This window comes from Barbatula barbatula, assembly GCF_947034865.1.
Source record: "Barbatula barbatula genome assembly, chromosome: 16".
In the NCBI taxonomy this organism is placed as follows: domain Eukaryota; kingdom Metazoa; phylum Chordata; class Actinopteri; order Cypriniformes; family Nemacheilidae; genus Barbatula; species Barbatula barbatula.
Window position 1 is genome coordinate 21,008,177 of NC_136779.1, and position 144,179 is coordinate 21,152,355.

Below are 144,179 nucleotides of genomic sequence, written 5' to 3' on the forward strand. Positions count from 1 at the left end.
CTGTTTGTCCCTGAGCACACATACTGTATATGCGGAACAGATTAAAGTGTAAATCTTTATGTCACGTCTGATCATAAAGGCTTATGGAATCTGCATTCATCTCTGTGGCAGCCTGTCCATTGCTGTTGTCACAAGGGATCTTTAAAGCAAATCTTTATCTTAATAAAGTTCGGAGTAAATCATCCTTTAATGTGTCACACGGCATCTGTTGATGCAGATCGCTGCAGCGATCAAACTGTTTTCTTGTGATAACACACAACATTTCCTCCGAGGCTTCTGTGAGTCGGCTGACCTCAACTATAAAAGCCAATGAAGAGAAACAACAAACAGTAGATATTGATAGCGCACTTCAGCTTATCAGTACGAACAAACAGCGAGAAAGCCACGTTAGATAAGATTCTTACGCTATGATGACTCTACTGTAATGTTCATCCAAAGAGCCATTACTGTTCGGATGAGAGCTCGGAGAAGAAATGTGCTTTATGAAGTCAACAGAATGACTCTCATCCGAGTGTTGTGTATTTTCAATGTTGGTATTTTAATGTGAAAATCAATGGTGATATATTATTAGATCAATACTGAGAAAACTTCACTGGTGTGGAGACGGCGTTATTTTATAGATTTTAGGTTAAAGTGGGTTCGTGGGTAATCATTTCACTCAGCATCAAATGTAATGATCTGAAAAATCATAAAAGTATGTTTGAGAGAAGAAAGAAAGATGAATAGAGTTCACATCAAACAGATACGATGAAAACAGACAATAAAATGAAGAAGATCTCCATTTCTACTGGAGATTAAAATCCACAGATTCTGTGAACCAAACACTTTTTGTCGGGCAAATATTTTTCAGGTCTTCAAAAGTGTAATTCTGTTGCCTCATACATTACAGTGTATTTGACCTCTAATAAAGTTCAAGTCTGTCTTAAAACAGCCACAACAGAAGTCATAACAGGCAAGACACATCTAACAGACGCTGAGAGATGTTCACTGCCATCAGACGTCAAAACTGAAAAAAGGCATTTATGAACCTGCAAGGGTACAATAATTATTATATATTTCGCTACCGAATGACCTTCCGTTTACACTCACAAAATTCTGCAAACTTCCGTCGTTTATGGCTGTCGTCCTGTCTCAGAGGTGACGTCACAGGAGTCAGAGGGATTCATGGGATTGTTATCAGACTTGTCATGCGTGTTATTGCATCTCTGATGTGAGCAGAGTGCTGCAGAAGCGCTTCAGTGTGTTTCCATGAACTCATTCAGCGCAGAGAGACGAGAACCATTCGATGATCCGAGAGAGACAAATAAATACTGATGGTGAAAATGTCCATTTAGAAAAAAAAGACTTCAGAGAGAAACGGGCCATTTTCACTTTCTTTAAATATTTCAAGGGTTTTTTATATGTAAAGGTCAAATATGTCACATATAAAGTATATGAGCATTTTAACCCAGGTATGTGTTTTTTTACTTTATTTGACCTCAACTCTAAAGTCCTTTGATGTTATATTAGTCATTTCACTCAGTAGATTTGCACAGAATTAGATTGTATTGCTCAGACCTGTGGTTCTCAAACCGGGGGCCCAAGATAGATCCAGGGGGTCCACAGAGTTGTGGCATATTATGAAAATTATACATTTTATAGAATAAAACATCAGAAAAAATCCCACCAACTAAACAAATTGATGTTTCCGGATTGAATAAATGATAATGCTTTCGGCTTTATTCAATTTCTAAGTTTAAAATATTGGGGCGGTTTCCCAGACATGGCCTAAGACTAGTCCTAGACTAAAACTAATGTTAGAGCTGTCTAAACTTAAAATAGCTTGCTATGACATTTGTGCTCTTGTTTTGTTCATTGAAGGTTGAAGTATGAACTACGTCTCACATGTTTCTCAGTGAAAAACTAAACACTCACATGTTTCATTGACATATCTCCAATCTCTCCTGGGAATCAAACAACAATTTCAAACAAGTAAGTGTACTTATTTAATACATACTAGCATAAATAATATAGTGCCCTTCCTTATATGTAATATCAGTGATTTCCCACGAGAGTGGACCTGAGGCTACAAGAACACGTAACTCTTTCTTGTTCAATGAGGATTCTTTAATGAATCACGTGATGTGTCATTAAACATGAAGGGTTTAAACGTGTCTTTTGTGTCTCGAGTCAATAAACTGTGAAATAATTATGAGCTGGAAATGTCGTCATCATCTTTATCCATTTGGCTCCTGTTGCACCGAGTGTGACGTCACTTTGTTTCAGAGAAAGTTGACTGAAAGTTTATTTGATGTTTTTTGCTGACCGTACCTTTCCATCTCTAGAGCTGTTGAGGTTTTGTACGGAGATTTTTGTGAGAAGTTGTGAAATCTATTGATAAATAATATGAACTATATATTGTACAGTGTCACTTCCATCTGTAACTGAGCGATTCTCACAAAATCTTGGTTTCATGAAGTCAAGCAGTAAGTGCTCAGTAACACTCGCATCAACACATTTCCTTGTAATTCACTAAAAACAAGGCATTTCAAAAACTTAAAATCAATTTATTTACATAAAACCACGTTTAGCCTTTAAAAGTCTCATTACTGTAACCATTAAAACTGTCAATCCCAAAGGGTGTTTTGATCAAAAAAAGCAAAGACTGTTTTTATTTATCATTCATAATAAGACATGAGAATGAATAAAGTCACATTAATAAGCTTTTAACTAGAAAATATGGCAGATGTGTTTCTTCACATAAAACCTTTAATGTAAATATCTTTGTGTGTGTAAATAGTCCTTTACATGTTACGGAGGATGAAAATATGGACGCTTCTCTTTTCCACTATTTCTTCATTGTTATTATAGGGCTACATTAATATTTTGTCAATGTTTTTTGTTATTTGAGAACATCGTGAGAACATCCAATTGTTTTATTTTAGAATAGTTTTTATTCAGACACAAAATTAAACTATTGTATGTATAAAACATGTGCTGTATACAGCAGACAAAGAAACAAACAAAAGAAATTATCAGGTGATATACGGTATTTAGTATTGAACCTGGTTATTGTAGCACAACGTTATTAATTGTACGGCGAGGTCGATCGTCTGAGGGAAGAAAGTGTTTTTGTGTCTGGTGGTTTTGGATCTCAATGCTCCGTTGTGCCCACCAGACGGCAACAGTTCAAAGAGATGATGGCTTGGATGTTTGCAGTTCTTGGACGGCGGGCAGGAAGACCAATGTTCTTCTCAGCAGTCCAAACCGTCCTCTGTAGTCTTCTGATGTAGCCAAATCAGACGGTTATGGATGTGTAGAAGACAGACAAACTGTTTCAATGGTGTTTGTCGTTCACCGTAAATAAAATCCTTTAAAAAAAGATTTTTTCTGTACAATTATAGGATACAAGGATATATATTGAATAGTTTTCCCCATTTGTTTTTGTAAATGTCTTATCTTGTTCTGTAATATTATAGTTTTTGACCGTATTTAAAAAAAATGATTCAAAGAAGAAATCTTGTTTAAAAAAATGACATTTTTGTGTCTTTTTCTGTAATTTAGAATTGCTTTCTAAAAACTCGAAACATCCTGAAGCGCAGGTGGTGGGGTGACCGAAGGTGATAAGTGTTGTGCAAAGACAATGTTATAAACACAATAATTATGTTCATGATCATCTTTTTTGTGTAACTAAATGATAATTTGAATCTTCACTGATCCATGTTTCAGTGCTTTCGTGAGAATGACCCAACCATCGGACTCTAATGAATGGACAAATAATGAGAATTGTTTGTTTGATGCATAACTTATCAAAGTAAAAAAATATATTTATAAAGTATTTTCCCCTTTTGATGAATTGATGTAAATGTGCCTGATCATGCAAATCTTTAAATGCACAAGATGGTGTCATAATCTGCTCCAGTTCTCTCAGATAGAGACGGGAAATGCCAGAACCCAACCAAATGGAATTAAACCAGACCAGACAGAGATGATACACCTTCCAGGAACCTTTTTAAGTGATTCATATACTTAAATCACAAATTCCTTTGACTAGCAATCGCTCAAAAGTAGGAAAAATACAAGAGAATGAATTGCTATAATACCAAGAGACCTAAATATAATATAATATAATATAATATATATATATGATCACTGAATGACACATTCTTCTATAACTTCAATAATCTTTCTGCAGGTCTTCATCACTGCATTTCTCCCAAAGATTTCAATAAGAACTCTGAAATTTCCTCTTAACGTTTGTAATTATAACTCAAGTCTTACATGGTAATTTCCTCTTGTCTGTATCTGTCAATGCTGAGTACTTGACATAAGACAGGACGGCTGATGTTCATTTGTGAGCGCGCTGCTGTAATGAAGCATTGTGCCTTATTGTGTATTACAGTCATTCATCGAAGCGCACGCCTTTATAACATTCCCAGTCCACAGTACTCGCAGGATATCCACCACAGAAACACCCGACTGATGGAGAGTGATGCCCGGAACTCAAATCATGTTGGAAATATTATAGACACCCTCAGGGAACCTTTAATGCCTTATTGTGCGTAGAGAATCTCAGTTACAACCTTAAAAACTAAATCTAGTACAGTTGTGTACTAATAGCAGTGTGTTTAAAAAAAGTGAGTAAAGCTCAAAATCATTATAAAAACGTTTATTTCAATACACAAATGCATTGGGAACACTGCACATTCTATTGTAAATCAAAACTAAGTCAAATGTATCAAACTTGTTATAACTCTACGTAAAAGTGAAGAAAAGGAATGTTAGGCTGTTCAAAATAAATCGCAGTGTCTTAATTTTTCTTACAAAGTCAAACATTAACTGTATAAAATGAAAAATGCTTTAAGATTTAGCATTCTCGTGAGTCACAGAATGATATTTAGTTATATAACCACAGTTTCTGAATACTGCTTCACATCTGTGTTGCGTGGAGTAGACCAACTTCTGGCACCTGTGAACAGGTCAATTGTAACCTCTTTAGCAAATGTTGTTTTTTCAACAATGGGACTTTGCGGGGGCTTCTTGGCGATAGCTTGGCTTCACATGGGCGTCTTCTAATTGTTACAGTACTCACAGGTAACATCAGACTTTCTTTGATCACCCTGGATCTGATCATTACGTCTTTGACATTTTGGCCATTCTTCCATCCATTTGAATGGTAGTTTCCTGTTTCTTCTAGAGTTGCAACAATACAGCTGCCCCGCGGTTCCATACGAACCTTGGTTTTTCACCCATGGTTTTCAGTTCGGTTCTGATGGCTTGGCTTATTAAAAGTGTATTTTCATTGAATTATGCTTATGAGACAGGAACAGTAAAATGTCAAGAAAAAAAGAGATTTTACTGAAATGGTCTTTATTTAACTTGACTTATTTTATTATCTTTAAGCGAAAATCTACTTGTACAAATTTCTGGAGTACTGAATAAATGCAAAGATTTACACTAGCAGTTTTTGGTAATCAACATGCCAGTAAAATAAGCTTCCTGAAGAGTTTTTGCATATCAGAGTATTTAAAATAACGTACTGCAAAACTTGGGATTGCTGTAACGGAAGTAAACGTGTTGTGTGCGTAACACTGCAAACACTAGCGCTTAAAGGTGCGCTACTGCCATTGCAATAAATTGGAAGAAATGCATTGCTAAACAGCTTACTAGAGGCACTCTTGCTGACGTAAATAACTGTCCGAAAAGGAAATTATTTAAACGCAACACCGGAAAACCACAATTCACTTATGCGTATTGAACCGTGGAGGCCGTACCGAACAGTTCAATATTAAGTATTTACATTTACATATTGAGCATCCCTACTTTCTTTCTGGGTTTGGTTTAAAGCATTTGATATCATTTTAGCTAAGCAGCCTATCATTTTCTGCACCTCTTTACATGTTTTTCCCACAAATTTTATTATCAAAGTACGCTGTTTTCTGAACAGAAATGCACAGTACAACATTTGCTACCTTCGTCCTTAATTAAAGGCCGCTTGTTTGACAGCAGTTTTTTACAGGTACAGCGTCCCCATGATGATGCAGAAACGCCGACCGATGATCGACCTGTGGAAGGGATGTTTTCAGGTTCAATACTTCACAAAATCATCTCACGAATGAACTACAGACATTCAACTCACACACAATATGAGACATCTGTAAACTCACTTGTGTTTCATGAGACTCCACTGTAGATCTGCAGGATCATTCCGTTGATCTCACACACGGTGAACGCTCATTCCACTCACTCAAAAACGTCAAAGAACTTATCAGGGAGCGGAGGAGTTTCCACCTTAGGAGGCAAGCGTTCATGGACCACAGAAATGAAGACGTTGTTCAGTACGAAGCGGAGCTAAGCACACACAGCCACCGCCGTCTTCACCCAGTCGGCAGGAAACTACCATCCAATGCAGTCCTGTTGTGACGGGCTATATTAATACCCACATTGTTAATGACATAAGGGTTGATGTTACTGATGAAGTCTCCAAAGTTACTGACATATTAAAACTTTTTAGATGAAGGGGCAAAATAATCTGCAAAACGTATCGGCCCAAATAATCTGCATCATATATCGGTCACAGGCTGGCACGATTTATAATTGTGGCATTGGCCAGAGAAAAACCCATATCGATCTGCCTCTACTTCAGAGTACTCCTGCAAGCGAGAAATGTATTGATTCCTGCCCTGGAGGACACAGAAGAGTAGTGGAACCTCAGACATGAACGTTTTCTCCTCTGCTCATCCTCTTCACACAAACGGACGGCTCACAACTTCAGCATGACACGTAACGCTGCCTACAAACATCTCATATGCATCTTTTCTGTGAGAAAAAACCCACAATTCTGAGCTCGGTCCGCTGTTTTTGTCCTGTTCAAAGGCGTACGAGGCATAGCTCAGGTAGTCAAAGTTTACCATCCGATTGATGTCATTCATACTGACTGGATGAACGGCAAACTAGCTGATGGGTAAACAAAGCAGACAAATCAGTTATCAACATAGTTGATCAGATAAGATCTGAGATGATAAATGTTCATAATGTGAATTTACAGTGTACTGCTGTATATACCCGAGCGGACCCGACATCTCCATCCTCCATATCTGTGAACTTCATGATGACAATCTGCTTGTCTGTGTTGTATTCATCTAAATGAGATACAGGATCAGAAATAAACCAGCAATAATGCCACAGATGTTTTTTCCTCTTTTAATGAAAGTTGTTAAAAATAGTGGGCCTGAATGAAAAGGGTTTATTCTTTATAGAAAATGCAGCAGAATTGTGGATGAAGACACCAACCGTTTCTCTCCTTCTCAGGCTTATTCAGAATATGATTGTGGACTTCTGTTCAGATTGCTGTCGATCAGTTCTCCTTTAGTGAGGGTATGCACGTGACATCTCTTTCCCAGGTGAAAAGGCAAAACACGCCCCTTTGAGTGGCAAAACAATCGCGCCTGAAGGCCCAAAATAAAGTACGCCAAAAAATATTCAGCCTTATAAACCGTGTGTACGCACACCTGTAAGCAAAATTCGCTTTATAAATCACAGATCACCTGCAAGTGTGCATACGTGAATCAGCCTCATATCCCCCCACTGTACACGCCCATTTTTACCCTTAAATAGTCAATGCAAAGCACCTCATGAATGCTCATTCATATATATTAATACGTCTGGCCTTCAATCCGCATAAGCCTGACGTCACGCGAGCACCATAATGGACGTAAACAGATTCCAGGTCCAACCGCTATCAGATGTCATAAAAATGATGTAAAACTACAGAAAACCCCAGATCGCATCCTTTTTATGGATAATTATAATAATTATTCATAACAATTATTATCAGACTTATAATTAAATTATATGTTTACAGAATTTAGACTGATCATTAACACCTCGTTAAAACCACATCATTAATCATGATGTCCTTCACCCGGGATCAAATTTCAGAAGAGATCATTGTAAAAACAAATCTGTTTCTTATTGAAATTAGGACTGTTAGCGAGGACATAAAGAGATTGTGTAAGAGCTTAATGGCTGTATTTCCAGACTTTGACAATTGATGATATATGCACAGTATTTAGGGAAAATATATTGTTTTGTTTTGTTGTATGGTGATCTGCGGTTATCGTATTTGATGCTCTCCTATTCCATGCAGTTGGATCATCTCCTCATCATGCGCTCATAGAGTGATGGTGACACAGCGCTGATGAAATATTTCCATTGAATTTTGATTTAAGATTCGAGTCGGATTTTACAAGGAGGTGCATGAAACAATTATCAGTCAAAACAAGAGCAGAAAACTATGTCGATTTAATATTCGTGATAATGTGGATCTTTAACAAATATTAGTTTAAATTAAATGTGTGTGGGGCATAAGTTCATAGTGAACTTGTGTTCACTAACTCAAGTTAGTGTGTAATGTGCGTACACATGGGTCAGAGTTTGCTTACAGGTGCGCACATTCTTTACGTATCCAGCCCCGTTTTGTGTGTACGCAACGTTTATAAAGGAGCCCCCAGGTTCCTTTGTAAGTTGTAAGGATCACCATCGAGTCCAACTGCTTTTAATTACAGCAAATAATTGCGGCCCCGGTTTCTTTGTTCCTGATATTGAAAGCAGCCATTTTGCGGTGTGTTTTACCACTCAAGGAAACGACATCCTGGCACTTAAGGGGGCGTGTCCCAGCGGGAAAGTGATGTCAAAGCTTACCCTCTATTTATCAAAATGTGTCTGGGTCTTAAGTTTCTGTGAGCTAAATCAATGCTCTGATGAAGGAAATTGAGGTACCGTTACATTTTCCTGAATTTATTAGGGTTTGAGCGTGAAGCGTAATTGCTCAGATTTGTATTCTTCCGCCACAAAACTGATCGTCCAGCCCAAACCATAAGTTAGCTTTGATTGGCTTTAATGGCTTTAACTATGATTATATTTGAGCACATCACAAATGTGTTTAAAGTGAAACATACCTTGACTTCCATCACCCACGGTGCTGAACAGATGCGTGTAAATGCCTCAAGCCGTCTGCTCAGTGTTGGCGTGACCCATCTATCCCCCCAAAAAACAACAACAATAGATAAATCACATCACTAAAACATTCTTATGACACGTGATCAACACAAACATCAGGCATAAACATTATCAGACAGTTATAAGTGATGGATTGACAGCTTTCGTAAAGCCTCAAGCAAATGAAGAATAACAGGCAGTGGGTTTATCTTTTATCTTTTGTCAGAAGAGGGACAGCGGTGAACAATAGACTTGAAATATAAAGCTTTTTTTATTAGAAACATGAACATCCATTGTTAAACCCCCGAAAAACATAATCAAAGCATAAAGAACATGCGCTTTAAATATAATATAAATGCAGTTAAGACAAACATTGCAATCACAGCACAAGAGCACAAAATGGCGGAAACACTCGTCTTACAGTATAGCAAACAAATGAATAAAACACCATAACAAGTATCTTAAATCACCAAGGAAATATACACTAATACTGTACAATATCATCTGTGTTACACTGGGTTCAAACTAAAATCATGACAGTATAATGATCGTCATTATCAATGAATATATTAACACACAACTCAACAGAACAACACTGTCATGATTCCGCCATCATGTCATGTTTATTCTTGGTCTTGCAGCGGAGTCATGGCATAGCCTTAGGTTTTGTGTGAGAAAGACATGGCTTTGTTTTGATTCTAACTTGCCATGTGCTTTCTCGTGTCTCGTCAGTGTTTCCCGCCCTTTTGTCTCGTTAACCTTCCCTGAGTGTTTCAGTACCCACACCTGCCCATTGTTAAGTCCTTTGTTAGTCTCCCTATAAAATGCCCTCTTGTCTATTATCTTGTGCTCGTTCGTTGTACCTGTATGCTGTACCTGGTCCCTGTTCATGGTTCCTGTTCATGGTTCCTGTTCATGGTTCCTGTTCATGGTTCCTGTTCATGGTTCCTGTTCATGGTTCCTGTTCATGGTTCCTGTTCATGGTTCCTGTTCATGGTTCCTGTTCATGGTTCCTGTTCATGGTTCCTGTTCATGGTTCCTGTTCATGGTTCCTGTTCATGGTTCCTGTTCATGGTTCCTGTCAAGTTCCCTGATAAAGTTTATGGTCTTGTATGTTTGTTTAGTTCTTAGTTGTTTCTTTTTGCCCCCCTTGTGGGAAGTCTTTGTTTTCAGTTTTGGATTTTAGTTTTGTCAGCGGTTTCCCCATCGAGGGTGATTTGGTTTGTTCTTGTTATTTATAATTAAAGTATCTGTTAACCCCTTCATCCGTGTCTGCCTGCACTTGGGTTCTCCCCTCACAAATCACGACAAACACTGCGCAGGAGATCAGCACTATACTGTGCGCGTAACCACGGTGAATCCATTATATTCATAAGCGACAACATTAAAACCTCCCAAAAACAGTTTCCAGGCCTAGAATAGACCTACGTCATTCAAAACAACAGCCAATGGCAAGCCTCCAACAGCAGACCTGGCCATGTTTTACAATTAATATACGTTTGTATAATATTGTTGTTAAATCATTTATAATAAACTATTTTTGTATTATAACAACACGAGTGGAGAAGTCTGGAGACAATAATGAGATTACAGGAAAGGATATTTGGCGTTTAATGTGCCTGAAAGAGGAATTACAGCAGAACGGATCGCTATTTATACCTACGTCGTGTTGATTTTCTAATAGTTTTGTAATTCATCATTATACTTTAGAAAAATGTTTGAGCTCCTGCCCTTGAGAAACTGAAACACTGGTAATAGGGCCTATAATTAAAAAGCAATAGGATTCTTTACTCTTGCAGAATCAGAAAATGTAAAAAGGTTTACAAGAATAAGAGGAATTCTGATAATTAAGGTTTGTTTTTAATTAAACTAGTTCTACCCTCAACAAGTCACACAAGTGTATATTACACGGAATATGAACTATAAAATATTTTTGTTAAAGTTTGTTATTTGTTTGTCTCCAGCCAATAAACCCCCTGAGATTTCCTCCTGCAGAGTTTCCTTTGGTGTTTGGTGAAAGGTACATTTCCTATTGATAGATGTATTTTGTTGTCCAGTTTTGTTGATTGACTGAATGAATTTGTGATGCTTCACGGTTTGCTTTCGTTGCATGTTTTTGATCAATAAGCTTCAGTTAACACATCCTCATTCCTTCCAGCTTTACCACTGCTGCCCAATGCTGTGAGTAAGTGAACCCGGTTGACTTCCCAAAGAAAGAAAAATGTGTGTTTTATGGAGAAACCAGGCTATCCATGCCATGACACTCCATCAGACCCACAGACTGTCCTGAAGTCCACAAGAAGAAAGGAAATCATATTTTGTCTGACATAATAACCACCAATTCTGTGCATTAAGAAAGCTTCTGTACACCAAAAAAAGTTTACTGTCCATCAAGATATTTTTGTAAATAAGAAATGTAAAGATGAAGACTAAATATGTGTCTATATATCACTTGTTGCATTGCAAAAACAAAGATATTTACTGAATAGTGAACGAATGTAGGTCTTGACATTAATATTCTATTGCTGTGCTTGAACTCATGCTGCAAAACTTAAATACATTATAATATAATTGCATATAATTTTGTTGACATCATAAATAATCTCATAATTACAAGATTTTGGCACAGAAGTGAATAATGAAACACGGAAATGTAGCTCCGTCTGAACTATATTTATAAAGAAGTGTAGTCATAATGAATATTGAGCGTTAGATGGCGCTGTGCGTCTAATACGCAACATATACCAACGAGTCAAAGAAGACACGACTGCCTCTTTCACAATAGCAAAACAGCTAAACAGAGTTTATTTGTAGTATTTTGTGTTTCGACTTTTAGCAGAACCACGTTACACATTTTGATATGTAGATATAGATATCAAAGAGATAAAGAAGGTCAGGTGTTAGACTCTGACTAAAGGTGGATAATCAGGTAATACGCCTGCCGGATGGTGGCCGCGGGTCCTTAAAACTTCTCTTGTTGGATTAGAGAGAGTTTGACAGCGCTGGCGATTTCAAGGTAAATCCCTCAGATAAAGATGTTGAGTTGTTTTTATGTAAGTACATTCTGCGTTTACCACAATCAAATATCCGTTTAAACCCTTTACGGAAGTACCCGGGCGGTGCGATGGTTGACATTTGACGGTTTTAGTATGATGGTTAATGTTTTGCTGTTTGAATGAAGGTAACATATGTTTTGTTCATATGTACCCTTGCGTTGGTAAAGACAAGTAAATATGATCGAGTACTCTTCTATTAGAGATATTTAATAAATAAAACTAGCCAGAAAGATTTTTTGGTGGTCTTTGATGGTTTAAATTGGTATCCCAGTCAGGACAAACTGGCACTCGTCCGCTAAGCTATATAATATATGTATAAATAAAGTTTTTTTATAACTCTCTCTCTCTCTCTCTCTCTATACTGTATATATATATATATATATATATATATAAGTTAATGAAGTGAATTGTTCTTGGAAGAAAAGAAAATCATTTCTGATACAATGAGAAAAGTTATGAAAGTTGAATAAAGTTAAATTTGCATAAGCTATACGTGTCATTATCTACTGGAAAGGTAAATCTGTTTTCCTGTTAAACCTGTTTTCAGCAATTAGATGTAATTTAATTTAAAGTTATAGTAGTTATTCAAAAAGTCCTTAATTTTCTCACCCTCATGTCATTTAATTCCAGTGTAAATGACTTCTGATAAAAACACAGAGAAAGATATTTGGTAGAATGTTAGCAATTGTCACTTCTGGGACATCGTTGACTACCATAGAACTGTATGTTTTCTAAATTCTTCAAAATATAACTATTTTTATCTCATATTTTGTTCTGCTATGGTAGTGAATGATGCATCGTCACTGAAAATGGCTAATATTCTTCCAAATATCTTTCTTTGTGTTCAACAGAACAAAGACATTTTTACAGGTTTAGCACAACTTGAGGGTGAGTTTCATTTTTGGGTGAACTGTCCCTTTAATTATAATTTCTTTTCAATGGTCATTCATTCCACTCCTGCAGATATTCTGGGCGTGGTGTCAGTTTGAGTGACCGCTGAAGACACAATCAGGTAAGAAATGTTCACAGTTATACTAAAGTCATCTGCTGGTTCCTGCCTTTATCACCTACGCTAGGATCTGCCAACCATCCAAACAGTGTTTTCACATTTGATCTACTGATGATTTGTTTATTCGAACAGAACATTTTCATCAAATTTGAACAGGTTTGGGTAGAGAGAGCTGGCAGGGAGAGCCCCTCCCTATGTATTATCACAACGTTAACAAATGCTACAGGCAGGGCAGATTATGTTCTAGATAATACGTCATGACTAGCTATTGCGTAGTGCAGATGGGCGGAGAGAACCGTTGCAGTAAACTTGTAAGTACGAGCAGAGTTTGAAAATATTGCATGAAAATATGTTGGATGGTAAATAAGGGAAACCTCTCGAATGTTTGAACCATCAGCAAGGGCGAGTAAACCAGCTGTACAACTACAAAAACTGTGGAGGCCTGTTTCAAGGCTTGATCACCATGCTCGCCCAAAATTTAATCTAATAACAATGAGTAAACATTCACCTTACAAAACAGTGACATAGGCATATGTGTTCTGCGTATCAGTTGTGGCCTAGTGGTTAAAGAGTCGGGCTCGTAACCAGAAGGTCACCGGTTAGATTCTCATGCCAACAGGAAGCGACTGATGCAAGGTACCTAACCCCCGTTTGCTCCTCGGGTGCTGCAGTGATAGCTGCCCACTGCTCCGGATGTGTGTTTTCAGGACTTGCAGTGTGTGTGACTACTCACTGGATGGGTTAAATGCAAAGGTCACATTTCAGTGACCTCATATAACCCATGACCATGGTGGTTACCATATCGGTCACCACAACGGTCAAAAAGGTCACTTTCATGTCTGTTGCTTAAATTGTAAATATCACTTTCTTATGTCTTTTGTTAGTTAAACATTACATTTGTTACCCAGGGTCTCGATCTCAGGTCAATGGTCTGTCTGACATTTCTAAAGCCTGGGTCATAGTCTTCACAAACAATCCATGTGCCGAACAAGCATACAATGCTGCAGGGACATCTCAGAGAAGCTCTGTTTACACTAACACAGCGGCGATCTGATAGATTATGAGGATTACGTTGTGCAAGATAAAAAGCCTGCACAGATATTTTGTATTTACATTTTAACACGAGTGGGAAGGTTCCCATTACATTACAGGTGTTGTGAGGAAACCAGATCACATGACTCTACATTTTGACATTCTGACTTCTGTTTATTTGCGTAGGGATTTTCACAATACTTGCAGTTTCAAATATTACAGAATCCCCCAGTGAGCCAAATCCAATGTTGACATTCACACAAAACTGCTAAGATTTTTAAAGGGATACCTTTACTTACTTTCGAGTTGTTGCTGAACAGTGAGAAAGATATTTGGAACAATGCCTTTAACCCAACAGAGCTTGACTCCCACAGTAGGAAAAATACTTCATCATTTGTTTTGTTCTGTAGAATACAAAATAAGACATTTTGAAGAATGAAGGACAGCAAACAGTTCTGAGGCACTTTTGACTACCGTTATATTTTGTCCTACCATGGGGGTCAACGGGGGGCAAAATCTGTCTGGTTATAATCATTCTTCCAAATATCTTTCTCTGTGTTCATCAGAACAAAGAAACTTATGCAGATTCGAAAGTGAGTAAATGATGACGTGTATCCCTTTAAGTAGACAAGAAGAATGCTTGGGAGGAACCAAGACTCAAACATATGTATGCAAACACAATGCTGATTTCAATGTTTGTAGTTAGATGTTAATAGAATATTTTGATGTTTTATTAAATGTTATATATTGATTAATATTCCCAATTGATGGTAAAAATCACTACTTTGTGTTACATTGTGAACCTGACTGTGATAATCCAGCAAAAGTCTTTTACTGTTTTCTACATGTTGAATTTTCACAGAATGACTGAATAATGGAGTTGAAAACTTGGTGAAATGCTTGAAATGGATCGTTGATGCTTGTTCTCTCATAATTAATGAGATTATGAGACTTTGTTTTCACAAGCAGGGTCACAAATGCTATTAATATGCTGATCAATATTGCTTAATGTAGATAAAAGATTGATGGTTCATAAAGTGTATCAAAACTGTTCTGCAGTATTTGAATAGTTGAGTAATATAGCGAACAGTACATTGACACTTATGTTTTATTTGTCTTATATTAATTCAACACATTTTGGATCACCTTCTGCCCACAGTCGGAAAGAACATGTCACGGCATAAGACCAGAGACCCCAAGGCCCATAAGAACATTATAAAAATTCTGACTTGATCAGAACTGTACATGTATGCTTATCCATTTAAGCACAGTACTGAAAGTGTGTTAAAATAATCAAATTTTTAATTGAATTCAGCCAGTTGAATGGGGAAACAATATACCGAAGCAGCTGTAAAATACGAAGCTGTTGTAATGCTTTATGTGCTAGAGACGGGCACGAGTTACTCAACAGTGACAGCACTCATCGACCACAAATATGTTTGTGTGTGTGTGTGTGTTTGTTTGTTTATAGAATGGCAGGAGTTTTCACCCTTGACATGGAGTTGGAGGATACGAGTGATGTGGAGGTGAGATCATACATCAGAAATGGTTCACAAAGGCAGTTTATTGTTTACAACAAATGTAACTTTGAGGCTATTATTGACTTATAAAGGTTTTAGGATTACCCGTGGTTTTCCCTATGACTGCGTATAGGATTTGTTCTGAACAATGAATGACAACCTGCTCACCTGTCAATCATCCATTTTGCTAATAAGTACCTATACTTGGCCTTTAAATGTGATTTTCAAAATAATCTATCGGTTTCATTTACAATACATTTACATGCACACAATGCTTCTCGGAAATAACAAATTTGCTCCGAATGTCACATTAAATAATATCCAAAAGCCTTAATGCCTGTATTTTTGCAGTAAAATGTATGGTTTTAGGGTGACCTTAACCCCTATTAAATGTTATCATGTTTAAAAGATATTTGAGAAACTTGTATAAGTGTAAATGGGTGGTACTCATGAGCTTTTGATTTCAAAGACGGTCCGACAATTGCTTTCTTAGAAATTAAAAATGAATTTAAAGAATTTTCCTTAATCTCATTACTGTAACTTTCTCAAAAACTTCAATAACATGCCATGTTTTGCTAAACAAAAAGAGATTTAAAATCATTACTGGAACACCGGTCTGTTACTGGGGGGATATTTATACGCCTCTAAACATGATGCGGCACATAGCGAAACGGGATTGGTTGCTTTACCTGTCAGTCATATATGGCCTCTTGGGTGGCTTTAGCCAATAAAAGCGGACAAAGTTAAAGGTCAGTATGAACGTCTGGCTACGTGAGACTAATTCCACCATGAGGTTTCAATGGTTTCGTGGTGAAGACCCAGACAATGATTGATCCTGCAGGGGATCACCCAAGGCAGTGAGACCGTGTATAAACAGGGTCTTTGTGAACCTCAGTACTGACTGCCTGCTTGTCCACATGAGTATTCTCTTCATTGAATGCCTCACATGATCTCCCTTGCTTTGTCTAGGATGAAGAGTGCAGCTTTATAGTAACAGAAACAGACAGGTAGATGCTTTTAGTCCATTTAGTTATAGACTCAAATACTGTAAATTGTCTGAATGTGCTATAACAATGTCCCATTTTCTGTGTAAGTGTTCCTGCAAAAGAAGTGGAGCTGACGGGTGATAATGTGAACAGAGGCAGTGAGAAAGTGGGACCTGACTGCTTTGAGTTACTCAGTGTTTTGGGTAAAGGAGCATATGGAAAGGTCAGTGTCTGAGTCTATGTACATTTACAGTTTGGCAGATGCTTTTATCCAAAACGACTTACAAGAGGGAACCAACAAAGTGAGAAAGAAGTCATTAAACACGAACAAGGACTGTAAATAATGTTTCAGTGTTTCAGATACAGCGTTTAGTAGGCTAACACATTGAAATGGGAATCACCTGGATTGATGTGGATCTCAGTTCTATAAGTAAAATCTTCTATCAGATACGATATAGAATATACGATATATTTCCTTAATGCAACTCTTTTGCAGTTTAGATTGAGGTCTGCATCAATACATGGGTCAAAGACATTAAGATGTCCCAATCAAAAGAAATTGACAAAAGTGATTTAATGTCCATAGAAAGTACATTAAATGTAAGTAAAATTTCTACTTTATGGTTTCAAATAAGTTTTGGGAGAATAAGATGTAGAAATTTTGATGAAATAATGTTACATTGTCATTCAGTGTAACACAATATATATGTAAAAATTCAAACAACATGTTTATTCTGACTTGTACATATTACAAAATATAAAAGAATAAGGGAGCGTATTCCATTTATCGTGCTTGGCAAAAATCTAATTGGCAAATGGGCAAAACCTAGGATAGAGGCAAATTAAAACATGTAAAATTACAACTAATTAGCATGTGGGGTGAAAGTAATTATTCTTTTAATAGGTCATAAATAGATTTTTGTTGTGAATATGCCTTACACTATCTTTAAACTGAATTACATTTTGTCCCCATCTTCTGTAAATCAGGAAAATGTATGATATTTATTTTCTGCTCCGAAAACAAAAATGCTATTAAATTAGACAGAAAACGTATTCTTTTTTTTAACAACAAACAACAATTGTTTTTATGCTTAAGCTCTTTTTTTTGTCTTTGACCCACATATAATATTTAAAGTAATTTTGTTAAATATCTATTCTATTCTAGGTTTTCCAGGTGCGAAAGGTGCAAGGTGCCCAGACTGGTAAAGTATTTGCCATGAAAGTCCTGAAAAAGGTATTTTTAGCCATTTTTCTTTCAATAAAATGTCTACCTTAGACATTGACTAATTTTCACTGTTAATGTCTTTTAACCAAATTTTCCAATTTCCACATGCTCACACACAAGGCCAAAATAATATGTAATGCAAAGGACACCGCACACACCCGTGCAGAGCGGGAGACCCTGGAGACGGTTCGACATCCGTTCATTGTGGAACTGTGGTATGCGTTTCAGACCGGTGGCAAACTCTACCTCATACTCGAGTGTCTGAGCGGTAAGCAGAAATGTGTCTCTTGAGAAGCCCTGCTCTAAAATGCTAACTTACATTTAGAGGGTTTTGCATCTGAACTCTTCAAGTGAGGAACTAACCTACTTAAATGTTTTTTAAGCAAAAACTTTGTAAAAGTGTTTAAGCCACTTACCACTTGCAAAGCCACTTATCACAATGCAGATTTCAACAACAAAAAATAAAGGAACAGGAATGTTAAGGAGGTCCTTTGATAAAACACATTGTAATCTTACCAGAAATTAGCAACTGGTTTCAGTCATGAATCTCAGGGAAAAGATAGACCAGAGAACAAATTCCTTTAAAACTTTTTAGTGTTATGCAATGATTTTCAGCATATGTTTCTTATGAAATAATTTTGGGGGGATTTGAATGCTTGCAGGTGGAGAACTATTCATGCAACTAGAGAAGGAGGGCATCTTTCTGGAAGACACTGCATGGTAAGTTTCATTAGAAAAGTTAAAGCGGCCCTAACTCAGAGAGTCTGTATATCTCATGTTAATCTTGAAAACTTACAGAATAGTATCGCACCCTTCAAATATGTCTTTAGTTTGATCACATTTATAAAAGACAGATACAGCTGTACGATTATTTCCGAAAACATGCGACGGGTGTGGAGGGCCAAAATAAAGCATGTGCACACATTTCCAAGAAATACCAGACATCAGTTTCACTCACCGCGTGCGGTTCATGTCCAGAATCTTTTAACGCTGGGACCGCCGCTCCATCTATCAGCTTCAAACGATCTCCAAATCCAGCATTTTATCCACCGTTTTTATAACATTCATCACTCAAATGCAGCGATCAAACAACACAGCTGAACTTCGTGAACATAGTGCTCTCTCTCTCTCCTGCAGAATTAGAAGACAGCATGTTTAACACTGTGAAGAAGTCAGAATGCATGACACACCGTTGCACCACTCCTTTGACGTGTATATTTGCATTAACTGTAGGGTTGGTTCCTGAAGAAGCTCTTTAGGTCAAACCAGAGATGATTTTACCTGCTAATGATTCTAACGAACGAAATCTACATCATTATTTCTTTGGTCTTGACAGTTTCTATCTTGGTGAGATAACATTGGCTTTGGGACACCTGCACTCCAATGGAATCATCTACAGAGACCTGAAACCTGAAAACATAATGCTTAATCATCAAGGTTTGTGACTTTAGCATAAGCACTTGCTTATTATGGAAATCAAATGTAATGTTCAAGTTCCAGGTATTAACATGCCGTGACTCCACAGAGAGTGGTGGATTCAGATAAATTTAAGCTCTCAACCACATAGGCCGCATTGACACTACATGCTTCAAATGACCCAATTCAGATTTTTCCTCCCATGTGGCACACATCTGATATGACCCGTGTCAGAAGGGAAAACATGCCCCAATCATATCTGAAAATATATGGGGTATGAATGGGATACATGTATTTGCATTTTCCATGCAAGTGGACAAATCGGATATTCCCGTCAAACTAATTATCATTAATGGTGGTGAACCACATGATGATCACATGACTCTTTAAATGAAGATTTTCTTTTTGTGACTCTTTTCAATGACACAATGTTTTGCTTGAAGGAAAGCAAATCCTTGGATAATACATTTGAATAATTTTCTTTACAAAGGAATGAAGTATTTTGTACTTCTTTGCATTTCCCCGTGAAAATATCATTACCGTAACGCATTTAGGTACAGTATGTGCATGATATGTATAATCAAAAACTATATTTTGACAAAGGAATTGGATGTTCTCAAAAACATTGACAATATTCATGTGTAATAAAAAGTGAAGAAATACATTTCAAAGGATTGTTTAAGACGGTTACGGTAATGAGATTTTTAAGGTGTTGTATTGGGGAAAAAAAGTTTTAGAAGATTTCAAGATTTTGTGAAAATCACCTGGATATAGTCAACAAATTGAATTGGGCTTCAAGTTGGAAATGTGGTCCAACTGAATGCAATGTACTCAAAATCAATTAAAACTGATAGTTCTCTCAAAACAATTAAAAACTCATTTACTCACCCTCCTGTCATTTCAAACCTGTATGACTTTCTTTCTTCCGCAGAACACAAAAGAAGATATTTTGAAGAACGGTGGTGACCGAACAGCACTGGACCCCATTCACTTTCATTATATGGACACAAAACCAATGCAAGTTAACGGAGTCCAGTAACAACATATTTCAAAATATCTTCTTTTGTGTTTGCGGAAGAAAGAGAGTCATAAAGAACGTCATACAAAGGTTTGACATGACAAGAGGATGAGTAAATGATGACAGATTTATAATGGTTGGGTGAACTATCACTTTACTTGCATTATTTATTAACCTGCTTCAAACTTCATGCTAGCATCATGTTGACACTAATCATGTCTTCAGCATCATGAAAATGTGCTCACAGTTCACATTGTGTGTCATTTGTATCAAGTTTACACCCTTATGTTTTCTTATGTCTTAAGGACACATTAAACTGACTGACTTTGGCCTGTGTAAGGAGTCCATCCATGATGAAAGTGTCACACATACTTTCTGTGGTACCATTGAGTACATGTGAGTCATGAGCACAGTTGCTCAACTACATGTAATAAAGAACACAGACATATTTTGTACTGATACGGCGTAACCACACGCTAGAAAGGAAATGGCTAATTTGTCTAAAAATGTCACTACAAATTAGAATAACCGTATCCCCGTCTTTGAATTTCTCATGTTGGGCTCTCACTTTTGACATAGGGCACCAGAAATCCTGACCCATTCAGGGCACAACAGAGCTGTGGACTGGTGGAGTCTGGGAGCCCTGATGTTTGACATGATGACTGGATCGGTGAGAGATGATGAAGGACAAAAATACATGATATATTAAGCCATTGATATACTTTTAAGGAGGTTTCCTGTTTGCCGTAATAGTGGAAATGTTTAGGAAAAGATTTCCTTTTTTTTATTTTACACAGCCTCCTTTCACCGCAGCGAACAGAAAGAAGACCATTGATAAGATTCTGAAGTGTAAACTCAATCTCCCACCCTACCTCACACCTGACGCTAAAGACATGATCAAAAAGGTAAAATGTCTCTCCGTAAAGAAGCTCCATGAAGACGTTTTGAGTTCCTAAAGAACAGAACTTTGATCTCTTTCCTATAGCTGCTAAAGAAAAATCCAGCACAGAGACTTGGTTCCAGCAAGGCCGACTCTGAAGATATCAAGGTATTATCTAGTTCTGATCCACTGCACTGAAGTATGAATCAATACTTATAATCTTGTTTTTCTTTAATAAGGAGATTTATTTTCCAATGGTTATGTTTCAGAAACATCATTTCTTCAGACAGATGAAATGGGATGATTTGCTGAACAAACGCATTGAACCGCCTTACCTGCCTCGCCTGGTACTGCCAATAACACTATTATAACTGTCGTAGTTTTGGAAATGAATCCTGTGAATTGTGTGTTTCAGCAAGCTGAATTCTTCCTCTTTGCTATATTCTTTTCAGCAATCGGATGATGATGTGAGTCAATTCGACAGTCACTTCACCCGTCAGACTCCCGTGGACAGTCCTGATGACACCACACCCAATGACTCCGCCAACGCTTTTGCAGTTGAGTTTATTCATATACATCACTCACCGTATCCCACAGACAGAAGCAAAGAGTGTAGATTTGGGTTATTTAAGACATCTTGAAAGTCCTGCCTTGTATGGAACGCAATACTGGAAACGCTGATTTGAGGTCATCACATAATATTACTTTGATAATAAAACAACTTTGCGTATTGATAATTACTCCATGGCTATGTAGTCATGACCTGATCAATTGTATCTGATAAATGTTAAAGCCAGAAAGTGTCATCACAAGTTTGTGTTGCATCGAACCATTTGGGTTTTTTCTGTTTATTATGCATCGGTTTAATAGGCCAGTATTTCCAGTGACATACATTCCCAGCTGAACTTCATGTTCTTCATTTGAGCAATTGGCCTGAATTACAGTACAGTTACACAATATGTAAGGAGTCCTTGTTCTGACATGATTTTTTGATGTGCTTTTAGGGGTTCACGTATGTTGCACCGTCTGTGTTGGAGAGTTTAAAGGTGGCATTTTCTTTTGAACCCAAACCTCGACAGATATGCAGACAGAACAGCAGCCCACACACATCTCTGAGGTACATCTTCTCATTCCACTGTGGACAGAAAAGCACGTCGTTTGCATAAATGTTTCTGTATTTTTGATTTACAAAATGTCTACAGCACATAAAGTTAGGTTTTCCAAATCATTTCTAAGAAATTAATTGTTTGGTGAAAGGAACATTTTGTCCAAAAACTCGAATAACCTCTATTACACTGCCCGACCCCAAAAAAGTCACACGCTCTAATGTTTTGTTTGACCACCTTTAGCTTTGATTACGGCACGCATTCGCTGTGGCATCATTTCGGTAAGCTTCTGCAATGTCCAGAATGTCCAGAGATGCATTCATCAATTTGTTTGGACGGCCAGTGTGTATTGCATTAAAATATTTGCACAATGAAGTACACTGTTTTTTAAAATATACAAGAATAGATCAATTGCTTCAAATTAAGACACAATACGATGCAAAACTATACTAGATTTGACATGAAATGAATCTTATTAATGTGACTTAACATACTTTTTGGGAATACTGTGCTGTAAAAGACCAAATGTTTTATATTGAAGTGTATATTTAGATTTACCTTATTTCCTTCTCGCTTTTCTCCCCATTTTAGCTCTTCTGAGATCTTTAGGAGCAGTGTTGATGCAGAAGAGCCTCCATATGTCCAGAACAAAACGCATTCTCTGCAGAATTGTGCCACACAGCCTATCAACACATCAGGCCGAAAGAAGAAACGGAAAGGTCATCAAAGTGGCAGATGAAATAGACTGAACTGTGCAGAAGTGTTTGTGGTGTATTATACCGTCTGCACTGTCTTGATTTACTTCTACATCTGTTTCTCGTCTCTTATTTAAATCAAAGCATCACTGATGTAAAATGCTTCATGTTCATAATTTTCATAAGATTATGAATACAGGTCAAGATTGGTACTACATGTTTCTGACATTATTATTGGTTTGACTGATATTTATTTCCGTTTGGCACACATACATTACAGATCCTTGCTTGTCTTGACAAACACCTGTTGGCAGAGTGCAGACTTGAGAAAAATATCAGTCTACACAGGTTTTCTATGAGGGAAACATAAATGCATTTTAGATGTGACAAAAGGGGATTTCTCTAAATTACAATACACAAACCAAACACACAACAACAAACATAAAACGTACAATTATATTTTAATTCCCGTGTGTCCATTTATTAAGAATATGGACCGTTATGGATGTGATGGTTCGGACTATCATGCTTCATAAACATCAAGAGAGCAAAGTAATAATTGCAATTTTATGAAAACCTTTATTTTTATGACATTAACCTATGTTTGACTGATAATCCAACCTCTCAACAAGTGTAGCTAAAGTTTTTTTTACTAAATTATTATTTGCAGCTGTGTTTTAAAGACAATTATGAGAAATGCATTGTGTTTCAGTATAGTAAATCTAAGATGTATGTATCGCTTTTAAAGCCACAGGGATCAAAACTTTGCTTCAGGTAATAAAAGAACATGATAACTTTTATTTGTAAATGTAACACAAGCCCCAAATATAGTAAAGTTTGGTCCTGTTAGTTCAGCTGGTAAGTGATCTTGCTAGTAACACTACCCAGTAAATGTCACCTGTGTCATACTGAAATGTCATAATCAATTTTGAAGTAACTTACTCCAAGACATTTCTCAGACTTAATGGTTTAATACATTATTGACAAAACGTTTAAATGATGTATGAATTATACCAAAACATATTTTATAAATCCCTGATAGCCAGCCTCCCTCATGGATAGATTACATCATGTACTGTGTTCTATACATGCTTACATTTTTTTACGTTTTTAATAAAAGCGTCTGCCAAATGCGTAAATGTATTCTGTAGGTTTCTTTAGTGTCCTTTTACTCATTTTGTACAATAAAAGGGTTTGTTAGTAAAAAAAATAAAAAGTACAGAAAATATTACGAAAACAATTGTGTCGCAATCCCCACTACAATTAGATTGTTGTTATTAATAATTGTTTATATGTTTGCAATCATCGCTGCGCTCCGACATCTCTAGTCCCTTCTTGGCCTACAGAATAGGGCGGGCTCGAGTTTCGTTCAAAAGAGCGGTTGCAATCTCCACTATCTTTTATTGGCCACCCTTACGGTCACTTACGCAGCCGTACAACTCCATTGGCTACAAGACGTTTCTTACAGCCAATCGGAGGCCATCGCGCGGAATTTTGAATTTGTCGCTAACAGTGGGAGTTATCCGCTTTGTATACCTCCGCTCACAAAAAAGAAAATAGTCCCTAGTGTTTATACTAAATAATAGCGAGATGTTCATATTTTAATAAAACATAGTCGTCGCGTGTTACAAACGAGCCGTTGTTATATGTACATTTAAGCATATAAACTAGTAGAGCTTCCATAGTTTTTGCGGATGGATATATTTGACTGACCGTAGCGCGTGTTGGTGTGCGCTGCTGTGTGTGTGTGTAACGTTAACTCGGAGCAGCAGGAGCGACCGGGACGATAAACCTCATGTCGGATTAATGTGTTTTTATTAATAAAACCACGATTGACGTCGATGGAATATTTTTTATTGTGTTAATACGCGGAAACTCAGGTAATAATCGTAGGACTTCGAACGCTTACTTTTCTTGTGACAATTGACTCCTAAAACGATGTTAATGTGAAGCTGTTTGCTATCAATACACGCATTAGCAGTTAACAAAGAAATAATATCACTACTTTTATTTGAAGTTATGCTTCTACCAACGTAAAGACAAACATAGCCGTTTGTCTTTTCTAGCAGAACTGTTTTTCGCATGCTATTTGCTATTTGGCCATGTGCTAACGTTACTGATTGGCAAAGTATTTAACTGCTGTGTTTGCGTGAATAAAATCGAGTAACTTGAGTTATTCACATTATAAGAGTCGTGACGTTATCAGTAAACTGTGTTATTGTAGTGAATGACGAATTATTTTTGTGTTGATGAAGGTAAGTTGTTTAAAAATGCCTTTGCTGGGGAAGATAGTGGTGATCAAGAGAAATGGAGAAGACGGCACTGAATTTCCCCTCACGGCGGCATGTCTTTTCGGGAGGTAAGTAACGTGACTAAACTTTGACATCATTATGTATTATTTACTGATGGGTTCGCTTTTTAAAGAGCGAGATGCAGATGAAAAACAATTATTTTACACCGTTATCAAGATTTGAAAGATAATGTTAAAAACATTTAAAAAGGCGTTTAAAAGTCACAAAAGAAGAGTATGAGACATGTGCTGTTTAAATCTTGATTCCAGGCGGGCTGTTCATGTCAAGTCATCCAATCAATGAGAGCGCCGCGTGTTTAATGACGACAGGAAATGCGTATCTGCACACGTTGTATTACCTCATGGTTGGGCTTTATCGTATTCCTGGCTTTCTATTCTTTTTCAGACTCCCGTCTGTGTTTTATTTTTAGAAAGCATTAATAGTATTTTTAGGAAATAGGATATTTAAATCGGGTTTGAAATCATACTTCACAATAAACATAACTGGTTGGCATCTTGAGACAAAACATATGTATTCAGTTATATTTTTAGACGCCTCTTACGTTTGAGTTAGTCTGGGACTAGGTGTACGCCCTGTCCGCGAAACCATCCCTAGATGTCCTCTCTTAACTACAATCTAGGTTTTGCACAAATGTCGAAGGTCACAGCATAAGAGATCATGAAAAGCTAACTCAAAAGCAGCTCTGAATATTTTAATACCTATATGTACATAATTTCATATCACATTAAGAAAACAAAAGGTATAACAGCATTTTAATGTCTGATTCCCTTTTTTAGGAAACTGAACTGTGATATTCGGATTCAGCTGCCACAGGTCTCCAAAGAGCATTGTAGAATTGAGCTGAATGAGAATAAGGAGGTATGTGTGACATCATGACCTCGTTTTTTAAACTTGCCTTTCTCAACCAAAAAAATTACATTACAGTAAAAACTATAACTAGAAACTTCACAAGATTTCTATTTATTTTTCCTTTGTTTTAGCTCATTTTGACAAATTTGAGCTCTGTGAACCCCACACTTATCAATGGAGAAGCACTGCAGGAGTTTGAACGTTTGAAGCATGGTGATCTCATCACAATCATTGATCGTTCTTTCAGGTAAATCTTTTTTAATAACGACATTGGACATGTTAGGCCTTTAACATAATTGTTTGGCTATACTGTTTAAGTCGGTCCATATTTTGTAGTTTAATATTTTGATTTTGTAAAACTGTTCAGGTTCGAGTACCCACCTCCGAAGACCCCGAAGAAAAAGAGGCTGTCCACAACTGGACAAGACAAAACACCTCAGGTGTGTATACGGGACATCAGTCTTGTTAAGTCTGATGTAAAGTTTGTGTGTGCACATGTGATCCGCTCTTTTTGCAATAACACAGTTGCTAGGCGCTTATAATAGCTTGGCTCTACCCCTTCTGGCATGCAGGGTTTTTGAATTAATTGCCAAATTTACCGTCGAAGAATGATTTGTGTCTGTTCGATTTCTATATTTCTTACTGTTATTTTGGTCTTTTGGAGAAGCTGGAGAAAAGCACACCTGTACCTGTGGAGAAAAGGAAGTCTGAGCATTCGTTTGGTATGTGATCTGAGATTCGATCATTCTCTGTAGTGTTAAATTTAACATTTTTTTTCTAAATGTTTGCTAATCAGTTGCTTGTGTTTTTAATGACATAAATGTTCTTGTCTACTCTATTTACAGACACCTGTTTAAAGGATGGGTCCAATCTGCCTCAATCATTGGAGCAGACAGTTGAGACTGCTGCAGATGAGAAACCTAAGAAGGACAGCATGTCTCCATTCGGTGAGCTTTACCAAATGGTCAAACTGGACCTGGCTGCTAAATCGCCATGGAAGTCCGGGCTAGCCAAGACACCTCTTACAAGACCCCAGGTTGACCAAGTTCCTACATCAGATATTGAAAACAGTACTTATCCAGTCACAACCCTATCTTCAAAGAGACGAAGATCCTCAAAAAGCAATTTTGAAGACCAGACTGGAGTAGATGTTCCTCAGAGTTCAATGGACGCCAACCCGGAGGGAGAACCTGGTGATCTGTCATCAGTGGAGTCCAGCACCCCGTCAGTGTTTGAGAAAAGCAGAACCTCTGTCTCTCAGAAAAAGAGAAGGCCCTCAAAAACACCAGAGAAGTTCAGCGCTGGCGAGGTGGTCCAGCAGATTCTTCTAGAGACACAACCTGAAGAGAAAACACCAAGATCCCCTAAAAGGAGAAGTGGTACGTCTCAGGATCAAAACCTTGCCCTCCAAATATCTTCAAGCCAGCCTCAGACACCAGGACCAGAGGAAAAGAACACAGATGTAAAAATGTCACCAAGAACGTCCCCAAGAACAAATGCTGGCAGAAGGTTTCAAATCCAAGATGTTCTGTCTGAGATCAAGACGGACACGCCGACAACGCATACTGATGTAGCTGTTCGAAACTCCAGGAAAAAGCGTGTATCCTTTGGAGGTCAGTTGAGTCCAGAGCTGTTTGACAAACGTCTGCCCCCTAATTCCCCTCTCCACCGTGGAGCGACTCCGAGACGAAGTCTCGGACCTTCTCAGAAGCCCCAATCTCTCCTGCGAAGAGCATCCACCATTGGTCTTTTGGTAAAAAACTTTTTCAACCTAAAACATTTGTCCACGTCACATTTGTGCAACAAATTGTTTAATCCAAACATGTCTTGTTTTTTTTAGGCTCTCAGACTTAAGGAAACTGTTACGAAGAGCACTAAGGCTCAAAGTAGTCCGCTAAAGAAAGCTTCACCTAAACGCGTAGCTTCTGCCACAAAGACTCCATCACCTGCCAAGAGGTCACCAAGGGCTAAAACTCCATCACCAAAGACTCAGAAGTCAGCCAAGGCCTCCTCGCCAACCTCCACCACTGCTACACCCAAAACTCCTGCTTCTTCTAGGAGAGTTTCATCATCATCGATTGAGGCAGTGGGTGACGGTTCTGCCATTGTCACGCCGAGGGTGCAGGGACGATTTTCAGTTTCCCGCATCAGCACACCTTCACCTGTCCAGGATCAGATGGATGAAGGTAAAGCAGAGCCGAGCACGTTAGAAGACATGCCTCAGGTGTCAGGAACACCAAAAATCCCACTTCTGAGGAAAAGTATGAAATCTGCACGAAAAACACCTGTGAGTACCATGAAGAGTGCACTTGATGTTATGCGTTCAAGACGCAGTGGAGCATCACGTGCTAATCTGAAAGGTAAATTTACATAAATTATGTTTTTGAAAATGACGATCTTAAAATGAACAAGTTTTCAGTTTTGGTTGTGCTTCTCTGTCTTAAGTGTTAAACTCTTGGGCTGATATTGTGAAGTTTGGTCAGGCCAAACCTCAAACAGATGTTACAACCAAGATGAAAATTACAAAGAGCAGTGTGGTCAAGAGAACAGCAGTTCCAAAGCCCAAGGTAAAAATTCTAGAGATTATTTTTGTTACAAGTCGGTTTTTAGTTAATAAATAACTGATCTGATAATCCCCTCACAGACCCCTGCACGGAGGTTGAAGGAAGATGTCAGCACTGGGCATGCCATGTCTCCATTCACCATTGTTGTCGGCAAAGCTCATTTAAGGACTAACCAGTCTGTTGGTACTGCACCTAAAATTGTGTCTAACTTCGCAGTGCTCAAGAAGGACATGAAAATGGATGAGGATCTGACAGGTCTGTTCAGTAGTGTAGAACCTTTCTGTTTATGCACTCTCAAATTCTAAATGTTATATTTGTTGTTAGGTATTTCAGACATATTTAAAACTCCAGCTAACAAGTCCAAGAATATGGCTGGCATGAACAGCTCATGTACAGAGACGCCTCTGGATGAGTTTTCCGTCATGAAAACACCAGAAGAATCAGGTTGGTGATTGGCACACATCTTATGTCTGATCTTTTGTGTAATGTCTTGCAACTTAAACATTTTTTGTTGATGTAGGTGAAATGATGGTATCTCCATTGAGCGTGGCATCCACTGCCAAGTGTGAAAACTACAAAACTGAAGCGGTTACACGGCTACTTCTGGATAACCAAGATGTTAGTTTATTGAACGAGGACGGCCTTTTACAACCAGCTGACAATTCAAATGACACACTAGAATCTGTGGAGATGGCTGAGAGTGATCAGAAAGAGAAAGAGGAGAGCGTTCCTGAAGCGGCGGTCAAAACTCCCAAACAGGCCGCAGCACAGTCCATGTGCCTTACTGGAGTCAAACGCCTCATGAAGACCCCCAGACAGAGAGCTGAGCCGATTGAGGACCTACGAGGAAAGCTGCTCAAGACCCCCAAAGCATCTAAACACCCTCAGGAAGTAAGTCTGGAAGGTGTGAAGGAACTCCTGAAGACTCCCAAACACGGAGGAGAAGACATGGTTGGAGTAAAAAAAAGACTGACGCAGACACCTAAAGAGAAGAACAACCTGGTGCTTAGTGCGGCTGGTCTTCAAAGGGTCCTGAACTCACCTAAGAAAAACGAAGACCTCACTGGTGTGGAAGAACTCACGAAAACACCAAAAGTAATGGAAAAGCCTTTGGAGGCAGAGGAGGACCTGACTGGCCTTAAACAGCTCATGAAGACTCCAAAGCACAAAGTAGAACCTGTGGAAAATCATATGGGTTTAAAGAGACTGATGCAGACCCCCAAAGAGAAGATTGAGCCTTTGGAGGACCTCACCGGCGTGAAGCAGTTAATGAAGACTCCCAAGCACAAATGTGAACCTGTCCGGAATCAGTTTGAAATCTGTGAACTAATGAAGACCCCAAGACCGAAAGGAGCGGCAGCTGATGAGGACCTTACTGGCCTTAAGGAAATAGTCGAGAAGCCGGAGAGCAGTTCTACGCAGAAAAATGTGTCGGAGTCTTTTGAGGTAAACATCACATCTCTCTGCACATTTTGCACAGCGTGTTGTGTAGATATAGTCTTATTTATGTATGCATGCCTCTTTTGTGTAGAATGTTTGATGCAGTAAAACTTAATTGTGTGAAGGCTGGTCTAAAATCCTTCAGGAATATAATTCTCGATTTAAATTAATCTACATGTATATAATATTTAGACACTGGAGCCTGAGCCAGCTGTGGAGATTGACTCTGCTTCCATGCCCGCTAAAGGTGAGTTTGATTGTGTTAAGTTTAATCTGCAGGCATTACACGAAGACCATATCTAATATTATTTTCATTCTTTTATTATTTTATAGATATAAATAGCCCTGCTTCCTTTAAACCGTATAGATACATAAAGTATCTGCTGTGCCCTTTGTAAAAACATATTTTTGTAGGTAACAAGCTATGTATAAGAAATTCTCATGTATTTAGTATTAATTCCACATATCATGTGTGATCAATTGTTCGGTTTATTCATATTGTCTTTTTATAGATTTTGATATGGAATTCGACAAAGAAAATGTTTGCCCAGTTGAACCCATGGAGACTGAAGTTTTGAAATCTCTGGATTTGCCATGCACCACCGAAGCATTTGATTCACAACTGAAGACTGAAGCTGTAGGCCCTCAGGAAGAACACTGTGACCAGACTGAAGAGGAGCCTGTTTCAGTTCACGCTACTGATGTTTGTTCTTCTGAGGTTGATGAGAAAACAAAAGAGCAGTCTGAAGAAACTACCTCTGACAACAGGTGTGTAACCACTGAATCTATCCCACCTTCATGCACTACTGAGCAAGAAGAAGAGGCAATTAAACCGTCACAGGCCAGTAAACCCCAGCGAGGTGGTCGAGGGAGAGTAGCTCAGAAATCCAACGCACCTGCGGTTTTGTCAATAATTGAGGAATATGCACCACCTCCTCCAAGCCCTGGCAGAGGAAGGAGAGGAAAGAAGCTCATTGAAGTCCCAGAGGTTGCTGCAAGCCCGCTAAGAAAATCAGCCCGTGGAAGAGTCTCCAAGCCCAGCTTCGAGGTCGAAGAGGTAAAGAATACGGAGTCTGTCCAGGCACCTGTGGACTCCATGAACACAGAGGAATCAGACAGCAAACCTGAAGTTACAAAGACCAAGAAAGGAAGAAAAGCTCAAAAGGTTGATGTTGAAATTGAGCCTGTGGAAGATGAAAGTGCTGTGGGTGTGCAGTGTTCTAATGTACTAGCTGGTAAAGAAGAACGGGTCCAAGCCGTTGTTCCTAAAGCTGGCAGGAGGATGATGAATAATAAAATGGAATGCCAACCTTCAGAAGAACCTCAACAAATAACTAAAACTGTTTCAGAAGAAAACGCTTTTACCCCGGAGAGTGTCAGTCTGCAAACCACAGAAGTTGCGGAGGCTCCAGTCATTGAAACAAGAGCCCGAAGACGAAGGCCAACAAAGGAAACCGCAAAATCCGAACCCACTTCTTTATTGGAAAGTGATGTGGCAAGCAGGCACGCTGATGTCGTTGCTGAAATGCCATTGGCAAAGTCAAGGCGAGGTAGAACGTCTAAAAAAGAAACCAGCAAGGACCAAACTTTGGATGATGAACCTAAGGTTGACAGTCAAGATGAACCTGAAGCACCATTGGTCAAGTCTGGCAGAGGGCAAAGGGCCAAACAGCAGAAACCACAGGTGGCTGAAGACGTTGATAACCAGTCTGTTGCAGTTGCCATCACACATGCGACTGTGACTGAAAAACACCCTGAAATAGATTTGAAGTCTGTCAGAAAAGGAAGACAAGCTAGACAAATCTCAAAAGAGATTCCGGTTGAGGCTGAAGAGAACGTTGTCAGTGTGGCAGAACAAGCAAAGGTCCCTGTTGTAACATCGACCCGTAAAAGGCAGATTACAAAGGAAGCTGAAACTGTGGCAGACGTTCCTGTAAAAAGAGGCTGCCGTGTTGCTGTGGCTCCCATAACTCCTGTTGCTGTAGTGTCTGGCCGTGGCCGCAAAGCTGCCATCAAGGCAGAGCCGAAGGTTACGGAGGATGTGGCTTCATCTAAAGAGCAATTGAAGTCCATTAAACCAACCAGACGAACAGCAAAAGTGCCTGAATCGAAGATAAATGCAACAGAGGTTAGTTCTGAAAGTGTTGCTGATGAGAATACTGTACCGAACAAGGTGGGCAGAGGAATTCGTGGCAAAAAAGAAAAGGGTTCGACCAAAGAAACAAAAAACCCCCATGTGAACGATTTGGAGACACCAGAGAAAGAAGCATTAACGAAAACCTCCAAAACTGTCAACTGGAGCCCAGCTTTGGTGACCTCTAAAGAAATTGAAGAACCTTCTACAGATGTCAAAGAAGCACCGCTGCAGAAATCCAAGAAGTTTGATAAATCATCTGCTAAAACAATATCTACAGAAAGCGATCAGTTGACTGATCAGCCCCTCCGAAGCCGCAGAGGTAGAGGAGCAAGAAAAGAGGAAGCCTCTGTTGAAGACTGTTCTGAAGAGCCTCAGATGAAGGCCAAGCCTTTGAGGAGAGGAAAAGCAGCAGCTTCAGCAGCACCTAAATCAGAACCCAATGACAGCAAGGCATCAACTCTGCTGAAGAGGAAAAGAAACGAGGCGTTGGAGGTAACTGAAGACCCAGGAGATAATGAACCTTTGCCCAAGAAGAGGGGTAGAGTAGCCAACAGCACTGAAGTTGTTCCCAGCAAAGAGAAAACTCCTGAACCTGAACCTACTCCCAAGAAGACTAGTAAAAGAATGACAAGAGGACAGAACAAGCAAGCTCAGGAAACTGAACCAGCACCTGTCATGGCTCAAGAGTCTGTTTCAGGTGAGTTTCTAACAGAAGGATGCCATCTGACCACCGCATCCATTTCTATTCTGTTTTTGTTAGTTAGAATGAGTTTGTGGTTTTCAGAGTAAATCGTTTGTAACACACTTCGTATCCCTTGTACAGGCACTCGTAAAGGCAGAGTTGTGAAGAAAGCAGAAGCAGCGGTCGTCTCTACTGAGGCAGCTCCTGTCAGACGCACCCGCAGGAAGTGAAGCACTGATCTTACAGAGTGGTCTTAATCTTCAAGCTTGGAAAAAAGTTTAGTTTTATATTTTTGGAATCTTTGATAATGATTATTTCCTATCTGTACCAGGTTTATTTTTCTATAATTTTAGCTGATTTTATATTTGGGGAAAATAAGTAATGTGTACATTTTATTTAGTTATTTTGTATACGTTTTTTGGTTACATTGCATTTTAAGTCCGACAACATGCATTTTCAAGCTTCGAGCATACTGCGATGTGTTGAGATTCTCTATTTGTGTACTGTTAACTAAACTTTTAATTAATTCCTTGTTCCCTTGTTATAACTCGCTTTTTTAAATGTATTAAAAGAATGAAAGAAGTGATGGGTGTGAAAACATGAAGCTGCCACCACTCAGGAATGCTTTCAATAAAATATCATTGTTAACTTCGTTTGTTTTTATTTGTATGAACGTCTGGAGTAATAGATGGCAGATTGACTTTATAAACTGTATATGTTATTTTGCATGATGATAAACATTTTTTACTACATTTAATAATCTGTATAGTAAACCCAAAGGGCATGGAGCCCATAAAAGCTCCTGGTCTCATGATGGAGGTGAAGGATGGTATAGGATCATTGCTTTGAGCAAGGAGAGGTTTGAGAAACACTGTAGCCTGCAATGATAATAGATGGTAATGAGGTTTATCGCTTATACTTTGTAGACTAGGTAAATGGCACAATATTTTTTACATAAAGAGGTTTTGCAGGACGAATAATGTATTTACATCTCCGGACCAGAGAAAAACAAGGGCGCTGTGTCCAAAACATGATTGTGGTACACATTCCTTCTTTCTGGTATATCACTTTGACTGATCCTTTTATGGTGCCGTCGTTATACACACTGTAAAAACGTGAATGCCTATTTTTATTAAACAAAAGAAGGGGCGAGATGGCACAGCGCAGTTCTCCGCCAGACCTGCAGGTGGCAGTAGTGCAGACGTGCGGCAGTGACGTCACCACAGCGAGCCGTTGAACAGCATTGGCGGAAATTTTTGAAATCGAGCAGAACCGCCTGCGATCAACAAAAGAGTGAAAATACCGTCGTGAAGTGAATAAACCTCATATAAATACATCTGACTACAGTTTATGTTAACCGAGGGGATCGTTCTTCAACTGAGGTAAGTTAACGTTATATGTCACGAGTAAATGCTTGATGTCTTTATTTACCTCTTTACTTTCTTGACTATAACGTCAGATTAATTGTGTAACGTTAGTGTGTGACGGATCAACAAAATGAAATATTAGAGAAATGTTTTTTAACCTTACCGTCGTATTTGACGTGAAAGGAAACCCCAGCCACACACACACGTATATAAAACTGACATATTAACACACAGATGCTACACGTCGCTTAGCATAAACGTGTTTTAGCATTGTTTTGCAGGCAGTTTATCTAAACCATCTCTTTTATTGGTTGTCAGCAGAAGCACCTTTACTAACTGTTAACGTTACCAGTCAGTTGTCTGGACACACGTGATCGTTCTCTATTACAAGATTAATGTTATTCTTTCTGATACAATGTCAGAAATAAAGTCGTCAAATCACCTACAAAGGTCCACATAACTCATCCTTCAGACTGCTTTATGAGGTACATTGTGGGATGCCTTTTAAAGCATACAGAACTGAAGTATGGTACATTTTCATTCATTGAACAAAATAAACATCTTGAAAAACTTGAATTGGGTCGTTTTTGTCCATTCTTTTATCAGGCACTTATTAACGTAGCGTAAAAAGTCTTCAGTTTTGTTTTTATTTTGCGTTTTAAATTTTTAACCAATTATAAATGGTTGCTGAATTATTTACAATTTGTGTGTATTATTGATTGATATCTATAATCATGTTCTTTAATAGTTCAACACTAATGTTTTGCAACATCTTTTCTGATCTGTCTGGTGTGTGTGTGTGTGTTCAAAAGGTCAAGATGAGCCGGAGACCCAGCAGCAGATATTCAGACATGCCCATGCGTGTGACGGACAGCAGGATGAGTCTGATCAATGCCACACCTCAAAAGTACGATACCTTTGAAAGTAAATCATGGTACTTGTGTTCTGTGGCCATGTCTAACATCTTCACTTGAATTTCAATACAGTAAGGACAATGTCTTTGGCAAGCTGAACATACCTAAACCTCAGTCCAGCACGTCCGAGAGGCGAACAAGCTTTTTTGGAAAGTGAGTGTGGAAACGCATGTCAAGTTCAGTTTGGTGATCGTTTCGTATCAAAACAAAGTACATTCATCTGTGTTGTGTAACACAACAGTGTTTCCTTGTCTCTTGATCTTTCCACAGAGGCATCGGGGCAGGCGGCCAGAGGACCAGCATGTTTGGGGCATATGGGGGTCCAGAGAAGATGAAAGACCCCAGACCCTTACACGACAAAGCTTTTGTCCAGCAGTGTATTAAGCAGCTTTGTGAAGTATGCCTGATTTTTGTTATGTTTAAATTACTTTGGAGGTATGTTTGTTGGCTGTAGACAAGATTATAAAAGCCGAGATTGCTTGTGGTTATAGATCTATAAAGATCCATTGGTTGCTTTTCACTTAATACATTTTTTTTCTAGTTCCTGGTAGAGCGGGGCTTTCCGGGCAGCATCACAGTAAAGTCTCTCCAGTCACCATCCACTAAAGAGTTTTTAAAGATATACGAGTTCATCTACACTTTAATGGAGCCCTCTTTTCAGATGCCTACTGCTAAGGTTGAAGAGGAGATCCCGAGGATGCTCAAAGATCTGGGGTAAAAGCAAGGGGAAGCGATTTGACAAGTTTTTTTAATGAGGTCTTTCCCCGTATGAGTTCGAATAGAATCCAATACTGTGTGTGTGCTGATTTTGTAAACCAACAAAAGTTTGTCTTAATCACTTAAAGTTTGCGGTTTTGTTTCAGATACCCGTTCGCATTGTCAAAAAGCTCCATGTACTCCATCGGTGCTCCTCACACGTGGCCTCAGGCTCTCGGGGCTCTTATCTGGCTCATCGACACAGTCAAGGTAACACATATACCAATAGAACTGTTGCGGGTTACTATGTATGGCTACTTTTAATACACAATATACTGTCACCCTCTTGTCATATCAAACATTTATGACAGTATTATTTTAAAATATGTTGGCAATATTAGCTTCCGTTGAGTCGACTTCCTTTGTATTGGACTCAACATTTCTAAAACATTGCTCAAATTATCTTTTGTGTTTTGCAGACGAAAGAGTCGTACACAGGTTTTGAATGACATGAGGGTGAATGTATGATGAGGTTATACACTCAATAATAGTGGTACTGTATGATAAAACAGTTTTGTTCTTGCAGCTGTTCAGTGGTTTGAGAGAGCAGGGCCTGCTGTTCTCTGACTTCTCAGAGGAACTTTGTGATCTAGAGGAAGGGGCAGAATACAACAAGGTACCGTAGGCAGATGAAACGACTATTAACAATTTTGGCAGTTGAAAATCCATTTTGCAGGCATCACATTTTTGCAAAAGTTGTAACCTGTGCGTTACCGTTGCAGCTTTTCATTGACTACTGCTCAGACACCTACAACAAGTTCATGCAGGGAGCAGATACGTTTGATGATGAAGATGAAGACTATCTTAATAAACTAAGTAAGTCACAACCCACGTGATGATGACACGTGTACTTTATTACGTCCATTCGTAGAGCATTGTGTTAGCAGCAGAACATATACTGATACAATTGTATAGGTAAGTCACTTTGAATAGAAATGTGTGAATCTTACCTTCGTGAGGAGTATGTGTTCAGTGATGTTCATCTGCGTGTCGTCTTCTCAGGGAGACTGTATAATGTGGATGAGGTGGTATTACAGTCTCAGCAAGAGAAACATGGGATGCTCATCGAGCACATGGAGAGGCTCGAGAGAGAGAGCCAAACCGTGAGTCTTCATGCATTTCTGATTTCTATTCAACAGTGAAATGTTGTTGCTTGAGCAACTCCATTAACTCAAATCCAAACGGTACACAGTGCGATTCCCGATACTGATCTCACGCTATGATTCATTCACAATTTATTTGTACAAAGTGAGTTGAGACTAATTAAAAACGATAATTTAATGCTGCATATCTTTGTAAAATAATAATTTGTTTTATGTAAAATAACAAAACTAAACTGCAATAAAAAAATTTTTTTGAAATCGAATAAACAGTGAATAGTACAAAAGTCTCTTAAAAATAAATGAACTAAGACTTTGTCTTGCTTTTGTTCATTTTTTTACATTTAAGAAATATCAGCATATCCACGCTTTCCAGGTTTGCAGTAAACAGCGGCCGCTTGCTGTTCAAAACATGTATTGCGATTCAAATAACATCTCAGCCGAATTTTTGCATATTATAATAGATTTTTGACCAGCTAACGGTGAATGTTACATCCTCAACCTGTTCCACGTCAGGGCCCTGTTTGAGCATACACAAGAAAACACGCTGTTGGAATTAAAATGGCTGTAACTCGTGAAATCTTTGGAATAAAGACCCACGGTTGGTCTTGTTTGAAAGAAGAAAATTAGAAGATTAGTCCTAAAAAACTATCACACAAAAACTATTTGTAAAGGGATTTTGTTATGTTTATTATTAAAAAAAGGTTTGTTTTTCTTGAAAAAAAAGACAATAAAAAAAATTACGGATCAGAAAACTAAATTTCATAAGTCAAAGTCCCAAGGGTCAACAAGTGTTGGTCATGATACATAACACTTTGAGGGGTCTAAGTTTTTTAGCCGCCATACCACCAAAATCCCATAGGTGACTTTGGGGGCCCATAAGCTTCCATTGGTTTTAACACTTGAACAAAAATTTGACAACAAAGGACATTGAGATGCTTTTTTTTACTCTTCCAATTAACAGACACAATTAAAAACTACAAAAGCACAGAAACAACATAAACACAATACATTTGTCTGAAACTATACTTTTGATGCACACTAATTTATGAATCAATTATCATTTATGTATCAATTTCTCTTCCTAAATAGATTGTTCTTCTAAACACTGATCCAATGTGTATTCTAGATTATTTAGCTTTTTCAACAGTATAATGTTTGTAATGATAACATGCACAGTATTGAGGTAAATGTAGGTGTTCCGTAGGATGTATTTATTTGTGATACACACTCTTGTCCTTTATGCATCAATTACACTTCCTACATACTATATTTGATAAAACAATGAATGAACATGTATTTTAGAGTCTCCGACCTTTCCGACGATATATAGTTTCAGAATTTTCACAAAAATATGTAAGCAAACGTGGGTGTTCCGTATACGGAACGGTGACAAGTGAAAGGACATTAAAAAAAAATCTAAGCACATTCTTCATAAAAAAGAAACAATTACTTTTCCTAAATAAATTATTTGAAAAAACACTATAGAAACTATGTACTCTAGAGTCTTAGAGCTTTCCAATTATATATAGTTCGTCATGATTAGATTAGAAGTTAAATGCACAATATTGAAGCAAAGTCAGGTGTTCCTAGCTGATGTATATGATCATAATAACTCTAGCTCTGTGTGTGTTGTGAAAGGACCGTTTGGTAGGAAAGAGGACCGAGAAGCTTCGATTACAGGCTGATCTGCAGAAGCTGCAGAATTACCGCTGTACTCTAGAGGCTCACAAAGCCGGATTGGAGAAAAAAGCTACAGGACTTGCTGAGGAGCTTGAGGCCGCTGGTGAGATTCACCTTCATTATAAACGTGTTATACAGTAGGCACGTATGACACTGTCCAAAAGGTGCCAATCTCTGTTCTCTTTACAGAGGTGCAGTTGGACGGTCTAAAGCAGGAGAGGACGAGACTGCAGCACATCCTGGAGAATCAGAAGTTCACTCCTGCTGATATTGAGCGCATTAACCGAGAGAGGAATGAACTGCAGCAGACCGTTCACAGTCTAAACCATAGCCTAGAGGAGGCGGAGCAGCTGGTGTGGAACGAGGAGGTCAACTTATCCAAAACAAAAGAGAAGGTCTGGATTTGACATCAATTCAGTATCTCAAAGACGCTTTTCTGATTACCATTGTTAAATCTGGATTTTTATACATTGTTTGACATTTTGTTTCAGGCAGAATTGAAGGTCACTGAATATAATAAACTGGGTCGTAAGCTGAAGCTCATCCCTCAGTCAGCGGAGAACGCCTGCGGTCATGACTTTGAGATTAGAACAGACTATAGTGCCACCTCCATCTCGCAGTACAAGACACAGATACAGGTACAGACAGTGCAACCGTCCATAACCATGAAGACTATTAAAGGGATAGTTCATAGATCATTTACTTATCCTCTTGTCATTTCAAACCTAGAACATTTCTTGACTTTCTTCTGCAGAACACAAAAGAAGATATTTTGAAGAATTAGGGTAACCGAGCAGCACTGGAACCCATTCACTTCTATTGTATGGACACAAAACCAATGCAAGTGAATGGGAGACAGTTCACAACATTCTTCGAAATATCTTCTTTTGTGTTCTGCAGAAGAAAGAAAGTCAAACAGGTTTGATGACAGAATTAAATTATGTCAGAGTTGTTCTTTTTGGGTGAACTATCACTTTAATACAGGCTTTATTCATTCATTTACCTCGTCTGCAGAATCCTCTGAAGAACATGTTGGTTGACGTGGAGGATGAGTGCAGCAGACTCACTAATGTGAGGCTGAGTTTGGAAGAGGCTGTTGAACAGGTGTGTTCCAAGTTATTCTACATCTTTTCAATCAGAAATGAGCTTACATTCCAAACATGAGTTAATAAAAATGGAAATGTTATTTTACAAAGACCTAGAAACATTCTACAATGCTAAAAGCAAAACTTTCAGCATTTTTGAAATTCTCCATCTGTTAACAGGTGAAGTCCAACATCTTTGATAAGGAGAATGACATCAAACAGCTCAAGGAACAGATCCGCAGGGTCGACCTGCAGCTGGAACACGAGATGCAGGTAACATTCAGCATCATGCGATATTCGTATTAAATTGACAGGATTTTCAAATGTATGTGATTTCTAAAGAGCGTTTTTTAAGGTGTACATGTGGTGTTGTGTGTAGGAAATGGCCCAGGAGGACGAGAAGTGGGCAGCTGAGGTGGATTCTGCTGAAACTCACAAGAAGCGTCTGGAGGTGAAAGTAATGCAGGGATGTGAGCAGGCCGACGAGGAACTCAAAGCTGCACAAAAACAGTGAGCATATCTCCCGTCATCCGTCTGCTTCATTTCCACTTCATTCTTCTCAATACACATCTGAAATCTCCATCAGGTATCACCTCGTCGTGCAGGAGACCAATGAAGAGAACCGCATGGTCTTCAAAAATCTGACAGACGTCTTCACCTCCGCAGTTAACCACCTGTGTTCTGTTGAAGTATGAGATGGTTTTACATACATTTTACATGTTTGTATATTTGTTTCCCATGTTTGTAAAGCATTTACGTTTTTCTCTTGTAGAAGCACTGCAACGAGCAGCTAAAAAGGTTCGATAAGATGAAGGACGTTACCCGAGAGGATGAGGCTGACCTGGAACAGCTGACTGATCTAGTGGAAAACTTCATGAAGAAAGCCAACAGCTTTTAAAGCCTGACTCGTATGATTTGTAAATATTTTTTTGTCGAACTATTTCTGGCATTATGGGAAACGGAAAGATTTAGCTGTAGAGAAACATTCTTTCTATTTATCCTGTATTTACACGTTTGTTTACAAAAATAAATTTGTTTTGAAATATAGGTGGATTTGCTTGTTTGTTTACATTTCATACATTACTAGTTTACATATATTGGTGGTTAGGTTTTACTCGGCCCGAATAAAATAATTGTTTAAATGTCATTGTTTTTATGAACAAACTGACAGGCTTTTGTACAACTCGAATTGATATACAAAACTGCCACATTCGACAAATAGTATATTGTCTTTTTTTATCACCACATGTTGCTTTAAATATGTTTATAATTACTGTGAATACCATATCATAGTTTTTTATTTGAATTGTATATAATTTATGAAACTGTAAGGTCAGTACTTTTTATACCATTTTGTGTTTTGCTTTTTACAAGACATTTTAAACTTTAACCTTTAAATAAAATTGTCTTTTTAAAAAAACTGTTTTTTGAGAGAGGAAGCATTTTAGGCCCAGTTTCACAGACAAGACTTAAGAGGCTCAAAATGAATGTGTGACCGGTCTTAACTCAATATAACTTGTCCAGACACATCTAAAAATATATAATTGCCATTGTTTTGTCTAAAGAGGTAAATCAGTAATGTATTCTTGTAAGGCATTGTCATAAAAGCGACATAAGTATCTTAAATCAGCGAAAGGTTGACGGTCGAAGGCGGAACTGTAACGAAGAGCTCCGTGTTTCCGACGGAAGAGTGACGGGACGGACACAGTGGAACATCATGGTGGGAGATTTGACTTGTTTTGTGTAGAAAAACTGGAGGCAACTTTGAACATCAGCACTCAGCTTCACGATGGAGACCGATAAAGACATCCAGACAATCCAAAGAGGATTTCACTGTCACATCTGTGATGTAAACATACCCAACAGTGAGTTTAAAACGCGACGAACTACAAACATACGCGTTGACGCACACACGTTTCAGTCGAAAGGGCTTCGCCACGATACAGCTATGATGTATTAAGGTCATGTAGCATAGAAATAACATGACGTGAAAATACTAATGATAGTATTGCAAAATGGAACATTGTAAAATGCAAATGGATTTGTTTCTATGAATAAAGGACAATTGGTACACAATTAGGTTATGTATGTATGTATGTATGCTATCTGCAATCATCACTGTACAAAAACTTCTTGAGATGTTCCACGAAGAATTGCTCTGAAATCACTTCTGCATGTTCACCTTCGTTTTAGAACCGAGTCTGGAGGATCATGTCAAGGGCAAGAAGCACCAGCATCTTGTGCGGCTCAGATCTCAGAGGAAAGCTCAGGAGGAAAACAGTGTGTTTGTGAGCGGATTTAAACCAGACACGTCTCAGACTGATCTGACAGAGTATTTCACACAGTTTGGACTGGTGACAGATGTGATCATGGACAAGCAGAAGGTTCGGATGCAGACTATCTACGGCTAACTGAAATATTTGTCCATTTTTAGGAGACTTCTAAAAAAACAGCCATCAGGACGATTTGCAATGTTTCTGAATATTCTGAATGTCACTATTAAATTTTATAATGACCCCAAAATCAAACGTTGTTCACCTCTAACGTACTTTATCATGTCTGTCATACACATTTGCTATTGTTTTGAACAATCGAACTTAAAATATTGACATCATTTTCTTCTTTTAAAGGGACTTCCAAAAGTGCTGTAAGCGACTTTATTCTAATAAATGTATAGTTTCTAATCTATCGGTAACAAAAAGCAAATCTATGTTGAGATTTATCTGTGTCCCAGTGCTGTACTTAGGGGTGGTGTTAATAAGAGATGTTGTTGTTTTTTGTAGGGTGTGTATGCAATCGTTGAGTTCTCCAAGCCGGAGGATGCTCAGACAGTTCTGGCACAGCTTCAGCATCAGTTCAGTGGACTCAAGCTCCGCGTGAAGCCCAGAGAGAAGAAAGATTTCAAACTGGCCAGCAGAGGGAAACAAGACTCCAAACATCAGATCAGCCTGGACAAACTCAACTTCGAGCTCTGCAAGGCTACATCTGTAAGAGACACCGCATCAACATACGTACCCATAAAAGCAGTTTGGAGGCTTAAATGAATACCTGCGTTTTGTTTACAGGTCAATGAGCAGTTTCAGGCGGTGATGGAGAGTTTCGAGCTGAAGGAGAACGAGAAGAAAGTGAGAGATCTTCTGGTTCAGCTGCTACAGGAAGTCTTCACCGAATTCTTTCCAGGTCTGTCAGTAAATACAAGATGAACCAGATATCTACAGAGATCGATTTAAAACTTGATTTTTATATATCACTAAATGAACGTATACAACCAGAATTATGGAAAAGTCGGGACGCTTTTTTGAGACCTGTAGCAGGCCTTACATTTTAAATGAGCTACTTTAGTTGATAAAAGTGTACAATTTCTCATTTTAAACATTTGTTATGTTTTCTATGTTCTATTGTGAAGCAAATATTGGCTCATGTGATTTGAAATTCCTTTAGTTTTCATTTTATTCAAATTTAAAAAACGTCCCAACTTTTCGGGAATTTGCAGTGTAGAAGGAAATATTTTCAAAAGCAGGTTCAAAACAATGGTCTTGATCTTCATTTCTGTTTGTGATGTTTTGCAGATTGTCTTATCGTGCCGTTCGGCTCCTCTGTGAACACATTTGGAATTCACTCCTGTGACCTCGATCTGTTTCTGGACCTTGAGAACACCAAAGTCTTTCAAGCTCAGGCGAAGTCATCCGATCAGGTGTGTTAGCAGTCAACCGGTGACCTCAAAGAATCAAAGTATTCATGTCGGAATTCTAACTTCACTTTTGCTGATGTTTTCCAGCCGGCAGGAGATAATCCGTCTGAGGACGGCCGCTCCGAGGACTCCATTCTGTCCGACATAGATCTGTCCACAGCCACTCGTGTGGAAATTTTGGACCTGGTAGCCACCATTTTGAGGAAGTGCGTTCCAGGTGTGCACAAAGTACAGACGCTGGCCTCAGCTCGACTTCCCGTCGTCAAGTTCAGTCATCGAGAGCTCAACCTTCAAGGAGACATAACCCTCAACAACAGGTTGAAACCAGTTGCTTTTTTACATTATTTGAAATCCCATGCAATCTTAAACTTCTCTGTTTCTGCTCCAGATTGGCAGTGAGAAACACTCGATTTCTGCAGTTGTGTTCTGGCATCGACTCCAGGCTGCGTCCTCTAGTGTACACCGTCCGGTTATGGGCCAAACAGAAACAGTTAGCAGGTGAATTAGTTGTGTATTGTTGCTTATTGTGGACACATTCTGTGTAATGAACATAACTCATTTTACATTCATGATTCATTCACAAGAAATTGAATGAAATGAAGGAGGCAAACACAAATCGTGTTTGTGGGAAATGTCATTTTGACATCATTTGACTTTAACTCCTTGTAAAGAGAAGTATGCAAAGTGACCTGCAAAATGGTTTCTAGCAGATATGATCAAATAAAAGCTAAAATGATGGACTTCAGCTCTAAGGTTTCAATCTAAACATATAGTAATGAGTTACATTTCTTTAAATGACAGTAGGTCACTGTAGCTGAACATTTCATAATTCATTTAATTCAAATATTTTTGTTTGAAATGTCACAGGAAACTCATCCGGCCCCGGACCATTGTTGAACAATTACGCTCTTACCCTGCTGGTGATCTTCTACCTCCAGAATCGAGATCCTCCTGTTCTGCCGTCTGTGAATAAACTCAAGAGCATGGCCTGTGCGTATAGAACTACGGGTTATTTTATCAGTATCTTTTATTTTAGTAAAATTAATAAAGCACCAGGCTGTTTTATGGGTCTCTGGATGCTTGTTTTCGACTTGCTGACACTTGCTGGTGTGATGCAAACACAAAGGGTTAATCTTACAGACACTATTGTAGAAATACTTTGTCCATATGTGTATTGTCCAACACAAACGTTACTGAAAATAAAGCAGCGTTCAGCTGGTCGTGTGATGTCAACACGGCAGACCCATGCTGTTGCTCCCCTTATGTAGAATAATGCAGAATTTCAAGGCCACTGATATGAATATAGTATATTTCCCACTGTGCCTTTAATTCACAGAGGTAATACTGCTGACATCAAACAAGGAAGCATGTTTTAATAAAGGGAATCAATAAACTGAACATTAAATGTGTGTTCCAAGTATTAACAGTTGTTCTTGTTTGTGCAGGTGAGGAAGAGAAGTGTGTTATTGAGGGATGGGACTGTACTTTCCCAAGTCAACCTATTAGTGTTCCACCCAGCAAAAATACAGAAGACCTGTGTAAGAACCACCACACATATTCTCTGTTCTTTTCAGATGACTTAAGTGATATGTTTCCTTCTTAAACCCTGGTGAGCGGCTTTCCTAGAGGGCATCATAGCTGCTCTTCCAACACAACTGGCACATTTTTGTACAAAATGTATTTTGTGTGCTGTTTTTTGGAGGACTTTCTACAGGGTTGACCTTTTTTGACATTTACTCACCCTTCTGTCATTGACATGACAAAAGAAGATATTTAGAACATTCTTTATTTTTAATCGAGCTAAATTAAACCTCATTGATTATTGTATTAAAATCTAAATATCTTCTGTTGTATTCCACAGAATAGTCAACCTTTGAATGACAAGAGGATGAAAAAATAAGGACAGAAGTTTAATTTTTGGGTGTTTAGTCTCTTCAACATTAAAAAACTTGACACTATGCCTTGAACTAAAAAGTTTTTTCCATTGCTGTTACGATTGGACCATTGATACAGAGTTATTATTCTTTTCCCTCAGGCACGCTGCTTTTCAGTTTCTTCACCTTCTACTCCGAGTTTGATTTCTCTGCTTCAGTGTTGTCTCTGAGAGACGGTCGAGCCCTTCCTATAACTGACTTCCTCCACAGAGACGAGGAAGAAGCATCTAGTCCCAAGCCGAAGCGTTCCTCTGCCCCTAAACTGGGTCCTGTGAACATCCTGGATCCTTTTGAGCTCACTCACAACGTGGCCGGAAACCTCAATGAGCGAACGCAAATGAACTTTAAGAAAGAATGCTGTGAGGCCGAGAAATACTGCCGCAGTTTACAGTACCAGCGCAAATCAGCCAAAGGCAAATCATGGGGTCTTGTGCGTCTGTTCGCACCGCCGAGTGAAGCCAGACCTCGTTCACACGCCGGGACTGAGAAGATCATGGAGGTCAGCATCCCGTTCAAGGCAGATGTTTTGCCGGGACCCTTATGTTCCCAGCTGGCAGTGGCAGGGGCGGCTTTTAGAGGTCTCTGGTTTGCAAAGGTTTGCTCCGCCGTGTACACGGTGTTTAACGATATTTTAAAATGCTCACCCTCAGAGCCGAGTCAAGATACCGTCACGGTTCAAAGTCAAGAAAAAGATGGAAATGAAACCGAGGTGAATAATAACCAAAGCATGCAAGATATTGATCCTCAAACCACAGGGCAATCGGGTAAGAAGAGACCTCTCACAACAGATGACGGTCCATCCACGTCCACCTGTACACAAGTTAAAAGACAGAGACTGGATTCTGATGTGGAGCACCCGGAGCCGGTCCACTGGAGCTGGACACAAAGGCATCACGTTTGGGCGGGCAGACGGAAGGTCCGGAGGGATCTTTTGAAGACGAGCGATGAGACCTCCAAACCTGAAGGGGGCTGCGTTGACATCGAGAGCAGGGTGACTCAGAGAATCGTGGAGAATGAGCAGGAAGTGCAGGGTTTGCTGGAATTTAAGGTGGATGCAGAAGTTGTGGGCGGTAGTGAAAATACCAAAGTTCACCTGCGGTTTAAGCCCAGCCAGGATAAAGCAGGGCTCTTTCAAGACTTCTTCCATTTTTTAGAGTCCTTCCTACCCAAGATGACTGAAACCCTTTTAGGGAAGACATAGAGTGTTATGGAGGTGTCATGAATATTTTTTTCATAAGTATACGTAGTTGAATTATCTGTGTTGATTTACATTTTCAAGTAGGTATGACAAACAAAACGAGTAGTTTTTTTGAGTTTGGAAAACGTTTTGATGCTTATTTTCCGAGATGTGTGGTTAGTTTGAATTTCTTTCTTTTTCACCTCTACAATGTTAATATAAGAAACATGAACCACATTAAAATGAAATTCTGAAATACAACCGAGATTTGTTGTAGATGTTTAGTTTATTTTAAGTAGATGAAGTAGCCAAAAACGAAGATTCTTCTGCAGAACACAACAGAAGTATTGAAGAATAGCATTCACCCCGTGTATAAAGACAAAACATTTCTCAAAATATCTTCTTTTGTGGTCCACAGAAGACAGAGCCACAAACAGATTTTGAATGACGTGAAGCTGAATAAGAAAATTGGGATCACGTACATATCGTCCTATAATAATTGTGATCAATAATCTTTTGTGATATTTGTGGACCTAAATTTCCACGCTTAACGCGGATTCTTGTTAAATAAATGATAACAGTTTATATCTTTCCCTGTAGGTCTCTAACTGTATATTTTACTCTAACTGTATATATATATCTTTTTTTAAGCTTAGGCCTATAGTGTATAATATTGTTAAGAACGTAGTATTGTGAGATTTAAATGCAAGTCACAATAAAACTTATGGTGAAAGGACTGGCCTATAATCTCTGTGTGAAACTTCACATTTGATGATATTTCGTTTAAATAATCATTTCTTATATTTGTTATGGCAGTTATGTACATTGGGGATATCTTAAAGATTTAGTTTTTAAGGTTGTAACTGAGATTCTCTACGCACAATAAGGCATTAAAGGTTCCCTGAGGGTGTCTATAATATTTCCAACATGATTTGAGTTCCGGGCATCACTCTCCATCAGTCGGGTGTTTCTGTGGTGGATTTCCTGCGAGTACTGTGGACTGGGAATGTTATAAAGGCGTGCGCTTCGATGAATGACTGTAATACACAATAAGGCACAATGCTTCATTACAGCAGCACGCTCACAAATGAACATCAGCCGTCCTGTCTTATGTCAAGTACTCAGCATTGACAGATACAGACAAGAGTAAATTACCATGTAAGACTTGAGTTATAATTACAAACGTTAAGAGGAAATTTCAGAGTTCTTATTGAAATCTTTGGGAGAAATGCAGTGATGAAGACCTGCAGAAAGATTATTGAAGTTATAGAAGAATGTGTCATTCAGTGATCATATATATATATATTATATTATATTTAGGTCTCTTGGTATTATAGCAATTCATTCTCTTGTATTTTTCCTACTTTTGAGCGATTGCTAGTCAAAGGAATTTGTGATTTAAGTATATGAATCACTTAAAAAGGTTCCTGGAAGGTGTATCATCTCTGGTCTGGTTTAATTCGATTTGGTTGGGTTCTGGCATTTCCCGTCTCTATCTGAGAGAACTGGAGCAGATTATGACACCATCTTGTGCATTTAAAGATTTGCATGATCAGGCACATTAACATCAATTCATCAAAAGGGGAAAATACTTTATAAATATATTTTTTTACTTTGAGAAGTTATGCATCAAACAAACAATTCTCATTATTTGTCCATTCATTAGAGTCCGATGGTTGGGTCATTCTCACGAAAGCACTGAAACATGGCAGTGAAGATTCAAATTATCATTTAGTTACACAAAAAAGATGATCATGAACATAATTATTGTGTTTATAACATTGTCTTTGCACAACACTTATCACCTTCGGTCACCCCACCACCTGCGCTTCAGGATGTTTCGAGTTTTTAGAAAGCAATTCTAAATTACACAAAAAGACAAGATTTCAAATAATTTTTATTTTAAATAAGGTCAAAAACTATAATATTACAGAACAAAATAAGACATTTACAAAAACAAATGGGGAAAACTATTCAATATATATCCTTGTATCCTATAATTTTTTAAAGGATTTTATTTACGGTGAACGACAAACACCATTGAAACAGTTTGTCTGTCTTCTACACATCCATAACCGTCTGGTTTGGCTACATCAGAAGACTACAGAGGACGGTTTGGACTGCTGAGAAGAACATTGGTCTTCCTGCCCGCCCTCCAAGAACTGCAAACATCCAAGCCATCATCTCTTTGAACTGTTGCCGTCTGGTGGGCACAACGGAGAATTGAGATCCAAAACCACCAGACACAAAAACACTTTCTTCCCTCAGACGATCGACCTCACCGTACAATTAATAACGTTGTGCTACAATAACCAGGTTCAATACTAAATACCGTATATCCACCTGATAATAAAGACGTTTGTTTCTTTGTCTGCTGTATACAGCACATGTTTTATACATACAATAGTTTAATTTTGTGTGTGAATAAAAACTATTCTAAAATAAAACAATTGGATGTTCTCACGATGTTCTCAAATAACAAAAAACATTGACAAAATATTAATGTAGCCCTATAATAACAATGAAGAAATAGTGGAAAAGAGAAGCGTCCATATTTTCATCCTCCGTAACATGTAAAGGACTATTTACACACACAAAGATATTTACATTAAAGGTTTTATGTGAAGAAACACATCTGCCATTTTTTCTAGTTAAAAGCTTATTAATATGACTTTATTCATTCTCATGTCTTATTATGAATGCTTTTTTGATCAAAACACCCTTTGGGATTGACAGTTTTAATGGTTACAGTAATGAGACTTTTAAAGGCTAAACATGGTTTTATGTAAATAAATTGTGTTAAACTGTCTTTTAAGTTTTTGAAATGCCTTGTTTTTAGTGAATTACAAGGAAATGTGTTGATGCGAGTGTTACTGAGCACTTACTGCTTGACTTCATGAAACCAAGATTTTGTGAGAATCGCTCAGTTACAGATGGAAGTGACACTGTACAATATATAGTTCATATTATTAATCAATAGATTTCACAACTTCTCACAAAAATCTCCGTACAAAACCTCAACAGCTCTAGAGATGGAAAGGTACAGTCAGCAAAAAACATCAAATAAGCTTTCAGTCAACTTTCTCTGAAACAAAGTGACGTCACACTCGGTGCAACAGGAGCCAAATGGATAAAGATGATGACGACATTTCCAGCTCATAATTATTTCACAGTTTATTGACTCGAGACACAAAAGACACGTTTAAGCCCTTCATGTTTAATGACACATCACGTGATTCATTAAAGAATCCTCATTGAACAAGAAAGAGTAACGTGTTCTTGTAGCCTCAGGTCCACTCTCGTGGGAAATCACTGTGGGATATTACATATAAGGAAAGGCACTATATTATTTATGCTAGTATGTATTAAATAAGTACACTTACTTGTTTGAAATTGTTGTTTGATTCCCAGGGGAGATTGGAGATATGTCAATGAAACATGTGAGTGTTTTTCACTGAGAAACATGTGAGACGTAGTTCATACTTCAACCTTCAATGAACAAAACAAGAGCACAAATGTCATAGCAAGCTATTTTAAGTTTAGACAGCTCTAACATTAGTTTTAGTCTAGGACTGGTCTTAGGCCATGTCTGGGAAACCACCCCAATATTTTAAACTTAGAAATTGAATAAAGCCGAAAGCATTATCATTTATTCAATCCGAAAACATCAATTTGTTTGGTTGGTGGGCTTTTTTCTGATGTTTTATTCTATAAAATGTATAATTTTCATAATATGCCACAACTCTGTGGACCCCCTGGATCTATCTTGGGCCCCCGGTTTGAGAACCACAGGTCTGAGCAACACAATCTAATTCTGTGCAAATCTAGTGAGTGAAATTACTAATATAACATCAAAGGACTTTAGAGTTGAGGTCAAATAAAGTAAAAAAACACATGCCAGGGTTAAAATGCTCATATACTTTATATGTGACATATTTGACCTTTACATATAAAAAACCCTTGAAATATTTAAAGTGAAAATGGCCTGTTTCTCTCTGAAGTCTTTTTTTTCTAAATGGACATTTTCACCATCAGTATTTATTTGTCTCTCTCGGATCATCGAATGGTTCTCGTCTCTCTGCGCTGAATGAGTTCATGGAAACACACTGAAGCGCTTCTGCAGCACTCTGCTCACATCAGAGATGCAATAACACGCATGACAAGTCTGATAACAATCCCATGAATCCCTCTGACTCCTGTGACGTCACCTCTGAGACAGGACGACAGCCATAAACGCCGGAAGTTTGCAGAATTTTGTGAGTGTAAACGGAAGGTCATTCGGTAGCGAAATATAAAATAATTGTACCCTTGCAGGTTCATAAATGCCTTTTTTCAGTTTTGACGTCTGATGGGTGGCAGTGAACATCTCTCAGCGTCTGTTAGATGTGTCTTGCCTGTTATGACTTCTGTTGTGGCTGTTTTAAGACAGACTTGAACTTTATTAGAGGTCAAATACGCTGTAATGTATGAGGCAACAGAATTACACTTTTGAAGACCTGAAAAATATTTGCCCGACAAAAAGTGTTTGGTTCACAGAATCTGTGGATTTTAATCTCCAGTAGAAATGGAGATCTTCATTTTATACTTTTATGATTTTTCAGATCATTACATTTGATTCTGAGTGAAATGATTACCCATGAACCCACTTTAACCTAAAATCCATAAAATAACGCCGTCTCCACACCAGTGAAGTTTTCTCAGTATTGATCTAATAATATATCACCATTGATTTTCACATTAAAATACCAACATTGAAAATACACAACACTCGGATGAGAGTCATTCTGTTGACTTCATAAAGCACATTTCTTCTCCGAGCTCTCATCCGAACAGTAATGGCTCTTTGGATGAACATTACAGTAGAGTCATCATAGCGTAAGAATCTTATCTAACGTGGCTTTCTCGCTGTTTGTTCGTACTGATAAGCTGAAGTGCGCTATCAATATCTACTGTTTGTTGTTTCTCTTCATTGGCTTTTATAGTTGAGGTCAGCCGACTCACAGAAGCCACGGAGGAAATGTTGTGTGTTATCACAAGAAAACAGTTTGATCGCTGCAGCGATCTGCATCAACAGATGCCGTGTGACACATTAAAGGATGATTTACTCCGAACTTTATTAAGATAAAGATTTGCTTTAAAGATCCCTTGTGACAACAGCAATGTACAGGCTGCCACAGAGATGAATGCAGATTCCATAAGCTTTTATGATCAGACGTGACATAAAGATTTACACTTTAATCTGTTCCGCATATACAGTATGTGTGCTCAGGGACAAACAGGTTTATTTTTGCCTGCTACAAATGTGTTTTTAACATCCAATACATCAAAGTTCATGTTTTAACATTGATAAATAATAAATGGAAACCAGGAACACTTTATTGTGTTTTATATATTTATTAATACATTTTTATTCATTTAGGGGTCAATATCACTATAAAGTGCCTTCGGTGTCCTCATCTGAATCATCATGAACATAATGCTAAATAATGACCATTTGAGGTTTTATTATAAATGTCAATATATCTACACACATATGACTTCAATGAGAAGAATCTTCAAATGTTTTTGTTATTTTATACCATTTTCTTTTATTGATGAATGTGAGTTTGGCATGATGTCCCACACACTGCTCAGCAAACGTCATTGAGTGTTATAAACAAATAAAATGCATAAGATCTAAATATTTTTAAATGTTCTTAATGTCCTCAACCATTTTAAAATAATTTATATTTGATTTTCATGATAATATTAAGCATTTTACACATGAAGTTGCCGACCCTGTTCATTATAGGATGATTCACCTTAAAGAAACCAACCGATGTTCTCCGTGACATTTCTTTCTTCATTTTGTCTTTCATCAGTGGAGGTTAAAACATCTGTTGCACACACAGTTAATATCTACACTTATATTTCTCATCTGTTGGATGTTGTCAATCTTAACATGTCATAGTGATATTAATTCATATAAAAACTTTTCACAAATCAAACTATAGATGGTATTTTAAACACGAGGACAGTCAGCTTCAACAGTGAATCACTTTTCTAACTGCAGGTACATCATGTGTTCATTAAATGCAAACTTTAGCCACAAATGTCCACCTTGTCATTGTCCGCCATTTCACCAACAAATATCATATAATTTAAATATCATGTTATACAACAGTTATAACACATAATAAAACTGTAGATGCAATACACGAGAGGATGATATGAACTTTTTTGGCATTACTGGTATCAGCAGGTGTATTGATGAAGATACGTTTTGATTTATTCTACTTGAGTTTGTCCATGACAGACTGGACATCTTTTGTGGTTTGTGCATATGGTGTCTGCTTGCAGTTTAATAATAAAAAGTGTGAGCACTTGACCAACATATATTTCTAACAGCCTAAGATCTCCTAAACACAACAAATATTAAGTTAAATAGAAGATTGTTTAAAAGATTGTTTTTGGAAGTTGTGAAGTCTCAAAGGCCCTTTATAGCGATAATGACCCAAAGATGCTTTTCAAGAAAACATTTTACCAGACAATGATTTAACTATTTGAATATTCAAGATTAAAGTCTGGTTTGCAATGTCTTCAAGAGAATGACGCTGTCGGTTGGTGTTTGTAATCTGTACAGTTTAGATTGTCTTATTTAAAACCCTTAGAGATGAATTCTACTGGGTGGGGATTCAGACAAGATCACACTATTGATTCACACTTCCAGCCTTCTTTACTGATCAATGATGTGTAATGAACTTTCTAGGTCTTTGCTTGCAGGGCCTTTATTCTGAATGAATTTCACTTCAAGTCTTTTCATGATGTCCTCATCACTTTTCTGTCATCGTGTGATGGAGACGCTACACACGTTCACATATATTTAAGTTAATCGCGTCTTTTGTGCGACAAATGTTCCTAAATGTACGACAATGATGTTCTGACTTTACAGTTTTCACTAATCCTGTGCTCGTCTGTCTGATAATCATGACAATGAGGCGAAGTTCACTCATCTGCTGGATTCACTCTTCAACTAAATATACAGATTCAGTTTTTAATAGAAACACATGTTCCTCCAGCTATTATTATCTCAAATAAACTATTAGGCAACTATTGTAACGGTCACCAGCTGGAGTGCCCTTGAAAACCACCAGAGGGCACTCCACATCAAACTTATCATGCACTCACAAACTACATTTCCCATAACTCACTACCCGGACTCATCAGCACTGATTTCACACACACCTGCATATCATTCACATTCACTCTATATATACCATGTGCACTTATTCACTCACTGCGAAGTCTTGTTTTGTCTACACTGCATTTCTGAGCGTTTTCTGGTTTTTTGGATTTATTGCCTTGTTCCCTGTTCACTCTTTTGCCTCTGGTCCCTGCCTGTTTTGTTTGTTTCTTTGTGTTGTTGGTTTCCTTGTTTGAACTGCCTACCTGTGTATGACCCCTGCCTGTTATTTGGATTACGTCTCTGGATTACCCACCAATAAAGCTGCATTTGGATCTCACCCTAAGTCTCGGAGCAGTTTCATGACAACTATTAACCTACTGTAATGCTAAAGTACATGCTGATAAACAATTAAAATGCTCATGGTGTCTATTAAAAATATGTTTAGGAACCGTCTGCGGTTCTCAAAAACCATTATAAAACCATTGAATGTTTTAGTCACTTACAGTATGTTTATTTGCCTAATAAAGTCATATTTTTATAGTCATATCTTTATAGTGGTCAGAAATGTTCAAATGAAAGTGTTGGATAGCACGTAACAATGACTCATTAGTTCCTCATTAACATTCGTGTGTAAGTCCTGGGTGGGTCTGGACCTCCCACTGGGGTCTCAACAGATATAAAAGCATCAGGATTGAGAGAGAAGAGCAGAACTCCAACAACCATCATCAGCTCTTCGTGACCCTTCCTGGACTGAACATCTATTAAACAGTAAGTTGAATTTTGATGCTTCAGAGCAAAGAGCGTAAAACAGTTGTAGTTGATGATGTTCTCAATGATAACTTCATGGATTTAAAGAAACCATCAGATTACGGACCACAGACATGCAGCTCCACAATACATTCATGTGACTCTGGGAACTTGAAGTGTTTCATCCCTTTTCTTCAGATATTCTCTGATGATACAAATCTTATTTTCTCTCTGTTTATCAGATGGCTTGTGGCATGAGATCCTGGACCGTGCTGGTGGCTCTTGTGATGTGTTTGATAGTGTGTTTGAGCAGCCTGGCTGAAGCGTACCCACCCAAACCTGAACCTCCGGCGGGAGACATGGGTCCAGAAGAGATGGCCAAATATCACACGGCGCTACGACACTACATCAACCTCATCACACGACAGAGGTGAGACAAAACAAACCCGTGTCATGATGTGTCGAATATAACAGAGGAATCATGTCTTAATATCATAATCATTTTGATAAAATGCCTTACATTTAGCTAAAAATGTTTATCTGGTTAATCTGTTTACAATACTGTAAATACATACGTTTACATTGTTGAAAGTTATAATTAGTTATCTTAACAAAGTCACAGATTTTTTGTGTTAGAGTATATGTGCTTCATTTATTATGCACATTTAATAAATCTCAGTGTTAATTGTTCCAGAAACCATTCCTACATGTGTCACATATAAAGCTCATTGTGTCACAACAGTAAGAATGAGAAAGATCATATCATGAAGAAACAATCTACTGGGGACAATGAGTGAAAACATCGAATGGCTCATTGAATGATGCTGTCTGGAGATTATGATTTCCATTTTTCATTGGCACCAATTTAATCCATTTCCCAGTCTGTGGTTTATTATTTGACATTACATTACGTTTGTCTACATTTGTTTAAATATCTCTTACAAAATGTACATGAGACGGTACAGTGATCATATGGTAATATTCTTACCGTTATTCTGAATGATTACTGTATATGCCGGGATATTTACACCAGAACTTCAAACCACACCAAGATTTTTCCAAAGTACATATTTATAGACGAATTAGAAAAAATGTAAGCAAAACTGAATTTTTGTTAATGGCTTTACCACGAATGTGTTATGTGAACTCTACCATATGTGTGAGGGTGGGCTGCGTGGCCAGATCTCCTTCAACCTGTGCGTAACCCCTCATTATTCTGCTGCGTGTTCAGATAGATTGTTATTAAGTGGGATTCACTCGTCTGCTGATTTATCTTTTCCGTGGCGTGTGGCGCAGATGTACACTGAGATTTTCTGCAAGAAATGGAATCACAAAAGGCCACAATTAAATGATGCTCATGTGTTATTTTTGCTCAGTTCCAGGTGTGGTGAATTTTCTTAGACCACAGATGAGCTAAAAAGACGCTTTTGTATAGGTGATAGAAGAAACAGTTTTTGATTCGACCAAACAATTTCAGCATAAGTTTACATTAAAGAACTGGGCCATATGTAGACTGGGCATTCTTGACTTAGACCAGTAAATAGCCTCTAAAATAACACATAGCAACCATCAATAACACCCTAGCAACCAAAAAGTCAAAATGGCCTATCCGGTGCATCCCTCAGATCTTCTCAGAGACTCCAGAGGTGGAATGTATGTGATGTGATGTTTCTCATTCTTCAGATATGGGAAGAGATCCAGCCCTGAGGCCGCTGTGGCTGAACTGCTGTTTGGTGATGATGAACAGGACATCAGGCCCCGGTGAGCAATGACAAAATTGGTTACCCTTACGCTCATCGTCTTACATTACATGTATGCATTTGATGTTTTAATGGATGTTTGTGAATGGAAACCATGAGATTGATTTATCTAGCAGCGTCGTGAGCTACAGAACCTTATTTTCTTTCGTGTTTGTTTCTGTGCAGTGTTGAAGACAGCCTGGTCTGGTGATGTCACTCCTCTCTCCTCCTCTGTATCTGGTGCATTGACTTTCTTCATCCGTCCATCTCAATGATCATAAATGAGTAACTGAACCTCAGAGACCAAACCCGCATTAAAAAGAGGCTTCCAGAACACCTCATGATATCTGTCACTCACTTTCTCTGTCATTTGGTTTCATTTCATACTTTCTGAAAGACAATTGTAAATAATTTATTATTATTCACTGACAAAATGGACAACTATAAAGAATAATTGAATGTTGAACACACGACTTCTCTCGTTATTTACACATTTAACAAAAGAAACCTGTGTTTCATGTCTTTGCTGTCATTTCATTCTCAACATCTCTGAGCTAGTACCTCTCTGTTCCACTAGGTGGAGGAAATCAACAATATTTTCATCTTTATTATGTCTTACCGGCGTTGTTCATTATAATGGATCACAGTTTAAACCGATAGTTTTTGGTTTGGATTGTTATTATTTTAAAGTAAAATCATATAAAGATCATGCGAAAAATACAACAAATAAAATATTATTCTAAATATTACAAAATGGCATTTCCCTATGACTCTTTTCACGTATTTTAATTCATTATTATATTCCTAATAATTCAGTCCTATGAGCAATATATTTATAAATATTTATATAATAATTAGGCCTATATATTTATTTGCTTTCATCGCGGTAATGCAACAGCACATAGAATTTATTTTATTTTTAATTAGGCACTCGTGAAAATATTAATATTTCCCGCTTTGGTCTCCTTTCGCTATGAAACTTTTGTAAACGTGAATGAAAGAATGTGTGTGTGTGTGTGTGTGTGTGTGTAAAGCGGACTAACTGCAGTATATGGCGAATTCCTCTTAAAGCGTCAGGTTTCAGTGACGTCACGCAACACGGCTGCTGGGGTCCGCAGAGAGGCGTGGAGCACGTTTCCCCTTTAAGACTCAAAGCGTCTCAATACAACAGCAGCGCGTCGCCGGCGGTCACTCACATCACTTACAGCGCAAACACACATCGTTTAAATCTAACTCTAGAGTCATTCAGACACCGTTTAAAGTGTTTCTGCGTGATAATAGTGAAGTGGATCGGACACGCTGGTTGTTGTTGTGTCATCACGTGAATATCTGACCGGTCGCATGTGGATTATCAGCGTTAATTCATTGATGATGATGATGATGATGATGATGACGACAGTGTGCAGGAACTGAAGGACGTGTTGTTTTATTACACCTGTCTCACATCACAGGTGAGTCCACGCGTTACTGACTCATCTCATTTCCCTAATGTCATGGTTACTGTAATGTCATCATGTGCTATAAAGCACCGTAGTATCATGATACTGAATATGGTGACGTAGTTTGCATCATAGTACGCTGGTCACTGCATGGTGCTTTGTTTGAGGACAGGACCAAATTAATTCATGACAGTTTCATTGGTGATTTTGTGTGACATATCCCCGAAAGCCCAGATCCCCGATAGACAGCTCGGATCATATCACAGATCATAAAGACATTTGATATTTATTTCCACTGTCATGGTTCATACATTCCTTAAACATATGGGAGCAATACCACTCCAAATGTTCATTTCATCTGCATCTCTTCTATTGTGTCCATTCCAGTCAAGTGTCTGTTGAATTTCAACCAAATCAAACCCCAGGACTGACATTAAATCATCCAACAGCAATCTGAAAGACAAGACACATGAAAACTGAGAAAAATCCAGGTTATCACATTTAAAAAGCAAGTTTTCCTAAAATATCTAGAAATATTGTTGTTTTATTGCTTAAAAGTTCATATTAATTTGTTTTCTTAGCAGTATTTGAGGTCTGAAAAATAAGTTTCTGTTATTTTCACTCATTTGTCCACTTTTCACTTTATGCAAATATTAACTATATTTTTATTGTAAAATTTGGGAGAAATATTGTAATATTTCACATAACGAATGAAAAATGACAATTATACCTACACACATACTTATAAACAGTCAGAAAAACTGAATTTGAAATGGTGTCTTTATTTTTCTGCGGCTGTAGCCTAAACGGGCGATTTATTTATGAAATTGTAGAAAACAACGTTAAGATGAACCCAACCAAGATGCAGAGTTTTTACATGCCTTAAAGGGATATTTCACCAAAACAAATCCGTCATCATTTACTCATCCACTTGTCATTTCAAACCTGTTTGACTTTGTTTCTTCTGCAGAACACGATAGAAGATATTTGGAGGAATGTTGTGAACGTTCATTTGCATTAGTTTTGTGTCCATACGATAAAAGTGAATGGCTTATCGCTAACCAACTTTCCTTAAGATATGTTATTTTGTGTTCAGCCGAAAAAGAAAGTCATAAGTGACGAGAGGGTTTTTTGGGGGGTGAAATATCACTTTAATGGCTCTTTATTAAAAATGGTAAATGTCAAAATGCAAATCATCAGTTGTTGTTTTATTGATTTATTCTTGTGTCAAAGTTGTGACACAGATTTTTTGTTCATTTTCTTTGTCTTTTATCATTTGTCTTATTTATATGTCTTAAGATATAATTTACTTTCCATACTTGCTATTTTCATTTGATCTGATTGTATTATATTGTTATTGTCTCTGGTTACCTGTCATTTTCCATGTGTGGGAAAGTCGGCACCTGTTTAACCTTTGCGGCTCTTTCCTCCGTCTCATTCATAAACATGACATGACCTCTCTGTTTATTCCACACGGTGTATGACAGCTATCCCACACGTGCAGCTCCAGGGAGCGTTTCCATGAAAACCAGTGATGTAGTCAGTGCACTTGATAAAGAGAGGTGACAGCGAAACCCCATCGACTGAAGAAAATCTCAGAAGGTGTAAGACGTTTCATTGATAGAATTGTATCTAAAATCACGATTGGCTACTCAATCACATATTGATTTAATATCAGGGACTTTAACAGGACGTCTGCTCTCTCAGTGGGATGTGTATCATGCACCAGGTGGCACAGGGCATTGTAAATTGCCATTTCGGAGACGACAGCTGGCGAAGAAAAAAAACTCTTTTAATGATCTCAGGACGGTGAAAACATGACCACGGATTGTTCAAACATACATTTGGTCTGGTTACTTGAATTACGCACAGGCGTTTATCAAAGAACATCAATTCGCATTTCTGAACGACAAAACCTATTAACAAGATTTCCTCTGTCATTTTTCTTGTTCTTCTGGTCCATTCAGATAGCCTGTAGTAGAGGCTCTTGGGATTTGCTGTGTTGCCAGGCAACCGTCACTGCAACTGCGCAGTCGGAGAGCTATCGCTATACTACAGTTAGTGCCGACCTCCCACTGTCATGACTGCTTTTGTTAAAGCTAATTGAGCTTGTGTGTGTGTGTGTGTAGCACAGCTGTTTAACACATGGATGGAGTGAAAACTAGGTTTCAAATTTGGGAAGAAAATTGTGAGCGTGTTGTTGATGGAGCGTGCTGGGTCTATTCCCCCCTGTCAAACTATATTGAAATAAATAACGGGAACTTCTACGACCAACATACATGTTTTACATTCTTCCTGATTATCGATCATCATCCCCACCTCTGGCACAGAATAAAATATTTAGGTATTGCAAACCATTGCTATATTTCGATAATATCGCTCTATTGGGCAGCCCAAAGATCACAAGGTCTGCTTTCATTACGTGTTTTTTTAGACAGATTGTGCTAAACATCCAAAACAATGCTTTGGATAAAGTCTCCCATCTATGTTGTTGCTATGGTGAAGCGGCACCAAGCAGAAAAGAACAAAAAGGAAAAGCTGCATTTGTGCGCGAGAGACGCTTAAGGTTGTCTTGGTTACAACCATTTTCCAATGTAAAGTAATGAGAAGCCTGACCTGTGGGAACTGAATATGGCTATTTTTAGCTCTGACTCCAGAGGACCTTTGGATTTCTGCCTGTTTTAAATGTTGTCGTTTAGTACAGACCGTGCTTCTGAAGTTAGTCCCTTTAGATTGTTAAGACCGTTTTCTAGTTTAAAGGGATAGTTCGCTCAAAAAAGAAAATTCTGTCATCATTTACATTCTAGTCGTTCCAAATGCGTATAAATGTCTTTATTCTAATGAACACGGAGAAAGATTTTTATAAGAATGCACATAACCAGATAGATCTTGCCCCCCCATTGACTCCCATAGTAGGAAAAAATACTTTATTGGTTCTGTAGAAACGCAAAAGAAGACATTTGGAAGAATGAAGGACAGCAAACCGTTCTGGGGCACTTTTGACTACTATGGGAGTCAATGGGGGGCAAGATTTGTCTGGTGACGAGCATTCTTCCAAATATCTTCCTCTGTGTCCTTCAGAACAAATTTTATACATTTATACAGACTCAAAGGTGAGTAAATGATGATTTTCCGTTACGACAATGTAACTTTGTTCTCCTGAATGAATGATGTTTGTTATTTCACTTGATTTCCAAGCACAAGTCAACAAGTGACTTAATTCATTTGACTTCATCGTGACCGAATACACAAACTTTTGCTTCGCTAGGCTCTGCACCACCAATTTTCTTATTTCATATTGACTGGATGACGAAGTCTTACTGTTTTCAAGCCTTTTCGTCAAAGCATTTGATTTTGGCATTTATTAGGTTTAGTACTGTTGAGCTTTTTTAGGAATATATTTAGCATGTGTTGTTAGTCTGTTGCTTGTAAGCTCTTTCAGTATTTCAAGAAAAATATGTTTTTCTGGTGTAAAGGGATGTAATTGTCAGTCACACACACACACACACACACACACACACACACACACACACACACACACACACACACACACACACACACACACACACACACACACACACACACACAGTGTACTGTTGTCGTTGGTCTAAGCTGACAGGAAGTGCTGATTGTTGGCTTCTGTGCCACTGTCGGAAGCAGATGTCACAACAGACATGTTAAAGAAAGAGAGAGACACACACAAACAGAGAGATGGCTACAAATAGCACACTACCATATTTCTCACGCTGTTAGGGTGCAGTGTGTATAACCAGAGGAGCAAAATGTTATTGGTCAGAGGTTGCTCCGTTATAGGCTGATAGTCATCACTGTCTATGTCATTTGACTTCCTTGCACAGAACACAAAAGATGACACTTTGAAGAATGTTAACTGTCTCCTATTCACTTGCATTGGTCTTGTGTCCATACAATGAAAGTGAATGGGGTCCAGCGCTGTTCCTTAACCAACTTTCTTCAAAATATCTTCTTTTGTGTTCTGCGGAAGAATGGAAGTCATACAGGTTTGGAATGACAAGAGGATGAAAGAATGCCGACAGAATCATTTTTTGCAAGAGAGCAAATACTTTTTTGTATATTTATTATTTATGTTCAAATTACTTTTATTCAAATCTTAATTTGACATCGCTTTTGGATCTGATTTTCGCGTTGTTACTCGTTCTCCGTTTATTTATGAAAACATCACTGCAGACAATCACTTAAGCAAACAGAAATGATATTCCTGGAGTTGCAGTTTGACAGACAAACCTCTTAAAAAAAAAAAAATGTTTCGAGAAATATCTCCGTCGTTTTGTGTTCATACAATGGAAGTCAATGTGGTTCAGTGTTGTTTGGTTTCCAAAATCCTTTAAAATAGCAACCTTGGTGTTCTGCAGAAAAACAGAAAGTCATACAGGTTTGATATGAAGATAATAATGAAGTGAATTTTGGTGTGTCTTATGATTATAGAAACTATTAACATTGTTACACTGTATGATTTGGCTTGTTTGGTTTGTTTACATGTTGTCTTAAAAAGCCCAGGATTTGATCTGTTCCCAGGTTTTGACTTGAAGTTAAGGAGACTGGGGAAGATCATTGGAGCGTTCACACATTCTTACTCAAGCTCTCTCTCTCTCTCTTTCACACACACACACACACTCATTCAGCTGAGTGATGCACAGTCAGAGTTAAACAGCTTCAGTCAGAGCTGTGTGTGTGTGCGCGCATATGACGCTGTTGGCACATTTCATTTCTTTATTAAACTCTATGTCCAGTTGTGCGGTTGAAATTGTGTAAAGGAGCAAAAATGCAAAAATTGTCCATGTCTTCATATGATGCTAATATCACATTTACTTTTCCATGCGGGCAGTCAATGTTTCACAGCATCACCAATACGTTTCCGGTAAAAGGACTTATAATGAAATAAAGCGTGACGCCAGCATTCCTGCTTACATCAGTGTGTTTGCCTCATGAATGCAGTCTGATAGAGCTCTTTAGCTGAGAGTGTCTCTATAACTCTCATGGTCGTGAATCCCTGTTTTCAAGCACTGGCAAAGCTGACTAACACAGCACTGATATCTTTCTTTAACGATTTGTTTTCTTCATATATGAATTACATTTCCAATCTAGGTTTTAATTTAAATTGAATGTTGTTCATTGTGTGTCCAGTGTCAGACCAAGGTCATGGCTTCAATTCGTATAGCGTGTTTCATCTAAACAACATAAACAAACGTTACTGCGCATGCGCACCTTTGTGAACCCCACTGAACTTCCGGGACACATTCACAAACAATAGAGCGCCTGTAGATTATTATTTCTGATAGCAATCAAAAGAAACCGAGAAGCGTTACTTGGCTAAACTTGACTCTCCAATATTTTGAATTGAGACTGCGGTACCGAGCTGTGTACCATACGGTTTGTTTAAATGCGACCGAACTACAGGTCCCATTTAACAAATCGTTTATTTAAAGCCACAATACGGAAGAATTTGATTACGAAATATCTAAAAATCACTTGCACAGTGTGATATATTTCATGCAGTTGTGTACTTGCATGATCCCAAATGTTCCCAAGAATGTGCAAATCCAGAGAAATTCCTATTTAAAATAATGGCCCGTCCCCTGTTTTTGTGTCCGCTGATTCGCACTACTCTCAGTTTCCGATTGTAGAAACTACGGCAACACGCAAATGCGGGAGTGGTTATACAGCATCTGGGACGCGGTATCTGTTGTTCTGTTATTATGCATCACGATTACTCTTTGGCGAGTAAAGGGAACCGTTTTTAAAGACGACTGTATGACCGTTTTAAGAACGTAAAACTGTGTAGCATTACGCTACCAAATCATCTGACAAAGTCCAATATCATTAGCGGGCTAACGTAGCATTACATTCCACGTTTCTTGCAAGCTAATTCATTACCCTGTCCGTGAACATGATGGGCGATCTCCATACGCCTCTCCATACTTATGGTGAATACGACATGTCCCATAATTTCTCTCTCCAACATAACGTTATTTAGCTTCGCCTTTTGTTAGCTTGCACCATCTAGCGGTCCACATTTACATATTGTGGCTTTAATACAATTATTGTACAGTAAAATAATAATATTAATTAATGATAATATTAATTAAATCAATTATAAATAGTTTAGTATTAGACACTAGCCAAACACAAACCGGAAGGTAACTGGGGGTCAGGCGCATGCGCGTCCTATGAAATGGTCAATAGAATAATGCATACCTGAAAACAATTATACAATACATTCTCTATACTTCAAGCTGTTAAGATGAAAGTGCCAAATAAATCAATGTTCAGCCTTAACTGATTCAGGGACAGTTCATTAACCCATGAATGTTGTCTGACATTAAAAATGAAATGTGTAGTAAAGTATTTCAGGCAGCGAGGATTGATTTGTGGTAAATGTTTGAGCTGATCATGTTATAAACATTCTGTGTCTCCCCTCCTTCTCTCTAGCTGACCGCAGACTTGTCTGATCCGCAGATAGACGCACAAAACAACCAAAATGCCTGTGGCATCTGCCAGTTCTGACTCGGGTAAGAAGCACTTTATTCATAATTTATTAAACAAAAGACACACAAAATACTTTGGTGAAATAATGAGCTATTTTAGAGAAACCTCACATCTTAGAATACGGATGAAAAGTCCGAAATCTGAATCTGATAGTCAGCAAAACCTTTTCACACCGGCATAAGTTCGGGGTGATACGAGCGCTTCCTTTATTCCATACACACAGAAGAATAACGCATGGGCTTTACTAACTACCTGCCTTCCGACCAGAATCTTTTATAGCTGGGATCACTTTATCTTTGAGTTTCAAACGATCTGCACATCCATAGTTGAACAAGGCCTTGTTTATTAATCCACATTGAGCATGTTGATGGGCGTGCTCTTCGGGGAGAAGTGCCCATACATGGATTTCCTCCCGTAATGACATCATAAAGGGCCGTAATTGTCATGATCCTGCCTCTCCTTGTCTTGGATCATGTCAGTCCCATGTGTTTTGTGTGGAGAAAGAGCATTGTTTTGGTTTGAGAAGCCATGCGCTCTCTCCGGTGTCACGTCCTTTAGTCCCGCCCCCTTGTTTCCCCGGTTAGCGGTCCATTAGTGTTAGTGTTAGTCCATCTTTCCCTTAGTGTTTCAGTCCCCTCACCTGCCTCGTGCAATCCTCCTGTTAGCTTTCCCTTAGTGTTTCATCCATGTCACCTGTGGCCACTCTCCCTGTGTCATCAGTCCTTGTTAGTGTTTCCCTTTATCAAGCCCCAGTTTCCCCTCTGTCTCTTGTCGGTTCATTTTGCACACTTTGCACATTTACCCTTCGTCTGTCTGGATTACCCGTGTTCCTGTTCCCTGGACTCAAGTTTGTGGACTTAGTTTTTTATTCTTAAGACCTTGTTTGTTTTGTCCCCCGTGTGGGAAGTTTTAGTTTTCAGTCTTGTTTGTGTTCATGTTTTCCCCATCGAGGGTCTTTGTTTTGAAATAAAGTCTTGTTGTTCGACACATGTCTGCCTGCGCTTGGGTTCTGTCCACATCCATAACAGTAATAACAAGGTGATGATTTGATCATCTTTACTGTAGTCAGTATTTGTGTAGAATTTGCACAAATGTTCTCTTGTCATTTTAATAAACAGTTGAGTCACCCTGAGATGATTTTGAAACAAAATCGATCAAGTTCACATTGCGTCTTATATTCACTGAATATCTTTCATTATTTATTCCAGGTCATTTTTATGAAATACAATTAGATTTCTGTTACCGAAGAAACTAATATGTTTGCACAATTCTTTTTTGGAGACAAAAATTATTTCAGTTATTTAAGCATCATTTTATTATTTTTTGTAATTTCAGATCAAAAGATTTGAATGGTCAAGAGAAACATTTCACTGAAATGACTCTAAACTCTTGAACGGCTATATTTATTATTTGTTTCGAGAAATCCTTTAGTTCTAGTGCAGCAGGACATTTCATCATTGGTTTGGTTTCTGCTTTTGCTGTGTCATGCTGCATCGCTCCGTCTTAAGTGAAAACACACAGCTGCTGGACATTCAAAATGTCTCCCGATTGATTGGTCCAAAGAGCAATAAAGTTTAATTTCACAATGGTTTCAGTCTTTGGCGTGGCCTTACTCAATAGTCAATATTCAAGATATTAAGGCCAAATATGTGATATGTCTCACAAAATGTTCTTAATGACTTTAGCACATTTATGATGAAAGTGTAGAAACAACTATAAAATAATATACAACAGTACACTCTTAAAAAACATGCGTCATGATGCAATAGAATGAGCATTTTGGCTGAAAAGCTTCTTATAAGAACCAAAATGCAATGAATGAGAGGCAGAAAACAGGTTTAAGAGCGAGAGACTAAACTATTGTATAGCTGGCAGACTCTTTGAAGGAGTTGGGATGAGTCAGATCTGTAGGGAGTGCAGAACGTATAGAACGTGAGACATCTTCAGACATCATAAGGATGGATTATACTGTGGATCATCATCGTCACGTTTTTATTAATCCTCCAGTTTTTATTGTGATTTTGCTGCTGTATAAGTTTTAGATTAGATTAGATTCAACTTTATTGTCATTACACATATACAAGTACAGTGTAACGAAATGTAGTTTAGGTCTAACCAGAAGTGCAGTTAGCAAGTGCAGGATATACAGTGAATAAATACAGAATACAATATTGAGAAAACAAAATATTGTAAGTGCAGCTTTGATGAAAGATGACTCTATGAACAACCTAAAGAGAATAACAAAGTTCTTATGAGACGTCGTGACCTTATAGATGATGTAATTGGTAGTCAATAAATCAATTTCCAAATTTATTCTTTTATGTTTAACAGAACAAACAAAAACATACAATATTTTGTTCTGCTGTGTGGTGCCTCTGAAATTATATTATGAATACTGGCATATAATGCGTCATGAATGCTGTTAGAATGCGTGTGTGTGTGAAGAGAGACAGACAGGAAAGGGCACACTGAATCAGAGGTGATAGACCAGGGTCCAATTAGCTTTGCACTTGTGAGTCCTTCATGTGTTTGCTACGGCTGCCGGGAGAGAGAGAGAGTCTGCAAGCTTCCATCATTTCCAGGCTCCTTTCTCCTTTTCTTTCCCTCCTTTTACTTTTTTTATGAGGTTCCAAATATTACTACTAATAGCGGAATAAATACCCCTGCGTCTCTCCACAAATCAGAGCCGACCCTTCCAAGTTGCGTAGGGCCCCAGCACCACCAAGGGGCCCCTTGGAGTACAGAAACAAAACCGCTATTTTAAACTAGACACTATTTTTATAACCTGCGAATTTAACTTATGAATTATGAATATTCCACCAGTCTGTTGAATAATGCACGACTTCATTCAATAAACACAACACATCTACATCTATACACCTGTGTAGAACTGCTATTAATACCATGAATTGGATGGGGTACATCAAAAACATCAACAAGCACATGACATATTCATAATGAATTGATTCTTTAATTTTTCTTAATGTTGACGGTGAGATGTGTCCTGTGTTTATACAGACTGGTATGGAAACAGCAGAGGGAATTATGGGTAAAATTGCAGATAGACGAGAGAGGAGATATGATTTGATCAGGTGTTCAGATGTTATGTGCATTGTAACTTTAATGTTTCGATTTGTTTCATAGACACCAATTAAAGTCAATAGATACATAATTAAGTTCATTGATTCGTTTAGACAATGTTTTTGAAAATAATTAATTTACTATAAAATATATTGTAAATGTACACATTTTTTACAGAAGCTAAATAAAATAAAGACTATAGAAGCTAATTAATTGAAGAATTTGAAGAAGATCCATCAAAACCCATCAGGGGTTTCTGTCATTAGAGTGTGACTGGAGACGACTTCATGCAGAGTTAAAGGAATGGGAGAATGTGGATGTGAATGTGAATAAAAATGGTGGGATTTAACAGCTTGCTATGAAGTGATGACTTGAGTCTGAACACACTTCAATGAACTCCATTGACTAGTCCGATGGATTTATAAATATTGTACTTTGCTGAAATATATACACCTTTGTGTATCGATGTTCGGCTGGTACGCAGGAGCGTGCACAATACAGTTAAATGAATACAGTTTTATGATACTGAATATAAGTGGTAATGTCTGAGGTACATCTGAGGTTGTCAGGTCTGCTGTGTGTTTGGTTCAAAATTTCTAATGAAAAAGCCAAAGTCCGTTTACTAAAGTCGTGCCACTCGGCGGCCATATTTGCAATGCCTCTGGGCAGATACTTACGTCATATCAAGTCCACAGTCCTGTTTACTTGAAGGCAGATATTTTTTTAATCGCTGGCAAAGATCACAATTAAACAGCATATTTCCTATAATTAAACATGAACTGTATGAATTCCTCCCCATTCATTGCAATGGCAGTGGCTCATCTTGTTAATATTAGAACATGTTACGTTCCTCCCCAGTCTAGGGTTGGAGAGGAGTAACATTTAAACAAAAATATTAAAGTTCATAAAATAAAAGTAAACGATGAGTAGCCACCTCAAACCTCTGTCCCAGAAATGTCATGACAGAAGCCCCCCTCCCTTAATGAACGCCCCCACCGCCTAGATCACTGTTGGGCGGAAAAACCATGTTGAATGATATGATTTGTATTTGATTATTATGCGTGACAATAATCATGGAATTTGGATGCATGTTTGATTATCCTGCTTTACACTAAACTATATTCATGTCGCTTAGAGTCTCGCGCCAGAGGTTTATACGCAGATCTCACGGTCACAAACTTACCAGTCTTGGTCACTGCCAGAGGTCACTTGACCAGTAGCATCTTAGATGTCCGCACCACCCACAACTCTCTGCTAAAACGTACCTTCATGGTCAGCATAGACTATTAACACTTAATTACAAGCAACAATTATTTCTAACCAATCCACAGAGATAGACTGACCAATCTTATCTTCTCAGCGTGTTTTGAATGACGTGAAGGTGAATAAATGATGACAGTATTTAAATTTTGTCTGAATGATCCCTTTAAAAGAGCATTAGGCATAGCACACAACGCTATGTTTCTGAATGTCGACATTATAAGATAAAAGTCAGACGTATTTCTATGCCGTGCCTTTTTAGTTTAAATGTCACTAAGTATCACTGACCAGAAGAACAGTTAGTCTCCATGAACCCCGAAAGGGCATTTTCTAGACAATTTGATTGTGGATTGGTGATATTATAAAGCTTTATCATGAACAGCTACTGCATGTTAAGTGTCTTAAAATGCTGTTTGCCCAAGTAAGGTGGCCAGGTTTTGGAACAGCGCTAGAATAAAAGTCTCCTATTGCAAACAACAACCAATCTCCATAGGGAAAAGTTTGTTATCTTGTCTGTCACATGTTCCTATGAGACTACGCACACACGCACACACAGATTGTAGTCTGACCTTGATTCATGATTTAATATGAAGGTTTTCATTTGTGTTCTCTGTGGGTTCATAGAGAAGAGGATCAGAGCGTTTGCTCCGAGATGCTTCACTATTTGTTTCATCGTCTGTTTTTGTTGCTGTAAGCAGGAGGGAAAAGCAGAGTCTCAGTTTCTAGGTTTGTATTTGTGCTGACAGATACAGTATAGCATCTTCAATCTCAAGATTAAAGGGAAAATGACGCAGGAAATATAAATGAAGATCGTTCTGCCTGTTCCAATGTAAAACTATGTTTTTAAATTTTACAATATCGCAATAATATATATAACAACTAGAGCATTCCTCCCAAAATTCAAATCCATATACTACAATGTGAAGAAAATGACTGAAATAGTTTTTTATGAAACTAAAAACCCTTCATATTGAAGTTTAAGCTCACGTCCGGTGCTTTAGCATCATGATGGGGATGACATCGTAAAATGTGCATATATCACAGGGAGAGTAAATCAGATTTCTGTTCAATATTCAAGTTTTCTCTGTGGATGTGATTGGAAAGAACACTGCCGGCGGATCATATACCTGTATATGAACAGCTGAGATTCATTCATCATTAATATAAATGTGCTGGAGGATTTGAGCCTGTGCTGTTATTTGCTTGACATTGTTGTGGAAGAGAGAAGAGTATGTGCTATAAGACAGTCCGTTCCATTGCACTATTAACATTTTGTCTTTTTTTCTATGTCTCCTGCTTTTCAGCCATGCAGAGTCTCCTGGACACCCTGAGCGACAGCACCAGCTCCACCACAGCCAATGACCTGGACCTCATCTTTCTGAAGGGCATCATGGAGAGCCCTGTGGTGAGTCACCTGTCATCTTCACCTGAGCACAACATCGGCTGCTCTCTTTGACTTTAAAAAAGGCGGAACAACATCATTTCTGCAATGAATTTAGGCACATTTAGCGTGCCTCAACAATACATTAAATCGTCTATAGAAACAAATGTACAATAGGTGCAAAGTTACTAGTTTCATATAAAAAAATAAACTGTACGAACCCTGGCGGAGTGTATTGGGCACAGAAATACCACATCATACTTTCAACTAATTTTTTGACAAGTTGACCATCTTAAGCTTGAGTAGCCAGCACGTTTAACAGCGTTTATTAATATGTATATAATTTGCGATAAAAATGATTATTATTAATCATGATTATTTTGTGTGTGTGACTGTTAAGTCTCGTGAAAACTTTGAGGAGCCAAAGCTAGAAGCCGTGCGGGACAATAACGTGGAGCTGTTGCAGGACATCCTGAGAGACCTGACACCCCTCGCACCTCACAGTCGGGCGGCTCAAGAGCTCTCCTACATCCTCAAAGAGCCACACTTTCAAGTACAAAACAATGCAGATTTAGGAAAATACTAAAACGTTTATTAATGGTCGCTGCATCAGAAGCAAACCATTCCAATATTTGAATTCTTTTCAGTCTTTACTTGAAACACACGACTCGGTAGCATCCAAAAGCTTCGAGACTCCGCCCCCCAGCCCCTGCGCATTCATGGACCCCACCCTCAACAACCAGCCCGTCCCCCCAGACGCCGTCAGAATGGTGGGAATCCGCAAAGTGTCTAGAGAGCACCTGGTGAGATCTGTTGTCATGTGATGATGTTGCCAATAAGGGGCGGTGACGTATCGTTACATTCATCTTTGCTTCCTCACGTGTTTCCTCTCGCAGGGCGTGACGTTTCGAGTGGAGGGTGGAGAGCTGGTGATCGCTCGGATCCTGCACGGCGGTATGATTGACCAGCAGGGCTTGATGCACGTAGGTGACATCATCAAAGAGGTGAACGGAAAAGAGGTGGGGAGTGACCCCAAAGTTCTTCAGAACATGCTGAAGGAGTCCAGCGGCAGCGTGGTCCTCAAAATCCTCCCCAGTTATCAAGAACCACACACACCGCGCCAGGTGGGCAAACACCCTTATTTATTATAGATGCCCATAGGGACAAAATAACACAACTGTAATAACTCACCTTGGTGCAAATTATTGGGAGACTTGAATGTTTGAAAATCTTTTGCCATTTGGATTTGGAAGATCATCAGCGTCAGCCTTTCATATCTGTTCCTGTCGGTAGACAATGCATTTGTATGCAGATGTTTTAGTAAAGCAAAACTTTTGTCTAAAATATGTCATTTCAAAATTCGTCTTCTACCCTGATCTCTGGTGTTCTGCATTAATGTAGGAAAACTAATGATGCACCGATATTACAATTCTTCACCGATACTGATAGCCGATTATCCGCAGAGACTCTATTCATATTTCTTAACTTTCATTCATATAATAACAGTTAATATTGAACATCAATAGACACAATATATCGGCCCTGATCATCGCCTGCTTTTTTTACTGTCAGCCGATAGTGTGAAAAATTTCGCTTTATCGACCGATACCGATTATTTGCCGATATATCGGTGCACATCTAAGAAAATGTTATTTGTCCACCAGTGTACATTGACCACTTTCTTGAAATAAGCATCCCTGAATTCGCATTTTGGCACCCACATATTTGGCCACTTGTCTCATACCAAAGCATGCTGGGAGATAAGTGGGTCACGCCAAAGCGCTCTGTGTTTTTGTCACAGAGCCTCGGCACCTTCAGACCTACAGATCTTTTTAGGGATTCTTTGAATTGACGTATGTTTGCCGCTACCGTGACAAGCTCAAATAATGAGCGAATGGAGAAAGATAGTGATGTTCACATACAGTTCACATTCATATTGTGAGGGTCTCATCTGTGGGGGTCTTCATGCCAACGTGAGACCGGACATCCCAGTGTTGTGTTTCTGATATGGTTGGATTAGAGTACAGAGCTGTTGTAGGTGTTTGTTGTGATATTGTTGGCTAAGCGCAGTGTTTTGTGTGCCGGTGTTTGTAATAGACGATGGTGTGTATGTGTGAGCTCTTTCAATGATGTAATCTAAACATATTTTTCATCAGCACCTAGTAGCAGTATTCCACTGGAACGCAGGTGACTAGTGTTGCCATGACAACAGAGTTTAGACTGGCACTCTCATATTTCTCTCTCTCTTAAAGGGATACTTACAAAAACTCTCTGCCAATTGCGACAAAAATCCTTTTTTTTCTGTTCCTCATACAAAAGAGTTGTATTGCTTGAGAAGACCTAGGACTGTAATGACAAGCGATGGACTATTAGAGCTGCTTTCACATTATGAAGCAAAGAGTAATGTCTTCTTTTGTCTTTGTCTCTCTCTAGGCCTTTGTAAAGTGTCACTTCGACTATGATCCCACTCATGACAATCTCATCCCCTGTAAAGAAGCCGGACTCAAATTCTGCAGTGGAGACATCCTCCAGATCTTCAACCAAGAAGACCCCAACTGGTGGCAGGTGACGAATCCATACGACTCCTCGCCCTTGTGTATGACTTTCTTCCATCTGCAGAACACAATGTTGACTTCCAATGTCAAGGACACAAAACCACCGTGACATTTCTCAAAATATCTTCTTATGTGTTTTACTCAAGAGTCGTATACATGTTTTGAGGGGGATTACATGATGATGAATTTGTATTGTTGGGTGTATTGAAAGTCTGATCTCACCTGCAGGCGTGTCATCTGGTTGGGGGCAGTGCTGGTCTGATCCCCAGTCAGCTGCTGGAAGAGAAGAGAAAAGCGTTTGTCAAGAGAGACCTGGAGCTGGCCAGCGCAGGTTAGACACATCACACGGATGAGACTTACACTGTAGAATGTGAAATAGCTGGGTCTCATTCAGAACCCCATCAGAACTGAATTGTGTGTAAATAATAGACATTTGCAAATTGTCATTTCGAATTCAGTGCAACTGTTTTTCAAAGAAATGGTTTATAAAGTACAGTATTCGTTTTAGGTGTCTTGCCACTTTTTTTACATTTGGGGCGCATGTGATATATTTATGTTCATTAAGCAAGTATTTGAGTAAAAAGTAAAGTACAGTAAATGATCTCAATGCATTGTTTTTAAAATGCTAGCAGAGAAACAGTTGAGAACAAAGAAGGTCGTCCGGGTAAAAGTGACAGCCACCGGAAAAATAAAGAGACTATTTCAGAGACCGGTTTTCTGATTTTAAAACGGACTATTTATAGGTACGCGTTTAAGCAAACCAAAATAAAGATTCTTCCTGCATTTGTTTGTAGAAAATGCAACTGGACAAACAGATGAAAATAACACAAAAGATGCTCTGCATTTCCAAAGACCTCAAACACTGCAACAGAAAACAAGTTCATATTCACTTTTAAGTAAAACAACAGTCCTATGTATTTAGGAAAAGTTGACCTGGAGTCTTGTCATGCTGTCAGTCTTTCACATTGCTGTTGGACGACTTCATGTCATTTGTGAGGTTTGATTTTGTTCAAATTCAACAGACATCGGACTGAAATGGCCGCAACACATTTAGAAATTCTAATATTCTCTCCATTATTTCAATGACTAATGACATCAAGCCCAAATATTATATTTGAAACACTACAAATTTTTAAGGTGCCATTTTGATTCGCTTGAGTTAGAAAGTTGTGTTTCCTAAGTTGCAGTTTCACATTTTAGCAACATTGTATCAACGTGACGACACAAATAAAATGAATCGAGTCAAATTGTTCAACCTAGAAAAAAAAGGTCTGTATTAAGCATTTTTGTATAATTTACTTAGCACACAGTTAGCTTACCAACATGCTCATGTTAAACATACTAATGAAATATTTGAGTGTTGGGTGTCCTTTGGACTTCACATAAGGCTTAAGACGTCATTTCTTTTAAAGACCAAATACAATTGCCAAAAATAAAAAGCAAACACAAGGTTCTAAACAAACAACACTCTGGTCGCTTGATATCAACGTCACCACCACCAAACCTGCCGCACTTTATTAAAAATGTGTTCGCTGGTAAGTCATTACTCTGTGAATGGATGCCCATCCACGTTTTTTGAGAATCACTCAAAAATGCACCTTCTGTCATCATTTACTCTTCCTCAGGTCGTTCCAAATCTGTATAAATGTCTTCGTTCTGCTCAACACGAAGGAAGATATTTGGAAGAATGTCTGTAACTGAGCAGATCTCGTCCTCCATTGACTCCCATAGTATTTCTTTTCCCTACGATGGTGGTAAATGGGGGACGAGATCTGTTTGTTTACTCACGTTTTTCCAAATATCTTCCTTCGTGTTCAGCAGAACAAATGCAAACACAAGTTTTGAACAACACGAGGGTGAGTAAATGATCCCTTTAAATCCAACTCCGCAACTTCATCAGACTTAACCGGAGCAAGTTCGCCCCCTGGGGGAAGATAAAAATGCAACCTACACTCTGTATAAATGTAATAATGAAAAAAAAGTGTGAAGGGAGTAATTCAACTCGACTCAGAGGTTTGATGATAATGATGATGATGTGATAGGGATTCATGATGTGTGTGTGTATACTACCAGAATGTGTGCTGATGTCCGCAGGGCCTCTGTGTGCAGGGATGGGGGGTAAAAAGAAGAAGAAGATGATGTACCTGACCACCAAGAACGCTGGTAAACACTGACTGCTGTGTGTCTGTCACGTCAGCGCCAAAGGATGAGCATGCTTGTTGTGATTGTTGTTTTCTGTGAGTGTTTGTGTCACTGATTTGGATTGGCACTGAATTGGCAGTCGGTCGTATGTATTAGCGTGTCTAACAAGGTGTTCGAGTCAGTTCCATTTCAAAAAAGCTGTTCCAAGGTCATCAAATGAAAGGAAAAGAAGACACATTGATCTGACTCTAGCAAACTGAAATGGAACTGACAAGACTATCAGACTAAAGAAGGATGAGATCTTTTCATCATACCAGAGTTTGATCGGCACGAGTTGAGGATCTATGAGGAAGCGGCCAAAGTGCCTCCGTTCCGCAGGAAGACGCTGGTTCTGATTGGAGCGCAGGGCGTGGGCCGTCGCAGCTTAAAGAATAAGCTTCTTGTGTCAGACCCGCATCGATATGGAACCACCACTCCGTGTGAGTACATTCATATGGTTTACAGCATGTTTCCAATCATTTAACATCGAGTTGACAAGCTCTTTTCAATACTTTCTATGGTATTTGCTAAACCCACGGAAAACACGAAGGCCGGGTTTCAAACACAGATGATTGGCAAAGGCTAATGTTAAAGCGTTCACCTTTTTGTTTCCGGGGACAGACACATCCCGTAAACCGAAGGTGGATGAGAAGGAGGGCCAGATGTATCTGTTTATGTCTCGAAGCGAGATGGAAGCAGACATTAAAAGTGGCCGATTTCTGGAACATGGAGAATACGATGCGAATCTGTATGGTACCAAAATCGACTCCATCCATGAGGTGGTGGACTCGGGGAAGATTTGCATTCTGGATGTCAATCCACAGGTGACTTTTGTGAAAGTAATCGGGCGAAATGTACAGCACTGTGAAAAATCACACAGTTTAAAAGAGAGTTGTTCGAATATTGTAACATCACAGACCCCTCCGAAGGTTTTTCTGGATGGACCTTTTAGCGGCACTCATTATCATTTGATATCATTTATTAGTAAATCCTTATGTTTTACATCTATTTTAGGATCAGTTCAAAACTGAATATATAATGGAACTTTCCACGTTATTGTTGAGGGACGTTATATCATTCCTGAGGTTTGTTTCTGTTCGAATTCAACAGACACTGGACTGGAATCACCACAATACCTGTGAGATACTGATTAAAGACACATTTTCTTTTGTGGCTTCATATTAATAAACACACTATTTACATGAGGCATTATAAGCTTTCCTGTCAGCGGTCCGAGCACGGCGCTACCAGCGCCAAGGTCTTGAGTTCGGTCTAAGGGTCAGAATCAATTCAGATTTCAAGTGTCTGCCAAATGCCTAAATGTAAATTATTCGGATGATTTATTCAAATTTACAGCAAATAACACACGTTCCAATATTATGACCAATTATTCATTCCATGGTTCACGATTGCTTTCCCACAGGCTCTGAAAGTCTTGAGGACAGCGGAGTTTCTACCATACGTGGTGTTCATTGAAGCCCCAAACTTTGAGGTCTTGAAGGACATGAACAGATCTGCCATTGAAGCTCGGGTTGTGACTAAACAGTTGACGGTAATTCTCCTGCTTTGATTGAGGTCTGGATATAATAAAGCAAATGGCATCTGAAAGTAAACGATGCGCTGATTTTAAAAAGGTCCTTTTCACCACAGTATGAGCCACTTGAACAACGCTGCAGAAGAACTTTCTGTTTTTAACACGACACAAACAAACTGAACATAACCAACAGAACATTTGTAACCAAATTAAAATGCTAAATATATTTAAATAAATGAGTAAACAATTGATATGAAACAGGACCAGTGGACCATCCTGATATATACATCCGGCCTGCGTCTATTTGACGTCTGCATTTACATCTGCAATACATCGTTTGCTCATCTGCAATACGTCTCGGAGACGTCTGCTGTCTTCATATAGACGTCTGTAAGATGTTTATGATTGGGTATGGATGTAAAACTGCCCTTTCTAAGATGTTTTTACACAGCAGATGTTTTCCAGATCTTTAACAGACGTATTGCAGATGAGCAAACTATGTCTTGCAGATGTAAATGCAATGTCTATTTGACGTCTGCTTTAAAATCATAAACATCTTCTAGATGTCTTCATGACGTATGACTGCAGAAGCTACCGAGACGTATTGCAGATGAGCAAACCATGCATTACAGATGTCCTGCAGACGTCAGATAGACGTAGTCCAGATTTATGTGTGCTATCAGGACAGTGTTTGCATTTCTGGAAGCGGTTTATAGAATAATAAAGACACATGTTAATGTCTGATGTCTCTGCAGGACTCTGAGCTCAAACGGACAGTGGATGAGAGCGAGCGGATCCACAGGGCCTACAGCCACTACTTTGACCTGAGCATTGTGAATGATAACCTGGAGGGAACGTACCGAAATCTAAGGAGAGCGTTAGACAGACTGAACACAGATCAGCAGTGGGTTCCTGTCAGCTGGGTCTTCTGAGATCTCCTCCACACTTCTCACAGTGACTACAGTCGACTTAACTTATGTAATGTACATTAAACGGCCCATTGTTTCGATTTTTCCACACCAACTTCGTTTTATTTTATAAAGAAGACACTGAACTGCTGTGTATATCTGTAGTTGTCTTATGAGGGGTCCTGTACAGTGCTGTATATGTATGTTGGTTATTTCTGTGACTGTAGGCCTGTAAATTTGTATAGAAACTGTTGGCAGTACATACTGTAGAATACATTTTAGCACTGCAAATAAATATGAAGATATCATCTTGGGTGTATCAATGCTATGACCGTGTCGTGGTTTACAGGAATCGTTTAGCTCGAGGTATTAAAGTCCTATTCTTGTGATCTGTCTGTCTGCATTTTGCTTTCACTGAGCTCAAAACATCACATTTAATGAAAACAGAATTTGACATGATGTACACGGTTTAAGATGGATATATTTGTAGATGCACTGCACACTATTTGACCCGACTTCGGATCTGATGACGTCTTCCAATAACCATCATTTAGTTTTATTTACTTTACATACTTTTTTCCAGTCATTTTACAAGTCAAATTTTACACGGAATTATTATTATTATCTTTAGTTTATTCTGACCTTAGGTATCAAATATAAACGCACATTCCTTTAATAATCAGGAAAATTTTCATGACAGTAATTCAGTGAAAGAAATACTTGGATATTTTATTTCGGTGTAAACTGTAGTTCTCATATGTTTCCACTAGGGAGAGCTAGATATTACCCTGTGTGGTTAACACAAAATCACACTGTTCAGGGGTCTTCAACACTTTCAAGGACCACTTACAAGAGGTACATAAGGCAGGAAAAAACAGTGTTACAGCCAATATAAATAGAATCCAATCATAATAGGATTCATAAACCTCCTCTTGTGATTTAAGCAGACATCACACGCATGTTAGTGTTGTGTACATACATGTGGGTTTATTTTTTTATGGTTAATATAAATGTATTTTAATGATTATTTTGATTGATTTGTAGACTCACGCCTTTTCATTTAACAGAGTACTTTAATGGATGACAGAACCTAGTGAATAGCACAGTGGTTTTCTGGAGTAGATGGAGGTTGAGTCATTTTTTTATGATTTGTGAAGAACTATATTGCCAGACCATTTCATTAGTTAACCCACCCGTGTCAAAATCTTACATCCATAAAAGTATCAAACCCAAAACAAACTAAACAAAAGTGATGTTAAACTGCTCATTTTGAGAAAATGTAACCGATGACAAATATGAAAATTAAATGAAAGAAATGGTAAGAACTTCGAGCATGTAGGTCTGTGCATTGTTTAAAGTGAACGTACACGTATTCGTACAAGCATTCATAAATAAGTATGAATGTAACTTTTCCTGAAAGAACCCTTATCTATATAAAGATATTTTGAACCACTAAGTTTGCCGGGAGAGATGATCTACGTTTCACAAAACAAATTACATTGGAAATTGGAAAAGCGTGAGAAAAGGTAGACGATAACAACATTTTTATTTTAGGTGAAAATAAATTCAACATTTTGTGTGCAGACAATATAAGTATTTATACATACATACAAAAAACAGAGTTAGAAACCGGTACCAGTGATGCTACACTGAACCAATGGTAGCGGCTGTAAAAGTGTAAGAACAGGATTCGGCACTCAACAATAGGGATTTCTTGTAAACAAAATCAACTATTTGCAATTAATATTTTCAGCAATGTAAGCAAGTATTTGATCAGAGAACCACTCATAGCTATTCATATTCACATAACAAGCACACACACAGATCACGGTACATTAGAATGAATAAACAAACAGTAACAAAACAATTTGTGTATAAAAAAGTTATGACGCGTATAGACGTTTGTGGGTAGAAGGGATACAGATTCCTCCACTGGGCATGTGCGCTTCAATACAGCCATAAAGTCATGAGGACAACAAAAACTGCATTTTTTATTATTGGCGTTACCTAATCTAATAAATTGTAATTTTATGGCGATTTTTGCATCCCTTCCAGCCACAGCCCGACAGTTTCATCAGACGCACATGCCGGGACTGCAGTTAACTTCCGGTCTGTGTTTGGCAAGTGTCCAATAGTATATCTATTTATATTTTATTTAATTTATGTTCATATTCATTTGATTTGTTAAAAAATGTATAATCAATAAACGATATGTTGAATTTTGCTGAATGCTCGTTGTATTAAATAAACAATTTGTTGAACGATTCCAATAGTTCGGTCGCATTTAAAGAAACCGTCTCGTACATTGACATCTAGCGGTTGAGCTGGGTATCGCTGTTTAAATTCAAAATATTGTAGAGGCAAGTTTAGCCAAGTAACTCTTCTAATCGGTTTCTTTTGCTTGTTATCAGAAATAATCCACAGGCGCTATATTTGAAAACGTGTACTGGAGGGCAGTCCACAAACACGTTTGTTTATGTTGTCGCTTTGAAACCATTAGAGCGCCAGTGTATAGATTGTGTATAGGAACGATCGTGGCTTAAAATGTCGGACCGTTTAAACTGTAAAGGCCCTTCTTACTGTCCTGTGGATCAACGTTCTGACGGCTGTATAATGTTCTCACTCTTGGTCCGGCAATTCAACTTCCCAAACTGCATCCGGACCCGGAGGCAAAGTAGAGATGTCCTCATATATATCACCGCAATGCTCGATTTCCAAACCCTGTAAGAACACATTTTAACAACGAACACTCCAATGATAAGATGCGTGTGTCATGACAGCATTACAAACACAAATAATCAATATAGTTATCAGCTTTAACAAGTATAATATAGATCAGCTGTTATTGAGCAATAGTTCCAGTTATACAAAATATAAGCTTTCAGCATGTCTCTTCAAATAAGAACTGAAAGTCCAAGTGTGAACTGTACATGTCTTTGTGTGATTTCACTTCCGTTTGTGCATCTGCTTCATAAGCTGCAGCGTTCAACCAACCGTGAACCGACAAATCCAGTAAACACTCACCTCATATGTGTGGTCAACTTCAGGCTCTTCATAAACTGCGTCTTCTTTCTTCTCCTGAAACCAAACGACTGATTTCAACCAACGTGACCCGAAAAGCATTCAAATTGATTGAAAATGAAAAAGGGAAAGTATGACTTCCTTCTGCACAACACAAAAGAAGATTTTCCGAAGAGCCTCGATAATCAAACGACATTGACTTCCATTGTATGAACACAAAACCGCTGAGACATTTCCCAAAATATCTTCTTTTGTGTTCCACAGACGACATGATGGAGAATAAACGATGACGGAATTCTTGTATTTGGGGGATCTGTCCTTTAAAGGTGCCTGCATTCATTTCCCATGTCTTGTTTTCACAACAGATGAACCTGAAGTGTGGATCGGTTCGTGTGACTCTCACCTGTTTATAAAGCCAGACCACAGGAACAATGGCGCACAAAGCCAACAGGAAACCCTGAAGAAAGATGAGGAGATCTTTGATTCTAGATCTCTTCAGGACGGATTCGGGATCACTGTGTCCTGCGAAAGAAAAACTGGGGTTGAGGGGAATGAGGACATACGGCGCCTAACATCTAAAACAAAAAACTCACACCCACTGGACACTTGCAGTTCAGTTCCTGGTCCCAAAGTATTGTTCAGTCTGCAGAAGTAAATGCCGCTGTCCTCAAAACCCACTTTCTTGATGGTGATGGAGTCGTTGCGGATGGACGTCTTGTCCATCTTAATAATTCTATGGTCAGTTTTCAGTGGGTTAGGATGGCCTTTGTATGCACGAGCTTTTAGCCATTCCACTCGAGTGGGAAGAGATGGATTAGACGCCACACAGTAAATCCTGACGGTCCGGCCAGTTTTAACACCAAAGAAACGTGGTTTCTGGAAAACCTGGATATGGCCTTCCGCTACAACATACAGTGTGAGATGAATGAGGACTTGATAGATCTCCATTGAATGTCATACAATTCACTTCGTAGCGAGACGTTTATAGCACATTGTGCTGAGACTTCCTCTTTCACTCACAGATGGAAAAACAACACATCTAGGGTAACTGTAATGTGCCAAATGTAATTCTGCAATCTTTAAAAACAAACATTTGAGACTTGTTCTACATCTCAAGCAGTTCCGACCGTGCACTCGTCTCCAGATCGACACCAGAATATGTTTATAACAAACGTGAGTCAATCAAAAGCCGTTTCATTAGATTTTTTTACCTGTGATGTAAATGAGAGCCATGACAGAAGAGGTCAGCAGAAGGTAATGCATGATTCCTGCTCCTTTTCCAGAACATGTGATGAGAAGACGGTAGTAGAGCGACGGTGCAGAGCAGAGACAAAAACAGAAGGAAGCAGCAACATGAGTTCAGTTCTGCTCATCTCAGAGAAACATGCAAATGGTGTCACTCATGTGTGCCTCCTGAAGGACGAGCTCATCTAGATGACCTTACCTAGACAATAATATACTTCAGCGTTATGTACAGCGTGGTGTTAAACTCAGATTTTTTCTGATTTCAAAGGAAATCTTTATTCTTTTCGTGATAACACACGTTTGATGATAATAACGATGATGAATTAACTGACAAAAAATATAGAAGCAAAAATATACGCTTCGTGTAAACACATCCCCGCAAATCAGTTTGTGGTATGATTTGATTAAGACCGGCCAAATGTAAACGCACCTAAGGTGGGAATACCTTTCAGCACATTTGCTTTGGAACCCGATGTTCCACATATGGTAAGAGGCGTTACATTTCCGTCACCGCTTGCAGAACTCAACCAATCACTACGCACCGATAGTGATGACCTTTGTATAAAATCTGAACGTTTCCGAGAGGCGGGGCAAAGAGGAGATACAAACATGCACGGTCCGTGGGAAAATACAGCGTTTTTGAACCTTAAATCGTGTTTACACAATGCATTACATTTAAAACAAACCACAACGTTAAATTATGCCACGTCATATGACCCCTTTAAATGCGACAGTTGCAGTAAGCTGGACTGCAGTTGCTCATGAGTGACGTGAGAGTAAATGATGTTTGTGGGTGTGATTCCTGTCAGTCACAGTGGGTGGACAGCATCAGTCAGTGAACTGTGTCTGTGGAATAGATAACACTCAACAAATGACTCAATTCAAACGCTTAAGCGGGTTAGACTGTATGCTTATTCACGTCACTTCTGGGTACTGCTTTTGTTATAAGCTGGAAAATCGAGTGGTTTTTAAAACGATTCTGAAAAGGTAAACGGATGATGAGTATAAAGAGCTCATGGGGTATGAGGGAGTGATGTGGTTTAGAGAGGTGAAGGTATGAGGGGTGCGTCTGAAGAGCTGATGGTCGACGGGTCATACCGGTTAGAAATTGTGTCCGACGTGTACTAGCTACATAAACCGTAATGTCATTTTGTAAGAATTGCACTGAACATTGCGCTAAAAAGATTAGAAGTTCTTTTGGGCAACAGAATCCTGCGGGATCGGCCGCCGATCGGTCTGCACAGCCCCGCAACAAGCCGAACACACCTACTGTGTTTCAAAAGATGAAAAGCATTTGCATCAAGCAATAAAAAGCGACAACTACAGCAAACATTTTCAACACTGAACCCCCTTAAAGTCTTTAGGATGTGCGGAGTGATTCAGTTCTCTGTCAATACAAGACCAACACAAAGTGAATCCAAATAAATAAAACTATTGTCGGTCTGCAACTTTTTCAGACAGCTTTTCAAGATGATGAAACTGTGCACATGAAGATCGCTATAGCACAAATGTCAGCGCAAGGAGCGTTGGATTGCCCAGTTCTGGTTACCTGAGGTGAAAACATCTCAGCCGCGGTAAAAATAGAAGGTGTGAAACGAGAAGAGCTATCCGGTCAGGGGCCGCTGTGACACACAGAAGAAGTCCGATGAAGCACAAGTCTAATGGAAAAAAGGGCTTGATAAACATCTCCGGGACAGATGTCAACACATGATAGCATGCTAAGACCGTACAACTTCACTGTGACGCCAGATCATCTGTCATATTCAGACTTCACAGCAAACAGTCAGAGACACGCACGTTCATCTTATCAAATTTATTCTATTAACATTTTAAATGCACAATGAATGAAATGTTGTTTCGGTGGTGAGACTCTGATGCATCTGTCAGACAGCAAAATGTACACGGAGAAGTTAAGAAACCAGCACACAAAAATATCTTCCCTTGGGTAAAAATGTAAACATTGGAAAACAAAAATCACATCAACATTAATGTGAGAGCAAAACATATGACCAGATCTAAAAACTATACAAGAGGTGAAATATAAAACCCAAAAGTGCTTTATTTAGAAAAACCACATTTTTAGATATAAGACATCTGCAGTCACATTAAGACATGAGAACTCAAAAGTAATTATGAATTCAATTCCCCTAAAACATACAACAACAGATACAATTGCCATATTGCAAACGAATTTATGTCAAATCGATGAATTCAGGGTATAAATAACATGAAAATGTGGCGTTTTTATATGAATATATCAGCAGGTGAAATGAATACAAACATGTAAACACCGTATATGTTTCCCAAAAACAACATGAGCTGATGATAAACGAAACACATATGATTCAGATGAAAACTCTTTAAACAACTATTGCATGGCTCAGTTTGAAGAAACGAGAATTTAACATACAGCAGCATATCCCACAAACATTATCCATATATTTGCATAGAAAATAAAATCTAATGTAACACTTGCTGTGGCAACTTTATAATCATCTGTAGACTGTGACTTCATGGTGCCGCTTGTAAGACCTCTACATTGACAAGTGGTTTAACCCCAAAATGTAATTCAAGTTTACCAATAACTAGCCGGATGATTCATGAACAAACAAATGAATTGCAATGATTTGCAGGCTGAATGATCAAAGGAAACTAACTATTTTACATTTTGTATCTAATAATTGTACACATCACACGAACTTTCCCTTCGGTCAGGTTGTAAATGTAATTGTGACTAGCGGGTCATTAAGAGGAAGTGTTTCTATGCATTGACATGAACGTGTCCGTAGGAGAGAGTCAAATCCGTGAGGAGTTTAGGTGCTGCTCCTGCACACCGTACACTTAGTTCTGCATGACCACAGCGGATCTCATTTACTGTCTTTCTGTTACAACATGAACTGATATTATGAATAGTACAGAGGACAGCCAAGACTTGTTAAATGTGTAAGGACGCTGTTAACTGTAAAACTATTTGAGCATTACAAGATGCTTCCTATGACTCATAGGAAGCAAAACAAACAGACTGCCGGAAGTTGTTGAAAGCATGTTTTCAATGTCACATGAATGAAAACAAGATTGTGAGGGTCTGTTCAATGACAAAAATCTTTAAGTGTGACTGGAGCTTAAGACCCTGTATCCCGCATTTCATTTGTCTGCACTCACAACACAATCTCACAGCAATTTGGAACTATTTATTCGTATGAATATGCTTTTGTGCCAACTTTTTTCTAACAATTTTCGAATTGTTTTGTACAATTCGCTTAATACAAATTCATACAAAAGCTCACACAACAGCGTACACACCTTACAAGAGCAGATGAACTTGACTGAAGTCACAGGGATTCTTCCAGATTTTTCTAATGAGGAACAATTAAGAAGAAAAATCCCGACTTTAAAAGGTTTCAATAATAAAAAAGTACTCCCAAAATCTAGCATTCCAGTGCTGTCCTGTTAGTCTGGGTTCAGGTGGATTATCACAGTCCTCGGTCCACCGCTCACACCACTGACTCTTTGATGGTTGCCTCTTCTGAACCGGAGAGGTCATGCACCGTGCTGGGCGCGGAGCGGAGGATCACCTCGCCTGTGAGCTCCACCGGCACTATGAGCTGTCCCTGTGGTCGAGGGTAAGTCACTGACACTCTGTGCTGTGCAACCGCCGTGTGTTCGGGTGGCTGTGCGTTAGCTGGCATTGGTCTGATCTGCAGCTCAAGGGCCATGGCGAGTTCCAGGTTGCTGCCATAGAAGGCGTCCATTTTCCTCTCGACCAGGCCCTCGTCCTCCTGACTCGTATCTTTGCTCTTGGAACGCCGAATGAAGCAGGCATGACGGACAGCACGCTTAAGCAGATGTCTACGGTACGTTCGCTGAATGACGACAGCCGCCTGCTCCTCCTCTTTCCTCCTGACGGTGGTGACGATGGGCGCGAAAGAAGCTTTGCTCGTAGTGAACTTTGTTTCAATGCTCTCTTTCATAGCAACCATCTCAATGGAATCACCCAGAACCTCTCGAGTTACTGCTAAAAGAATATCCAGACAGTGGATTTTGTCGCCCATTACGACGGGCAGATCCATGGCGATCAGTCTGAGGCGGTTGGGTTTGGCCACGCGCAGTGGTTCCTGCAATACGTCGACAAAGTCAAATAAGCGGTCGTATTCAATAAACTGCGTCCCTTCAACGTCAAATTTCTTCCACGTCTCGTCGAACATCTCAAAGTCGTCCTCGCACAGCGGGTCTCCGCTCTCCTCCTGAGCGACGTTAAAGTTCTCCAGAATAATAGCGATGTACATGTTGACTACTACCAGGAAGGTCATGATGATGTAGCTGCAGAAAAACATGATGCCCATGGCCGGATTGCCGCAGTTGCCCCTGAAGCCGGTCCCAGGGTTCTCTATGTCAGGGTCGCAGTCCGGAGGGCCGCTGTTCAGGATGGGCAGCAGAAGGCCATCCCAGCCCGCTGAGGTCGTGATCTCAAACAGACAGATGATGCTACCGCCAAACGTTTCGAAGTTGAACATGTCGTCGATGCCCGCCTGCTTTTTCACGTAGGCGAAGTTAGACATCCCGAAGATGGAGAAGATGAACATGATGAGGAACAGAAGCAGTCCGATGTTGAAGAGGGCAGGAAGTGACATCATCAAGGCAAACAGCAGAGTCCTAATGCCTTTCGCTCCTCTGATGAGACGCAGCACGCGGCCGATCCGAGCGAGTCGGATGACGCGGAACAGGGTGGGAGACACAAAGTACTTCTCGATGATGTCTGATAACATTAGACCTTGAGAGAGAGAGGAGATACAGACTGTTACAAACATGTTGAGTAACTGTAGAGTCAAGAAATAAATACAGAAGTGTACTGCAATGGATCTTGAAGAAATATGCTACCCAAAAAAGCTCACATAATTTACTCACACTTCCAGAACCTATAAGCGAACAAATTGGGGGCTTAGGGCCTCGCCGCCACTAGGGGGCCCCCGTGAGCACATGAAATTACAGCTTTTTTTCGCAACATTGCAATATCCACATAAGTGAAGTGGCCAATGAAATAAACAGATGCGGGAGTTACTGGTGACAGAGCCGAGCAGTGATGCATCAAACAGAAGAAGCTACTGTCGTCTTCAGCCGTAGTTCAGCAAAACGCTTCAGTTTTAAAGTTGAGAGAATGCTGTGCAACACACAACATACTGTAAGTGACTAAAACATTCAATATTTGACAACTGTTTAGTGTTTAACAATAGAAATGTTGAATGTCCGATGGTATTCACGGATGCAAATGACAAAATGCTGATTTAAGTGATTCGTCTCATTTATAATTATCTGTCAATTCAGTGTTTTTTTGGGGATAAGTAAATACACTAAATAAGATAAAAAGATTAAATCATCCTCAAGGGCGGTGTGGCTTTAAAAGGGTATCTATATGTTGAGGTTGAAATTAAAATAATCTTTAAAAGAAAATCTTTGCAAATAGTTAAATGCATTGAACAGTAAATTCCACAACCTTTGTGTGGTCTGTGCTCATAATTTAAAGGGACAGTTCACCTAAAATTGGAAATCACAAGCACAGTACACTTGTAATGCAAGGTTTCTGTATTTTTGTTTTTATGACATTCCTACATCCCACACACAGCTACAACTAATAGAATTGGGTGTAAAGTATTAAGTCTGCGTGCAAATAATAAAAATATTGACAATATATTGTATCGGGGGCACACAGGGGGACCCCAAAATAAAATCTTGCTTAGGGCCCCGAAAAAGGCTTGGGCCGGCCCTGCTCACATCATTCCAGATGTGTATACTGTATCTATATAAAGTGACCGACATTTGGGTTCAGCTAAAGAAAGAAATCAAATGAGTCATTCCAACTATTCTAACACATAATATGGAATATTTTATACAAAAATGGGAATATAATATAGAACTCCACCATCATCCACCAAGAATCACTCTTTTTATCTGCTTTTTCTTCTACATTTCATGATAGATCACTAATGTGGTAAAGCATAACACGTCCTCTCTGTTATGATTATTTATTATTTGTAATCTTGAATATTGTTAATAACCATGTTAAAGATCTTCCTCCAAGGTCACCATGTGAATAGAAATGTCGGAGTTTAGCATAAAATGTCACTCCTGTTAGTGTCCACCCTGTTCATGTGCCGTTTTTGTATTAATAAAATAAAATCATCACATATTTATACATTTCTTTCTGATTACATGAAAGAAATGAATTAGCAAAATTAATTCACTTAATAATGGGACAAAATTGCATTAAAGTCCCTTTTTATGCTCAATAAAATGCATTAAAATTACACCGTTTCATAAACATTGTAATTTTAATAGATAATAATGAAGTTAAGTTTAGTAACATTTTATTGAAATACATTTGCGCGACATTTCAGCCCTTAGAAATGATATATTTTACACTAACTATTAAAGGAGTAGTTGACTTTAATATGAAAATGTCATGACAACTCACTCACCCACATGTCACACAAGCCGCCTGTGTGTTTATTTCTAGACAACACCCTTATTCATCGGCTGGTGTCGTGTAGAGTCATTGAAGCTGAAATTTGGACCGTAACCAACAGCCCTCCGTTGAAGTCCATTATATGGAGAAGAACCCTGGAAAGCTATCCTCAAAAGCCTCAACTTGTTTACAACAGAAGAAGTAAACACACGGATGGCTTTGTATGACATGTGAATTATCATTAACTACTCCTTTAATTCTAAATCAAAAGAGATGAGAATGTCCTGTAACAGGAGGGACATTTGGCCTGTGTCACGTGGTAAAACCTCTACATCATAATATCCTAAGCTGGACCGGTATATTTTCTCATAGTTTAATAAGCCCTTCTTCAACTGAAATAATAAAATGATGTAAAGTTCAGCATTTAGATTTTTTGGTGGAAAGTTACTACTAGTAACTACATTTTTGGGTGAACTTTTCCTGCAACTAATAAGTTTCTCTTCTGTCTGTGAGACATTTTGGGGTCGGGAACCACCAGTTGAGAATCCCTCATCTAGTTTATTTATTCAAATATTCCATCTGAAATAACAATGAACAGTACAACTGCAATTTTCCACTTACCTGCAATAGACAGAATGACCACGACGAAATCAAAGACGTTCCAGCCAATGGTAAAAAAGTACTGTCTGAGCGCAAATAACTTGAGCACACATTCTCCTGAGAAGACAATGATGAACACCAGGTTGATCAGGTAGAGGATCTCCTCTTTCTCAGGACTCTGGTTATCTGTCTCCACCATCATGGTCACCATATTGAGACAGATGAGGACCATAATGAAGATGTCAAAGAACTGCTGTGATATCAGGTCGAACACCAGGCCCTGGAACATATTCTATTCAAAACACAACACAACCCACATGATTCGCTTTCAAACCGATAGACAGTGGCCGATAAAACATGGGTGACATTGGGGTTCATACAGTGGGCCGAGGGATGGGTTTGACAGGTTTTTTGGATCCCAGCTTCTTCATCGCATTGTAGTATTTCTTCTGCTCCTCTGTCATGAAGAGGTCCTTCCCTCCAAAGTGCAGAACAAACAGATATTAATGATTATTTCTGATAACGACTGAATCATGACTGAATGATGTGGACTGAAAAGGTGCGGATGCTTATCTTGGACTTCTGCTGATTGAAGTTGTCGATGATGACGCCGATGAAGAGGTTTAGTGTGAAAAACGAACCAAAAATGATGAAAATCACAAAATACAGGTACATGTAGAGGTTGATCTCGTAGGACGGCTGTTCGCCCACCTGTCACAGAAGAATCAATGACCCTTCAATGAGTCACGCAAAAATGAAAATTGGGTTTTATTTCACTCATGCTCAGTTCTCTTTTCTAAAGAATGATAACAGTTGTTCAACTGCCGTGTAAATATTCCACTTTGTTCCAAAGGAGAAGTAAGGGCTACTTCAGTATAAAGACAGGATTTTCATTTTTGTCCGAACCGTCTTGAACCAGACACAGAATGAACGCTGTTCAGGGGTTTCATATAAAAACACACACATAGAACCACTCTACATTGCCATGTACCTCTCTGGAGTCCACTGCAGCATACATGATGTCCATCCAGCCTTTAAATGTGGCCTGTGTGAGAGAAGAACTCTCTGAACATCAGCACATTCAACACAAGCCTGTTCTTTATCATTCACATGTACTGTGTTACCTGTGGATCCTCTGAGGCATTAAAAGAAAATACGATGGAAATGACAATCAGTTGTGTGAATAGTTGTGGATGTGTGTGCTGCATGTCACAGATTGTTCTTTACATAGAGAAAACCTACGATTTGCAGTAGAGAGAGGTAACCGAGTCCCACGTTGTCATAGTTGACCTTCACATTGACCCAGCGCACCTCTTCGGTGTCCATCAGAGCCATGCAGTCGCTTTTGTTGTTCACCACATCCATGGGCAGCCGTTCCTCTGTGGTGCTGTTGATGCAGTGGTAGAACTTCCCAGCAAACAGATTGACTCCCATGATGCTGAAGATCAGCCAGAATATCAGACACACCAGAAGAACGTTAAAGATGGAAGGGATGGCACCAACCAGCGCGTTCACCACCACCTGTATGGAGTATCACAATCTGATTGGTCATATTTGTTTTCTATACATTGGAGACACCGGAGCAAACAGCTGTAGAGAGGCATTTATTTGGTACCCTCATTCCCTCGAATCTTGACAGGGCTCGAAGAGGTCGAAGGGCCCTGAGCGTTCGGAGAGATTTGATAGGTCCAAGATCAGAATAGCCCAATAAATTGGCAGTTAAGCTCACAATCGACACCTTAAACAAAAACACACAAAAAATCCTGATAAAAGCAGCAAAAAACATTGAAAACTGCCATTTGGTCCAAAAGGTCAACTCACATCTACAATAAGGAAGTCTAGCCAGCACCATGCATTGGTGAAGTAGGTCTTAAAACCATACGCCACCCACTTCAGTAACATCTCCACTATGAAGATGTACGTGAAGACCTTATCAGCATACTCCAGGATGATCTTGATGACTCGACGACGCTCGATGTTGATGTCTTCAAATGCCTGAAGCGATGAAAACGAGAATTGAACAGCACAGACTATAAACACATGACTAGATTGAGACAGTTTACGGCCTGGTGACTGTGAGACTCACCAGAGCTCCACTACTGAGGAGGATCATGAAGATGATGAAGGTCTCAAAGTAGTCGTGCTCAACGATGGTGAAGCACGCTCTCCGAAGGTTCCACCACCTCTTCCCCCATCCCTCTGTGATGTCCACTATCAAACACGGACATCGTCTAACACAACCTAACAGAAAGAAAGAAAGAAAGAAAACTAAGGCAAGTTCTTGAAGCTCTTGCAGTGGCTTGGACTGGACTGACGTGCGGTGAAAACCTTCAGTGAAACAGGGCTCTGGATCTTCAGGTTCTGGTTCCTCCTCCTCCTCGGGTTCTGGTTTGGGTTCTGGAGGCCTGTAGTCCACTGTGCTGCACACTGAGGAATCGTCATCATTAAGAGCTACCTGTGCAGAGGAACACCTGTGATGTCACACGGATGACGCGACAAGTCCCAACAAGTCATCAAACGCACATTTAATGAAACTGTCATTTCTTACGCCAGCTAGAGGTCAGAGTACATTAACTCTGTGTTGACACCATAACCAAAATTAAACGGCCATTTTTATCGGAATTTACAATTTATAGGTATCAGTTTAGGATAAATAATCAGTTTAGCTTGTAAAAGACTAACAACTTTTTTTGCAGAAAAAGACATTTGGAGAAATAGTTGAAATAACAGAAAAGATGCTCTGAAAGAAATGTTCTTTTATGCAAAACCTTTTTTTTGACAGAAAACAAAACAGGTCGTATTTCTTGTATTTAAGAAAAGAAATTCTTATGTGATGACCTGAATTTTCATCACAGTTTTCATGCGTCTTGTCATTCTGTCAACATTTCTTCAACATTGCTGTTGAATGACTTTATGTCACTCCTGAGGTTGGATTTTGTTGAAATTGAACACACACTGGACTGGAATGACCGCAACTCATCTTGAAAGGCTGATGATAAAAGCTTGAACATGTTTGAAGAAGTGCAGCAAAATAAAATATATGTTTTTAATTAAGTTGTTCATTTACTGAAACAAAGACTGTAGAGAGAAAATGGATGAAAGGACCCTTCTAACTAAAAACAACAAAAAAAGAGAAGATATCTGTTAACTAACCTTTTCCTCATCTTCATCAGAAGATTCATCTGAATCCTCCTCCTCAACATCAGACTCGCAGCGAGCTATAGGCACAATGACGACTGAAGGCTGTACACAGATGGTCAATCCGTCGGCCACTGTTTCCTTCTGCAGGTGATTTAATGCGTACAGTTCTGTGTCCGTCTCTCCGGTCTCTTTTTTGACATCAGGAGGTTTTTTCCCAACCATCCGCAGCACCATACTGGCAATAAAGGCTTTGAGCCAGTCTATGGCCCTGGTGATGCGGCCGATGGCGATCTGGAGGTTGTTCATCTCGCCGTCCTCATCCCCTGTGGACAGGTTATCTCCACTGAAGGAGCTGAGCAGCAGGGCCAGGAACAGATTCAGCACCTGATGAGCACACGGCACAATCTTTCAATGACTAACATCAGAAACAACTGCAAGACTTTTGCTGAAACTACATTGTGTTACCCGTAATTTCACAGTCATGGTAGTATAGCGGTGCGATGAAGGTTAGACTCTGAAGGGTGGCGACTATCGTAGCACACTTTGTGTTTGTAAACTACTATAGAAAAGCACAAATGTCAGAGCATGTAAAAACCCACGAAGAGTCCCATGACACCCTCAGACCCCAGAGGGTTAAAGGAATAGTTCACACAGAAGTTATTCTAAACTATTTCATCATTTACAAACTTTGATATCGTTTCAAACCTGTATGACTTTCTTTTATAGAACACAAAAGAAGATATTTTGAAGAACCCTGGTAACCAAGCTACATTCACCCCCATTGACTTCCATTGTGTGATCACAAAAGCCACTGAGACATTTCTCAAAATATCTTCTTTTGTGTTTCACATAAGTAACAGAGAGGTTTACATGTTTTCACATACAAGAGAGTCAATAAATGATGACGAAATTTATATTTTGGGCTAAACTATCCCATTAGGATAGTTCCATTGTGACGAGGGATATCTTTTGATATTTTTTAACACTGGAAGTCGATTACAGAAACAGTGGTCGATACACAGTATCTTAATATTAATATACTATTTTCAGAGGCTTTTTCTGCTTTTATTTGAAAACATCATTAGTTCTTTTTTCATCTGAAAATCATGTACCAAGCCTACTTTACACTATTTCAATTTGAAACTTCTCTCTTATCCTTTTTATAATCAACAAATGATTGATGTTCTTCCAGAGCAACCCGGAAAAATGTTCTCAACAGCCACAAGTCTAACAGGTCTCAAGACAGAAAGCATCCAGACAACTGTTTGATTCAAAAATATGCTTTTGTTCCTATAATTTACACATTCATAAATATCTACATACTGTACCTATATCAGCAATGTTTTATAAATAACAGTAAGTGAAAGAGCACGACAGAAAGAGAGTACTGTACGCAACGTGCACCTGAAGTGCTTCAACCTGAAAAATAGATTCATTGTTTAATCGAAATGATTTTATCATCAGGCAGATACCGATAACATTAAAACGACCATTTATCTTCCGACACCGATACGGACGATATTTTATCATGCATCCCTAACAGTGACAACGTACCCCATATTCTGTTGCAATACATGGCTTTTTAAAAACCTTTTTCCTAATGCAATAACGGCAAAAAAGATCAACAGTTTTAGCAGCAAAGACCTGAGAAATATTGACCGGAGTAGATATCCCTGCTATCTTCTAAATATATACCTATGCAAAAAGACAGTGTTTGGAACGTCAGCCAACATCAGCAATAAAAGCGAATCTATACATAGACAGCCTCAGGTTCATGTGGCCCTGTCATAACGCAGCATTAATAAAGATAATGTCGTCTGGGGGAGCGGTGCAGGGAGCTATCTTTAGTGTGAGGGTAAGATCACTAGACAGACCTGAGATCTGACAGCCGGACTGCTCGACACAACACAGTTTTAACATCGCATTTAAAAACAATGAGACAATGTTGAGAGGAATTTACATTGGAAGGAAAAGCATCCAAATCACACCCGTAGTCGTATCATTCATATTTCAGTTTATGTAAGAGCGTAACAAGTAACATATTTCCAAACTAATTCTCATGAGTCATGTTTTGTGTGTCAAAATAATTCTACACATTAATAACCCCGTACATCACGCCACACAATGCAGTATTGGCCATTCCCAGATCATCTGACATCAGATCAGATCTGAGAAACACACATGGAGCAGGTGCTGTGATTTTCAAGCCAAATGAGGCCACAGATATTTGGTTTCCCGTGCTATAATCTCCGCTCACGACGCCGACAGCGCTGATGCTGCGTGTGTGATTTATCATGTGTGTGTGTTCTGCTGATGTGCTGTGAACAGCAGATTTTCCATTCTCGTCTTTAAAATCTGAATGCGTATTGTTATTTATATGTTTATTTATTACTATTACTTGTTTATAATTATTAAATTGATATAAAAAATATTATCACAAGACAATTGTTATTAAATTTAATTCATAACAATTATGGTTATCTTATGTATATAATTATATTACATAATAATGTATATTAAATGTAATTAATTATTATTCATACATTCATTATTGCAAATCATTTATAATTACATAATCATAAATATAATGATTTATATAATTCATCTGTTTTAAGTAGTGCACATTAATGCAGTCATTTTATATACTGTACAAGTTCACCTTCAAGGGATCCTGACTGAAGGGGACACAATTTCCCTATGTTTTACTAACCCTTAAGGCATCCTGACTGAATATGACTTTCTTCTTGAAGATTAATGCAGTCGGAGTTATAATACCACGTTTCATTTTTCTTCCAAGCGGTAGAATGGGGGACAATTTTTTGAAGCTCCAAAAAGTGCCATCGATCAAAGAACTGCTCGACACGGCTCAGTGGTCTAAACAAAGGTCTTCTGAAGTGAATATATGCGTTTGTTTAAGATAAATATCTATATTGACAGCGCTATTAACAATAATGTCTAACTTCCGTTATCCCTCTTCTGAGCGTGAACCTGAGGCTTGTCTGAGCCGTGTCGAGCAGTTCTTTGATCGACGGCACTTTTTGGAGCTTCAAAAAATTGTCCCCCATTCTACCCCTTGGAAGAAAAATGAAACGTGGTAACGACTGCATTGTTCTTCAAGAAGAAAGTCATATTCAGTCAGGATGCCTTAAGGGTTAGTAAAACATGGGGAAATTGTGTTTACCTCTGAAATATCCCTTTAGGTATGCATTAAGTTAGTATACATTAAGATCATTATACTTAATACAATATATATTAATATAGTCTGCACTAAATATAATTTCATATAAAAAGAATTAAAGACTATTTAATTAAATGTAATCAATGTATTTATTGTTGTCTGTATTAATCATAATTTATAAAAAAATTATATATATAAATGTAGATATAGATGTTATTATAATTGACATAATTCATGTATTTACTGTTGTCTGTATTTTCATGTAAACATATACGTTACGATATAATATCTCTAATGTAATTGAGTCATCTTGCATAGTTTTGAGAATGAATATAAACACCATTGAATTTACAGAATATATGAGAAGCATTTGAAAAGTGAGCCTCCGTGCACTTGCTGAAATCCGAAGCTGTACTGATTTGCATTTAGTGTCATTTCTCATCCGCTGCCCAAATCTCTTTTGAGAGCCAGTGGTGTATAGAGAAGGTGAAGAGCTGGCAAACACCAGAGCCCTACAGCTGTCCATGTTTGTTGCGTGTGTGCCAAGAGTCTCAGCACGCAGCCAGATTCAGAAGCGCCGTTTGCTGGCTCGCGTCAGAGTGTGTAAATAGAGACCGGCACTAAACATGCAATGAGGTTTGTCCTGAAGACAAGTGCGATTACCACGTGAAGACTTTGTCAGGGGTTAAGTAATGATGCTTTTGTTAGCTTGCTAAGACAGGCCACTTCCTTCTTTCTCTAAGTTTAAACCGTGAGGAAGTGCGTTCAGCCATTTACACACACAGCTGTTAGCAGCTCATCATAAAGATATCACACGCAGCTTCCTGTTGTCATACAACAAAGCCAAACACAACAGCTGCTGGTGAAAATCAGGCGTGTGGGTTATCACGCGGTTTTCTCCATGCTGTTAACGTTCCTTTGTGTTGGTGAAAAGGTCAGTTGGGGCCTGACACGTGAACATTCCAATGCCTTCCAAATTAACGCCTGATTATAAACGGGATATTCCGAGAGCTCTGCTGTTAAATGCTGTGTCACCTGAATGTCAACAACAGGCCGCTTGACCTCATCTGTGCTCACAGGGGCTTGATTTTGCTGCCACGCTTAGCTCGTTCTGTTTTAATCACTATAAAGTGATTAAATAACATAATAACATATATAAAGATTTACATCTAAGCAGTGACAACAGATCCCCATCCTTTACACAAAACTACCGCAACGTACAACAGCTCTACACAGCTTAAAGTCCCCCTGTGGTCGAAAATGTTATCCATTAAAATGATTTTTCCTGTCTTAGAGGCGGGGTGTCCGATTTCTTTAACCATAGTATGTGCGCCTCAACTGCTATAAACGTTACTGTTTCCAAATATATAGAGACTATATGTGTCCCCGAATAATACTACAAAGTAAAAATTTTGGCAAAAGTCAGAGAAAAAATCTGATCGTGATTAAACCTGAAGACAATGTAATAAACAACCAAAACCAATTTATAAAGTTCGGCCTACTTAATATTAGATCACTAAATTCAAAGGCAGTAATTGTAAATGAAATGATCACGGACAACAGTTTTGATATACTCTGTCTAACCGAGACCTGGCTTAAACCAAATGATTATTTCGGTCTAAATGAGTGTACCCCACCAAGTTACTTTTATATGCATGAGCCACGTCCGGTTGGTCCGGTTGGTGGTGTCGCTACAATCTTTAGAGACTTTCTTACTGTAACTCAGAGAAAAGAGCACAAATTTAAATCATTTGAAGTGCTTGCTTTGAACATAATTATTCCTTACAAAAGTAAAAAAACATTTGCTTTCTTTTACATTGCCTACGGTGTATAGACCCCCTGGTCCCTACACTGATTTTCTGAAAGAGTTTGCGGACTTCCTATCGGACCTATTGGTTAACGTTGATAAAATACTAATTGTCGGAGATTTTAATATCCACATAGATAGCGCTAACGATGCATTAGCACTGGCGTTTACAGAACTACAACAATCTTTTGGGGTAATACAACACATTAAAGTACCCACTCATCGATTTAATCATACACTAGACCTGATTATATCTCACAGAGCCGATCTAACCAATATAGATATTATGCCTCAAAGCGACGGAAATTGGGCACTATTTTCTCTAATACATTAGAAGCTGTTGCACCTACGAAGTCAAAAAAGATTAATGAGAAAAATATTGCACCATGGTACAATAGCACCACTCGCGCCCTTAAAAGAGAAACTCGCAAAAGAGATCGCAAATGGATAAAATCGCAATTAGAAGTCTTTAAAATGGCGTGGAAAGAGAGTGAAAATTGTTATAAAAAGGCACTAAAAGCAGCAAAGGCTGAGCACCTTCGTAACCTCATAGAAACCAACCACCACCACCTATTCCGCCGCACCTCGGTAGCAATGAATTCATTTTTACAGAGAAAATCGAAAACATTCGTGACAAAATTGTAAAAACTCAACCTCCAAATCTGTCCTATGAATTAGCACCAACCATCGCTCCAAAACAAAGGCTCCAACGTTTTTCACCTATAAAACAGGAAGATTTAATTCAACTTATCGCAACTTCTAAACCTACAACTTGCTTACTAGACCCCATACCAACTAAATTATTAAGAGTTCAATTGAGCCCATTTATAACATTATCAACTCGTCAATTAATCTAGGCCATGTCCCAGGACCCTTTAAGATGGCCGTCATTAAGCCTCTAATCAAGAAACCAAACTTAGATCCAAATGAACTTGGAAACTATAGACCGATTTCAAATCTCACATACCTGTCTAAAATACTAGAAAAAGCAGTGTGCACTCAGCTGTGCTCTTTCTTACAAAATAACAACATGCACGAAAAATTTCAGTCAGGCTTTAGATCGTATCATAGCACTGAAACTGCGCTCGTTAAAATTACAAACGACCTGCTTATAGCATCAGATAAAGGTCACATCTCACTCCTGGTCCTGCTTGACCTTAGTGCTGCGATCGATACCGTAGACCATAACATACTTCTAGATCGCTTACACAATTATACCGGTATTGAGGGACAGGCACTACAATGGTTTAGATCTTACTTGTCAGACAGACAATTTGTCCATTTAAATGGGGAATCATCCAATCTAACGCAAGTAAATTATGGATTACCTCAGGGATCAGTTCTGGGACCCGTGCTGTTCTCCATATACATGCTTCCCCTCGGAAACATTATTAAAAAACATGGAATCAGCTTCCATTGCTATGCAGATGATACTCAGCTATCTCATCAAGACCAGATGATTCCTCCCAGCTATCCACATTGGCAGAGTGCATTGAAGATATAAAACATTGGATGACCTGAAATTTCCTTCTTTTAAATTCTAATAAAACAGAAATATGACTTATCGGACCAAAGACACGCAAACCGAATATTTCTGATTATAAACTGCAAGTTGAAAGATGTACTGTTACTCCAACAAATACAGTAAAAGATCTAGGCGTTATATTAGACAGCAACCTGTCATTTCGAAATCACATCTAAAATGTCACAAAAACAGCCTTTTCCACCTAAGAAATGTTGCCAAGTTACGAAATATTCTGTGTGTTGCTGACGCGGAGAAGCTTATTCATGCATTCATGACCTCAAGACTTGACTAATGTAATGCGCTACCTAGTGTTTGTCCTGCATCATCAATAAACAAACTACAGTTAGTTCAGAAAATACCATCACATAACCCCAATATTATCAACCCTTCACTGGCTTCCCATTAAGTATCGTATTGACTTTAAAGTTCTTTTAATCACTTATAAAGCCTTAAAGGGTTTAGCCCCTACCTACCTAACAGAGCTTCTATCACACTACAACCCATCACGCTCTCTAAGATCTCCAAACTCAGGACTTTTGATAATACCTAGAACAGTGGTTCTTAACCTTGTTGGAGGTACTGAACCCCACAAGTTTCATATGCGCATTCACCGAACCCTTCTTAATTGGAAAAATAAAATATGATTTTTTTCAAATTCAAAACATAAGTATATATTTTACTGGTGCACAAAATGAACCGTGCATCAACATCACTGTGTTTTAAAGAACAAAACCATTAAAAAAAATGTCCATCTCCATGCAGCTTCAGGAAGTGTTCTCTTAGTTTTGCCGGTGCTAGACTAGAATTGCTCAATTTGGCATTGCAAATCATGCAGTTAGGACGCTGACTCCCATCACGTTCCGTTATACACGTGAATCCATATTGTACATATTCGCCCGACCAAATTCTTTTTTTGCTCGACATAGTTAGTATGAAAGGATTAAAATATTCAGAAATAAATCACACGACATACCATCACGACAGTCACAAGTCGACTACAGGGCGCACCAAATTCCCTGCAGCACAGATAGGCCAAGCGATGTTGCGTGATCACCTGCAGCCAATGATGGCCAATCGGGGTGTTTCATCACGAATCATATGAGTCGGGTGTGTGTCTTGACCTCCACCGAACCCCTGAGACTGACTCACCGAACCCCTGGGGTTCGATCGAACCCAGGTTAAGAACCACTGACCTAGAATAACTAAATCCACCAAAGGGGGTCGAGCGTTCTCATACCTTGGGTTTTTCGTTATTCCCCTGTAAAGCTGCTTTGGAACAATGCAAATTGTGAAAGGCGCTATATAAATAAAATTGAATTGAATTTCTCATAGCGGTTGTTGATGCTCAAATCACCAAAACAAACACGCCCCTGCCCCCATCTTTCACTTTCATCAGCGCTCGGCTTGACTACTGTCCATCCTGTGCACCTTACTGCTGAGGTTCAGCCCGACTTTCTCTAAACAAGCGTAATTCGGAAATCGGAAACCCCGCCTTTAGAATAGCTTGAATGTAACTATACACCTCAGGTTTTTTTATTTCACCACAGGGAGTCTTTAAGAAATCTCTTAAAAGATGATTTACATTTACACATCTGCTTTTTTCTATTCGGGTCTGTGAATACAGTTTAGCTTTCGCCGTCATCCTGAGTGAGAAATAGGAATTTAGCAGAGGTACCACCAGGTTTACTTACCACCAGGTTACCAATGACCATGACCATCATGAAGACCACCAAACACATCCCGGCACCAGCAACCTCCATGCAGTCCCACATGGTCTCGATCCACTCTCCGCACAGGATACGAAAGATGATGAGGAACGAGTGAAAAAAGTCATTCATGTGCCAGCGGGGCAATTCGCAGTCCTGCGAGATCTTACACACGCATTCCTTGTAGCTCTTGCCAAAGAGCTGCATGCCCACCACCGCAAAAATGAAGACGACGATAGCCAGGACAAGGGTCAGGTTCCCCAGAGCACCCACGGAGTTACCAATGATCTTGATCAGCATGTTAAGGGTGGGCCACGATTTAGCCAGCTTGAAGACACGCAGCTACTTCCAGCACACAGAGACGCGCACAAACACAACAAGAAACAAAATAACATCAACGATATCCAACATGCAACAAAAACAGCAAATATTGAGAACTTGAGATTCAGACTTACCAAACGAAAGGACCGCAGAACTGACAGCCCCTGAACATCGGCCAGTCCCAACTCCACCAGGCTGAGGGTGACAATGATGCTGTCAAATATGTTCCAGCCCACCTGGAAATAGTAGTAAGGGTCCATGGCTACAAGCTTGAAGACCATTTCAGCTGTGAAGATCCCTGTGAATACCTTCATTGAAAAAATAATTATGTTAGTGCTATGAGTGAAAACAAACGGCACATATGATCATTCCTGGGTTCATGGCAGAACAATTAACTGCAGTCATCCTCATAACTTCTGTCCTGATGTTATGTATGATGCTTTATATCACAAGTATTTACATTTTCATTCATACGTGGTCATGGTTGATGAATCACAGTTAAGAACCTCGACTGCAACTTTATGCTTCAATTGCAAATCCAAGACGAACTGTTATGTTCTGTTACTGTGAGTGAATAGGGATGAAGAAACTGCACGATGAACTGCCTCTACTGTACTACGAGTATGGATGAAGGAATTTCTTACAAATAATATGTTTATTAAGTATATTTAAGTTAAGTTCAAGCACATTGTAAGTATACTACTTGAGACTAAACATTTAAAATATAGAGTATACAACGTAGTTTACATCTAGGTTTCTCATTTCTTACCTCAAAGAACATAGACGTTCACCGAAGTATACAAACTAATTTCCTATACCTAAAAGTATACTCTCGGTGAACTAGATTAGTGGTTTTCTTTAAATAAATTTTACATCATATTTTAAGTTATAATATTATATACTAAAGTTATTTATATTTTGTGCACTTTATGTTTTCTATTTAGATAAGAACAGTTCCACATGTTTTACTCTAAATTTATTTGACACCAAAGCAGTTATGTAGCTCTGTAAATCTGAACATGACACTATGAAACTATGTGAAAAAATATACTTTCAATATTATATCTATTAAAAGATTGAGCACAATTTAAGAAAAATGTACTTAGTGCCCCATTTTAACGATCCAAGCACATGGCCTAAAGCGCACAGCGCAGGTGCACTCAGGGCGTGTGGCCGAATCCACCTTTGCTAGTTTGCGTGTGTGCGAGGTTAAAGGAACCAGATTTTTTTCTTTATTTACACAATTATAATCCTTTACATTGTAGTCTATTTATTTTTTATACTTTGCATGTTTGTGTGCTGATGTACGATTGCTGTGTACCCACCTAGAGGTGCATATTACTAATGCGCTCTTTAAATAACCAAAAACATTTTGTGCCAATGACTTTAGAGCAGGTTTGAGTTGGTCTACATGACGCAGTTTATTTTCAGTTCCTCAAAATAGCAACACGGCAACGATGCGTCTGAGCACACCTCTTTTTTTTTTACCACAAATCGGCGCCAATGAATTAGCTATTTAAACAAAGCGGCGAAGGACGGGAAAATGAGAACTGCGTTGGGCTGGGACTAGCAAAAACACTTGCGCTGCATTGTGCCCGGTCTACGATAGGGTCCATAGACTTATCTGTCAGTATATAAAGTATATTTCTAAGAAGTATTAAATGTAGACTAGAACTACACTTTCGTATTTTTGGTTTAAAAGCACCATAATCATAGATTTTGTGTCTTGAATACAAACTTGAATACACTTCTTTTTGTAAGGAACTGCATGATGGAAACTGGCGTATGCATCTAAAATGGTCAGGAAAAATCAATAAGTTCAAAGTCATGAATTGTTGATTACTCAGCAGAATGCATCTCAGGCTCCATGCTTTGTCATGCTGGTTAGTGCTGGTTTGATATTTGTCCATCAGAGCCCTGTAGTTCAGCCACAGAAAAGCCAGTCAACCAGCGTGGTCTTTCTAAAGAAGCTGCTTGACAAGGATAGAAGCCATTTCTAGTTTAGAACACTAGCATTTCACACTGATGACCAGCATCCACAACACAACAGATGATGGTGGTCTTTTCAACAGGATAACTTTAGTCCAGACGTATCGGTGTAACACTAACCAAGTTGCCCACTGAAAGAACATGTTCGAAATCCGGACTCATGGGGTAGTGCTCCATGGCCATGAAAAGTGTGTTGAGCACAATGCAGATGGTGATACCTAGATCGACAAATGGGTCCATCACTACAAAATGGACCCACTTCTTAAAGATGATCCAGGGAGCGCAGCAGTCCCATTTAAGGAAAATGTCCGCAAACTTATACCAGCCGGGTGGACAAGGCCTCTGAGCCTCCTCCAACTCTGGGGAGACAAAGAGACGCAGAAACAGAGAAAAGTGAACACACAGTATTGATCAGAAATGACAGAACAATAGCAAAACTCTGCTGGTCTGCACAAAGATTATCACCGCTCCGAATAAGTCAACAGTTTTTTCTGCAGACTTTATGTTTTGCCAAACTCTGCAATATTGTTGGGGCATGACTAGCTAAGAAGAGGTCCTGTAGAGGTGAAAAAAGAGACCTGTAATTCTGAAATGGTGGAAAAGGAAAAATGTAATATGAACACAATAAAATTTAAACCATATACACTGTAGCTAGAATAGTAAAGTAACCGGGCTTATAAACTTCGAAAAGGAGGGGAAAACATTTCCTGGAAACTACTGCCAACATACAGTAGACAGGTTGCCAGACATCCCCTCATTGCCACAAGCAGGGTGACGATGCCTATTTTTTATGAACAACGTCTATTGTAAATAGGTTGTCAATGTGGGTCATTCTCTTAAAAATTTGTGTGGCCCGCATAATCTTTAGTAAAAATATTATTATTATTATTGTAATGACTACCCATCTTAAATGATGTACTGTATGTTTGACGGCTTGGGCAGAGCATCCGTTAACTGTCAGTCTGCTGGAAGTAAAAACGCTCGCAACTTCCGGTTAACGGGGACTTTAACATTTATCTAGATCCTGAAGCCAACACAGTTAAGAGAACATTCCAGAGCAGGGGTCTTCAACTACTTTTCTTTGAGGGCCTGATTCCAAAGTATGAATAGGTCAGTTTTTAACCAAATAATTTCTTCTGTTATTTCGTATTTCTGTTATTTATTGCATTTTGTTCCTTTCATACTGTTTTTGTTGCTGTTACTGATAGGTCATGTAATGGTCATATTAATGAAGGTATTTGGTTAAGTTAATGAAAGTCAAATTAATTGACGCTAAACTGGTGTTTTATAAAGCAAATCAATGGATCTGTGCAAGACTCTGAGCGCTATTGTCGCATCTTTGGGTAAATTACAATCGCATTCATGTGCCCCACGCACTAAGAAGGGCAGATCATTTGAAGAGCCAGTTCTGGAGGGAGATGAACAGCTATTTTTCATAAATATAGCTGTTCATACATAATGAATGCAGTAATAAAAACAACATAGTTCACGTGGTGTAGTACTCTTCCTGCAGTTACTTTATAATAACATTGCAAATAACATCAAGTTTCTTGAACAGACCGATCAAATGGCTTTAAAAGATGTCAAACGTTATTAGCCAGTTGACAAGCCCTGTTCTAGAGCATTTGGACCAATGAAAAACACAGTCTAAATCAGCGACTCTCAACTGGTGGGTCGCAAGACCATTGTTTTGGCTCGCAAAGTGTAAAATCTAAGAAACAACACCAACATTGGTTGGCTTATTGGTTTTTCTGATAGGAGACTTTTATTTTGAAAGATGTGCGCGAGATCTGTTGGCAGATGCCTGAGCGAGTGAGCGCTCACTGTCCCGAACCGATATCTACGTGAAGGTGAGATGATGTCAGGCTGAATGTCACTGTCACTATTCAATCGTTATTTGCTTAACTGGTCACGAAATAAAAGTCTTTCACCTCAGAAAAACAAACTATCCTGTCCTGTCAGAAGTTATACAGTCCTAAACTCAAGCAAATGTCTTCACTGAAGTGCTTAAGAAACTACAAGCATGCAATGCAACGTGTGAAATTAAAGTAAAGTTCCTAAAAACACATAACTGGTCATTTGTGTGTTAGCCGGGAAGGATTGACATGTAGGTATGATATTCATATCCATCTTAAGTGTTGTGTAATCACCGTGGTAACTCTTGTTTCCATAACCCCAAAATACCATTTTATTTTCACTTTGTGTCATTTTGCATGTGTGTGTAAATTTACAGTAAAGCACATAAAGTGCTACAGAGAAAGAAAGTGTTGCAGCAGATAAAATGATATTGAACCCTCAGGTTTCTTTAGAGACAGTACCATCCATGGTGGCAGTGAGCACACTGACGGCACTGCCTGCTCTCTTGGAGAGTTTGGGTTCGTCCAGATACTGCATGCTGTGTTTGGAGCTCATAGACTTGTGGTCCTCTTCAGCTACGAACTGGAGAATAATGAAACAGACCAGCAAGAGAACAAATATTAGCTTTGTATCATTAGCTAAAGTATGTAAGTTAAATATCTTGAGTTATGTGGGCTCTGAGATTCTAAGCTTCTATTAAATCGGCTTCTTCACTGTTGTATGGAAGAAACAATGTCTCCTGTATCTTGGATGGTCTGAGTATTTGATCTATTTGATCAACTATAGTTTTAATGCTAACTTTGAAAATGTAATGAAGCAAGAAATTTCAACATTTACACCAATTCATTCATTTACTCAAATTGTTTGGTTGTTAATATGACTCGTATTAACCGGGAACAGAATGTCAAATACAAGCATTTTTAGTCACAGGCCTTTGGACCCAATTGTATCAGTGATGCTCGGTGTTGTCAGATTGTGTGCCAGTATCACCTCTCTGTCAGAGTGAACGCTGTTGATAATGATACGAGGCACTATTCGGCCATTACAGTCCTTGATGACATCATCACCTCCGAGACTGTGTAAGGAACATGTTCTGTTCGACCCTTGACTTTGTGTTGTCTGGCTGGCCAAAGACGCTTTACTGCCTGTCTGTAATTTGTGACAGAGATATACCTATATCAACGTGACATGCACAAATATACAATTTCTTGCCTTTTTAATGTGTGTTTATGGTGCGGTCACACTACATTTATGCATCTATCCATAGTGCATTTCAAGTGTAAACCCAAACCCGTGGCATTTACGCCTCTAATGTAATGCCCTAACAATTGATCTAACGGTAAGCCCCTCCCCTTGACGAAGAGGAGCCAATGTCAGTTGAATATGAGTTGCACGGGGACCGGAACTCGGACAACTTTAGGTTTCAGCGCCATAGAGAACCATTGTAAGATCTGAAGCTCTCATCGCTTTAATAAAGTTTTATGCTACGAAAATGATAAAACGATGTGCCTCCTTATTAAAGGTACATGAACAGTTGACCCTAGATCGTGGGTTCATGGCTTCTTCCACATTGTGATGTGTAAACCCTCACTTCCAAAAATAGTTTTAATATAGCTCCATGTCATATTTAAGTCCCACTAGAATTCTCCTCGAGTGTCGGACAAGGTTTTTACTCTGACGGCTGCCATTGAAAGACATTAGGAACTCCGGTCACTTGTCCGAGTTAGCAATAGTAACTAAGGGGGGACGGGGCTTACCGATAGGTCAATTGAGAGGAGAATGCGAGAAAGTACTTTGCATGCTCTTGTGATTCTGGTGTCTCGTGCATACGTGTGCTTAGAAATGGAAGTGAGAACGCAAACGTGCAGTGTGACCGCCCCTTTATGCAGTCAACATGAAATGACAAGAAATCGTCCAGTAGTCACCTGACCTCTTGCTCTTGGTTCCTGAGCTGCTCTAGCAATCTCTGAAACTCCTCTTCTTTTTCACGGGCCTCGGTCAAGGTGGTCTCATTCTGCTCATCGTACGCCATGGCAACCACGGCCAAGATCAGATTGATGAGGTAGAACGAGCCCAAGAAGATGACCACCACAAAGAAGATCATGTAGGTCTTCCCAGCAGCCCGAAGGGTCTAGGCGAGATCAAAACTGGGTGAATTGAATTCACGTACACTGCATATCAAATGAAAAACGTGCAATGACAAATTCAGCGCACCAGCTGGAAGAGGTTCTCCCAGTAATCTTGAGTCATGAGTCTGAAGAGGGCAAGAAAGGCCCAGCCGAAGTTGTCGTAACTGGTGTAACCATAGTTTGGGTTCCGGCCGGCCTTCATACATGTGTATTTTTCTGGACACTTCCTATTACAACAACAGATCACCGTACACCATTTGCCTTTATCTTCTCTTTCATTTACACTGTTTGAAGTGAAGGTCTCTCACAAACTTACCCAGCATCAGAGCTGTTACCGCACAATAAAGCCTCTAAACTTCCATCGAGAAAGTATTGGTTTTCTACAAAATAGACAATAAATATACAGTGTTAAATTTGTGACAACGTTACGAAACTTAAATTCCAATGCAAACAGTAAAACACCTCAACAAAACATCTTTAAAATGAAATTCAACATAATGCTGTTTGATTTACTCTGATGACCCTCACGCAACCAGTGTTAACTATGAAAGACGTTGTTGAGTAAAGATGATAAATGTTAAATAACCTTGACCTGACTTCACCTTCATTTTCTATGTAGGCATTAAAATCGAAAGTGTCAGTGCCGTTCAGGGTGGTGTCATTGATCAGAGTAAAATTGTAGTCATCAAAGATGTCGGTGCCGTTTGGGATGGGCCAGCGAATGCACTTATGACGCAGATTTCCCATGAACAGCTGCAGGCCGACGAGAGCGAAAACAGCCAGCGCAAAGACGGTCAGAATCATCACATTCACCATCTTCTTGACCGACTGGATCAGAGCCCCGACAATGGTTTTCAAACCTGAGAACACACATATCTATGTACGTAAAAGAGCAGTAAAATATATTTGGACACTTATGAAGACTGATGATGGAAAACGTATCGTATAAAACACAATTAAAAAACACTTTTAACCCACCAGGAATAACGGTGATGGTTTTGAGAGCTCGGAGCACACGGAACGTCCTCAGTGCTGACAAATTGCCAAGATCTACAAACTCTGTGATGTACCTAGACACAAATCACAAAACCACACAATAAATATTCATTTACGTTTACATTTACATAAAGCACTTAAGCCAGAGATTCCCAGCAAAAATCAACAGCAGAACGTCACCGCCGCAGAATCGTATCTTATTATTGAAGGGTCGTCATTTAAGAGCGTATATTTCTGTCAACATGTGAGGAATACTCACGCCATGCTGATGACCATGAAATCCAGCCAGTTCCACGGGTCACGCAGGAATGTAAAAGGTCCGATGCAAAAGCCTCGGGACAAAACTTTGACTGTTGCTTCAAAGGTGTATATACCAGTAAAGACATATCTACAACCATAGGGATATCGACATATTACTGTGGAACAAAATAAACATCACCATAGTTTGAAATGAACAAATGAATAGGTTGTAGTTTGCGATTTCCAGGACATATAACACGGCAGATTTTAAGAATCATAAACTAAATCTAAATATGTGCACGGAAACATGTTAACATTTCATTTCAACCCTATACAGAATATTCCGTAGGAAAGATTTATTTAAATGATGTGCGTCAATACAAAATGATTGTTATAAACCTGTATACATAATGTTTGGTTAGGAGCATTCTTCCAAATATCTATTTTTGTGTGTGTTTAGCACAACAAAACAATATATACAGGCTTGTAACAACATGGGTGAACTATCCTTTTAAAATGTCTCTTTTGTTACATTGCTATCCAAGTTGATTACTATATGTGATTTTAACCTCTAATATGACCAGAAGTACTTGAGTGTATTTCTGCAGAAACAAATGTGAGATTTTGCATAAGTGAAAGAGCAGGGCTCTTACTCCACAGTTTTACTCCAGGCTGGAGGATTACTCATGGTCATGAACGCACAGTTGGACAGGATGGTGATCATGATCAACATACTGAAATATCTGAAAGACAGTCAAGGTCTATACACCAGACACTCTTCACAAAGTGCACTGTGAGATTACAGAATAGTTTTATGGTGTAAACACCGGTATAAACAGTATAGATGGTTTTAGTGAAAAGGATTGATATAAAGCGATGATGTATAAACTACGAGCATTCATGTATTATTCACAGAACGGTTCTGTATAAATGATGAGTGTGTTCATGTGTGTTTTAATGATACAGAGAGATGACATAGGGGAGAGACAGAAACCTTTAGCAGCTAAATACATGAAATAATACTTGCTATGTTTGGGTCATTCTCACGATACCACTGAAACATCACGGCAGTAATGATTTCAATTATAAAACATTTCATCGTGAAACTAAATAAAAAATCATAACAATGATACTTCTGATCTCTACCTTGTACAAAGCAGAATACAATATTAACAAAGAAATACATTACTATATTGGTATTTTATTGTATTTTCTCCTAAAATATCTTATTACCGTAATGCGTCTGGCTATGCCTGAGTGCATATGTTGTAATTTAAACAAATTACACATAATGGAAATGATATGTTTTACTAGATATTCTCATAATATACAAGAAATAGTGGAAAATTAAGTATCTGTGACTGATTCTCTGGAACATTTTAAAGGACTATTTACACGCACACAAATCTTTACATTAAATGGACAGTTGACCCAAAACTGCACATTCTGTCATCATTTACTCACCCTGGGTTTGTTACAAACCTGTATCAATGTCTTTGTTCTGCTGAACAGAAAGAAAGTTATTTGGAAGAATGTCTGTAACCAAACGGATCTCATTCCCAATTTACTTACATAGTAGGGAAAATAAACACTATGGGAGTCCACAGGGGATGAGATATGTTTACTGACATTCTTCCAAATATCTACATCTGTGTTCAGCAGAACAAAGACATTAATACAGGTTTGTAACAATCTGAGGGTGAGTAAATGACAAAGTTGTCACTTTTGGGTGAACCTTCCCTTTAATTTGGTTATTTTTTATAAATACGATCTAATTGAATTATGTTTTCTTCATAAACTGGGTAATCTGAGCAAACTGATGATAGACGACCCCAAACGTAAAATGAACACTGCTTCAATATTGTGAAATAGTGAAAATCTCATTTCAATGAGAAATACATCAGATTACGACAATGAAAAAGGGCTTGAACAGTATTTAATGTAAACCTTAAAAGGTCATGCTGGCATATGAAGGATATGAATGTATGAGAATCTTGATGGCTCCTCTTCTGACGACACTAAACGGACTGATAAAATACAGCGCCGGTTCAGCAGTGAACCTGTAGATTGTGTTTCCCTTGCTTATGACAATAAATGTCTGCAGAGGAGATTAATGCAGAGGTTACACCTAATGAAAAGAGGAGCAGGTTTACACACACACGGCATGTGAACAACACACGTGAGAATGAGACTGACTTTCTGTGCTTTGTAGAAAGGGTCTATGTCCTCCAAAGGGGTGTTGAGGAGGTCGTCTGGTGGGTCGCCATAGATCATGGGCAGGTTCTTCCCAGCCTCTAGGTCTTTGCTGGGAGCCTGTAGCGTCTCCTCTGCCACCTCTTCCTCACTGCTGTTCTCCTGGATGATCCTCTCGATCTCCGCCAGCGACTCCGGAGTGAAGCGGCGTAGCACGTGGATGCCTGTGGGAAGGACCAGGCTTGCCATCTTGGCATCGCGAAGAGACGCCACCTCACGGGGTATCTCCACACAGAGCTCCTGAGAGAGAAGAATGTATTAGGAAAAAAAAGATGTATTAGGATTTATTTATTAAAAAGTCCACTTAATATATTTCCGTTTAGTGTAACAATTTGAGTTTTTTATGCAATACCTCTTAATACATTTCAATGTTTCCACAAGACAAAAATCATACGAAAACTGCACAACAGGTCAAACAGAAAAACAGCATCATGCATAGTGACAAAAGAGAGAGACAATCATTAAGATGACCTCAGTTAAATCTATTTCTCTGTTTTACTGCTGATGCTCACACTTGAGGTAATAAATGTCTGTAGGATGCATGCGGATTGCCAGGAAAGGTCACAATACAAACTGACCCTGAATGTCCAAAGTCTCATACGAATATCAGCCAGCCAAAATGAGTCTGTCCGTCTGGGACTCACAAAACAAAGTGTGTCCAAGAAGACAAGCTCAGATCGCTTGAAGAAAAGGTAATGTTACCATAAATTAGGGCTTTGCGAGATATGCGATAGCATACTAAATAATCCGATATCCGGTCTCCGTTTTATTATTTTAAAATCTCACAAATATAATTGAAACTTGAAGATATTCGTCAGTGGTTCTCAAACTTTTTTGTTGTACGGCCCCCCCCCCCCCCCCCCTTATAAAAACGTGTAATCTTAAACAATTTCTTTTTTATAAAAACAAAAACAAATGCTGTTATACAATGCTGGAACATCAATAGGTCTTATTTTTCTGTTTGATTCCATAAAATGTACGATAAATGTCTATATTTCATATAATACCAATGATGGATCCAGGTGTCCCCTAAGTGCCCCCAAAGTGGTCTACACATAATGTGATTTAAAAGAATAATTATACACACATATATATATATATATATATATATATACACATTTTCAATATGCACATTTTCAATATATTACGCAGGAGGGCTGCTCGATTATGACAAAAATCATAATCGTGATTATTTTGGCCAATCTTCCCGATCCCGATTATTTAACACAATTACTCATTAACCTTTATAACAACATAGAAAAAAAAAACTTGGCTTTTTAACTGAATTGAACCGAAAAATAAATGTACAGAAATAGCACTGCTGAACGACTGTAAAGGAAAGAAGTGCGCTGTGGATTTATACTACAAGAAAACAGAGTATCCTTGCCAAATGGAATTCAGCACAATAATCGTTTACCTTGATTATTTTGTTTTTGTAATTGATGAAGGCCAAAATTGACGATTACGAGTCATTTTTGATTAATTGCACAGCCCTATTACGCAGCCCTACCTTATATTACTCATGAACACCCAGGCCAACACTCCAGTGCGATACAGCCAAACTACTACAGTAGTTATTTTTAACAAACATCAAATATTCCACGCGTTTTAGGGTACGCCTAAGACCTACTATGTGCCTGAAGGTACGGTTCAAATAATTTTTTGCTCTAACATCATTCTCTCCCTTTAAAGTATATTATGATGATGCTGTTATGATGAACGGTGGACTGTTATGAAACTGGGGAGCAGTCACACACTCTTTCATACACATACACACAGAGGAGTAAGTGTTTCTCCGTAAAGGTCCAGTGTAGTGGGTCTTTGCAGAACGCATGCGCACAACACAAACACAGATATGGTGGCCGTCCAGCTGCCGCGGGCCATCACGGTGAGCATTGAGTTACAAAAGCACGATGACTTCGCTCATTCCGGCACCAATAAACAGGCCATGACCAGGCTCATTTCCAACATCTCTAAACCACAGCTCATCTCCTGCACCTTGTCTTACACACACCTGATTGTGTTCTCTCCCTTCACCGACAACTACAGTTACACAATATATGTTATGGATTCCGTTCAAAATGGCTGTATTTTGAAACATCCGGGGCACCAAAGCAAGATTCATTTCACATGTTATACATTATAACATTATTTATAGTAGTTTTTGAAATAAAGTTTATATCGTAGTTCTCCTGAAGTGTTATATGATCTGAATGGACCGTTCCCCCAAAACCAAGAATGATGTCATCATTTCTTCACCCTCATGTCAGTCAAAACCTGTGTATGACTCTTTCTGTCCATATAACGGAAGTCAATGGCGTTCTTCTTTTTTGGGTTCTGCGGAAGAAAGTCATACAGGTATAGAATGACATGAGACGGAGTATTTTCTTCCCCCAAAAATGAAAAGTCTGTCCTCATTTACTCTAGGCCTGTGTATTGCCAAGGGCCTTGTGATACGATACATATCATGATAGACAGAGAAGTCACAATACAGTATATTGAATATATTTCGTTACGATACATAATAGAAATATGTTGCAAAAAAACTGAGCTGAAAATAATGCTGTCGACCACCTGTCATCCCACCAAGAGAATCCATCACGTACCAGTAGACAGCATTATAGTTTCAATTAAAACTAATGCAATTTCAAATATAACCATTAAATGAATGAATTGTCTAATTTTTTTGGGCAGTTGTTTTTTTCAGCAAGGTTGCGTTGGCTGGTCTTCAGTTTGATAGCGGTGTCAGTTTGTGCATTCTTTAGATTGCATTTAGGAGACGGAATATTTATTTACTCGCATTGTTTGACAGCTTTTCACTTTCGCAACTTCAGTCTTGTTTAGTCGTGATTTTAATAAATGCATCGATAGTAGAGGTCGGACTATCGATACACTATCGTGAAAAACATATCGATATTTTTGCACAGCCCTAATTTACTCAATTGAATCTGTCATCATTAGCCAGAGCAGGAAAAATGACACAAAAGAAGACATTTTGAAGAATGTAGGAAAGCAAACAGTTCTTGGGCACTTTTGACGTACCATTATGTTTTTTACTACGGGAGTCAATGGGGGGCAACATTTGTTTGGTTATAAGAATTCTTGCAAATATCTTCCTCTGTGATCGTCAGAACAAAGACTTTATACAGATACAGAAGGTGACTAAATGATGACATAATTAAAATCTTTGGGTGAAGTATCCCTTTAGGGTAAAAAACCAACAGGTACATCCGTGCACGCGTTACAAAAGATTGTAGCTACGGCATTTGTGCAAAACAACACCAGGACTTTGGTAATAAAACAATGTAAGAAGAAATTATACAGGAGTTGATGTATGCATGTACAGTAAATATAAATAATTGTATTATTATACATACATTTATGATCTGTTATGTTGTTCTCACAAACATAACAGATCAAAATGTTTTCCAATAAATATACAAGCCCATCAAGATATGTTTTGATTATTTTAAGATACATGTGTGTTTTGTATATGTATTATTTTGAAAATAAACTATTGCTCAACCCTGTCATTTTAAAGATGTTGCTGTTCGTAAATATGTAAATAAATATGTATGCTCTGTAAATATGTGAACGTGTGCACAAGCACCGTTAAATGTACAGTATATCATTGTACATATATTGTTTTCTTGTTACTATAAATACGATGAAACAGAATTGTTATCACATTGCCCACCACTAATGTTAATGAGTTTCTCACATCGATGGGAAAACTGGTGAGACTGTGGAGGATGCTAAACCAGTGTATTCTTATTAAGAGCTTTCTGTCAAAATGGGGGACATATTAAGCAGGCATCAAGATCTCTCATGTCACGTTGACACCACAGGATGAGACAGAATGCCGGCCCATCATCACCCCTTACCCAATATAAATAGACATACAACGAAGAATTAAAACAAAGTATAGATCAGCTTATCAACTTACATAGGTAGTCTTACTATACATGCACTGAAAATAAATGATTATTACCTATGCATATGCATTTATCAGTCATTGTTTATTCACCCACACGTCCTTTACGGATACTTCACCCAAAAGTTTAAATTCTGTCATCTTTTACTCACCTTTAAGTTGTTCCAAATTTATATAAATGTCTTTGTTCTGATGAACACAGATAATTTGGAAGAAATTCTGATTTTTCTCCCCATTAACTCCCAAACTTGATCATTTTATCAAGACGTTATGAAGCATGTAGGACAGCAAACAGTTCTGGAGCACTTTCGACTACCATTGTATTTTTTCCTACTATCGAAGGAAAAAGATGTCCAATAGAGAGAAATGTCTCTAATAAATAATGCATTTATTAAGAGAAATGTCTATATTTCATTATATTTTTTACCTCACTGTTCCTTATAGAGCTGCATCCTGCATTCACTCGTTTTCCTGCATTTGGGCCATCATATAAGATATTACTCAATGTGAATATCTTACATCCTATCTTTCCAAATGTTTTGCCAAAACATACCGCAAATGGTCATGTGACTTTTTTATAGGGCTGAACGATGAATTGTAGTTGCGATTAAATCCCGATGTGGTGAAACACGATTTTCGAATCACAAAGACTGCGCTTAATTATGGGGATGCACAGTGTGATGCGACCCTGCTCGGAGCTGACCAGTACCATCTCAAAAGCATAAAAAATTCGTCCTTTTACCCAAAGTGCATCGAGACGAAAGCTTGCTCTGCGAGTGAAGAGAACTGGTTAAACCGTATTCTCTATTTCAGAGTGCTTGCCGTGTCTGTATTTGAACCATGAGCCACGGCTGAAGAGCGCGTTGCCCCACATGTCTCTATTTTAGGGGGCTTCCCGCACGTCTGCATTTGCCAGTGGCAAAATTACAGCTTTTTGCCAAGAGGGCAATAAAGAAGGATTATGAAGAGCGACAGGTTATATTTGTGTCAGATCATTTCATTGCCATTGTATAACTTGAATATTCAACTAAGTAATAACAAATGTATAAAAGAACACATTTTCTTTGTATTTACTTTGGATTTATTGGGCTTTGGATTTAGTGTTAAAGCGCAAATATAAAGTAGTCTATAGCCGACTATTTTAAAAGACAAATGAATGTAACGATTCATCAACTAAGGTCATTATGATTACTATAAAAATGGTGCGACCAAATTGTAAGTTGGTACGACCAAATGAAAACGTGTGAAAAAAAGAGTCAATTAGACTGAAGCTTTCAGACTTCATGCGTCGCTGTGCAGACCGATCAGTGTATATGACATCGCAATACAGTACGGTATGTAAGGTAAGACAAAAGCTACTCATATCCGATCTGAGCGGTCAGACTGAAACGGATTTCCAGCAAATGTGTTTTAAATAGGATTTCAAACCACATATGAATGGAGCCCGAAACAGATTTGTAAAAATCGGATTTCATATGATTTTGCTGTTCACACTTGTTAAATATGATCGGTCATTGTCCGAACGTAGCTAAAAGGGTTTCAAACAAAACTGATTTCCACCTGCAACCCAGTGTCCCCTTTTGCACACATTAAGGAGAGTGCTGGGAGATCACATGATACACCGGTGAAAGAAACTTAAAACCAACACCTTCTAAGTCCAAGAACATGTGATGCATACACACACACACACGCAGCAGACAAGAAACCCTCTCTAATTCAACTAAATCTCCACCCAAAAGACATCCTGAAGTGGTCCTCCATCCAAATAGCCATATCATTTACAGCATCATGCACTGCACATGCTCCCTGTGCCAATTTATCAAAGCTGAACACTCAGCGAGTAACCAGCGCGGGCGAAGAACCTTCAAACCAAATAATCCAACCATCCGTTTGTCTGTGAACAGAGGTATCTTATTAAAAATCCATAACCAGTGTTAAACGACACAAATGAGGGAATTTTGTATTTACCGTAGCAGTCATAAAGAGTAGAATAGGAACGACATGAGAGAAAGTCCGGTATTTGAAGGTACCTCTGTATGCTCTTATGTAAGGGTTAAACAAAATATGATCTGTGTGAATCTCATGAGCGTCTAGGGACCAAACGTCTCCATCATCCTACACCTCTGAACAGGGACACATGGATTAACAGTGGAGGAATGGTGGGGTACAACTGAGCACAACTCGCATCATCAGCCCAGCGCTGAAATGAAGACAGGGTCTATATTTAACCCTGACTCCACACTGTTGGATGGGAAAAAGAGTAGAGGAGCACAGTCAGCATCTGCATGAACAACAGATCTGACACATCTCGCCGTAGAGGAGACACACTGCGTATAGCAAACACATATACAGGTATATGTGTACACTGTGCCTAAGGACATAATGGTTCGTTGTCAAATCTTTATAATGGTCTCTCGCTACAAAAACAGTTGTTTAACTACGGTCATACTTTTAGAACATCATGCAACTTACAAATAAAATGAAATACTGTATGTATGAGATAATGTAGACCAAATGCAGCGAAAGACCAACATAATAACCTTAAGAAATATATGCAAACATGTGTTATTAAAAAATTAGAGCCAAACTCAAATTGTTCTTGTGAATTGTTCTACTTCTAGTAACATGTTTACAGTCATTTTTGTCAATTGGCCAAAATACCACTTTTGACATCATTCTTTTAACACACATCTACAAAACTCTGAATAGAAATGAATAAAAAAACAGCTTTTTTAAGCACGTTTCCATTTTTATTTCATAAAATCCAACTAGAATCTGCAGCAGCTTTGCAGCATCCACCAGAATTTGTCTTAAATGATCACAAAGTGATAAAAATCTCAACTTTAAATCCACATTTCTAATCGCATCGAATATCCCACGACACTTGACATGACCATTAGCAGAAAGACTTCAAAACCTGAAGCACTTTTCAGGGACCAAAGCAGCTTTCCGGGTATCGCGTTAAACAGACCGACCAATGCATCATGAAGCACAGCTTTACCTTTCACGGTGAGGTCAGTTTTATTCCCAGATTTGATTTTTCCTCCAGCTTCTGTGTGCTGATGGTTCAGGCAGCTCGGGCTCCGGCGCAGCTGCTGCTGACGCACATGCGCGCTGAATGAAACCTGAGATTCTGCTGCAGGTACGAACATAGACGCGCCGCATTGAGCCCGTTGGCCCGTTACTGCTATACGTCAACGGCGCCGCCATTTTGAAGCGGGCAAAACCAGACACGCCATTTTCCTCAATAAAAACCCTTTTGACTGCCGTTTGCGGTTCTCAACCGATTTCGATGCTTTACTTTGTGCTTGAAGTACAAAAACGTCTCGTCTCAAAATACAGATATGGTGGATATATGGCGTTGAGTTCAGTGGCGGGAGATCGATAGGACATCGTAGGTTTACCACAGGCACATTAAGTCAGGTAACGTTACAGTTCCAGTCACAATTTAAGATTATACTTTCATTTGTTCATTAAAAACAGCTTTATTGTATATACAAATGAGTGTGGGATATTTAATATCGCGTTAAATACGGTTCAATAGTAATACTGCTTGCCACCTCCTTGGTAGGCCTATACACTAACGGTATTGTTTTTTATCGTAAAATATGTTGAAGATAAGCAGACATGTTGTTGATTCGTTCAATAATACAGTTTATTCAGCTTGTGAAGAAGCACTTCACTACTTTAGCATGAAGCGTGTACATCCAGCGCTAGGACACATACATACACACGCAGTCTCTCGTTATACACAAGTATCAACAGCCTGTTACCAAAACAGACGAATGACACGAATGACTACATTCTCAAGTCAAATGAATGTAAAGTTTAGATTTCAAATGGCCGAACAGCGAGCACCGCGGCTTTGCATTTTTCAGTTGAGCGTTTGGCTCAGTGACGTCATCGAGTAAGACGTCAGACGCTGTCAACAAGCCAGACGCTGTCAACAAGCCAGACGCTGTCAACGAGTTCATCGAGTCAGACGCTTTCAACGAGTTCATCGAGTCTTTCATCGAGTTCATCGAGTCTTTCATCGAGTTCATCGAGTCTTTCATCGAGTTCATCGAGTCTTTCATCGAGTTCATCGAGTCTTTCATCGAGTCTTTCATCGAGTCAGACGCTTTAACATTCTTATCTGATCGAAAGATTTTATAAACTTGCTCAGTTTTCAACTCATTCGCTGACGGAAGACTACTAGTGCATTTGACCGAAAGCTAAAATGGGGCAAAAGTTTTGCAAGTGCTTTAAAGCTGGAAACGAAGAAGTCAATGGCGATGTTTACGAGCGAAATCCACCTTCGCGATCAATCGACGGCGATCATTCTCCTCCATCCGTAGCTGCTACACATGGAGATGCGAATGGTCAACGAGATGAAGGAAAGAAAAAGAAGAAAAAGAAAAGGTTTTGGAGATGGAGAAAAGGTCGAAGAGCCGACGAAACGGATCCGAATAACAAGTGTAAGTAATAATGACAACATCTCATGACACGCTTTGACAATATGTAAAGTCGTTTTGACAGTTAATGTCAGTGAATTATTTTACATTTATTGAAATTTGCTCAGTAGAGCTCTGCTGTGCGGTACAAGTTTAATCATTAGATTGGACCTTAAATGTTAATGTTCAGTATTGAATTAATATTATTTGATTTAAACAATGTTGTGTTTGATATTATACCCCTCTACAGATGAGAATCGGGTAACGGTAGAGCATGTTTCTACTGATGCTGAGGTCCACCAGACTCCAGCCGTCACAGAGCCTCCAGTCCCCCCCGGGGCTGGCTCAAGTGATGGCCAGGCTCCGGTCGGGTTTATGCCCGAGCACCATGAGAGTTTGAGAATTGAGGGTGAGTTCTCAACATAACATACACACACATATGCAAGCTTTTCATACAATATCTGCACAACTGTGCCACTGTTTTAATGTCTCTGTCTTCTGGACATTGTCCTTTTCTATCTGGCTAAAGTGTGCTGAGTCTTGCTGTAATTCTTTAATCCGGTATAATAAGAACAAGTATAGAACAAGACAAATATTGTAAGTATTGTGTGTCGCCAGTAGGACAATACTGCTAATGCCTTGTATTTCATGTCGACTACATTTATCTTTGAACAGAAATCAACTCCTGCCAGTACGAGATCGGCGAGGAGCTGGGTAATGGCGGTTTTGGAACCGTCTATGAAGGCACCCGCGTGTGCGATGGCTTGAAGGTTTGAATGTGTTTCTTCTGTCTAGTGCTTAACCTTTTGACATTTCACTCTGTCCTTTACCAACATTTTTTTGTCTGTGTGCTACATTCACTATAATGAATGCTTCAACTGACAGACTAATCAAACATATTTTATATTTATTACACGTTTGCTCCGTACGAAAGCTTTGCACGATAGGAATTCTCCATGCCTTTAATGAATTTTGTTTTTCAGGTGGCAGTGAAATTTGTGTACAAGACTGAGAAAGATAAATATATCAGCATTGTAAGTAGGCCGCACTGTTATTCGATTGAAAACATCTTCATTGTTTTCTATTTACATCTGTTGACTTTGTGTGACTACTGAGGTAAATAATTGTTTGGAAAAGCACCTCTATCTAATCATAAAAATATTTGTCTTTCTACCAGCCGGGTCATCCCGAACCTCTGGTGCAGGAGCTGGCTCTTCATATCCTCATCAGTGAGGGAGACAGAGTTCCAGAGATCATTCAGCTTCTGGACTGGCAGGACCATGAGGACCGTTATGTCATGGTCCTTGAGAGCTTCTCTCCCTGCAAGGATTTGGCAATGTTTCTCAGAGACGAAGGTGTTCTCGACGATGATCTAGCTAATGTTATCATGTACCAGGCAACCACAGCTGCCCAAATGTCCTGCAAACGAGGGGTTTTTCACAGAGACATCAAGCTGGAGAACCTCCTCATTAACACAGATATGTTAGACATCAAACTGATTGATTTTGGGTGTGGCGATCTACTGAAAGACTCGGCCTACGATACATTTAGGGGTAAGTCACTTCACACATTTCCATATGAAACAGGTCTTTACATGAATTCTAAGAAGACAGCATTCAAACAACATAAAATCTTGTATCCTTCAGGCACATTGGAATATCTCTGCCCTGAATTCTTCGAGACGGGAGAGTATCATGGGAAGCCAGCGACGGTCTACTCACTCGGTCTGGTGTTGTTCATCATGGTCTGTTGGGACTTCCCCTGCGCTAAGGATCTTGACAGCATCAACAAAAAGATCTGGTGTAAAGACGGCGTGTCTAATGGTGAGATCTTCATCAGGCCATTTCTAATTCTAAATGATATAAAATACATGTCCATTTTTATTGTTAAACACTTTGAATGGCACATTCAGTTAAAGCTGGTGTAAAGTGACATTCAGATGTATTCACAGTTTAAGGTTATAACAGACTCTTCTTTCTTTCCACACAGAATGCTGCAGTTTGATTCAGGCGTGTCTGCAGGCGAATCCAAAGGAACGCATACGATTGGAAGATGTCCTTAAACACAAGTGGTTTCAGGTACTGCGCCTAAGATCAGATGTTTTTATTTTGAATTGTTTTCGGTTTGGTGCGGGCAGATAATTTACTTTAACTGTTATTATTTTCATTCACTGCACCCCCTGCAGACCACGCTCGATCGAAATCCAGTTGATACTCTGTCTGACGCAGATGAGGATGAACTGCCTCCCGCCTCATTCAATCTGTCTAAGAGGAAGCTAGTGTACAAAGAAAGTACAGTTTAAGAATTGAGGGTGAGTTTCCTTCTGCTTCTAATACTGCTTTTGTATTTTGATTAGAGAGAAAAAATTATATTTTCAGATATTTAAAGATCATATGGAATTAGATCAAGTTAGACAAATATTGTTTAAATAATTTTCGATGAAGTATTGCATGGCATCCAATAGGACAGTACTTGTGATTAGATTATCTGTTACTTTGAACCTCATCTTTGGTGCTGTATGCCCAGTCTCTGAGTTAGCAAATCAATCCTGTAGTCATTGTCATTTAATTAAAACCGCTAAGCGTTTTGATGTTTTAAATGCTTTTAGTTTGTACGTATATTTTAATGGTAACTGTATCATTCATTGCACGTTTCTTCACACACTATTTACTCTTTTATACACTGCAATGCTACAATTATACATTTTTTTTGAAAGAAATTTAATGACCCAAACAAGACCACAATGAAGAACAACAGGATTTCACTAGGATGAATGAGAGCAAGGTAGATGAAACAACTGGCAATGAAGAGTTGTATACTGATAGTAATGTCCTTTTCCATGCAGTCAGAGCGCACCAACACACAGGATATAGAAAAACAGGCTAGAACACCAGGTAAGTTACTTTAATATTAGAAATACCAGAAGAACGAAGGGGATAAACAGGATCGACCTGGAAGGCTACAAGGTCAACACACAAAGGTAACACTACAGAACAGGTAATAACTTTATTAAGTGTTGATATCGAGCCTCAATATTAGCTGGTCACTTAGATGTTTTATATGGTTGTCAATCAATTTACTAGGTGTTGCTTAAGTATTGTAGGATGTTTTGTTTGGTAACTAGGTACTCTATGTTGTAACTAGGACATTTTATCTGGTAATTAAGTGCTGCTAAGGTTTTTTTAGATTGTTTCATCTGGTTTTTCGGGTCTATATGCTATATGTTTCCTGTAAGTTGCTTAGGTATTCATGGTTGTTACTAGAGTATTTGTCTAAAAATTTAAGTAGCTGGTTACTAAATGTAAAAAGACTGTCTTCTGTGTGCTCTCTTCCGCTGGAGAGAGTGGAAGAGAGCACCTTCCACTCTCTCCCGTGTGTTCCTTCCACTGTCTCCCGTGTGTTCCTTCCACTGTCTCCCGTGTGTTCCTTCCACTGTCTCCCGTGTGTTCCTTCCACTGTCTCCCGTGTGTTCCTTCCACTGTCTCCCGTGTGTTCCTTCCACTGTCTCCCGTGTGTTCCTTCCACTGTCTCCCGTGTGTTCCTTCCACTGTCTCCCGTGTGTTCCTTCCACTGTCTCCCGTGTGTTCCTTCCTCTCTCTCCCGTGTGTTCCTTCCACTGTCTCCCGTGTGTTCCTTCCTCTCTCTCCCGTGTGTTCCTTCCACTGTCTCCCGTGTGTTCCTTCCACTGTCTCCCGTGTGTTCCTTCCACTGTCTCCCGTGTGTTCCTTCCACTGTCTCCCGTGTGTTCCTTCCACTGTCTCCCGTGTGTTCCTTCCACTGTCTCCCGTGTGTTCCTTCCACTGTCTCCCGTGTGTTCCTTCCTCTCTCTCCCGTGTGTTCCTTCCTCTCTCTCTCCCGTGTGTTCCTTCCACTGACTCCCGTGTGTTCCTTCCACTGTCTCCCGTGTGTTCCTTCCACTGTCTCCCGTGTGTTCCTTCCACTGTCTCCCGTGTGTTCCTTCCACTCTCTCCCGTGTGTTCCTTCCTCTCTCTCTCCCGTGTGTTCCTTCCACTGTCTCCCGTGTGTTCCTTCCACTGTCTCCCGTGTGTTCCTTCCACTGTCTCCCGTGTGTTCCTTCCACTGTCTCCCGTGTGTTCCTTCCACTGTCTCCCGTGTGTTCCTTCCACTGTCTCCCGTGTGTTCCTTCCTCTCTCTCCCGTGTGTTCCTTCCTCTCTCTCTCCCGTGTGTTCCTTCCACTGACTCCCGTGTGTTCCTTCCACTGTCTCCCGTGTGTTCCTTCCACTGTCTCCCGTGTGTTCCTTCCACTGTCTCCCGTGTGTTCCTTCCACTGTCTCCTCTGTGTTCCTTCCACTGTCTCCCGTGTGTTCCTTCCTCTCTCTCCCGTGTGTTCCTAACTCTCCCGTGTGTTCCTTCCACTGTCTCCCGTGTGTTCCTTCCTCTCTCTCCCGTGTGTTCCTTCCTCTCTCTCTCCCGTGTGTTCCTTCCACTGTCTCCCGTGTGTTCTTTCCTCTCTCTCTCCTGTGTGTTCCTTCCTCTCTCTCCTGTCTGTTCCTTCCACTGTCTCCTCTGTGTTCCTTCCTCTCTCTCCTGTGTGTTCCTTCCACTGTCTCCTCTGTGTTCCTTCCTCTCTCTCCCGTGTGTTCCTTCCACTGTCTCCTCTGTGTTCCTTCCTCTCTCTCCTGTGTGTTCCTTCCTCTCTCTCCTGTGTGTTCCTTCCTCTCTCTCCTGTGTGTTCCTTCCTCTCTCTCCTATGTGTTCCTTCCACTGTCTCCCGTGTGTTCCTTCCTCTCTCTCCCGTGTGTTCCTTCCTCTCTCTCCTGTGTGTTCCTTCCTCTCTCTCTCCCGTGTGTTCCTTCCACTGTCTCCCGTGTGTTCCTTCCTCTCTCTCCCGTGTGTTCCTTCCTCTCTCTCTCCCGTGTGTTCCTTCCTCTCTCTCCTGTCTGTTCCATCCACTGTCTCCTCTGTGTTCCTTCCTCTCTCTCCTGTGTGTTCCTTCCACTGTCTCCTGTGTGTTCCTTCCTCTCTCTCCCGTGTGTTCCTTCCTCTCTCTCCTGTGTGTTCCTTCCACTGTCTCCTGTGTGTTCCTTCCTCTCTCTCCCGTGTGTTCTTTCCTCTCTCTCTCCTGTGTGTTCCTTCCTCTCTCTCCTGTCTGTTCCATCCACTGTCTCCTCTGTGTTCCTTCCTCTCTCTCCTGTGTGTTCCTTCCACTGTCTCCTCTGTGTTCCTTGCTCTCTCTCCTGTGTGTTACTTCCACTGTCTCCTGTGTGTTCCTTCCACTGTCTCCCGTGTGTTCCTTCCACTGTCTCCCGTGTGTTCCTTCCTCTCTCTCCTGTCTGTTCCATCCACTGTCTCCTCTGTGTTCCTTCCTCTCTCTCCTGTGTGTTCCTTCCACTGTCTCTCCCGTGTGTTCCTTCCACTGTCTCCCGTGTGTTCCTTCCTCTCTCTCCTGTCTGTTCCATCCACTGTCTCCTCTGTGTTCCTTCCTCTCTCTCCTGTGTGTTCCTTCCACTGTCTCTCCCGTGTGTTCCTTCCTCTCTCTCCTGTCTGTTCCATCCACTGTCTCCTCTGTGTTCCTTCCTCTCTCTCCTGTGTGTTCCTTCCACTGTCTCCTCTGTGTTCCTTGCTCTCTCTCCTGTGTGTTCCTTCCTCTCTCTCCCGTGTGTTCTTTCCTCTCTCTCTCCCGTGTGTTCCTTCCTCTCTCTCCTGTGTGTTCCTTCCACTGTCTCCTCTGTGTTCCTTGCTCTCTCTCCCGTGTGTTCCTTCCACTGTCTCCCGTGTGTTCATTCCTCTCTCTCCTGTGTGTTCCTTCCTCTCTCTCCTGTCTGTTCCTTCCTCTCTCTCCTGTCTGTTCCTTCCACTGTCTCCTCTGTGTTCCTTCCACTGTCTCCTGTGTGTTCCTTACACTGTCTCCTGTGTGTTCCTTCCTCTCTCTCCTGTGTGTTCCTTCCACTGTCTCCTGTGAGACAGTGGAAGGAACACACGGGAGACAGTGGAAGGAACACACGGGAGACAGTGGAAGGAACACACGGGAGACAGTGGAAGGAACACACGGGAGACAGTGGAAGGAACACACGGGAGTCAGTGGAAGGAACACACGGGAGACAGTGGAAGGAACACACGGGAGACAGTGGAAGGAACACACGCGAGACAGTGGAAGGAACACACGGGAGACAGTGGAAGGAACAGGGCAAGAACATATTTTCTGTAAACAAAAAACAGTTTAACCCTTGTGCATCAATTTAAAAAAAACTCTCACTTAACACCGCATCCTAACCAAACACGATGTGATGAGATTTCCGCGATAAGCAATTTGTTTGTCCAGGACGCGACAATCGATAATAAGACCCAGCCAATCAGAACAGTTTTTGTTTCTCCACACACTGTCTCTCGCGCTGCAGCTGAAGAGTGCACATGCAGAGATGCGTCCTGTACTCATGACTTCAGTGTTGCCTTACCAGACGCTATGCTATAATTTCAGAATATTACGTATGTAATCAATTGTATATAGCCTATCATCATCCATGTTTGGTGATTAATATTCATGAGGTGCAGAATTAATATCAAATAATATCCTTATCTAGGCAGAGCTCTCTCTAAAATAGAAACGGCCGTTGCTCGTCGAGGCTGGTTAGGACAAAACATGGTACAAAGCCTGTTCTATAAAGTTTAAAATAGTCTGAAAGGTTTAGGTTAGACATTTCTAACATGATGGAAACAAACATTATAACATTGCAAAAATTGCTTTGACCAGTCTTTCAAAGGCAGTCACATAAAAAGGTAGATTGGTCTTATTAAAATCTAAAAAGTAAGACTTATTTGTCCTAATTAATGGTTAGTCAGTGGGACTAGTTGTTAAGACATAGTCTTAACTTAGCAGTTATACTTATGCAACTGGCTCTATGTGAACCCAGTCTGTAAAAATCAGTCTAGAGTTCAAAGAGTTCAAAAACGGTCTGTTTTGGTATGCATTAATATGATGCTTTCATGGTTATCGTGTTAATATAAAACTACTACTAAAATAAGCCCACCCCTTGTCTCTACGGGGTTGTACTGCGAAGATATTCATCACGGGACGTTTTAGTCTTTATATGGGCATGTTTCCTGTCAATGGGGAATTTTAGGGGGTTCTTACGATATAGAGATATAGGTCTTGGTAAACGGTTGGTAGGCTGATGTGTTTGATTGCTATGGGCATAGCTTGGCATCTGTCAATATATCGACTTATCGGGCAATATATGGAAATGAGTGCGATCATTTTTGGTGCTGCGATATATTGCGATTGCTTTTTAAATAGTTATTATATTATTCTTTACATTAAATGTCACCAACATTTTACTCGATTGCGCTGCATCGTCTGCTCTCTGTGGCAGAGGCGGGGCTTTAGGCAGCGCGTCTATCCACACACACACGTGAGAGGCGGAGTCGGCGGAAAGCGACATGTTTCAAAGTGAAGCCACTGCGTTGTAAAGTGTTTCATGGCAACTACAGACAGTTAGGAAGAACAAGTCCCAATGAATTTGGTTTTAAAGCCGCATCTTCAGACTTTTCCCGTCAGTGCAAATACAAACGTGAAATTTATTATTATTTATTTGGGTTTCTTTAATTCATATTTTTAGACAATGTCTAAATATTCTTAAGAACAAAACGTTCTTTGTTCTTTGAAAGTAGGGGTGCTCCGATCAGGATTTTTGGGGCCGATCCCCGATTACTGGAAGCTGTATCACCCGATACCGATCACCGATTACAGGGTCTATTTGAAGCCTTCTATTTATCATGTAGCATTATTTATTAAACGATATGTACATTACGTATTACAATTAAGAGAAGACAATTTATCATGGATTGACAACTGTGTATTTATTTACAAGAAACATGTTCAGCATATTAACTTAGCAGCCTGTGCTTGGTTATTGGGAACAGCTTAGGGCTTGACAAATACAACGTTCCTGTAGAATATAAAATAAAATAAAGACAGAACATCTAAGCATCTTTAAATTTAGCTTTAGACTTTAAACTAAAAACTATTGTTTTGAGTCAGTCAGCCATCAGTTTTTTCTAATACACTTGAAGGACCACAGGTGCACAGGAACAAAAAATACAAATAAGTAACAACTTCCATATCTGTATCTATAACTTTGCTTTTTTTGTGGGCATTTATGTCCGCCATTTCGCAATTAGACGGGAGTCGCCTGGCAAAAGCCACTCCAATGACGCAAATTTAATGCACGAATGAAGCGAATTTCACTCGCGAATGAAGCGAGTAAAATAAAAATGTTCAAACGTCCAACTACTCGCGATAGTGCGTTTTATTCCCGCAAGTCGCACTGTGAACACACAGTTACTGTCCCTGCTGTAGGGTTGCTGTCTTTGAAACGTCTCTGTTACCGACAGCTGAGTGAGTGGTGCGTGAGTTGCTGAACTGTCGCGCTGTTTTAGCGCTAGCTAATTATGAAAACTCCTCATATTCCTTTACGTGACTAACCTTCAAATGTCTGAAGAGGTTGGTTGTGTTCAAATGTTTTGCTGTCTTTCCGCCTCGTGGAATTTGCTTGGTACACACATTGCATATTGCTAATGTATTGTCTTTGCACACATCTTGTACAATTGCCAGACCGGTGAAGCCATTTTTAGCAGCGGGTAAAAAATTGTCTCGCGAGTTTTGCGTCATTTCTGGATCGGCCTTTATAGAGACCGCCGATCAAACATCCCAAAGCAATTATCGGTCGATTATGATCGGCGACCGATCAATCGGAGCACCCTTATTTGAAAGAGTACATTTGTATGCTATTATATTGTAATTCTGTCATTATATAACCAGTAGCATTAAACAGTCTTAAAATGGCAATAATATCTCATATCACAATTAATTTTGTTGCAATAGATCGCACAACAAAAAGTAGTTATCGCAACAGGCCTACTCCCATGTCTCTACGATGTTCTTATGCATAGATATTGCTATTGCTAAAGGGTTGCTAGGCTAACCTATTTGGTTGCTATGGGCGTGGCTTGGCATCTGGCAATTGATGATGCTCTAAGCTATGAGTATTACAAACCAACCCCTGTGTGTCTACGTTGTTCCGATGCAGAGATATAGGTATTGCTAAATGGTTGCAAGGCTGACATGTTTTGTTGCTATGGGCGTGGCTTCGAAGCTTAATGAAGCTCCTGGGATACTTTATGGTTGCCAGACTAAAATGAGCTCTACAACACTGTGCTGCAAAGATATCCATATGGACCTTTTATAAATGTCCAATAACGGTCATAAAAATATGATATATCCGTATTCTTTATCACTTTCAATTATTTAATATTTTCAGCAGAATGAGTTCTTATTATAACAACTCAACAATCATAATTCTAAATATTTTATACAGTGTGTACCACAGATGTTTTCATTTTTATTGTTACAGTCTTGGATTTATAATTAACAACAATATTAATTTTATTGCACTATTATTTTTTCAGCGGTGTGAAATGTACAGAAATGTACATGTCCAAATACCTTCTTTCACTTACTTTCTATTCTTTACCAGATTCTTTTTCAGATGATAACTGAAAATGAACGAATGTTTGGTAGAGTTTTAACCCTTGTAACCCTTAATCCTAGTTTGTTTACATAATGCCACATATGCAATCTATTGTCTGTCTTTGCCTTTATGGTGAAAACTGTACTGCGGGGCTTCTAAACTTCTACATCAAAATCAAGCTCACCTTAAAAATATAAAGAATAAATAAAAATGCAAACAAGGCAAAAAACAACAATGAACGAGTGTCTCCACAGGCTGTCAGTTTTATTTTCTATTTCCGCCTCAAGAGGTCGCTGTTCTACTCTGAACTCTCTCATTTCATATCACACTGATGCTTTCCCTGCTGTGTCTGGATTAAACGCAACCAGCAAAAACTATCGGTAGGGATTTTTGCAGATAATTATCGAGGCCGATTAATCGTTTTTTGTCGATCGTCGACCTCTACTTTACACAGCTAGTTTTTTACCATAAATAAAATTCAGTAATTGACAATCAATATTTACGAATCAAGTCTTTTTACAGGTTTGTGATCCTAAACGTATTCACTCTGGTCAGTTGAGTCTTGGATATATGGGGTCAGATTTGTTTCATTATTCTGAATAAATAAACTACGATTCGCAAATAAATATAGACGGTTTCACAAACATTTTTTTAATCCACATATGCACAAATAGCGATCCATAAATATATATTAGACGTTCCACAAAAATAAATGCAATTCACAAATAAATACAATGAGATTTTCAAATAAAAATTATTGACAAATGTATTTTAATTATATTTATTTGTAAATCGCTTTCTTCACATTTGTGGATCGCTTTCTGTGTATTTGTGAATCGCTGCATGCATTTGTGGATCGGTGCACACATTTGTGAATGGCTCTCTGTGCATTTGTGGATTTTGAAACATTTCTAACGTCAAACCGTGCGCACAATCCACAAATAGGTGGACCCGGCCCACTATCTACGCCAGCCAATCGGTTAACTTCCGCTTTTGTTGTCCAATAGGCCACGTTCTAACTTTAGCCAATCACCTTTTGCTCTGCACTAAGATTCAGGGAGCTAACATGGCGACTAGTGGCGATCTAAAATGTATGATATACTAAATGATAATGGCCTCTTCTTTATACTATGTAATGATTGCTTGTGTTTGTAACATGTTGTGTATTTGTTCAATAGCTGGGGGATTTTAGCAGAAAGATTTATTCTCTCTTTGATTGTGATGAAAGTGTGTTTCTTCACCTGTGCTGTTTATTACTCTGAAGTGTGTGTGTGAAGGGGTGATGTCTCTGTCCACTCATTCTTTCACTCTTTATTTGTGTTTTGTGAGCGCTGTGTTTTCCAGGCGCTCGTGTACTTTATGTCTCTACGCAGGTACCTGCGATCCGCTAATGTCGGAGCTGTAGGATGTGGCAGTCAGAGATCCTGAAGAGGGTTTTTAGGGAGTCTGATCGAGGCGGTACGCAACGCATCGCCCGCGGCAAGGATCATCGTATCAGGGCCGCTTTCTACCTACCGACGAGGGAATGAAAAGTTCAGTAGACTATTTTCGCTTAATCAATGGTTGATGTCATGGTGTATTGAACAGAAGCTGCTCTTTGTTAATAATTTTGATCTGTTCTGGGAGCGACCTAGGCTCTTCCGCCCCGGCAGCCTTTACCCCAGCAGCATCAGAGCGGATGTCCTGTCTGACAACATCTCGAAGGCGCTACGCACCGTTTGACTATGTCTCCCACCGGTAAGACATTCAAAAACTTTAACCATAGTCTGTGTTCCTCCCACTTAACTGTTATTAATGTTTCTGCTTCCAAATATATAGAGACCATATCTGTCCCCCGGATAATACTACAAAATAATAATTTTGGCAAAAGCAGGGAAAAAATCTGATCGTGATTAAACCTGAAGACAATGTAATAAATAGGGATGCACGATACCAAGCTCATGTACTCGTACTTGTAAAAATTCCCCGATACCAAAGACCGATACCTCACGTGACGTAATTTACAGAACGTTCCAGTGCACACAGAGACACCAGCCGCAGCAGACACAATGTCATAGTGTTCACACCAAACGCAGTAAATCGCGCTATTCGAGTGTAGTTAGACGCTTGAACATTTTGAGTTAACTCGCTTCATTCGCGCGTGAAATTCGTGCCATTCGATACATTTTTTCATAATACGAGTTGAAGTTGTTTAAAATAAAGATGCTGATATGTTCATTAGTCTCATTGTGTTGTTCTTAGAATATTGCCACATAAAAACAAAAAAACTAGCACAACAGGCGTCGGTATCTGCGAGTACCAGGGAAAAAGTATCGGTACTCATACTCAATCCTTAAAAAGTGGTATCGGTGCATCCCTAGTAATAAACAACCAAAACCAATTCATAAAGTTCGGCCTACTTAATATTAGATCACTAAATTCAAAGGCAGTTATTGTAAATGAAATTATCAAGGATACACTTCAGATTATTTCGGTCTAAATGAGTGTACCCCACCAAGCTACTTTTATATGCATGAGCCACGTCCGGTTGGTGGTGTCGCAAAAATCTTTAGAAACTTTCTTACTGTAACTCAGAGAAAAGAGCATAAATTTAAATCATTTGAAGTGCTTGCTTTGAACATAATTATTCCTAACAAAAGTTAAAAAACCTTTGCTTTCTTTTACATTGCCTACGGTGTATAGACCCCCTGGTCCCTACACTAATTTTCTGAAAGAGTTTGCGGACTTCCTATCAGACCTATTGGTTAACGTTGATAAAATACTAATTGTCGGAGATTTTAATATCCACGTAGATAGCGCTAACGATGCATTAGCACTGGCGTTTACAGAACTACTACAATCTTTTGGGGTAATACAACACATTAAAGGACCCACTCATCGATTTAATCATACACTAGACCTGATTATATCTCACGGAGCCGATCTAACCAATATAGATATTATAACTCAAAGCGACGATGTCACCGATCACTATCTTATAACGGGTACACTGAGCACTGAAGGAATCAGCTGTTTAACTTATGTACAGGGTAGAACAATCACCTCCGCTACTAAAGATAGCTTCGCAAAGAGCTTGCCAGATCTGACTCCGTTAATAACCACACCAATAAATAAAGAATCGCTCAATGACATGACCAGCAAATCGGGCACTATTTTCTCTAATACATTAGAAGCTGTCGCACCTATGAAGTCAAAAAAGATTAATGAGAAAAATATTGCACCATGGTACAATAGCACCACTCGTGCCCTTAAAAGAGAAACACGCAAACTAGAGCGCAAATGGATAAAATCGCAATTATAATTCTTTAAAATTGTGTGGAAAGAGAGTGAAAACTGTTATAAAAAGGCACTAAAAGCAGCAAAGACTGAGCACCTCCGTAACCTCATAGAAACCAACAAAAACAATCCAAGGTTTCTATTTAGCACAGTCGCTAAATTAACAAATAAACAGACACCACCTGACCTGGCTATTCCGCTGCACCTTGATAGCAATGGATTCAAGAAATTCATTACAGAGAAAATCTAAAACATACGAGACAAAATAGTAAAAACTCAACCTCCAACCTGTCATGATCACGGGAAGGTGAGACACGGACAGAGGACCCAGGTGCAGACAGCGGGTATGGGGGTAAACAGATATTTTATAATAAGACAAAACAAAAACCCACAGGGGGTTAACATAACAAACACGGTGTAAACATCACATAGAAACAGAAAAAGGGATAAACTAACTAAACTAGACAACACTTGATACATATAACTGGACTAGACTTATCTACACTGAACAGGAACTCACCACACAAATAAAAATGATCCAGCACAAGACAGAAGACACAAGGGCATTAAATAAGGGAATAATCAAGATGGGGACAGGTGCGGGGCATGAACTAATTAACAATCATTAACGAGGAAACGAGAGGACGGTAACAGAGACGAGACCGGAGAGAGTCTATGGAAGGCCATAACTGCCTCTCTCCACACAAAACATGAGACTCTGCCATGATCCTGCCACTAAACCAAGAGAAACATGACATGATGTGGCAGAATCATGACACCAACCATCGCCCCAAAAGAAAGGCTCCAGTGTTTTTCACCTCTAAAACAGGAGGATTTAATTAAACTTATTGTAACATCTAAACCTACAACTTACTTATTAGACCCCATACCAACTAAATTATTAAAAGTGTTACTACCTGTTGCAATTGAGCCCATTTATAACATTATCAACTCGTCAATTAATCTAGGCCATGTCCCAGGACCCTTTAAGATGGCCGTCATTTAGCCTTTAATCAAGAAACCAAACTTGGACCCCAACGAACTAGGAAATTATAGACGATTTCAAATCTCCCATACCTGTCAAAAATACTAGAAAAAGTAGTGTGCACTCAGTTGTGCTCTTTCTTACAAAATAGTGACAAACACAAAACTTTTCAGTCAGGTTTTAGACCGGGACAGGCATTACAATGGTTCAGATCTTACTTATCAGACAGACATCAATTTGTCCATTTAAATGGGGAATCATCCAATCTAACGCAAGTAAATTATGGATTACCTCAGGGATCGGTTCTGGGACCCGTGCTGTTCTCCATATACATGCTGCCCCTCGGAAACATTATTAAAAAACATGGAATTAGCTTCCATTGCTATGCAGATGATACTCAGCTATATATCTCATCAAGACCAGATGATTCCTCCCAGCTGGCAGAGTCCATCGAAGATATAAATCATTAGATGACCTGTAATTTCCTTTTTATGAAACAGAAATATTACTTATCAGACCAAAGACACGTAAACCGAATATTTCTGATTATAAACTGCAAGTTGAAGGATGTACTGTTACTCCAACTAATTCAGTAAAAGATCTAAGCGTTATATTAGACAGCAACCTGTTTTTTGGAAATCACATCTCAAATGTCACAAAAACAGCCTTTTTCCACCTAAGAAATGTTGCCAAGTTATGAAATATTCTGTGTGTTGCTGTTGCGGTGAAGCTTATTCATGCATTTATGACCTCAAGACTTGACTACTGTAATGCGCTACCTAGTGTTTGTCCTACATCATCAATAAACAAACTACAGTTAGTTCAGAAAATACCATCACATAACCCCAATATTATTAACCCTTCACTGGCTACCCATTAAGTATCGTATTGACTTTAAAGTTCTTTTAATCACTTATAAAGCCTTAAAGGGTTTAGCCCCTACCTACCTAACAGAGCTTCTATCACACTACAACCCATCACGCTCTCTAAGATCTCAAAACTCAGGACTTTTGATAACACCTAGAATAACTAAATCCACCAAAGGGGGTCGAGCTTTCTCATACGTAGCACCTAAACTCTGGAATAACCTTCCTGATATTATTCCAGGATCAGACACACTCGCCCAATTTAAATCTAGATTAAAGACGCATGTTTTCAGACAAGCATTCACTTAATGCAAAATATTCTAAATAAACCACCAGGAGATGCTGACATTAGATATTATTAACTAGAATAATTTAACTTGTTATATAAACACCATGATCTGTGTTTTTCTTATTTTCCCCTGTAAAGCTGCTTTGGAACAATGCACATTGTGAAAAGCTCTTTATAAATAAAATTGAATTGAATTATTTGTAGCCTGTGTGCAGACATTTTGTGTGTGGCCAGCAGAGTTTTATTGTAGTTTTATAAATTAGAATTGGCTTTATTTTTTAAATGATGTCACTTGTAACCACAAGAACCAATGAGATTCAAAAGAGGAGCTTCGGTGCTGATGTTTTGAGTGAGGACAGTGATAATCATGTTTACATCTAAACGTGACTTAATCCACTCAATATATTCATAGTTTTTGATCCCAAATGTATTGTTTTGTGTCATGATTCATGAGGCATTTATTAACTCTGGAGATGTGTGGATTACTTTTATGATGGACGATTGATCGTTGAATCCTTAATGCGTGTTTTTTTAATCTTTGAAAATGGAGCTCTATCCATCATGCTATTTAAAAGGAAGTCATACGGATTTCATGTGGGTGAGTATATTATGGCTTAAATGTCATTTTTGAGTGAACTATTCCTATAATTTAATTGTTTAATTTTTATTTCATGTTGTAATAAAAGAAAAATCCCATGTCTCTTGTCCTCATTGTGTAAGGATTATTATGATTTTTTTGTTTCATTCAACAAGTAATTGTCATATATTGTGATTATTCAATTTCATCCTTATCACTATAATATAAATAGACTTAACACCATTACCCAATAATGTATTCATTAATGAACGAATGTCTTTTAGAAATGTTTAAGTTCTGTAAACAAAACAAGTACTATAAACAGAAAAAAAAGAGAATGATGACTCCTGAAAACTCAAACTAAACTATTTCAACAACCACAAATCTGAACATGTTTACAAATTGACTAAACACAATAAATTATTTTAATGTGTGATCTTTTTAATAAGGAATATTGTTATATTCATGAAGTGATATTAATAATCCCAATGGTCATTTTTATTCGTTTAAACAAAGTATTAAGTAAGTTAAAAAAGTAGCTCAAATCTGAAAACTGATGACGTCACAGTAGATTGTATGTATGGACGTAGCGCCATCTTCTGGTGTTTTAGAGAAATGTATTTGGCTTGTTTGGTTAGATTTTATTATGCATTTGAACAATAGCCTTGCAGGCCAATATTAAGAAAAGTTGTACAATTATAAGTCATTGCATACTTAGAATATGATACAACTGAGATACAAAAAATCTGGAGAAGCTTAAGAAACCCAAGAAAACTAAATGTGAAAAACAGAAGATAAATACACCGTAAGGGCTTAAACAAAACCATATCTTTTAAACAATTCCAATTATTTATTTGCTTTATCACATTTCATAAATGTAAGGCCTTCATATATGGAAAGGTCTTTTTTATAAACACAAACCTGGTAATAACTAAATGCAAATGTGATTTCACAAATACATTTCTATCTATTTTGAAACAAGTAGGTTTATCATTTTCGACGCTTTATAATTATTCGTGCCCTGTTTTATTGCAGTAAAAAGGATTCATTTTAAAGGTGAATTTCACATTGTTCATTCGTTTTTTCACCCCAAAAATCCACATGTTTATCTCTCTTGCTGTATTGTGTCAGTGTATCGTGTCATTCGACAGACAATCTGACGTTACAGATTTACTTGCATTCAATTCGAGACTTTACTAAAAGTTATGAAGTTAAAATGATCCATTGCCCTGCGATGGGGAAGCAGTGATGTAATAAAGAGAAATAAACCGAGGCAGACCATGGCCAGTGTTTAAACGGATGAGCATGTCATCAATCTGTTAATGTAAAAAGTGTGAGTGATACTAAAGACATTTACAGAAGATATTGAAAAGATATGTTTTTATTGAATGCCAGCATTAATAAATCCATTATTCATATGACAAAATATTCATTTTTGAGACATTTGTATATAAAAGAAAAATAAATAGGCATAAATAAAAATACATTAATAATCAATAATTTCAATAAATAATTTAGCAAACAGGACAATAAACACAAGTAAACAATAAATATATGTATTTTTGATGAAATCCATAAACGGAAGAGCCTGACTGACAGAAATGTTTTTGAAGGTTTTTCTTTGTAGGCTTCAGTTAAACGTGAGTGTAGAAGGAGAAAAATTCCAGCTGTTTCATGAGGCTTATGACTCGAGCTCTGATGATCTCCCAGCCTGCATCCTCCTGACAGAGACAAAACAACATCATTTACATGAGTTCACATACAGCTCTGGGATAACATTCGTCATTTATTACTGACATTCATGATTCTTACCGTCTTCAACTCTGTCATTTGCCTCAGTCTTCTAAAATATAGATGTAGCTTTTTATTCCTCTTCGTTTTGAAAGCGCCCTGCAGTAAGAAAGAGAAACCAACGAGTTCTTCGTGTTATTATTGCTCATGTACATACATATGCAAATGTGTGTACTGCTTTCTAGATTTTCTGTTACGGACTGCTACGGTTCAAATAAAAAGAACACACTTTGACTGTGAAAAATGTCTCATGACTCGCTCATTTATTTCTCAGTCACACATTTTACTCACGCATAATTGGAGGCCGTTAATCTGCTCATGGATGATGTTCGAGAAATTCTCCATTGTGTTTTTATCCCACGGTGCAGAGTCAGCGTCCTCAAAGAGGGCCGTGATCTCCATCAAACTCTGAATAACAAACAGAATCTGTTTCTCACCCTGAGGAGACAAAAAATGATCAATATGGATCCACAATCCAAGGAATTGATCAGGATTCACTCATTCATCTTGTACTGACCTCTACTGCCCTGTAGCTGTTGATCAGTTCATATGGAATGGGGTTGAAGGATTTGTTTTTATGGCCCTCTGGGATTTTCTCTCCCTAGAGAGTAACGAGAAAACAATTGAATTCAACAATAGAATTAACAAACAATTTCAGACCTAAACGCTCCGGGATGAACCAACATTTAGTTAGTCCAATATATACAGTTAAATGAGTCTGGGACTGGGTTTAGGAAACTGCCCCTGTGTGTTTTAAACTAAACCCAACAAGACTTGCCACATCTGCAATCAAAGTCAATGATACGAAAGATCTCGACATGAATTTAAACATTTCTTATCGAAATCAGCACAATTGTCTCATGTGGTTTTATTGTATTTCCCCTGAGAAATTGTTGGAGAAACATCTGAGACTAAATTAAGACCAGATCTCCTGAGAAACTGTTTCTGAGCAGTAACATTTTCATCTGGGAACTTCCAAACATTAACATAAATAATTGAGGTTTTCTTTATTGTAAACAAATGGAAGGCTAACCATCTTTTCAATCAGATCCAAAGATACTCTGTGGTGATGTTGGAATTTGTGTTTAATCCACCTGCAACCCGGCACAGGTCGGATGGTGCAGACTGACAGCACCAGGCACAGCAGTGATGGACGAACAAACATCCTCATGATGAATTATTATCCACAGACAGAAAGATCCACGACTTATTCCACTCAGTCTACAGATTCTGATATTCTCTTGAGATGTGTGATGCTGAATGAGCTTCTCCATGATGTCCGTTGTTTTTAAGAGAGCATATGGGAATTACACCTGGATTTTCACTTTCTAGTCAGTGACCTGAAAGCAGGCGTTACACCTGAGTGAGGTGTGGCGCGATTACGCAATACACTTAAAGTGCTGGAATGTACGTGTACATTGATCTTACTATTTTTACAAATATACTATTGTAGCTGTAGTGATGTAGTGTATACTTCGTTTTTAAACCCTATATGCCATAATAGGCTATTCCATTATTGATGCGATGCACTAAAAACCCATTCTAATGGATGCAATGCTTGGTAATATGGAAATAGCTACAGTTTTAATCTGAACTATAATGGTCTGTGTGGGTCTATACCGACTATGTGTTGGGTTCAATGGTGAGATGTTGTCTGGTCGATGAGGACCACCATTCAATTATACCAGAGAAGACCCGATTTTGTAACGGCTTTAATGGTCTAAACAGCTGACGGTTTTATAATGGAAACTATTTGCATTTTATTTGTATTGTTTTTGTTTCAGCTGGGCTACAGGTGACTTGCGCAATATAATGTTATTTATATTGTTAGAAAATGTCGATTATGCCGCTTTCTACAGTGAGCGTAACAGTCCAGATATAACGTGTATAATACTAATACATCAAAATAATGTCATATTCAATAAAAGTGGGTACGAGTTTAATTTGGCTTATAATGCTTTTAATAGTAATAATACGTGTGTGCGTGACAATGGAACGTGTGAGCGGAAACTCCAAACCTGGAACTTTGAGAAAGTGAAATCGAAAGCGTGCGTCATCGTAATGCAGTGACGTCAGATTTATTTCTTTAACGTTTCATCATCGGAGACGCTTTCATATGTAAATGAGAAACGGAGTATGCGTGAGTAATGCGTGTTTTTGTTGTTGTTGTACTTTTGATTTGATTCATTCATTTGTTTTATTTATGCATTCAAGAAACATTTATTATTTGAGGAAATTATTTTCAGGAATGTTGCTATTGTTGGAAACGGATGAGAAATAAATAAAAACATTTCGGTAACGTTTTAGATTACGGCGCCCAATGTACCGCAATTCCTTTACCTCTTCAGTATATATATATGTAGGTAAAGGGGAACAATGTTTGGGGAATAAAGGGGTAAAATATAAATGATGAGTGAGCTGCATGCTATTATCAAAATAGCAACATTGATTTTGCGCTTTTTAAAAATTACAACTCATGAATCGAACTCATAACTCATAATACAAAACTATGATTTGTGACTATTAATCCTACAATCAATCAACTAAAGATGAAAGTCATGCGCATCATTTCCCCTTGTTTGCTATCATAAATAAATAAGAACTCCCAACTTAAATAATAAGCAAGAAAGCGTATTTATGGCAACATTGTGATAACAATGTTCAGGCTATTGTTGTAAAGTCCACGTCATTAAAATAGTTACCCCTTAAACTACACCTACAGTATGTTTGAATTTCTTCTTTATAACCCAAACTTTGTGTATTATTTCCTATAGATGTGTACTTAAGAGGTACATTATCGTTACAATTAGTTAAACTGTATATCCTTGTTTAGTTAAATGCGCTTCTAAAGCGGATACCAAGCTTTCAGCAGACTCGCTTTCAACATTAAAACATGATAAAACAACACACTTTTTTCTCTGTAACAGCCTGTCAACGCTGCGCTAGAGTTGCGCATAAAATGTTGGTCAAGTGGCCACCGATCTTCGATTTCAGTTTACAGTATCAACTGTTCTGTGTCTTTCTCTTTAACAATTTACACGTTATAAACCTACATTTTTTAACATAAATAATAATACAAAATAATTTAAGATGAATAGAAAACACAGGTCCCTTTTAAACAATCCAAACGTGTGTCATATCATATTTATGATAAGGTGTGTATGTACCTATATATTTATGCAGGTATTGTTTATGCTTAACTTTGATGGGTAGATGTTGTTTTGTAAACAGGGAAGGCTCAATAAGCCACGGCTTAAGCCTACACCTGGGGCCTGTACCATGAAGCTGGTTTAGGTGGCTAGCCAGCTGTGTTTCAGTTTAGTTTGTGCCAACCCTGGGTTTTAGGTACCATGACAGTAGCTCGGCTTTCTTCGGTGTTCGTCGCCATGGTATCTTACGCTGCACGGCTAACCTGCTCCGGGGCAGATTATGTTCTGGATTCAAGATCTCAGACTGAAGTTTGACCAATCAGCTGTGACCACAGAAACATATAGGTGACGTAACTGACTCACAGTGCGTGTTAGAATGGCTAGTTATTTTTATACGGTTTAATCAAATAAAAATACTAATATAAAAATATATATTACAAATATAAAATCAAATATTGTTTACTATATAGGTCAAATCAGATTTTACAGATTTGCTGGCTTTCCTTTACACTCACATGAAATTCAATTTACTTACTTATATTCCACTTTTGTTGTATCACATGTATTTGCATTGCAGTTTTTACATTCTTGTCTGTGGTGCAGAACATCTAGAAACACTTTCAGTTTCACTGTATTAGGACATTTTTCTTTGTCCTAAACCGTAGTTTTTATTAAGGCTTCAATGAAATGACTGACCTGGTTAATGGAGCAAAGACTAGTCTATTAAAGGTAGAGGTTTATGCATTCTGTTGTAAAAGCAGGCCGTTTTATTAAGTGTAATTCTTATATTTTCTTCCGCTTCTCTGTGTTGCAGAACACACCGCTATTTTATAATTCTGAGCTCCGTATAATTGTGAACTAGTTTTTATCATATCAGACTAAAAGGAGACCAACATGCAACCAGTCCGCGTTATTTTTTGGGCAACTTGTTTGACATGAACCATCAGTACACGGTGCATTTATTGATTTGAAACACGTAAGATGTCAGAGTTTACAATGCAGAAGCGGTGCGTGTCATTTGCCTGTGAAATTAACCGTTTGTAGCTTTAACGAATTTGTACAGAAGTTCAGAAATATATGAGAATGAACTTTATTTGCACGCAGCTCCTCTCATGTGTACTCAGGAGGGAAATGATGAAGCAGATGTAAGGTTAACTGCTTCTGCTGCCTGAATGGATGTTTTTTTGTCCGCACGCAGGTTAAAATTGCAATATGCGGGAGCTTCAATGAACATTGTTGTAATATTTCTGTACCCATGCCTTACATAAAAAAGTTGCCCGCAAGGACACGGACCCCTTGTAGTTCCACCGAGGACCCCTCGGATCCTGTTTGCCCTACAGCACTACAGTAAATATGTGTACTATATAGTCTTTTAACTTGCGCATTAACGCAATCAGCAGTGTTTCTGAAACACTTCTCTCTTGCGTAGACAGCAGAAACATATCACTCCATGGCTGAAATTCATTTTTGTGTTCATCTTGTGGAAATCGCTTTATCCATTTATAATGCGATTAGTTTAGCCATGCTGACGTCACTCGTTCATGTGCACGCGCGCGCAAACTAATCTTAGCTTCAGGATCAAAGCTTGAGTTGACAAAGAAACTCCATGAGCTGCTTCATGGTACCAACAAAGCTTGATCACGTTGGTTTGGTTTTGTCAACCCAAAACTAATCCAACTACCCTGAGTTTGTTCAGCTACATTCATGGTACAGGCCCCAGGTTTAACTCCACGTTCAGAGTGTCGCAAGTCTCTTGCAACGAGGTCGTCAGAAGGCGTTCCTAGCTTTGGTTGCTCTAGTAACATTTTCAATTTAATTTGATTTATATCGTGCTTTCCACAATGTGCATACAAATAAGAAAAATAATAAGGGGTTATTTTGGGGTAATACAACACATTAAAGGACCCACTCATCGATTTAATCATACACTAGACCTGATTATATCTCACGGAGCCGATCTAATATAGATATTATGCCTCAAAGCGACGATGTCACCGATCACTATCTTTGCGCACGTCAGGAATCAGCCCTTTAACTCGTTATCGACAGGGTAGAACAATCACCTCCGCTACTAAAGATAGCTTCGCAAAGAGCTTGCCAGATCTGACTCCTTTAATAACCACACAAATAAATAAAGAATCGCTCGATGACATGACCAGGAAATTGGGCACTATTTTCTCTAATACATTAGAAGCTGTTGCACCTACGAAGTCAAAAAAGATTAATGAGAAAAATATTGCACCTTGGTACAATAGCACCACTCGCGCCCTTAAAAGAGAAACACGCAAACTAGAGCGCAAATGGATAAAATCGCAATTAGAAGTCTTTAAAATGGCGTGGAAAGAGAGTGCAAATTGTTATAAAAAGGCACTAAAAGCAGCAAAGGCTGAGCACCTTCGTAACCTCATAGAAACCAACAAAAACAATCCAAGGTTTCTATTTAGCACAGTCGCTAAATTAACAAATAAACAGACACCACCTGACCTGGCTATTCCGCCGCACCTCGGTAGCAATGAATTCATTTTTACAGAGAAAATCGAAAACATTCTTGACAAAATTGTAAAAACTCAACCTCCAAATCTGTCCTATGAATTAGCACCAACCATTGCTCCAAAACAAAGGCTCCAACGTTTTTCACCTTAAAACAGGAAGATTTAATTCAATTTATCGCAACTTCTAAACCTACAACTTGCTTACTAGACCCCATACCAACTAAATTATTAAAAGAGTTACTACCTGTTGCAATTGAGCCCATTTATAACATTATCAACTCGTCAATTAATCTAGGCCATGTCCCAGGACCCTTTAAAATGGCCGTCATTAAGCCTCTAATCAAGAAACCTAATTTAGATCCAAATGAACTTGAAAACTATAGACCGATTTCAAATCTCACATACCTGTCTAAAATACTAGAAAAAGTAGTGTGCACTCAGTTGTGCTCTTTCTTACAAAATAACGACATGCACAAAAAATTTCAGTCAGGCTTTAGATTGCGTCATAGCACTGAAACTGCGCTTGTTAAAATTACAAACGACCTGCTTATAGCATCAGATAAAGGTCACATCTCACTCCTGGTCCTGCTTGACCTTAGTGCTGCGATCGATACCGTAGACCATAACATACTTCTAGATCGCTTACACAATTATACCGGTATTGAGGGACAGGCACTACCATGGTTTAGATCTTGTCAGACAGACATCAATTTGTCCATTTAAATGGGGAATCATCCAATCTAACGCAAGTAAATTATGGATTACCTCAGGGATCAGTTCTGGGACCCGTGCTGATCTCCATATACATGCTGCCCCTCGGAAACATTATTAAAAAACATGGAATCAGCTTCCATTGCTATGCAGATGATACTCAGCTATATATCTCATCAAGACCAGATGATTCCTCCCAGCTATCCAAATTGGCAGAGTGCATTGAAGATATAAAACATTGGATGACCTGAAATTTCCTTCTTTTAAATTCTAATGAAACAGAAATATTACTTATCGGACCAAAGACGCGCAAACCGAATATTTCTGATTATAAACTGCAAGTTGAAGGATGTACTGTTACTCCAAGAAATACAGTAAAAGATTGAGGCGTTATATTAGACAGCAACCTGTCATTTCGAAATCACATCTCAAATGTCACAAAAACAGCCTTTTTCCACCTAAGAAATGTTGCCAAGTTACGAAATATTCTGTGTGTTGCTGACGCGGAGAAGCTTATTCATGCATTTATGACCTCAAGACTTGACTACTGTAATGCGCTACCTAGTGTTTGTCCTGCATCATCAATAAACAAACTACAGTTAGTTCAGAATGCAGCTGCCAGAGTTCTGACCATTCTCATACGTAGCACCTCTCGATGTGGAGGAGCAGCGGCTCTACTCCGAGCTCCTTCCGGGTGACCGAGCTTCTCACCCTATCTCTAAGGGATCGCCCATTCACCCTGCGGAGGAAGCTCATTTTTGGTTAAAGGCATTCTTCCTAATATCTTTCTCTGTGTCCATCAGAACAAAGAAATAGAGAGTGAGTAATTCATGACAGAGTTTTCATTTTTGTGTGAACTGTCCCTTTAATCTATAGTGCTTCATTCATCTGAGTCTCCAGCTGCTGGGTCCTGGCCAGAATCCCCTGAACGTAGGCCTCCCGCTGCTGGTCATAAATCAGCCAGCTCTGGTTCTTCTCCAGGGCCTGAACTCAACAACAGAGAGTGAGAAAGAGAGGGACATCAGTCTGTCATGATTCTCGAAGGACAGAGGACCCAGGTGCAAACAGCGGTTAAGGGGTTAACATATATTTAATAAATAATAAAACAAAGACCCACGTGGGGGTAACATAACAAAACATGACATGGGAACAATAACAAGACAGGACTAAAACTAACTACACTCAAACAAGACTACAATAAACTTTAAACATGAACTACAAATAACTAAACTAACAGGACACATGAACTCACCACACGAACCACAATGAACCAGCACAAGACACAAGGGCATTAAATAAGGGACCAAATCAAGAAGGGAACAGGTGAAGGGCATTAATCAATAACGAGGGTAACGAGAGGATGGGAACAAAGACGAGACCAGAGAGAGTGTATGTAAGACAACAATAATTGCCTCTCTCCACATTAAACATGAGGTTCTGTCATGATCCTGCCACTACACTAAGAGAAACATGACATGATGCAGCAGAATCATGACAGAAGCCTCTCCTCAAGGAGCAGCAACCTGATGCTCCTCAAGGCACAAACAAGACAAGACAGACTGTGACAGTGACAAAACAGAGCAACATGATAATAAAATAACAAAACAGGGAAGCACAAGAGTCCAAGGGAAGGGGCACACAAGACCAAACAAGGGGGAAGTCCAAACAAAAGTCCAAAGACAGGCAGACACGATAACCGGCCTGACACAGACTGGATTGCCGGCAGACACACAGACTGGGATAGCCGGCAGACACACGGACTGGGATAGCCGGCAGACACACGGACTGGGATAGCCGGCAGACACACGGACTGGGATAGCCGGCAGACACACGGACTGGGATAGCCGGCAGACACACGGACTGGGATAGCCGGCAGACACACGGACTGGGATAGCCGGCAGACACACGGACTGGGATAGCCGGCAGACACACGGACTGGGATAGCCGGGGCTGGAATGGCCGCGTGCACCGGGCTGGAATGGCCACGTGCACCTGCACCGACCTGGAACGGCCACGTGCACCTGCACCGACCTGGAACGCCCGGTTGCACCGACCTGGAACGCCCGGCTGGGGATCTGTTGCGGGACGCAGGATTCTGGCAGCTTCAACCCTGGTGGGGAGCCTGGCAGTCTCGACCCTGGAAGGAAGTCCGGCGGCCTCGGCCCCGAGCGGGAACCTGGCGGTCTAGACCCTGGAAGGGAGTCCGGCGGCCCCGAATCCAGAAGGGAGTCCGACGTTCTCTACCCTGGAAGGGAGTCCGGCAGCCTCGACCCTGAACGGGAATCCGGCAGCCTCGACTGCTGTCGCAACAATCCCTCTGTCTGCTGGGTCCTGTTATGGCTGGTTCATTCTGTCATGATTCTCGAGTGGTCCCGTCAAGTCCGGTGGTCCCGTCAAGTCCGGTGGTCCCGTCGTTGCCTAGTCAAGTGCCCAGTCCTGCCTTCCAGCCGGCGTCAAGTCCTGTTCCTCAGCCGGCCTTCCAGCCGGCGTCAAGTCCTGTTCCTCAGCCGGCCTTCCAGCCGGCGTCAAGTCCTGTTCCTCAGCCGGCCCCTCCCAGAGCCTCTGGGACTCCGCGCTCTCGAGCGCCTCCC

The 144,179-nt window shown here is 39.0% G+C and overlaps 9 protein-coding genes across 15 annotated transcripts; 6 read left to right on the plus strand and 3 right to left on the minus strand.

Moving 5' to 3' along the window:
• The first annotated feature begins 11,683 nt into the window (after positions 1–11,683).
• Positions 11,684–24,064, plus strand: LOC306905701 (ribosomal protein S6 kinase beta-2-like). Of its 4 annotated transcripts, XM_079476522.1 has the most exons (19): positions 11,927–11,995; positions 12,887–12,923; positions 12,999–13,047; positions 15,548–15,602; positions 16,566–16,603; positions 16,691–16,805; positions 17,748–17,816; positions 17,928–18,075; positions 18,470–18,527; positions 19,144–19,244; positions 20,547–20,637; positions 20,821–20,911; positions 21,039–21,146; positions 21,227–21,289; positions 21,391–21,468; positions 21,574–21,678; positions 22,126–22,238; positions 22,471–22,508; positions 22,819–24,057. In XM_079476522.1, the coding sequence occupies exons 4-19, from the start codon at positions 15,549–15,551 to the stop codon at positions 22,974–22,976; spliced, it is 1,428 nt and encodes a 475-aa protein (XP_079332648.1). In that variant the 5' UTR covers positions 11,927–11,995; positions 12,887–12,923; positions 12,999–13,047; position 15,548; the 3' UTR covers positions 22,977–24,057. The 4 variants fall into 4 exon arrangements, with proteins under 4 accessions (XP_079332650.1, XP_079332649.1, XP_079332647.1 ...); XM_079476524.1 differs by lacking the exon at positions 22,471–22,508 and having other exon boundaries at positions 11,684–11,995; positions 22,819–24,063; XM_079476521.1 differs by lacking the exon at positions 12,887–12,923 and having other exon boundaries at positions 11,691–11,995.
• A 339-nt stretch (positions 24,065–24,403) lies between these two features.
• mki67 (marker of proliferation Ki-67) lies at positions 24,404–33,589 on the plus strand. Its single transcript, XM_079475935.1, has 15 exons — positions 24,404–24,802; positions 25,178–25,281; positions 26,011–26,092; positions 26,215–26,330; positions 26,451–26,523; positions 26,751–26,805; positions 26,929–27,836; positions 27,924–28,443; positions 28,529–28,650; positions 28,728–28,902; positions 28,972–29,091; positions 29,168–30,093; positions 30,280–30,334; positions 30,600–32,921; positions 33,048–33,589. Exons 2-15 carry the CDS (start codon positions 25,193–25,195, stop codon positions 33,134–33,136), a joined length of 5,652 nt encoding a protein of 1,883 aa, XP_079332061.1. The 5' UTR covers positions 24,404–24,802; positions 25,178–25,192; the 3' UTR covers positions 33,137–33,589.
• Positions 33,590–34,059: 470 nt separating this feature from the next.
• On the plus strand, positions 34,060–41,224 carry ndc80 (NDC80 kinetochore complex component). 2 transcript variants are annotated; one of them, XM_079475813.1, is made up of 18 exons: positions 34,129–34,288; positions 35,086–35,180; positions 35,260–35,340; positions 35,458–35,584; positions 35,729–35,764; positions 35,849–35,901; positions 36,051–36,153; positions 36,470–36,559; positions 36,666–36,759; positions 36,946–37,046; positions 38,685–38,829; positions 38,916–39,121; positions 39,218–39,364; positions 39,741–39,830; positions 39,992–40,084; positions 40,191–40,321; positions 40,398–40,500; positions 40,584–41,224. In XM_079475813.1, exons 2-18 carry the CDS (start codon positions 35,092–35,094, stop codon positions 40,707–40,709), a joined length of 1,815 nt encoding a protein of 604 aa, XP_079331939.1. In that variant the 5' UTR covers positions 34,129–34,288; positions 35,086–35,091; the 3' UTR covers positions 40,710–41,224. The 2 variants fall into 2 exon arrangements, with proteins under 2 accessions (XP_079331938.1, XP_079331939.1); XM_079475812.1 differs by having other exon boundaries at positions 34,060–34,288; positions 35,729–35,901.
• Positions 41,225–41,442: 218 nt separating this feature from the next.
• Positions 41,443–47,390, plus strand: tut1 (terminal uridylyl transferase 1, U6 snRNA-specific). The gene is made up of 10 exons (XM_079475808.1): positions 41,443–41,676; positions 42,005–42,195; positions 42,595–42,798; positions 42,877–42,991; positions 43,381–43,505; positions 43,590–43,819; positions 43,891–44,000; positions 44,370–44,492; positions 44,948–45,040; positions 45,538–47,390. The coding sequence occupies exons 1-10, from the start codon at positions 41,601–41,603 to the stop codon at positions 46,635–46,637; spliced, it is 2,367 nt and encodes a 788-aa protein (XP_079331934.1). The 5' UTR covers positions 41,443–41,600; the 3' UTR covers positions 46,638–47,390.
• A 7,090-nt stretch (positions 47,391–54,480) lies between these two features.
• Positions 54,481–56,977, plus strand: LOC306905706 (peptide YY-like). The gene is made up of 4 exons (XM_079476532.1): positions 54,481–54,546; positions 54,768–54,955; positions 56,209–56,286; positions 56,451–56,977. The coding sequence occupies exons 2-4, from the start codon at positions 54,768–54,770 to the stop codon at positions 56,473–56,475; spliced, it is 291 nt and encodes a 96-aa protein (XP_079332658.1). The 5' UTR covers positions 54,481–54,546; the 3' UTR covers positions 56,476–56,977.
• Positions 56,978–57,274: 297 nt separating this feature from the next.
• mpp2b (MAGUK p55 scaffold protein 2b) lies at positions 57,275–77,516 on the plus strand. Of its 3 annotated transcripts, XM_079476535.1 has the most exons (14): positions 57,437–57,715; positions 58,091–58,211; positions 64,172–64,251; positions 69,874–69,974; positions 70,351–70,503; positions 70,598–70,753; positions 70,847–71,074; positions 72,384–72,515; positions 72,734–72,836; positions 74,615–74,668; positions 74,965–75,126; positions 75,308–75,510; positions 76,110–76,238; positions 76,976–77,516. In XM_079476535.1, the coding sequence occupies exons 3-14, from the start codon at positions 64,221–64,223 to the stop codon at positions 77,150–77,152; spliced, it is 1,629 nt and encodes a 542-aa protein (XP_079332661.1). In that variant the 5' UTR covers positions 57,437–57,715; positions 58,091–58,211; positions 64,172–64,220; the 3' UTR covers positions 77,153–77,516. The 3 variants fall into 3 exon arrangements, with proteins under 3 accessions (XP_079332660.1, XP_079332659.1, XP_079332661.1); XM_079476534.1 differs by lacking the exon at positions 58,091–58,211 and having other exon boundaries at positions 57,275–57,715; XM_079476533.1 differs by lacking the exon at positions 58,091–58,211 and having other exon boundaries at positions 57,356–57,715; positions 74,600–74,668.
• Positions 77,517–78,657: 1,141 nt separating this feature from the next.
• Positions 78,658–81,516, minus strand: cd79b (CD79b molecule, immunoglobulin-associated beta). The gene is made up of 5 exons (XM_079476016.1): positions 81,361–81,516; positions 80,749–81,051; positions 80,553–80,671; positions 80,153–80,206; positions 78,658–79,849 (listed from the first exon to the last, which is right to left on the minus strand). The coding sequence occupies exons 1-5, from the start codon at positions 81,410–81,412 to the stop codon at positions 79,748–79,750; spliced, it is 630 nt and encodes a 209-aa protein (XP_079332142.1). The 5' UTR covers positions 81,413–81,516; the 3' UTR covers positions 78,658–79,747.
• A 3,372-nt stretch (positions 81,517–84,888) lies between these two features.
• On the minus strand, positions 84,889–109,785 carry scn4aa (sodium channel, voltage-gated, type IV, alpha, a; the record flags this gene model as incomplete). Its single annotated transcript, XM_079476167.1, has 25 exons — positions 84,889–86,165; positions 88,476–88,746; positions 88,835–88,939; positions 89,028–89,165; positions 89,446–89,499; positions 89,697–89,975; positions 90,070–90,192; positions 90,276–90,449; positions 90,541–90,695; positions 90,783–90,909; positions 91,608–91,979; positions 99,797–100,153; positions 100,267–100,440; positions 102,242–102,480; positions 104,440–104,560; positions 104,969–105,127; positions 105,909–106,109; positions 106,193–106,334; positions 106,424–106,487; positions 106,710–106,967; positions 107,086–107,177; positions 107,363–107,491; positions 107,997–108,086; positions 109,323–109,441; positions 109,540–109,785. The coding sequence occupies 25 exons, from the start codon at positions 109,783–109,785 to the stop codon at positions 84,889–84,891; spliced, it is 5,466 nt and encodes a 1,821-aa protein (XP_079332293.1).
• Positions 109,786–135,079: 25,294 nt separating this feature from the next.
• LOC306906156 (interferon a3-like) lies at positions 135,080–136,407 on the minus strand (the record flags this gene model as incomplete). The annotated part of the gene is made up of 5 exons (XM_079477297.1): positions 135,080–135,166; positions 135,258–135,335; positions 135,528–135,674; positions 135,754–135,837; positions 136,270–136,407. The coding sequence occupies 5 exons, from the start codon at positions 136,405–136,407 to the stop codon at positions 135,080–135,082; spliced, it is 534 nt and encodes a 177-aa protein (XP_079333423.1).
• Positions 136,408–144,179: the final 7,772 nt, after the last annotated feature.

Bases quoted from the DNA above. Each gene is read 5' to 3' on its own strand.
- LOC306905701 (XM_079476521.1), top strand. From the start codon at position 15,549: ATGGCAGGAGTTTTCACCCTTGACATGGAGTTGGAGGATACGAGTGAT. The intron at 21,469-21,573 runs GTACTGCCAATA...TATTCTTTTCAG, and splicing joins CGCCTTACCTGCCTCGCCTG to CAATCGGATGATGATGTGAG. The intron at 22,509-22,818 runs GTAAGCTTCTGC...TCCCCATTTTAG, and splicing joins TTCGCTGTGGCATCATTTCG to CTCTTCTGAGATCTTTAGGA.
- mki67 (XM_079475935.1), top strand. From the start codon at position 25,193: ATGCCTTTGCTGGGGAAGATAGTGGTGATCAAGAGAAATGGAGAAGAC. The intron at 30,094-30,279 runs GTAAACATCACA...TATAATATTTAG, and splicing joins ATGTGTCGGAGTCTTTTGAG to ACACTGGAGCCTGAGCCAGC. The intron at 32,922-33,047 runs GTGAGTTTCTAA...TCCCTTGTACAG, and splicing joins GGCTCAAGAGTCTGTTTCAG to GCACTCGTAAAGGCAGAGTT.
- ndc80 (XM_079475812.1), top strand. From the start codon at position 35,092: ATGAGCCGGAGACCCAGCAGCAGATATTCAGACATGCCCATGCGTGTG. The intron at 36,154-36,469 runs GTAACACATATA...TTGTTCTTGCAG, and splicing joins GGCTCATCGACACAGTCAAG to CTGTTCAGTGGTTTGAGAGA. The intron at 39,365-39,740 runs GTACAGACAGTG...CCTCGTCTGCAG, and splicing joins AGTACAAGACACAGATACAG to AATCCTCTGAAGAACATGTT.
- mpp2b (XM_079476533.1), top strand. From the start codon at position 64,221: ATGCCTGTGGCATCTGCCAGTTCTGACTCGG. The intron at 71,075-72,383 runs GTGGGCAAACAC...GTCTCTCTCTAG, and splicing joins AACCACACACACCGCGCCAG to GCCTTTGTAAAGTGTCACTT. The intron at 75,127-75,307 runs GTGAGTACATTC...TTCCGGGGACAG, and splicing joins ATATGGAACCACCACTCCGT to ACACATCCCGTAAACCGAAG.
- cd79b (XM_079476016.1), bottom strand. From the start codon at position 81,412: ATGCATTACCTTCTGCTGACCTCTTCTGTCATGGCTCTCATTTACATC. The intron at 80,672-80,748 runs GTGGGTGTGAGT...TTTCTTTCGCAG, and splicing joins AACTGAACTGCAAGTGTCCA to GACACAGTGATCCCGAATCC. The intron at 79,850-80,152 runs GTGAGTGTTTAC...GTGTTCTTACAG, and splicing joins AAGTTGACCACACATATGAG to GGTTTGGAAATCGAGCATTG.
- tut1 (XM_079475808.1), top strand. From the start codon at position 41,601: ATGGAGACCGATAAAGACATCCAGACAATCCAAAGAGGATTTCACTGT. The intron at 41,677-42,004 runs GTGAGTTTAAAA...CCTTCGTTTTAG, and splicing joins TGATGTAAACATACCCAACA to AACCGAGTCTGGAGGATCAT. The intron at 44,493-44,947 runs GTGCGTATAGAA...TTGTTTGTGCAG, and splicing joins TAAACTCAAGAGCATGGCCT to GTGAGGAAGAGAAGTGTGTT.
- LOC306905706 (XM_079476532.1), top strand. From the start codon at position 54,768: ATGGCTTGTGGCATGAGATCCTGGACCGTGCTGGTGGCTCTTGTGATG. The intron at 54,956-56,208 runs GTGAGACAAAAC...CTCATTCTTCAG, and splicing joins AACCTCATCACACGACAGAG to ATATGGGAAGAGATCCAGCC. The intron at 56,287-56,450 runs GTGAGCAATGAC...GTTTCTGTGCAG, and splicing joins GAACAGGACATCAGGCCCCG to TGTTGAAGACAGCCTGGTCT.